Raw genomic sequence first — 134,600 nt, forward strand, 5'->3', positions numbered from 1 at the left:
TTCACTCATCCCGACAACAGCAGCCATCCACCTAACAACAGTACACTCATCCCGACAATAGCAGCCATCCACCTAACAATAAAACACTCATCCCGACAACACCAGTCATCCATCTAACAACAGTACACTCATCCTGACAACAGCAGCCATCCACCGAACAACAGTATACTCATGCAAAACGCATCACTCAACAATAAAACCCATCACACAACAACAATGAACATCACTATATGGCAAAACGCATCACTCAACAATAAAAACCATCACACAACAACAATGAACATCACTATATGGCAAAACGCATCACTCAACAATAAAACCCATCACACAACAACAATGAACATCACTATATGGCAAAACGCATCACTCAACAATAAAACCCATCACACAACAACAATGAACATCACTATATGGCAAAACGCATCACTCAACAATAAAACACATCACACAGCAGCAATGAACATCACTATGTGGCAAAACGCATCACACAACAATACACATTACTCAATAATAATAGACATCAGCCAGCAACAATACACAACCTGTACAGTTAATAAAAAAAATTATAAAAACTTTCCATATTTATAAGAAATCTCTGAGTCATTAAGCTGTTGAGTAAAACATTGAGTAAAGCATTGAGAAAACCTTTGAGAGAAGCATTGAGAAAAAACGATCATTTCATGTGACACAGGTCACAATCTGGCCTCCTCCTCCTAGCTGCCCTGATGACAGATGTTATACGTTTATACATCCATAACAATACAAATAACTCTTTCATAAATCATTTTCATAATGTATTATTCTAGTTGTGCCGACGCACAGAAATGGGGCTGGTATGAACATGGCACAGACTACAGGATTCAGGATAACTTCTACACTTACCTGACAGTGACACAGGTAGGCTTGCTCAGTAACATTAAACAGTGACATGACTCGAGGAGCATCATACGGTTACACGGATGACTTTGCATGTGTTTGTGACGGGTGACACCTATAGGGCAGGATACGCTCATCTTTTCGTGAACAAACTGTGTCATCACTATTTGATAGTGATTCATAAACACATGGTCAGGATATCAGTTATTCAAATATGGCCAAAAATGTCATGAACAGATTCCTGCCAATAGGATCACACCTTTAAAATCTTTTGGATTTAGTATAACAGGCTTTAAGCAATAATCACCCGACCTATGTATACTTAATCCTAATCAATAGGCTTGCTGTCTTATTGCCTTCCTAGACCGCCTCCGTGGTCTAGTGGTAGATCGTCCGCCCGGAGAGCGGAAGGTCTGGGGTTCGATCCCCGGCCGCGTCATAACAAAAGACGTTAAAAGATGGTACTTGTTGTTACCCTGTCTGGCGCTCGGCATTAAGGGGCTAAAACAAGGACTGGTCGGCTTGGAGTCAGTATACTGTGTCTGAGTGGGGTATTCATGTTAAACTGCGGCATGGTATCTCAGTGAGCTAGCACTATAAATCGGCATCAGTCCGGACTAGTACAAGCAGCCACACAAACACACACACGTACATGCACGTCGTTTGATAGGTGCAATAATCTTGGACGCGACGTTAAACCCCATTTTCACCTCACCTCATGTATGCAATTGTTGTTACTAATAATCACCCACCTACTATATATATTCTGTACCTCACTATACCTACTATATATATTCTGTACCATGTTAATTATTGAGCCATGCTTGACAACGGTATAAAGATCGCTACCGAAACGTCGCCTTTACAGTAAATAAACAAGTTGTTATCAACTACTAGGAATGGTTTTGTTGCTTTACTTACTGCCGCTGTTGGTGGGTCATAGCTGGGCGAAAACTAAGATGCAGCTAAGTCTCTCGGTGTGGATCGCTTGATTTATTGGGTAGCAAAATATTGATCATTGGATCTGTAGTCATCTTGATCTAATAGCTGTAGATCGTGGGTTTGTCTGGTCCAGGCGCCATTGTATTTACAGGCGGGTATGGAATGAAGTTTGAAGATTGACAGTTGCTTTGTGCATTGAACTGGTTGAGGACTGATGTTGTGTGTGGGGGCGCCACCCCACCCCACCCTTTCCTTTCCGGGGCGGTAACCTGACAGTGCACTAGTACTGTTTTCTTATTTCAGATTGCAACATGGGCCACCTTCCTGGTGTGGGTACTTCAAGTAGTTCTAGGAATCATCAGATTTGCAAGGAACCGACGCCTGGCCAGGGCGCAAGAGACCACGGATCTTGGGAACTTTGCATCGGCCTCCCCTTCAGCGTGATAATGTTTCACGCCAGTTTCTGTTTTCGTGGGTGCCTTAACGACTACGACAAACTGTGTATACTTTTCTTTGCACGATTGTCGAGGGGTTTTCAAAGGTGAAATGTATGGCGACCTTGACCTCGACCTCGACCTCGAACTCGACCTCGGCCTCAACCAAGCAGGGCATGACATCCTCATCCGTTTTACGAACATCTGGTAACGTCATTGTATTAGATTATTATTTTTAATGCGTTCGTTTCTTCGATTTTGTTTGCCTGACATAACAACATAATGTCCATGAAGTCGCGGTTCTACACCCGCCTAAATCCCAGTGACATGAAATAAGATATTTTAGTCCGATAGGATACCTCTGTGCGTGTAATACTGACACGCGGACTTTGTTTGTCCAATGTAACCTAAGGAGCCAATCAGATGTTACCTTTCTAAGCGATTCGGCTTCACTTTTTTACCTCCTTGATTCGGGAATTGCAATTTATAAAACTTATGAATTAACGTATTTAATGTTATAGGGCGGCTTTGTTTATTTTTGCTCTGGGAACTGCCAACTGTATTCGTTTTCGAGGTACTAAAATCAGATATGATTGTATGAATGCTTCGTTCACTCTTACGGAGAATTTAAAAGCCTCGACACTGACACTGGTTGTGTCAGATGAACTTTCGAATCAGCCAGTGTCGCAATCTCATTAAAATCAGATCTTAGTTCCCGCTATGCTAAACAAAGATCTGAGGACATCTGTCGTCAGGTCAGAACGACCTTTCATCCAACAAATCAGAGCGTCGCTTACCAAATCATGAAAGTGACAGTCGGAATGTGTTTTTTTTAATCATGCAACCACGAAATATTTAACACGGGGTATTCCGAACGACAGTTACGGGTTTTATGATTATATCCATACAATCTATTTGATCTATAAGCCATTCCAGAATGCAGAATGTTCTTCTTATCAGTTTTGAATTTTTTTAATCGAGAATAAGTCAAATTATGTTTCGAAGAGTAGTCGCCAGTTTGAAACTAGTGTCGTAAAGCTCGAGAAAGCTGCCTTCTGATTGGCTAATGTCGATTTCTTGTCAGTCATTTCATTGGTCGGTCAAAATTTGCGAAAGGTCGTTCTGACGTGACCCGTAATGGGATGTCCTCAGATCTTTGTTTAGCGGTAGCGAAAACTAAGATCTGATTTTAATGAGATTGCGACACTGGCTGATTCGAAAGTTCATATGACAAAACCTCTATCCTCCGACCTTGATACAGAGATGTCGTATCGGAGGGGTTTTTTTACATTCCTTATTCATTTCGCACATTGTACATTTAGATAGTCAGATCCACAATGACATCAAAGAGCTTCTAATATTCATGGAATGGAATATATACAATGAAAGGGTTTTCATGGTTTCAGAATGACATGACAGCAATATGTTAAATTTATGCAATGTAGGATGGACATAATATTTTCCCGGAATATATTTGTTACTAAGATTGTTATATGTTTTACAAATAAACAGAAAATGGTATTCGTTTTCGATAAGACCAATGTTACATAAATTTAGGTTACAAACTCTTTGGTCGATTGGGACATTGTGATATCTGCCCACGCCAATACGGAGTGTATGAGAACTACGTTCGCGGGAAAGCACAGTACGACATTTATCAATATTGCTATTTAGAAGATACGGTTCAACACAAAAATCTAATTAAAATAAAGAATAGGTATGCATTTTAAAACTACTAGCAATATCTGAATGCCATTCTTGTTCATGAATATATTTTAATCGTGATACAAATTCAAATACAAATAGTTTTAGAAAAGAAACTGGTCGGTTCTCCGAAATTTAGATAAGATATTTTTAACCGTGGATACCCAATTAATCTTGCCATTTACAGCTTCTTTAAACAACGACTATTAGGCATAGGTATAACCTTAACCGTATCGGAGGTAAAGATATGATGTTAATGTGATGAAGTTTTTACAGGCTTCCAGCGATGATCAGACCTCGTGGTTAATGGGTACTCCAAATGTCTGATCATTGTCTGATCATTGTCTGATATTGTAAATATATTTGACTTACCGTATTCGACGTAATAAGCGCCCACGGCGATATTTGCTAATATATTGGCTAGTGAAAATCCCAATTAGCACCCCTTCCGATTGATCAATGTACAAAAGACTTATTTATTCGCGTATAATACGCACTCGTGTGTTATATGCACCCTTAATTATGGGAAAATAAATTCTGGAAAAGAATATCTGTTGTATATAAACATAGAGGCTATCAGCATAGACCACGAACTTTAACTTTCAACTCTTTTTTTTTTTTCAACAATAAATATTCTAATAAGAGCCCCCTATTTCTAATTTTGAGAGTTCCTTGGGTCCTTATTACGTAGAATACGGTGAAACAGTTGTGTACATATCTACCATTTTTATGTATATTTTTTAACGTTTAATTTGTAATATATTGTCTTGTAGCACCGTTGGTGTGGTTGCGAAATAAAATGAACCTGAATCCAAGAATTATCTTTGGAAAGACCTACGTATCGCCGGTCGTACGGCTTTGAGTTTCGGTATCAGAATGGGGTTACTGGCTTCTATCAATTCGTATTACAGTCACAAGGAGACTCTAGTGAGTGAGTGAGAATGGTTAAACGCCGCTTTAAACAATATACCTGTTATAGCACGACAGGTAGGTGAAAGCCCGAACGATGCAGGTCTCAGATGTGTACCACTTTCATGAAATCCACGAGCACGGGTATGGTGCTAACAAACCTTGAAAAATAATCGTGGTGAACCGGGATTCGAACCCACAATCAAAGGGACGCAACTCTGCACAACGAATTGCGGCGCCTATGACGACTGGGCCTCTCGCCTGTGCCCCCAAACACATAGTAACATATATATATATATATATGTTTAAGAGGTACTTACGTATTGTTAGTTACAATTGCGGAATTTCTTTCGAAATTTTAATAAAGGCGACACAACCTTTACTATAGCCATCTCCGCTGAAGACGTGTGGTCTAGTTCTCAAATCTCATAAATTCCTCAAGTAGATAACGTAGAGTGACACCATTATGATATTTGTAACCATGCCAAGCACCACTTCTGTTGTATCGTTTTGTACGTTACTCTCAAGTAGATGAACCTCGTTGTCTATGCATCGTTGTCGTTGGTGGGTTCGAATGCCGGTTCGCCCCGATTATGTTTCTAGGCTTGTCAGCACCATACCCGTGCTCGTGGGTTTCACCGAAGTGGTAAACGTCTGAGACCTGCATCACTTTGGGCTTTCTTCCCACATTAAGCTGACACGCCGCGATATAACTGGAATACTGTTAAAAGCTCACTCGTTGTCGTTGGTGGCCTATAATCCCAAGGGCACATTATTGTTTTTCTAAATCATTACATCCACGTCTTAGCCTGATATAATCCTGTATGCAAGGAAATCCACGTGGTTAAAGAGGTTATCATATGACATTATATACATGGACAGGAGAACTGTTTGTGGATTGTCGTTAAAATACAACAACAATGTCATTTACTTCGCGTATTGACGTTTACAGTAGGTATGGGACGGGTAGCTCGGGTACTTGGGTCGGATGGGTCCTGAGTAGGACCCGGGTACCTATAGGACTACCCGGACCCGCGGTTAGTCACATGATATTTTGTTTAATGACAAAAACTCACTATAGCTCAATGGTTACACTACAAATCGCTAATGTTCGCATTTCTTTCTGACGACGCACGCATTCCTTTTGACTTGTATATGTTTGCGTAAAGATGAAGCTTCAGTCAACTTCAGTGTACGCATGATCTGATCGTTTGATAGTTTGATAGATGTATCTGAGTTGGATTCATGTTAAACTGCGGCATGGTATCTCAGTGAGCTAGCACTATAAATCGGCATCAGTCCGGACTAGTACAAGCAGCCACACAAACACACACACGTACATGCACGTCGCTATATAAGTGCAATAATCTTGGACGCGACGTTAAACCCCATTTCACCTCACATCACCCAGCTCTTGAGACCTGCTGTAGGTACCCGGGTAGGGTCGGGTAATAGGGGATCGGGTGCCGGGTAGTAAATTTGGACTCGTCCAAGCCCTAGTTGACGGTACACGTGATTTCAGTGTATCGGAGGAACGTTCAGGAAAACTGTCCAGTGACTGTTTGTTATACAGTAAACTACGGTTATAACGAACACGCTTATAACCAACTGCATGATATAACGAAGTTATATTTTAGTCCTGGCCACTTGTTGTATATATGTTGTATATATGCTTATAACGAACTACGGTTATAACGAACTAAAATTAGTGGTCCCTTTGAGTTCGTCATAACCGTAGTTTACTGTATTTGTTTTCGGAAAATGAACTGTCGCAAACGCATTCAGCTTCGCGGAGAACACTGAGATGCACTTGCTTTTCTTGAATGTTTGTTATGAAAGCATGTTTATTAATTATCAAAGGGGGCTAGCATCAACCATAGTGGTGGCTAGACGTTAGAACACATGGTTACACTGACGATGATCATGACAACCCACATGACATCGTTGGTAACAGTTTAACCTTCAGTCATATTAGGACTGATTTTGAACAGGAAATGTCACTATATGCGTGTAGTGTTCTGCCTACAATTGTTTTGTATGTAAATATATGATTGTGGGATAATAGAAGGTGATTAGAAAACTTAAGATTTTATTTTTCATTCCACTGCGAAACAATACATACTGTTACATATATATCCCCACTCATAAGCAGTACCTTTTGACAACGCCATGTTTACATATTGTCATACTCTTATACCCCCACACTTAGTGACACAAGTTCGGCACAGTGCTGATAGAACCTGGGATTCGAAGCATGACCAGCAGATCCTGACATGACTAAGGGACACAACTCAACGCGTTTGACCACTTGGGCACGCGTTATGAATAAGTCTGTGTCCTCTGAACAGATATATTTTACATACGCTTCATTGAGTTTTCCCGCAGTGTTAACGCCTGCGACTTGAGTTTAACATCCATATTCAGTGAAATACACAGATTCCTCTGTTCAGAGTAAGTGAGTAAATGACATTACATATTATGCAGCAACAATGTGGCGTCTTGCACGATCACGTAATCATTTATACAGTAAACTACGGTTAAAACGAACACAAAGGGGCCACTATATTTTAGTTCGTTATAAGCATTATGTACAGCGTTATGTACAGCATATATTCAGAAGTGGCCGGGACAAAAAAAATATGTTCCTTATATCCGTCAGTTCGTAATAAGCGTAGTCTACCATTTGTGCAAACCTAATGGGAATCTTGAGCATATTGGTCACCCGTGTTTGCCGCGATACAAATAACATTGGAGAGGACACTGGCAGAAAGCAGCGTGGTTTGTTTGGGTAGATGAGTACCCGGGTACTGCCCTATAGACAGCAGGGTACCCAGCTAATACAAGGAGGCGTCCTGTTCCCATTACACTGGCAGGGTATGGCGAAACCTTTCTACCAGCGAGAAATGTTGCATCTCATTCAAGAATACGAATAGGAGAAAACACCGATGAGAAGTGTTTTCTCTGACTTATTCAGCGTCGAAACAACATGTATTAATATTTGTTTCATACAGTAAACTACGTTTATAACGAACACGCTTATAACGAACTGACCGATATAACGAACATATGTTTTAGTCCCGGCCATTTCTTGCATCTATGCCGTATATCTGCTTATAACGAACTACGGTTATTACGAACCAAAATTAGTTGTCCCTTTGAGTTCGTTGTAACCGTAGTTTACTCTATTATGTATAAACGTGAGTTAAAACAGTCTAAACAAGCGCTCGTAAAATATATATGGCCAGGAAATATACCCTGATGGTTGCTTCTAACGAACATAACCATAACCTGTCATTACATCAACCGACCCGTGAAGATCCGGGGTAGAATCAGTCTTATTAAATCAGATTAGTTCTCGCTACGCTTAACATTGGTTGGTTAGTTGGTTTGTTGTTTAACGCCGCTCTCAGCAATACTCCAGCTATATGACGGCGGGCTGTAAATAATCGAGTCTGGACCAGACAATCCAGTGATTAATATCATGAGCATCGATCCACGCAATTGGGATCGATGACATGCATCAACCAAGTCAGCGAGCCTGACCACCCGATCCCGTTAGTCGCCTTTTACGACAAGCATAGTCACCTTTTACGGCAACCATGGGTTGCTGAAAACCTATTCTACCCCAGAATCTTCACGGGTCCTTCCGCTTAACAAAGTTTAGCATTAAACAAAGTTTAGCATTAAAATCAGATCTTAGCGAGAACTAAGATCTGATTTGATGAGACTAATTTTAATGAGATTGGGGTAGGATAGGTCTTCAGCAAGCCATGCTTGCCGTAAAGGGCGACTATGCTTGTCGTAAGACATTGCTCATGATATCAATCACTGGATTGCCTGGTCCAGGCTCGATTATTTACGGACCGCCGTCGTATAGCTGGAATATTGCCGACTGCGGGGTTAAACAACAAACAAACAATACAAACAGTACAACTACCATTCCCTGGTACTGTTTATTTGTGAGCATGGCAGTGCTTGGACGGATGGCCGCCGGTAAAGATCGATTCCAGTTGGGATCTGGCTGTCTTAGTGTGTATTCACACACCGACTAGTTGGGTCGGTACTCACACATTCGATCACTGGTTTGCCTGTCCTGGGACATTTCTCACAGACACCAAACACTCACCCTAACCCTAACAAGATACATCTGAACATGAGGCTTCAAACCCAAATATAATTTGATATACCCATTTTCCCGAGTCTGTCTCCAAGACCCTAGAAAATAAATTAAAACATTAATCCAACTGGTCTAGAATGTGGCAAGTCTAGATAGCCTGGAATTTAGCATTGTTGTGGAATCAATTTGGATTCTATTTGTTATTTTGTTGATATATATTTTGAATAAGACAACTTTATTTCTGGGACTTAATGATAGTCTACCTATTTCCACTGAACCTGACATGACTATCATCACGTAGCGTAGCGGTTAAAGCGTTCGCTCTTCGTAGAAAGTCCCGGTTCAATTCTCTGCATGGTCAAGATTTGTGAAGTCCAAGGTATTGCATCAATATTGATAAGAACGGAGTAAAACATACATACTCATTGTGATTCTATCTTTAAGATCAACTGGTAGTACCTTATCAAGTACACCTTGTATTTCATTGCTTAGTCAAAGTCAAACTTGACAGAATACGTAAACGGTTATTAAATATTAGTTTTAACGTATGAGACATTCACGAGTGTAGTTTGCATACCACACAATCTAATGGGTTAGATAATCGGCGATTCTGTGTGATCAAAGAGGAATGATATTGAGTGTTTGTGTGAGGGCCATTAACGATTTATTGATTAAATACCCCATGCCTCCTGACAATTTGACTGAGTGTACCCACGTGCTGCGGAATACAAATACCCACGAACAGGTAGCGACAGATACCACCCGTTATAACGCCCGACCAGTTCGCCATATCAACCAACTTAATGCTACCGCTGTCAAACCAGTATTCCCGATATAACGCTTTCGAAAATTGGGTACTATTACAAAGTTATGTTTTCATGAGTGAGCAAATGCTTATGTATGTTTTAGTTATGGCTTAATATCATTCCAAGTCTTTTTTTCTGGTTTGTACTTGTGATCGCGTTATATCGAGGTACGTAGATCGATCACTATTATATATACAAGTGATCGGTGGAGTCGTGTATTCCAGAGTCAGGCGACATAGCGAGGAGGTATAGTAAATGTTAGTATAAACACTTTTGACATGTCCATTCTTTGCGGGTGTCGTTTTACAAGCCTTAATTACAAACCGTCCCACAAGCATGTTACGTTAAAAGTCTAAAGCCGAGAGTTTAATTTCCTACTCGCAGTTGAAGTCACGTTCGTTGAACGCTGTGCATGTCGATATCATGTGACGAAGTGGGTACGGTGTAGAATATATCGCTTGTGTCAACATAAAGTTGGGAGAGGGGCCAGCCTTACCCCATACAGGTAACAGCTTCGCCCCCAGACACCTGGCTGAAATTACCGTTACTACACAGAGTGTGTAAACCTCCTCAGGTAAGTCGCGAAATTATACTATTTTGTGTGCGGATTATTTGAAATAGTTTTGACATTTCAAGGATCAAGAATGTCTGGGGTGGTTTTTTTTATTTCATATGATAAATAAGATGTTTTTGATATCGTTAAGTGAAGTTTAGAATCTACAGTATCAGTTAAGACAGCTGAGAATTTCAACTTTTTATTCCGGCTTGATAACGGTACTTTTACCGGTACCGCAATGAATGAATAAGAAGATGAAATCTATGTCAACTGCTGTCTTCATCTTAGAACTAGGGTTGAATCAATCGCCGTGAAATAGTTGTAACATTGCTGGCTGTCACGTATATACACTGCAGGGCAAAAGACAGTATTCACCATGTAGGATGGTGGCTAAACATGACACAAACGAGAAATGGTTATTCGATGTCAATGTATTTGATACGGGTATGACAGCTGTGTTATGAACTTAAGTTTGCAGTGTTTTCAGTCTAGTAATGTTTTCATAACGTTTGTAATTTTTTGGTCAAATCCAATTTTCAAGTGAATAGTTTATTTTGTCCGTCAGTTTACATTCACTTTGTAATCAAAATGTCAATATATGTTCAATCTACCAACCTAACAACAGTATTGTGATATATCAACCTATCTATCTCTCTACAGAACATACCAACATATCTACCTTCTTTGTCAAAAGCCAATCTACCGATCTATTCATAACCCATTCAAAGCAATTAATTATATCACTTATCTGTTTACCATCCCGAGATTCGTGATTTCAAAGATTTCATTCACGTGCTTACAAATGGCCCGTTGTATATCCACCGCCACAAGACACGTTAGACCTGACGATTTGACCTGTCCCTTGCCCTGGAGGCGTCTAGAGTCAACTCACTGGGAGAAGCTATAGTGACTGGGGCTGTGCCCGATCCAATGGTTATTCACTGGGTTAATCATCCCCGGCACGGATATCTGCCTGCTACGGGTCACCTGCAGCCCTTTTCTCAGTAGATCTCCAAGGGCGTCGGTTTATTCCACACTCTAACTGATCCATTTCCTGGTAGGTGATGTAGAAAATCGTCTATCTCACGCCAGCCTGACATTCCCCTGTTTGTCATATACCCTGGACATGCGATTGTTGAGGCCATGTGAAAAATACCGTGTACTGAAACACTAAGTCTACATTATTGCAGGTTTGTAACGGGCCCCTTATATCTGACGACGCTAGTACATTTCGAGCCATGTTCTGTTGTCAATAACCTATCATGCATTCAACGTCTTACATTAAACGTCAAACTTATACAAGTATATTGATAAATGGTGAGGTGGGGTGAAATGGAGTTTAACGTCACCTTAAAGATTATGGCAGTTATGTGTGTCTGCTTGTACTCGTCCAGGCTAATGTCGGTTTTATAGCTCTAGGTCCCTTGGATGACAGCCGCAGTGTAACACTGATACCCCACACAGTATACTGACTACGAGCCGACCAATCCTTGTTATAGCCCCTTAACGCCGAGCGCTAGGCAGAGTAACAACAAATACCTTCTTTTAACGTCTTCTGGTCTGACGCGGCCGGGGATCGAACCCCCGACCTACCGCTCTCCGGGCGGAGGCTCTATCTACTACACCATGGAGACGGTCAACTCATAAATCACTCTGCATCTGGTTTCTGCAATAACACTTTCTAGAAAACGACATTTAATTAGTTGAGTAAGTTGGCCCCCAATACTAACACATGGATTGGCGAGGAAATTACGGAGACTTGAACCCAAATACCATTTGTTTCGATAGTACGCAACCATTCCGAGTCTGCCTTGGTTTAGTTACTTTGTCCTCGAACCTTAGTCACGTCGGTCGAACTCACACGTTTAGACAATGGTGTGCCTGCTCCAGATATAGATGCGAAATTGTTACAATATCTTGAAACATACCCAGGTACGCTCACACACAAACACACTCAGACACTGTCACGCACGCATAATATATATAATGTTGTGTTACAATATGTTCCTATCACGATGTTCATATTGAAGTATTTACATAACACTTTTATTAAATTAACTTAAAAAACAGGAGAAGCATATATATCCTTGTTCAGGGCTCTATATTTCCCGCCATCAGCAGGTAGAGATTCTCTGAAATAGTAAAAGAGCCTTGTACCATGAATTGTAAAGATCAACTCAACGGAACCCGTGGAAATCCGGGGTAGAATAGGTCTTCAGCAACCCATGCTTGCCGTAAAAGGTGACTATGCTTGTCGTAAGAGGCGACTAACGGCATCGGATGGTCAGGCTCGCTGACTTGGTTGATGCATGTGTAATCATATCGCAATTACGTGGGTCGATGATCATGATGTCAGTCACTGGATTGTCTGGTCAAGACTCGATTATTCACAGACCGTCATAAAGCTAGAATACTGTTGAGTGCGGCGTAAAACAACAAGCAAGCAAATAAGCACCGGAACTTGGGGCACGTGCATCCTGATCATCAACACATTTCTCGTGCAAGGGCTCCTCACACAGTACAAATACACACTTCAAAGAGCTCTGGTATATTTTCAAATAATTTCCACAAACGGCTTTACAAAATCTTTCATGATATTAAAATGATATAAAAACAAGCCTTTATTTGGAAATAGTTTCAATAACAAAAAAACATGGGAAATGCAGATTCGTAAAAAAGAATCCACAATTCACGGCTGTATTTACACCTACTAGTTTTCCTGTCCATTGTGCGTTATTCAAGTGAAGGATATTATTGTAACAAGGACACTCCTAACTTCACATTCGGGTCTCGTACTTTCTATTTACGAGTGGTTTCTCCATTACAAAATCTCCTTCATTTAAATATCGTACAATGGACAGGAAAACTATAAGTAAATACTGAGCTGAATTATATATTAACAGTTTTTCAAATCTAACACATGTTGGAAGTTCCAAGGTTTCACAAGTTCCAACTGCACTCCAGAGCACCATTCAGCGCAATGTTGAAATCCAGACAGGGTTAACTCCGTCATCGCTTCCACCCAGCCAGACGCAGGCAGTGGTGATATATCATCAGAATACCCGCCTATAACACAATACCGCGCCATTACCGAGCCCCACAATACCCGGAACGCGAGCCATTCACCCAGTCACAATAATACTTACTGAACTTGGGGAAACTTGATACAGTATACAAACTGCCTACTCTACATGCGCGCCAATTACAATATACCTGTCATACTGCCACTTCGCGATAGACTGATTTGTTGTGGTCTATGTAGCAGGCGTGTTGATACCATCTTGCTGCGAGTTAGATGGGCTGGGGGTTGTTTGTATTAACTCTGTGGTTTATGGTTTCATATAGACGCTTATACTTATACGGATTTGATATATTACGTTATATACCCGGCCTGACGAGATAAGATACAAATATATTAGAACATCACCTTTAATACCGACGATTCGGTAACATCGTTCGGATAAACAAAGGTCCTGATTAACGAGATTAACAGATATGTGAATTTCTAGATTAATTTGACCGACGAAATCAGGAATGTGATTATTCAAAGTTGATCCCACATTTAATCGCCCTGAATATGAAGTGTCCGGTACAACGAAGATATGTTGCGTATTGATTTGCTCAATATTTGGACAATATGTACAGTTGGATATGTCTTACCGATAAAACAAAGCTTTATCATATCATTTTTTGTCTTCAACGACAGCGATGGTGGCACCGCCTTGTCCCTTGTCCTGCCGTCATGTCCTTAACGACAGTGATGGTGGCACCGCCTTGTCTTGCCATTATGTCCTTAACGACAGTGATGGTGGCACCGCCTTGTCTTTCCATTATGTCTTTAACGACAGCGATGGTGGCACTGCCTTGTCCCTTGTCCTGCCGTCATGTCCTTAACGACAGTGATGGTGGCACCGCCTTGTCTTGCCTTTATGTCCTTAACGACAGTGATGGTGACACCGCCTTGTCTTGCCTTTATGTCCTTAACGACAGTGATGGTGGCACCGCCTTGTCTTGCCTTTATGTCCTTAACGACAGTGATGGTGGCACCGCCTTGTCTTTCCATTATGTCCTTAACGACAGTGATGGTGGCACCGCCTTGTCTTGCCATTATGTCTTCAACGACAGCGATGGTGGCACTGCCTTGTCCCTTGTCCTGCCGTCATGTCCTTAACGACAGTGATGGTGGCACCGCCTTGTCTTGCCTTTATGTCCTTAACGACAGTGATGGTGACACCGCCTTGTCTTGCCTTTATGTCCTTAACGACAGTGATGGTGACACCGCCTTGTCTTGCCTTTATGTCCTTAACGACAGTGATGGTGGCACCGCCTTGTCTTGCCTTTATGTCCTTAACGACAGTGATGGTGGCACCGCCTTGTCTTTCCATTATGTCCTTAACGACAGTGATGGTGGCACCGCCTTGTCTTGCCATTATGTCTTCAACGACAGCGATGGTGGCACTGCCTTGTCCCTTGTCCTGCCGTCATGTCCTTAACGACAGTGATGGTGGCACCGCCTTGTCTTGCCATTATGTCTTCAACGACAGCGATGGTGACACCGCCTTGTCCCTTGTCCTGCCGTCATGTCCTTAACGACAGTGATGGTGACACCGCCTTGTCTTGGCGTCATGCCCTTAACGACAGTGATGCATTATAAAGGGAAAGTCCTATGAATCAAGGAATTAAGCTTTTCCTTCCGTTTGTCGTGTGGGATAGGGGTGTACAAAGTTAAAAAATCAAATGTTTTGACATTATTGAACTTGATTCTTTTCTCAGATTGCAAAATTCAAACAAATCCATATGGTATTAATTCTACTTGTCTCAAATACAGTATGTGAATATAAAGAAAGCCCTTTCCTGATTGTATTTAAGGTTATGGTTAACATCTGAGACAGGGTTTTGGTGGTACCTCTGATGGACTCAGCAATATGTCTCTATTTGTACAGATTTGAAATGCATTCAGAAATGATACACATAAGAAGGAGAATTTAAGGATGTCAACTTTTTTATTATGAGGAACACAATGTCACAAAGAAGTAAGCATATACTCCGACACGTTGTGTTCCTCATAATAAAGAAGTTGACATCCATAAATTCTCTTTCTTAGATTTTTATGGAGTTTTGAAATCAAGAATAAAAGAGGAATGTACATGTCTTCAGGTTTTAAAATCAAACCCAAAGTTGATGGTACTGGTGCGTGGTTGTGGCAGATGCGATCATGGATATGAACACTGAAGTACTAGGCTAACGCCTGGACCCTCCCTCTCTATGAACATCTCAGCCTGCGATCACAGTGAACTAGACACACGATCCAGCAGGGCAAGGCGATTGTTGTGGCACAAGACACTCCACCTTTCATCTACCTGTAAATCTGGGTTAATCGCTTAATTACAGGTAACACTAGGAACACAGGCTATAACAAACTAAATATCACTAGTGACAGCTCTACTTACCATGGCCATTGTCGCACATTATCAGTATATATCTGTTATTGCTCGTTCTGAAAATGGTAAAGTCTCTCAACGTTAAATAACTTTCAGGTAATGAATACACAATTGACAGGTTTACAAATAACGCCTGAAAGTTGCCATCATGCACTGTGTTGGTATTGTAATATACAGAACGAGGGTTGTTCCTTGTTGTGTAGTGGTGGTACTTCGTGATAATAATTACCTGTATGTATCTACGTGTCGACCATATCGGGATGGTGTGTCTTACCCATAATTACCGTGACCTTCTCGCCATACAGATGTCATCAGAACAATATCCCAGACTTGACATCGGTCTTTTACATCCGATAGACTTACTAAACCTCTGCTGAAACAGTAGCTGGTCTATTGGTAGCCTAGTGGTTAAGGCGTTTGCTCGCCACACCGAAGACCGTGTTCGATTCCCCGTATGAATACAGTATGTGAGTCTTGGTATCCCAGTTGTCATATTCCTGGAATGTTGACAACTTAGGCCTAAGACTTCATTTGCCGCATTAACAAGAGCCACAGATGTCGAAAACTTGAAGTATTTCGTCTCAGTAAGTGTCTACAAAGTAATACGCAAGTAAGCACGAAAATGTGCAGCATTAAAGACCCGAGACTGACGAACCAATCCAATAACCAGTTCAGTAAAGGTCAAGGACATAGTGTAGTTGACCCAGAAACAAATCTACGACTACAGGCCAACAAAACCAGATTTACTAACACACTATCTGTAGCTTCTTTCTGGCTTCGAAGAGTCTATTTCAACGTTTTGTTGGAGACAGTTGTAGGATAACTGCCCGTAAATGTATGCAATCATTTCATTCGTTCACAAGTTTACAACAAATATATATACTGCATTAACACATGTTACAGTATTGTCAGAAGATGGATCTGGTACCGTAGTGCACCAAATAAAAGCGATACAGTTAGCGTGTCTCCATACTGAACGTCAGTCAACAATAGTTCAACTTTGTACTTGGACATAATATGTCTTATACATAAGCGTGAATTTAATTACGTTTGACGTCTCGTTACTGAACAATTGATAATCTCTTACACATAAATTCTTGGGAAACGGGTGTTTTTAGTCGTCTGAGGCACCGCAATTCGCTTTGCAGATTTGCATCCCTTGGACACACCAGAAACCTATGATTGTGGGTTCGAACCGATTATGTTTCTAGGTTTATAAGCAACATACATGTGCTCGTGGGTTTCACCTAAGTGGAAAAAGACCTTTCCTCTCACATTAAGCTGACACGCGTTGATATAACTGAAATACTGTTCAAAGCGGCGTTAAACCCAATTCACTCACATATAAAATCATCAGACCCCAACAATCTTGTTACAAGTCAAACGAGAACAAAAAAAACATCTCTGACTGAGCGTGTGTTACACGAAGTCCCGGCTTTTTTTATCGTATACGGTAATCACATGTAACATCCATGAAAGGCCTTTTTATACGGCCAAAGGGAAATTACATAGCAACACGTCAAGACATGAAATATCTTTATTTGTTTTCATAATTCGATTACCATTAGTAAACATCTCCAGATAACACGAATATAACGAAATATAGATAAGTTAAAATCCCTGATCGGCGTTAAAAACTGTATGATTGTGTGAATAGCGAAATGTAGATACAACGAATTGATGTTTAGGAGTTTATTATATCCGCAGATGACTAGAGTGTGATTACTCGTTTGAAGTTCATCACAAATTCAAACTCTAGCGGTTTCCCCGAATTTCGCGTCGCTATGGCAACTGCTGTAACTAGGATAAGACTTGCGGTATCACCATCCACGGCGGCAAAGACGACGCTGAACTACATAGTTGTGTCGTCTTCAATTGAAAACACTCCAGGAACAATATTCTCTCTTACAGTCACATGCGTCTCCCATATCTATGTTACCTCTAATCACGATAAACCCCTTCTCTCTCACAGTCACATGCGTCCCGATATCTAGGTTACCTCTAATCACGATAAACCCCTTCTCTCTCACAGTTACATGCGTCCCCATATCTATGTTACCTCTAATCACGATAAACCCCTTCTCTCTCACAGTTACATGCGTCTCCCAGGATTCAGTTACCTCTAATCACGATAAACCCCTTCTCTCTCACAGTCACATGCGTCTCCCCGGATTCAGTTACCTCTAATCAGGATAAACCCCTTCTCTCTCACAGTCAAGTGCGTCTCCCCGAATTCAGTTACCTCTAATCACGATAAACCCCTTCTCTCTCACAGCCACATGCGTCCCCATATTTATGTTACCTCTAATCACGATAAACCCCTTCTCTCTCACAGTTACATGCGTCTCCCAGGATTCAGTTACCTCTAATCACGATAAACCCCTTCTCTCTCACAGTCACATGCGTCTCCCCGGATTCAGTTACCTCTAATCAGGATAAACCCCTTCTCTCTCACAGTCAAGTGCGTCTCCCCGAATTCAGTTACCTCTAATCACGATAAACCCCTTCTCTCTCACAGTCACATGCGTCTCCCCGGATTCAGTTACCTCTAATCACAATAAACCCCTTCTCTCTCACAGCCACATGCGTCTGGCAGGATTCAGTTACCTCTAATCACAATAAACCCCTTTTCTCTCACAGTCACATGCGTCCCCATATTTATGTTACCTCTTATCACGATAAACCCCTTTTCTCTCACAGTCACATGCGTCCCCATATTTATGTTACCTCTTATCACGATAAACCCCTTCTCTCTCACAGTCACATGCGTCTGGCAGGATTCAGTTACCTCTAATCACAATAAACCCCTTTTCTCTCACAGTCACATGCGTCCCCATATTTATGTTACCTCTTATCACGATAAACCTCTTCTCTCTCACAGTCACATGCGTCTCCCAAAATTCAGTTACCTCTAATCACGATAAACCCCTTCTCTCACAAAGTCACATGCCTCTCACAGAATTCAGTTACCTCTAATCACGATAAACCCCTTCTCTCACAAAGTCACATGCCTCTCACAGAATTCAGTTACCTCTAATCACGATAAACCCCTTCTCTCACAAAGTCACATGCCTCTCACAGAATTCAGTTACCTCTAATCACGATAAACCCCTTCTCTCACAAAGTCACATGCCTCTCACAGAATTCAGTTACGTCTCATATTTCTTCCGCCCGATTTTATTTCGCAATGTCAATTAAAAAAATTACGTTTGATTTCACAGAACAGATCTAATCCCGTTTTCTCAGACATTGTTTCACAGACAATCAATGGACTACATTAATAACAATAGTTACCAGTATTAACTCCAGCCGTGTTCTCGGAAATGTGTAAAAGATATACCTGTGGATAAAGAGCGCCGCCGTCACTATGACATTAACGCGCAGAGTACTAAACGCTGTTTGGTTCCGTGTAGAATGGGTTAATGAAGCGTTGACAATACTCGATGCCAAGAGAATGACTTAAAAGAGCAATACAAAACAATACATAGGCCATAGAATAGCGATGCAGTTTTTAGAAGAAGGATTGTATAGTTTTTATGATGATTGTGTTTCATTCAGAGAAGATTATTGCGTTAAAATGGCCGTAAATAACATAAATTGTGACGAGGTGTGTTGATGGTTTAGTTTTATGTGTTTGATCGATCTCAACGTGGAAGAGATATGGTGCTCTAGGCTTGAGTTGCTGACAGATTATCTCGGGGTTTGTTTTGGCACACAGACATTCGGATCCTCTCGGCTTTTTCCGTTACTTCCATATGTCTAGGGCAACAATGGAGGAGTGATACTGCATGATTTCACTGTAAACTGTCTCCCTATCCATCCCACTCATAACGACTCTTTAACATGACTGGCTTTATGAGAAAGGTTTTTCATGGTTACATGTGTACAGTTTTATATGAAACAGTCTCGGGTTTTTGTATGTGTACATTACTTTAAGTTTCACGTACCTGTGTACTGTTCCCTCCGGAGGGGTTAACGAATATGCCACTTGTTTTTAAGTCCTTCCCATATAGCCTGGTTTCTGGTTTTACGTGCGTTGCGTAACCTTTGTTATATGAAGGAGCATATTTTTATCACATCTCTTTTCCATATTCTGTTCTAAATTGTACTTTAATTCCAGATTTTTCATTTGAATTAAAAACATGCATGATTAGTTAACTAAACTAAACTAAACATCTGCAAATTTGTAATTAGTTTGACTAAACGGACCTATCCACCTAGTTTATGATTATTTAACTAAACAGGCATATACTGCCATAAAAAATTGTGTCTATCTTGTCATCCGTCAACTTCTAAGTAATGCCTATCAAACAATTTGCAAGTTCGTGATTATTTTAACCAAACTGACCCTTCCTGCTAATTCATGATTATTTTAATTAAATCAACCTATCCTGCAAGATCGTCATCATGTAAACTACACAGACCTATCCTATTTTATTTAAACTGATCCTTCCTACTAATTCATGTTTAATGAAACTAAACTAGTCTATGGTGCTACTTCGTGATTATATTAACTGAACTGACCTGGCTAGTCATTATAATATTGACTAAACTGCTTGCCTGCCTGTATGGTTCAACGAACACTCACTGTGCAGGCTAGATATGGAAACTATCATGGATGTGTGGTATTGGTTGGTTTCTTTGATCATGTGCAGAGTACGGCTTCACTTTTATGATAAACGTTTGACCGCTCCAGGATATTATCTCAATGTGTAGTGAGGACAGTGGTAAGCAAACACACTAACATTGACCCAGCCTTTAGAATGGGTAGGTCAACATTTCACCTTGTAGTGCCACTATCTGCCCCAGGTCAACTCAATACACCTTTATACCACGAGTCTACCCCTAAACAATAACCAGCACCCATATACCACCTCCCATTAGTCCGCCTCTACACACCCTACCAGCTCCCTTATGCCACCACCCCATAGTCCACCTCTACACACCACTACCCACTAGCCCCTTTGTACCACCACCCCATAGTCCACCTCTACACACCCCACCAGCTCCCTTATGCCACCACCCCATAGTCCACCTCTACACACCACTACCCACTAGCCCCTTTGTACCACCACCCCATAGTCCACCTCTACACACCCCACCAGCTCCCTTATGCCACCACCCCATAGTCCACCTCTACACACCACTACCCACTAGCCCCTTTGTACCACCACCCCATAGTCCACCTCTACACACCCCACCAGCTCCCTTATGCCACCACCCCATAGTCCACCTCTACACACCACTACCCACTAGCCCCTTTGTACCACCACCCCATAGTCCACCTCTACACACCCCACCAGCTCCCTTATACCACCACCCTATAGTCTACCTCTACACATCCCACCCCACCAGCTCCCTTATACCACCACCCCATAGTCCACCTCTACACCCCCCACCAGCTCCCTTATACCACCACCCCATAGTCCACCTCTACACACCCCACCAGCTCCCTTATACCACCACCCCATAGTCTACCTCTACACACCCCACCAGCTCCCTTATACCACCACCCCATAGTCAACCTCTACACACCCCAACAGTTCCCTTATACCACCACCCCATAGTCCACCTCTACACACCCCACCCCACCAGCTCCCTTATACCACCACCCTATAGTCCACCTCTACACACCACTACCCACTAGCCCCTTTGTACCACCACCCCATAGTCCACCTCTACACACCCCACCAGCTCCCTTATACCACCACCCTATAGTCCACCTCTACACACCCCACCCCACCAGCTCCCTTATACCACCACCCTACAGTTTACCTCTACGCATCCCACCCCACCAGCTCCCTTATACCACCACCCTATAGTCTACCTCTACGCATCCCACCCCACCAGCTCCCTTATACCACCACCCTACAGTTTACCTCTACGCATCCCACCCCACCAGCTCCCTTATACCACCACCCTACAGTTTACCTCTACGCATCCCACCCCACCAGCTCCCTTATACCACCACCCTATAGTCTACCTCTACGCATCCCACCCTACCAGCTCCCTTATACCACCACCCCATAGTCCACCTCTACACACACCACCAGCTCCCTTATACCACCACCCCATAGTCCACCTCTACACACCCCACCCCACCAGCTCCCTTATACCACCACCCCATAGTCCACCTCTACACACACCACCAGCTCCCTTATACCACCACCCTATAGTCTACCTCTACACACCCCACCAGCTCCCTTATACCACCACCCTATAGTCTACCTCTACACACACCACCAGCTCCCTTATACCACCCCATGGTCTACCTCTACACACCCCGCCCGCTCCCTTATACCACCCCATGGTCTACGTCTACACACCCCACCAGCTCCCTTATACCACCACCGCATAGTCAACCTCTACACACCCCAACAGCTACCATATATCACCACCCCATAGTCCACCTCTACACACCCCACCAGCTCCCTTATACCACCACCCCATAGTCCACCTCTACACACACCAACAGCTACCTTATACCACCACCCCATAGTCAACCTCTACACACACCAACAGCTACCTTATACCACCACCCCATATGTCAACCTCTACACACCCCAACAGCTACCATATATCACCACCACATAGTCCACCTCTACACACCCCACTAGCTCCCTTATACCACCACCCCATAGTCAACCTCTACACACCCCAACAGCTACCATATACCACCACCCCATAGTCCACCTCTACACACCCCACCAGCTCCCTTATGCCACCACCCCATAGACAACCTCTACACACCCCAACAGCTACCATATACCACCACCTCATAGTCCACCTCTACACACCCTACCAGCTCCCTTATACCACCACCCTACAGTCCACCTCTACACACCCTACCCCACCAGCTTCCTTATACCACCACCCCATAGTCAACCTCTACACACCCCAACAGCTACCATATACCACCACCTCATAGTCAACCTCTACACACCCCAACAGCTCCCTTATACCACCACCCTATAGGCCACCTCTACACACCCTACCCCACTATCTCCCTTATACCACCACCCCATAGTCAACCTCTACACACCCCAACAGCTACCATATACCACCACCCCATAGTCCACCTCTACACACCCCACCAGCTCCCTTATACCACCACCCTATAGACCACCTCTACACACCCCACCAGCTCCCTAAAAATATATCAGTGCCCCTACGCCACTATCCGCTATTACACAAATACCGTTAAAGTCAACACAAATCAATGGCAGCTTGTCACCTTCTAACCAGGTTTAGCTTATGTTGCCGCTCAGCTTTTTGACCGAAGCAAACCCTATTCAGAGAAATACATCGGTGCATAATTTGAAATACAATTTAAAATTTAGAAAAAAAGACCAACATATTTTAAAAGTGTTAATAAATGCCCATTCACATTCATACGTTGAATATATGTTCTAAATATTACAGGTTCCTGTCAAACTTGAATGTCGTCCACCCGAGTTGGTTTGTTCATGCTATACATTATTAATCAGTCTAGAATGTGAATTATATTTTTCCCGTGAAGATTATTCTACTCATTCAAGTATTCAAGCGTGACTGTTACGTTTGAAGCGAGATACTGTTTCAGTGTGAGACCCCGCTGTACACGCCAACCTTTTACAACATAGCTGGCTACCGACACCCGTAAGAGCACGTGCATCAAGTCTAGCCCCCTGTATTTTCCTGGGGCCTGCTATCTATTGATCTATCTATATCTATAGACCTACCGATCAGTCGACTCTCTCAAGCAGTGGTTGCCGGCTGACGACCGACGGAGTACCTTTTCGGAAAATTTCGCTCCCGTCAACAAGTTCCATTTCAAATCAGGTAACTTTCAACTGTGATGTTAGTACAAATTGTTGTAGCAGACAACTTAATGCCTTTGTGATACTAGAAATGCAGAAATGAAAGCCCGTTCCAAAGGAGTTTTAAACCTATGTAGCTTGGTGTATATTAGTCCTTGACAATATTTATTCATTTCAACCAATATCCTTTAGTCCAGATTGACATTATACTATCCTAGTCGAAGTTGAGTATCATTTACGTCTTTCTGAGTATCTACCAGTAAAACTTTCTACCTGAGAAAATACAGACATTATCAATAGTCAGTTTCACATGTCACTGCCTTTGTCATGGTGTCAGTTGAAGAAACTGTTATTTATATTGACACTGTTGAAGAAATGGTCATTTATACTGACACTGTTGAAGAAACTGTTATTTATACTGACACTGTTGAAGAAAGTGATATTTATAATGACACTGTTGAAGAAACTATTATTTAGACTGGCACTGCTGAAGAAACTGTTATTTATACTAACACTTTTGAAGAAATTGTTATTTAGACTGACACTGTTTAAACAACTGGATTTATACTGACACTGTTGAAGAAAGTGATATTTATACTGACACTGTTGAAGAAATGGTCATTTATACTGACACTGTTGAAGAAACTGTTATTTAGACTGGCACTGTTGAAGAAAGTGATATTTATACTGACACTGTTGAAGAAATGGTCGTTTATACTGACACTGTTGATGAAACTGTTATTTATATTGACACTGTTAAAGAAACTATTATTTAGACTGACACTGCTGAAGAAACTGTTATTTATACTAACACTTTTGAAGAAATTGTTATTTAGACTGACACTGTTTAAACAACTGGATTTATACTGACACTGTCGAAGAAACTATTATAAATACTGACACTGTTGAAGCAACTGTTATTAATACTAACCCTGTTTAAGAAAGTGTTATTTAGACTGACACTGGTGAAGCAACTGTTATTAATACTGACCCTGTTTAAGAAATTGTTATTTAGACTGACATTGTTGAAGCAACTGTTATTTATACTGACAGTGTTGAAGAAACTATTATTTATACTGACACTATTGAAGCAACTGTTTTTTATACTGACACTGTTGAAGCAACTGGTATTTATACTGACACTGTTCACGAAAGTGGAAACGTTGTAACTCAGATGTCGTTAAAGTGGGATTAGGTGGAGATTGGATCTTCTAGTCAGGATGTGGGGAGTAGGGCGTCGGGTGGGGGGTGGGGTAGGGACCTATGATGGACACGAAGGGTCTACGGACGAAGTTAATATCAATTGGCTTACGTGGTTTGTTCTTATGTATACTACCGGTTGTGTGTGTCGAGGTGTTAATCATATGTACGTATCCCAGTATTGGTGGCAGCCTTTATTAGCTAGAGAATATATTCAGGATTTAGGTTCGTTATTGGACGTGTTTGTAGACTGGAGATTGTTGTGTATCCGAACACGGAGGGAAGAATAAAGCATAGAACTAAACCTATAGCTAATCTTTAAAACGAATCTCACCTCGTGAACCCAAGTGGTATGTTGTTTTTAACATCAGAGCAAAGACAAATTACTACCGCCATGAGGGATGGTATAAATGCATGCAGTGGATTAAAATTCATGAATATTTCATAAGTAGGGTATTACAATACCTGGCTCCGTCTACCTCCAGTCGGTATACTATTGTGTAATGATGGCAGTTTGATGGCAGCATGTGGAGTGACTCGCAGCGGGATCATTAACGGAATTATATTATTTGTAATGGTTCATAGATTTATTGGTAGCAATGTCACGGTTGAATTACGTGAATTGACATATAATAAACGTGTTTTGTGCGTGATCAGATGTAAATCCTACAACAGGGTGGTCCGTTATCATATGTTCATGAACAACTCCCTGTCGAAATGTGGGTGCAGTATATGACTCGGTGGGCATTGGCGTGTGGGGTGACTAAAAGGGGATTGCGTGGTCACAATGGATCATCACTGTGGACAGTACAAGGTGACCACTTGAAAAGGCTAACTCGTCACTTACTTCGAGCGACCATTACATAATTAGATTAAGAGTGGGCTTTGTGAAATATAATACAGTCACTATACAATTTCGTCCTCGGTTTGTTTTGCGAGACACTTTTATCAAGATGTAGTGCTACTGATGTGAGAATTTCAGTGTGACGTGTTTAGACCACGTGTTACTTTCAGTCTTCCAGCCTTATATTATGACTTGATGGCTATCATTAAAATGGGTCGTTAGACAGTTAAACCTATTGAAAACTTATGCCCACGCAGAATGTGTGTGCACAAGAGATGTTATGAAAGTTTTTTCGCCGTCTAGTGTTTTATTGGTTAACGAACCCACCGATTCTAAAGAAATCAGGATTGTGAAAATAAGAAAACAAACAATGACGCTAAAAGTTTATTATTCTGTTTCAAGCACAGCTTAAGTAGCTTAAGACAATATTCATAAACCCACTAATTATCAAATAAGGCCTCATAAGAAAACGTTGTACTGTAAACAAGCCTGTCTTACATCAAGACACTGCCAATTTAGCTGATGAACGCACATGGCCTGACAGGTAAAATGGAACGAGGAAACACACTTCAAAATAATTCAAGAAAACACAATTCAATACCGTCTTTAGTCTAGAACTCAATATTTTGAAATATTGACTTGAATGCATAGCACAACATGAGTATCTTTATAAGCCCACCTTAACAATTAGGCCACATACCCTGAATGTGTATATGGTAATAATTTGTAATTAATGAATGGACGATGGATATATTAAAAACAACGATTTGTTTAAAATTGGTTTGCCACTTGCGATATATTTACTGATATCATGATTTATTTGTATTTAGCAAGCAGTAAACACGAGAAGAACTATAGAGGGAACATATCAAAAATACTGTCTACATTTTTTTAGCAGATTGATGAATTTCTTATCACTGACCTGGCTGACCGATTTCACTGTTTGAGCCTTCTTTCAAGAAATATACAACTGCTTGTTTGTTCTAAGCCTTGTTTATTGCAGGGTGTTCTAGATAACAAGGCCGGCTGATTGAGTGCCAATTGAACCACACTTACTGCAGTGACAGGGAGCTTTCTACAGACATTTGTCATAGAACAGTCCTCTTAAACACTCCAGTATGATTAGAAATTATGACTGCGGGTGTCGCCAGTTGCCGGGTGGTCGCACAGAGCTTATCTCACTCTATCATCAAAATGGGTATAGTTTCAACTACGGGAATACGTATCGGGTTTATTCATCACACACAAAATACGTCCTCGAATGAATATTTGTTATATGCAGCACACTATGAATATAGTGTTATATCTAATTACTGGATTTTTTAAAAACACAGTGATAGTGTTTCGTTAACTAATATATACGTGACACACTATAAGACATAATTAAGTGATTTAAAGTGTTATACAAAAATACCAGCTAAGTTTTGTGTTTGTTTAATTTGTTTGACTGCTGTTAACACCACTCTCTGCAATATTCCAGCTATATCATAGCGGCTTGTAAATATTCAGTTATGGACCAGACAAACCAGTGATTGATATTGGGATCATAGCCCTTCGTCGTCAGGGCACGATGACATGCTATCAGTCAAGTCACAGAGCCTGGCTACCCGATCCATTACTCGCCGCGTATGAGAAGCGTAGGTTCCTGGAACCCGTATCTACCAAGGTATCCCCCCATACCCTTTCACATTGAAGTAATCTCACCTTGGAATCCCCTAGTATCAGCCAGTGTAACGACAAGAGAGTATATGCAAGGTACCGTGACGTAACCTTAACAATTCCTTCATGCGGATTACGAATGATAAATTCTCAACAAGACGGTTCGAATACCTTAATACCTTCACGAGGGCTTAATTCCATTATATACACCTATACACTGTCGTCAAACTACATATAAGTGTGCATGTTACCCGCACAGTATTCCGGCCCAGGTACATGTCCGTACACGGTTGTTTCAATACAACACACTCGACAGTTGGTATTGATACCGACAAGTAATTTCACCGGCAATATGAAAAGTAATAAGACCATTCATAAAGATAAGGAAAGTCCACCTCGTCGGAGTAAATGCCCAAGCCTGAGGACATCAGCGTCACGTACATGTCAAACCTTTATTAACGCCAAGCCTGGGTCCGCGTGGGGTACACACAAACTGTAGACAGTCCCTAAACCCATACCTTAATAATTGTCCATTATTGCTCGGTATTCATACAATACTCTCCAAAACGGCCATGTCCCTTTATCGCTGGAAAATGACCAAGTTTTGGACATTGCCCATAACGGTAGGAATCCCTCCTTGAAAGCAAGCAGTGAACCGTCACTACGTTAATTGTGTAGGAAACCTGGCGCAATATATTCTTCTTGTGCTGTTCAGCTTGTTTCGGGCCAATGTCTAAGATTTCATTCCGCGTGTTATTACTGAGACTTATTTATTTGATGTCTGGAGTGTTTTCTTACACCCATTGTCGTGTAAGTCTAGCTTATGAGATTTCTGTCGACCTGTAGGCTTTTGAAGAAAAACGACATGTTTACCGATTGATGTTTCATGATGCGTGGAAAGCAAGCCGGCTTCCTGTAACGTATTGTCAACTTAACATGCTAAGACTGCTATGAACATGTGCAATATACATTGTGAAATTGAAAACGCACATTTCTCCTATTCTGTTCAGACAACTCCTGGTTGCCATGCTGATTAAACTACAGAAATATCAGCGTTGACATTGACATTTGCCTGTACATGCTAATAATAATGATGTTAGAATGGCGTCGGTCCCATCAATCAGTTTTAATGTAGTAAACCATACATGTTCAGAAAGAAAATGTATATCAACGTCTTGTCAAGCTCTAAATTGAGTTATTTTTTTATAACCACAGAAGATATCATATATGTTTTCTGTTAATACAGTTACTTATGCAGGTAAAATGCAAAAGGTTGATATAGTGAAATTTAAAAATTGTAGAATCAAGGAAGACAAGGCTTATGGATTTGGAGCTCTTGAATTATTTTAATCGGTGGTTTTGGTACAGGTACCAGTAAAGTAGCATCTTTATCTAGCAAGTGGAGCCATTTGACAGTCATGTCTTCATTATGCTGAAAAGGCAGAATGATAATACTAATTCTTTTACTTCACTTACTCAAACGTAACATATGTTTTAACAGTACATGATAATACACTGAGCATATCTTGCTCAATACGAATTCATTTATTCTTCAACAGGATCGGTCGAATCCGTTATTCCGATCTCACAGGGAATATACAACTCTTTATTTGATTAACACTTGATTATTTTCTTATCTAGGTCGAAACAGATGTAGCAGAGTAATGAGTGAATGTGGGGTGACACGGAAGAGACACGACTAAACGAAACGAGCCTTTGTTATTCTGTCACGTTCAGTCAAAACGTTCGCAGAACAAAGTATTTAAAACGATGTCAAACGAATAGTTCCAACATCACTTTCAATATAATCCCCCTTAACCGCAATGGTTTTGGCCCATTTATCATGCAAGCTATTTATGCCAGGAATTCCATCAATCACCCTTCAGTTGAGGCCTTCAGACTTTCAGCATCTTCAAACCGGGTACCACGATGGCAGGCTCTCAGATTCCGGACCAGATTAATCATTAGGAGCCAAGTATGGGCTGTAGGGTGAGTGGTTGAGTTGTTCGAAGCCACAATTGCGATGCCAGCTTGACCAACCCTCGACTTGTTCACTGGTGCATTGTCACGGAACAGAAATACTCCAGCTGTCAACAGTCCTCTCCCTCTCACTTTGGTTGCTTGCCTCAATGTTGTCTTCAAATGAGCAAGATAGACACCCACGATTGTTGTTGGAGGCAGGTAGTCAACAATACACACGTCTTTTGCATCCCCCAACAAACGTTTCCCAAACCTTGCCTGCTGATGGCCGAGTGTGGAACTTCTTTGGCAGTGGGATGTATGGTACTTACTGTTGGGACTCAAGTTCCTAGTGTTGAATCTATGCCTCATCAGCCGTGCATGACAATGGTGGGATCAGGCTGGTTCTTCTTTATACAGTTCAAGGAGCACGCGAGTTGACTCCATCTTGCACACTGTGGCCGAGGTACCCATCTGGCAGACACCATACACACGCCCACATGCTCGTGAAGTATTGTTGGGAGATTGGACACGCTTTGTTCATTTCATCTTGATACAATGATCCTGCACAATGAAGACCTCAACCCCAGCAATCATTTCATCAGTGATGAATCCAAGACCTTAGATTTTTTTAAGACTTTCTCGGTCTTTCTTGAATTCAGAAGAACATTTTGCAATTGTTGAATAATTGGGGTCTCCGTCACAATAAACACAGGAACTTGATGTTTACTATGTAATCCTATCTTATCATATTCATGATTTCAGATGAGTAGGGGGCGGTCGGGTAGCCTAGTGGTTAAAGCGTTCGCTCGTCACGCCGAAGACCCGGGTTCGATTCCCGACATGGGTACAATGTGTGAAGCCCATTTCTGGTGTCCCCCGCCATGATATTGCTAAAAGCGGCGTAAAAACCATGCTCACTCATTCAGATGAGTAGGTCAGCTGTTACAGATATTATATAGATATATCAGCAAGAAGAAACTTGATTAGCTGGAAACAACAAGCCTTCCGATCAATCCAAACTATTGTTGATGTCGCACGTTTTCGAATCATGTTCTCTCGAATCACTGTTACTGAATTACAATCATCCGACATTTGGCAGTACACATATTCTCACATCGTCGCACGCTCACAGCGCTATTGAAGATCAATACCAAGAGAAACACAAACCATAAATAATAACGATAATACCATGGTTTTCACAGGAGGCAATTCACCGAATACCTCATCGGAATCGATCAGAGCCATGCGTTGTATTACATTCACCAAGGAATTCCCTCCATATTGGAACTAAATCCTTCTGACAAATATTGAGATCAGTCACCACTAAGTTGGTTCGTTTTAGTATAAGTTGGAGTAAGTAACTAATCTTTTATCGATGTCTTATGTGGAATGAATATGTGTGATATTTCTATCTGAATAGCTTGCTTATTCGTTACAGGTAATTGTAAAGAAGGCATAAGCCGAACAAGCATACCTATGTTGTGAAATATATCCATCGCTCGGGGAGTATACCATTTGCCTAATAGTGCAATTTATTATAAAACCGCATTCTTAAATGTGATTGGATGTTGTATTATGGATACAACCAGTCATATTAACTTAACGTGTTTACCGACTCTGCTTTTAACAGGTATTTCTTATGAATATGGAAAGGGTCTTCATATATTACAGTCAAGTGAGTTAAAACTTTAAGTCACATCGGCAATACGTCAGCCCTGTCGTGACTATATTACAGTCAAACCCCGTTAATCCAAGCGGTACATGTGGAAGATAAATTGTCCTGTTTAGGTATCATGTCAGAATGCGATACTTCTTATATCGTATATAGAGGCCAGGTTCGCGTCCTGATTGCGGGGTTTCCAGACTAGCAGGGGCCCCGGACTAACAGGGTTTCACTGTATAGAAAAGAGATCCCATGTAGCACCATCTCGCTATTACGACCATATGATTCTCCACAAAATGCACGCATCTTCTCAAGCATTTTTCAAAGCATTTAAAGAAACTGGGAGCATCCCATACATTGATTGACTTCAAACATCCCTTGAAAGTTACGGTAAACTTAGTTAAGTCAAACACCATTCATCCAAGGTGTTGCCAGGGTTGCGCGGGTTGCCCATTCGTCTACTGCGGCGTCACCTCGGCATTCAAGAAAACTCTGATACAGTTCAAAGCAGCGTTAAACCCAACTCACTCACTCACTCACTCGTATGTTCCTTTGACATCGAATTACCGTAGTTTATGTGTCACTTTTTACACAGACATTGAATCACTGTTGTTATAAAACACATTTGAACATATATTTGCTTATAATTCTTTGTCAACAAATGTGATGATTTGGGCAAAATGCCAAACGTCGCGATGACACTGGAGCGAGTTTACACAATCAGACCACTTAACAACGTTCTTCAGGTGGAGTATTTGTCATCGAAGGGAGATAATACAGCCTTGTAATTGCCTGCCTACCGCTAATCGCTGCTGAATCTACTGACTGGGCTTGTTCTATCACCCCTCTTGAAGACAAGTGTCTGTCTACTGCCGTTGACATAGACTTGACGCACCGCATAACACACCCGATCACTGTTGTCTCGCTGTACAGACATGCCATTGTTGCTATACTGTGTGTCTTAAGGGATTTGATTTTACACTGAAGACATGCTCAGAATTTCACTTTATTAGTTACGTGTTGTGTTTCATTTATAGGGCATATATTAGGGTCGACGGACAATCAATATCAGGCTTTAAGACGAGGAGTATCACAGGTCTTCTTGTAAAAAGTGACATTTTTATATATCATCGCTCTAGTTTCGCGTGTATCATTTCAGGTGAGCTCCAAGACAGGACAGTGGACATGTGAGTCATTCATCATGGAGGGGCTTACCTTCGCCCCGGTCCTGGTTCGAACCCGGGTGTTTGACCAGATGTGGTTCAAGTCACACCACCCTCGGGATTGCGGGTAGCCGTTCTCAGATCCGGAGGCATTGGAAAAGCAGCACCAATAAATGTGGTTTTTGTGAAAGAAACATTTAAAACATGGATTTATCTACATATAGATGTATTGTATGATTCCATATACAGTCGAACCCCCTGACTGGAACTCACATGTGTCGAATCCCCGGTTGTGTCGAGTTCACAGTCCGGTCCCGGCACACTCTCACTATATTTATCACTACGTTAATCTGGATGAGTCGAACTGGATGTGTCAAATTCCCGGTTATCTCGAACACAATTTAAAGAGTTGAAAGAAGATAAAACTTACATTGGATTTGGGGGTCAGTAAGTCTCCCAGAACTAAGAATGGCCTTCAACACAACTGACATTACAACCCTCCAAGGGGAGTACTCGTCCCCCCTCAACTCTGTCCTCATCTTGTTCACAGTCGTGGGGGTAGTGTTGAACTTCGCGTCCATCCTTGTGAAGCTCCTGCTAAAGTTCGCTATGCCCCACACGTGGAAACTGTCCTGTCTTCTACTGGACGTGTCTCACTTCACTCTGGGACTAGGTCTAGCGTTGTTGCTCTGTTATATCAGGTTCCAGGCGGAGAGTTTATGTAAAGCAGCAGGGTTCTTTCTCATGGTCGGCGTCCTTGACTGCGTCAGCGTCTACCTCATATCCAACGTCATCATCCTATTTGTGCAATACCCAGAAAAGCTATCGGGGTATTCCCATTACCCAAAATGGACTATTCCAGCCATGTTGGTCCCGGAGAAGGCGTTCACTCTCCTACTCGCCCTCTTCCCCTTCCTCCCCATCCACTACTTCAACGACAACGACGACCCCTACGTGATCACCTGTCTCCCCGTCCGGGAGACTAACGCCAAGGGAGCGGGGTATGGTGCCGCGTTGATGTTCATCTCTTGGATAGTCCTCAGCATTGCCGTCATCGTCTGCATGGTGACCACGTTCAGACTGTGGAAGAGCTCCGGAGGGAGGATCCACGCCTCATCTCCGAACATCTGGCAGATGATGATGCTGAGTCAGGGCAAGACGTATCAGAGGTTTGTCTTTAATGTTTTCTTTTAAATTTGTGTTGGTGTGTATGTTCCTTGCCATTTGTCAACTCCCAATGCAATAACAGGTTTATCTCAAAGATTAGGTGGTGCGATAAAATGGGGTTTTACGTCGCGTTCGAGATTATTGCCCTTACATAGCGACATCCTTGTGTGTGTGTGCGGGGTACAATGTATGAAGCATATTTCTGGTGTTCCCCGCCGTGTAATTGCTGGAATATTGCTAAAAGCAGTGTAAAACCATACTCACTGACTCACTCACTCACTCACTCGACTTCAGTTACACGCCAGACATGAGTTTATCCAAATAAACATATGCACATGTAATTACTGATATTTCCTCTACAATATACATACCTATATAATTACATTAAACCATCTCAGTATTATTTCTACTCAACAAAACCTATCAAAATACATGAGATCCCTCATATCCTATATATCCTGTCATAACGCAGATATTCACGAGCGATGCATGTCTTGTTAACATGAGTAACATTAATGCTACTTTGAAACTCCACAGCCGTGAAGGTCAGTTCCTATTGGTGGCATGGTACTAAAACATTATGATCGTGATTAAGATACAGTCCCACTGAACATTTAACACCCTGACATATACATCCAAGTCTGCTGTATCTAATCCAGACAACTCGGCTTATTACAGGGAATTGCAAAATAGCTGTAGCATTACTGACTGCATTTAGTCATTATGCCTGCTGAAAGGTTGTGCCCTATTGTTAAGATCCTATGTATGGCCTGTGGAACAACGCCTTCATATTTGATAGACTTAGTGAAGAAGTACCAACATGTTGGAAGCCTCAAAGCTACTAACAACTATGTGCTACAACTTTCAAATTTAAGTCTTGGATCCTTTTCCTATTCTGCACAAAGGTTGTGGAACGTTTTACCACAGGATATCAGACTTTCTGCTTCTCTCCAAGCCTTCAAGTCAAAGTTCAAAACCCCTCTCTTAGAAAAGTGTGCTGCACATCTCCTAGGTAGCGCTATGAAAAACTATTTTATTTTATTTTTTATTACTTTTACATGATAAACATGAAATGATCAAGTCCATCACCCTCTACCTCCAAGGTTCCTCCTTTTGGAGCAGCTGGTGTGGATGGTGGTGTTGTTCATGACGACGGTCATAATCTACACCAACACATCTCGGCTGCTGGTACCTCAGTGGATCGCCGTCGTCGCCCTCAGTGTCAGCACCTTCTTCCACGCCGTCCTCAGCAACATCGTTACCATCCTCTGGAGCACCCTGTGTTGCAGGACGAAGCAACAGACCAAAGAACCCTACCAGAAGCTGAAGAAGCTGGAACTGCTGAAAATAGAGGTAGGTTGGATCGCTTTCCTTGCAAAACCTTTTGTGAATAAAGATTGTTCACAGGCTGTGAGTTGTACATAAGCAGTATATATTCAAGAAATGAAACCAATAAAGTAACATTTGGGTTTGGTTTGACAGTATGGCGCAGTATGGCGCAGTATAGCAGACCTTTTCAGCAGAATCTGTAGATGGACACAGAGGACAAATTTAAACGATGCACTCTGATTGTCTGATTTTATTGCGTACAGACACTACACGGCGTTGGGTGGAGGTTCTCAATAAAACGAAACTTGAACCTGGCGCCATACTATATGAAACAATGACACAGTGTACTCCATGATCCATATTTCGTTCAATATTCCACCCAGGCCCCCGGCAAGTTGCGCATGAAGGCCACGTGGTCTGTGGGTAAGGGCGTGTACAGGCGTGGTCTGCTGAAGGTGTACGGGGTGGACCACCTCAAGGCGTGGGCCCAGGAGATCGTCATCCTGGGGATGATGAGGAAGACACAGAGCGCCAGTCTGCTACAGTGTCTGTGGACCAACAGCGGCAACCCGTACTTCGAGACGATGACGCTAATCACTGGGGAGATCATCCCTGGCGAGTCAAGGTAAACACATTCCCACTTTCTCATAACTCCTCGATATGGTGCCTATTTTCTGTCTATGTCTAGCTTTTCAAATCTGTGACTTGTGTCAAACGGAGAAAGTGTCCGTTAGGGATAATCATAAACTGCTAGATTAATATTTCATCAATTAAAATTTACAAACATGACAGGAATAAATGTGGTATGTATGGACGGTCAGTTGACCTGAGTCTGCCCTCAACTAAGGTACCGAAGTAACAATAGACTACATGGTTGAAGCGATGTCAGCTTTCTTCCTTCTGACAGTAACTGGTCTGTCTCTAATTTGCATAATGTGGGTTTCAGTGACGTGCAACAACTTTCAGTTATTCAAGGTTTGCTCGTGTGTGTGCCGTGTCAGTTTATGTTACTAGTTTGTAAATCCTTAAAGTCTCATGTAAAAACCAACAAATGACAGTTTTACATTGTTTCCTACGACGTTTGGTGTTTCCAATCATTACAATATGTTCCTTTCAACACACATCGTTGTTTTAAATAAGAAGCGACTAACGGGATCTGGTGGTCAGGCTCACTGTCTTGGTTGATGTATGTCATCGTATCCCAATTGCTTTGATCGATGATCATGATGTCAATCACTGGATTGTCTGGTCAAGACTCGATTGTTTACAGACCGCCGTCATATAGCTGGAATATTGCTGAGTGCGGCGTTAAACAACAAACAACATGCTGTTTTAACTTGTGTTTTCTACACGTATTGGCGTATGATGGTAGAGGAGTATTAGGAGACGCGAATGGGTGCATGACTATGAATAGCCAGGATGACTATCCTATAGCTCGCCAAGAATAAATGCCACATCTAATCTCAAACTGTCAACGAGAGCAGGCCTGTAAACAAAGATATTTCATAAGCTTAGACTTCTTTGGTGCATGAACACTATACCAAGATCTACATGACATGGCATAGTTTGTCTACAGTCTTATCCACTCTGCTTCGCTGCTTCAGTAATTCTCTACATTCTGATCAGATCGGGCCGTCAGTGTCGCCCGCCGCAGTGAAAGGGTTATTGTTGAGACAGTGATCTTTGTAGGATATATGATCAGTAATCACCAGCCCTGTCACTGTTTGGTGTATTTGTATGATTAGCGATTGTATACTTGACACTAGAAACATATTGTCTTGAAGATAGGGTTTTCCATAATTATAAATAAAAATCCGTTGAGCTACTCGGTAAGTGCAATAGGTCGAGACAATGTATGTAGATAGACACCGTGACCCGCGAGTACTACGCAGTGACACATGGTATATAGCAATGTGACCATTGACAAACAGACGAAGGGCCATGTTTTCACACACTGTTACACACGGTGACTAACTGCATGTCATACACTGAGTTATAGTATTATGCACAAGAAGGTTCGGACCAAGATCAGAAAATGTTATGTTCGGTCATGAATTAATGTACAACTTTCATAAACAGTTTTACTTATTACATGAAAAACCTACCCTTGACTTCCTCCGCCTGTATTTAACAGATTTCCTGAGAACCTTTCCATTGACCACTGTGAAACCTGTTTCACTGACCTTGCTAGACATTGGCGTCAACCATTTCAAATACCTTCTTGATAACCATCATTAACAACCACTTACATTGGACGTACACCTCAATGACTGCAATGATAATGATTCCATTGACTGCTTTCATTGACTACTCTGACAACTGTTACATAATGTACTATGACAATCATTCCTTTGACTGCTAACACAATCATTCCTTTGACTGCTAACACAATCATTCCATTGACAGCTATGCCAATCTTTCATTGACTCCGTGACAATCATTCAATTGACTACTATGACAAAGATCCCATTAAGTACTTTGACAATCATTCCTTCGACTGCTAATACAATAATTCCTTTGACTGCTAACATAATCATTCCTTTGACTGCTATGCCAATCTTTCATTGACTACTGTAACAACCATTCCATTGACTGCTATGACAAAGATCCAATTAAGTACTATGACAATCATTCCTTTGACTGCTAACAATGATTCTTTTGCCTGCTCAAACTAATTCCTTTGACTGCTATGACAATTATTTCTATGGCGACCTTGACACCAATTCCATAGTTCCATGACAATAATTGCAATGATTTTTTTTAAAATAGATTCTACTGACATCTTGAAACCCATCATTAAGATCTTTGTACTTTTGTGGCTTGCAGTCGATCAAATGGTTACACTTCTCGCCTTTGAAAAGTATAGCTTAACTTATGACTCGACGTATGAAAAATATGTTCAAAGGTATTCACAAAAGAATAAATCTCTCTCAGGTCCTTTTGTTAAAAGGTACCTCGACTTGTGTTCTGACCAACTGCAAAAACCATGATATCGTTCATCGAAAGTACAATGCTTAATTAAATGCAACCACTCTGCTACGGACAGCCAATTTCAAAATCAAAGGCGATCCTTCCAATGCCAGGTACCGCGTGAGAAAAAAAATTCTCACGGCATTTTTCTACCACGGAACTAGCTAAAACTTATTTCAGTCATGCATGTGTAATATGCACACGTGAGCTAGGAAGGTGAAGAAGGGACAAGAAATAGCCCTGAGACAATAAGGAAGTTGTCATCCGTAAAAGCCTAATGTGTTAATTAAAAGTTTTCGTAAGTTTCATAGGCAAGTTGTGAAGGTATTTATCAAAAGGAAACCGTTGATCAGCGTGTATCTAACACAGGGTTTACATTGACTCTCTGTAGACTGATCTGCTTCGAGTTCACCAACAGCGGCACCCTGGACGACTTCCTGCACCATCTGGACATACCGCTGCCGGAGCCGTGTCAGAGAACCATCATCCACGACATCGCTGAGGGCCTCTCCTGCCTCCACAAACACAACATCCTCCACCACAAACTCACTTCCGCCTCCGTGTTCCTCAAGGGGTCCGTACAGGTGTGTGTACAGCTATCAGTCACAATATACAGTAAAACCCCGTTAATCCGGTCGGAAGGATTCCCACTGAAATCGTTCGGATTAGCAAATATCTGGATTAACGTTTGTTGCGTAAGAGGTAAAGCCACTAAATGTTCCGAGGATCCGCAGATCGTGGTAAAGATTTGAGTTGCACCCCTTAGTTATGCCAGGATCCACTGATCGTGATTTTGAATCCAATTTTCGCCTTAATTATGACCCTTGGTTTGTCAGTACCACATAGTGCTCGTGGTTTCCCAAAAGGCGAATGTCTACAACATATGTCTCTTTTCCGCCTAAACGTACCTGACACGCCGTGATATAATTGAAATACTGTTAAAAACAAACTAGCTATCTCGGGGTCTTTTCTGACATAGTTGAACGTGCATCATTATTTAATAGAACGAGGAAACAAGAATAAATATCTCTAGTTAAAGGAAATACTTTTCTCCAAAAGAGCAAAAATAATCTGAGTGAGTGAGTGAGTACGGTTTTACGCCGCTTTTAGCAATATTCCAGCAACATCACGGCGGGGGACACCAGAAATGGGCTTCACACATTGTACCCATGTCGGGAATCGAACCCGGGACTTCGGCGTGACGAGCGATCGCTTTAACCACTAGGCTACCCGACCGCCCCAAATAATAATCTGAAATCAAATCGTCACATACGGCTACAATATAACAATACTGATGGTGCCTTAACCTAACACAAGAACACACATCTCGTTAAACAACAACAACTTCTCGTGCTGTCTCGGGGCATGATATAGGATCACACTTTTAAGATCCAGTTCTAGAAATACGAAATTCTAGATACACATAATTGTAATGTGTTCAGATCTCTTTCAAATTTCTCAAACATGATTTTGTTTTTTTTATTTCTTCAATTGACTGTTTTCTTGCGAATCCCTAATCACTACTAATTACATGGAACCTGAGACTTATCCCCTCTAAACGGCACCAAGAAAACGTAAATTCAGGGGAACCCGATAGCGCTAATGGTCCCCCAGATATACAACGCCCGGTGGTGTATCTACCAAATTATGCCTCGCACACTGCATTATTCCTGGGTCAATGGACAGGCTGAAAGCGTACAGTGGGGTCTTGTCAAAGGAGACGCTGTACACAATGCCAGCACTGCTGACGTATAGTCACTAAATCGAACCGGGAAGATAGGGTTTTCTGGCATGTTTCCAGCACAAGCATGGCGGGGTACCTGCATGTAGGGGATAGAGGAGAGGGGTGGGTGCCGAGGAGAGGGGTAGGTGCCGAGGGTAGGGGAGGGCCAAATGGATCTTTCAGGGACGGGCCAAGTAAAAGGTAGGATAAGGGTCATATTTACCGCACGGGATCGGCATCATTTAAGAAAAACTTAGGATTTGTTCATTTGGATAAATGACATCGTTAAATGGATAGATACGTAGAAAAGGATAAAATGTGTCAAACAGACCGATTTTATAGGTTAACATTTGAACATGAGGAAGTCTTTGAACCAAGCTCATTTTCATAGATGCACATAAAAGACACAAAAAGATGTACAAAAATATGGTAACACATTGACTAGCTCATGACGTGAAGTCTGCCCTTTTTACACACATCAGCAATATTTGCGTGTAAGAAATAGGCCAGTTGCCATTTGAATATGTCTAAGTTATATACTAATAGTTCAAAGTTTTCTGCAACTGTTAAATTAAACATTTCCAGCTGGCCAAAAAGAGCTATTATCCCACATGCCCAGGGAGAGATGGGGGCGCCGGTGGCCCGCTCGTCTGAGGCGTCGCAATTTGCTGTGTAGAGTTGCGTCCCTTGGGCACGCCAGAAACCTATGATTGTGATCTCGAATCCCAGTCCGCCCCCGTTATGTTTCTAGGTTTGTCAGAACCATACCTGTGCTCGTGGGTTTCACCAAAGTGGTAAACGTCTGGGACCTGCATCACTTCGAGCTCTCCTCCCACACTATGCTGACACGCCGTGATATGACAGGAATACTGTTTCATCAATTAATCACTCTATTTCTAAAAAAAACACCCACGGTGGTAATAGTTTGGAAGATGATGCAAATTTGCATTTTACAAGATGTCGGTTATACTGCACAAACATCTGGCGACATCTAAACATTTTGCTTGACACAGTCAGAATCAAAGGTTTTTGTCTATTATGCATATGAATTTTGCAGGGTTGTTTTTTTTTAAAATTGGAATTCTGGTATACAGTAATATTTCTGTATTTTATGATATTAGGATACTGCGTATATTTATATGACAAACATTTGGATATGAATTCATGGAAAGCTTCACATTTAAACAGGTAGTGGAGTTCATCGGTGATAGCTGGCGGCATACACAGTTTACCATGTCCTTAATTCTCTATCAATACCACGCCACCGGCCCACTTTGACAGGTAGATTATGCTTACAAGTTTTATATTTCAGAATAGGATAATAAATTTGTATAGATAGGAGAAGAAAGTTTTCCAATGACGGGATATCTTTTAAGTATTGATAATAATACCGTTTTGAATTTTTCTCGATGTCATATCTCCAATTTTGATAAAACTGATCTTTTAAAGTCCTTCCACCTGAGCAATTAGCAACTGGCTTAAAACGCTTTATGGGTCATAAAATACATTGGATAGACCAATAAATTAAATATTTGCCTGGTATTTCTTATCCAGATATTTTATTGATTATCAGATAAAAATTGCCAAATGAGCCAACTTAGGGATAAGTTGCGATAAATTCGGTGCAGGTCCGGGTTAACTAAGTTTATGCCAGAAGCCAACTACCAGTTTAGCTGCATAAATCGATAAGGGTACCTACCTAGTTCTCCAGACCCTTGAAGATCCGGGGTAGAATAGGTCTTCAATAACCCATGCTTGCCGTACAAGGTGACTATGCTTGTCGTTAGAGGCGACTAAACGGAAGGGGTGGTCAGGATGGCTGACTTGGTTGATAAATGTTATCGAATCCCAATTGCGTGGATCGGTGATCATGATGTCTGGTCCAGACTCGATTATTTACAGCCCGCCGTCATATAGCTGGAATAGTGCTGAGTGCGGCGTTAAACAACAAATCAATCAATCAATCACAATAGAACGTCCGTACCTTTGGTTTGTCTGAATAATGAAAATCGGGTGGTCATAACTTACAACATAGACTTGCTGTGTCATCTTGTTTGCCCGGATGGTATGGAACATTGATCAATGTAAGTCTACTGAAACTCGATTATGTACAGGTCAAACAACAAACAAACAAACAAACAAACCTAGTTCTCCATAAAACCATAAAATTTGGGGTTGCATTTCTAAGACCACAGGGGGCACGGGGGGCCCAGTCGTGTAAGGCGCCGCGATTCGCTGTGTAGAGTTGCGTCCCTTGGGCACGCCAGAAACCTAAGATTGTGTGGAATCCCGGTTTGCCCCGAATATGTCTCTAGGTTTGTCAGCAACATATCCCTGCTCGTGGGTTTCATCGAAGGGGTAAACGTCTGAGACCTGCATCACTTCGGGCTTTCCTCCCACATTTTGCTGACACGCCGCGATATGACTAGAATACTGTTAAAAGCGGCGTTAAGCCCAACTCACTCACTCACTCACTCACTCACTCACTCACTCTAAGACCACAATCTAGTTTAAGGAATGTTGAATGAATCTTTTCTATTATGGTCAAATTTTCGTATACCCATAAATCACAGCCCAAAAATAATGTTGTTGATATTTACATCAAAGGCCCTATGTTCAAAGCGGCGTTAAACCCAATTCAATTCATTTTTGGAGATCGGAGGAAAACAGGAGAGTTTTTAGGAACGGAGATAGAGGTAGACGCCAAGACATTCGAACACTCCATATAAGGAAGTGATGTATCGATAATCTTTTGAATACGAGAAACCGCCAAAAAGAAACATGAAGTATTAAGTTCGAGAACCTACACTCTCGAATCTGTAAATTGTACCGTACGGACATCGGGTTTTCAAGCTATTACTATTTTTACTATTTTTACTTTGACTTTAATACTGTATGTGAATTTATTTCGGTCTATAACAGTGATATGTGCCAAACGAAACAAATTCATACGTTTAGTCTTTCAAGACCCAGCGCATATTATTCGCGTCTTCGTGTATCTACGTTATCACAAGGCTCTGTCAGCTTTAGATTCAAATCCTTTTTCAAGATTGCTATTTACACACAATTCGAGTTTGAAGATTAAATCCCTTTTTTTCTTGTAACTCTCCTATCATCCCATAGTAAATCTTTCCTCGATTACCCCACAGTGGCGCAGCGCCACCTGCCGGCCCTGACCTGCTCCGCCAATGTATGTATTGTCTACGCCCACAGGTAACCTACACTGCTGAAATATCAGGAGATCAAAACATGACTGGGATTCCCAAGGAGTGATCTATCTGTCTAAGTTCAATATCAGTAACCTTATCTGATGTATTGCCAATATACTTTTCCGAATAGGCTGAAAACACAACCCTTTGTGTAAATAGAGCTTTGAGAGTATTACGGGATAAAAGTGAAGTGTTGTTATCAAGAACTGAGGATATATTTTTCCTACTGTTGTATTAACAAATCCCTGATAAATTGTTATCTTTATATTGTCAGGGTGGCATTAAGATTATTGCACAGTTATACCCCATGAGATTGTTGTTGTTAAACCACGGACATATCGAGAACCCGTTGGAATTCCGGAGGAAAATAAGTCCCCATTTTCAAGGCTTGTCATAAAAGCTGACTAAAGAGAATTTGATGGTTAGGTTCGGTGACCTTACTTGTCATTGCTTTGTTTGTTTGTTTGTTTGTTTGTTGTTCAACGCCGCACTCAGTAATTTTACAGCTATATGACGGCGGTCTGTGAAATAATCGAGTCTGGACCAGACAATCCAGTGATTGACATCATGAGCATCGATCCACGCAATTGGGATCGATGACATGTATCAACCAAGTCAGCGAGCCTGACCACCCGATCCCGTTTGTCGCCTTTTACGACAAGCATAGTCACCTTTTACGGCAAGCATGGCTTGCTGAAGACCTATTCTACCCCGGAATCTTCACGGGTCTACTTGTCATTGCAGCGATCGTTGCTCATGATGTCCCGGGCGGCTTAAACAACATTCCCACATTCACATTAGGAGATCAACATCTTATTTTTATATACACAAAAAGGAAGAGTACACACAAAGTGTCCCATCATTACGTAGCCTCAATCTTAAAAGTAATTCCACATAGTGCTCGTTATTTTTGTTATAATATTCTGCTTGTATTAATTGATCTGTCGTCCAAGGAAAGTCATGAGTCACCACTTTTCGTAAGAAAAAGATATACATACATACTGATGGAGTGAGTCAGTGAGTGAATATGGTTTTACGCCGCTTTTAGCAATCAGAAATGGGCTTCACACATTGTACCCATGTCGGGAATCGAACCCGGATCTTCGGCGTGACGAGCGACCGCTTTAACCACTAGGCTACCCGACCGCCCCTATACTGATGGAAAGAAATAAGGGAACACTTAGTTTTAGACACCGTTAAATGATGTGACATCATGGGTTCCACGCCTTGGAAACAATGCACACAAACACATCTCAACATTTGATTCTGACATGTGTTTAATTTGTATGCGCGCTATTTCAAAGTAATGAAAGAGAAGCTAATTTTCTAATATTTTTTATTGTTCCCTTATTCGTTTCCATCAATAAATGAAGAAAAGAAGGACAGAAAGGTGTTCATGATTACTTTCTTTATGGGATCAATGTAAACGTTTCAACATGACTGTGTGTATCTTGCAGTGCATGGTGTTGCGAGCAGCTCTTGGCGACTTCGAAGCTGCCCAGATCTATGGCTCACTACAAGGTGGCTCATCGTCCAGCTCACAGGTCAGCAAGAAACAGTTCTTCCTCCCGGACATACGGGCATTTGCTCTCGTTGCCTTGGAGATAATTGGATACGTGTGCAAAAAGAGAGAGGATGAAAAACAGCCATTCAGAAAAACCCGAAGTGAGATTGTGATAAGCTCCCAGAAAAGTGGCAATCCAAAATCCCGTGAATCTGTACAAGACCTGGCACATAAATCCCGTAGTTTAGACGAACGAGCTATTCTAGGAGAAACTGGATTAAATAATATTCCTCCATTTGGTTCTCTAGTAAATGTGAAAGAAGTTGATCCACACCCCAACGTTCCGGAGGAACAAGATGCATGGGCACAACCTGTGACGTCTGTAAGGATTACAGGTAAACGTAGTGATGCGGGACAGTCTGAGCATGATCACTTTAGTCGACATGCTACTGATGATGGACGCTGGCAGAAGGGGAGTGTTCCTTATAACTCCCCTAAAGGACATGCCCAGGATACACCCACGCCAGTGTTCAGGGCGGAACCTCCACTATATGAACATGATTATGAGGAGATAGAAGAAATCACGGAACAAATCCAAAGAGATCAAATTGTCATTCAGCAAATCCGTTACCCACGAAAAGATGACAATAGGTCAGATGAAAGGTCCTGGCGAGATTATCCGAGCGGTGCGCATTATTCGGTACCTGCAGATGTAAGTAATCCTCGTTTCATTGACCAGACTCAGAAACCTAATTTACCCAATAGGAACGCAGTAGGAGGAGGAGGCGTGTTTTTCAGGTCAGACCCGCTCCGGTACTCAGCCTCCTCTGTCAGTACCTTGGAGGACATCGAGGAGGACCTCCCGGAGGTGACTGGGGGAGGCGAACATGTTGCTGCCACCTTGAAGGATCTATGGCTCAAAAAGGAGGCAGATAAGAAGGAACGGTTACTGACATCCTACAATGAGAGAATGAAAAAGGAGTTGAAAGATGTGTTTTCCAGGAGGAACAGAAAGAGGAAAGACCAGGGCGTGTCCAGAGAGACAGTGCAGGAAATCTCGCGACCTTTGTCAGCACGGAGTTACCACGACAATGGCACAACTGTTGTTGTTCCATTCAGTGGAGGTGAAAAGGAGACACATTTTGGTGATAGTAGACAGAAAAGACCACAAACTGCTCGACCCGCTCAACGGCAGATGTCTGAAGGATCGGGTAAGCCTGTGCCTCGGCGTCCTGCACCTCCACCACCACCACGGCCTGTGACAGCAGCAGCCACGACTCGTCCTCAAACACCAAGTCACGGAATAAAGAAAGCACAGGCTAGAACAAAACTTAAAAAAGTATTGGGGCAGAAGCAAAGTTCTGTTTTAACCAATGCCAACTTAAACAATACTCGGGGTCAGGGTGCATCCATTGTTGAAATGAAGTACGCATCAGTGAAAAAGATTCCCCAAATAAAAGACTCCTTCAAAGGTTCTGAGGCTGATATGGATTGTGAACGCCTGCCACCTCCGCGTCCACAAACTGTTCATCCCAAACCTCCTAAAGTTGGGCATTTTTCCAGTTTCAGCAGCAATGATAGTCTAGGCAGCAGTTTCTATAAGCACTCTCCCAGGAAGGCAGACGTGTCCCTTACCAGCGGAGAGCTCACGTCCTTGTCCTCTCAGGCAGATACAACTCTACCTGAGCACGATGTGGAGGACGTCATTGAACTTCCTCCAACGTACGAGACTAAAGGTGCACAAAAGGGGGGAAAGATTATTGATAGTGGCTTTGATAGTGCATCTATTGCAAGCGAGAATTCTTGCGATGTTTCCATGGTTGACGAAAGGTCCTGTTCCTGTCCATCTGGAAGCTACACGACTGATACGTGTAGCTGCCAGTGTTCCATCACACCAACATCAGGCATGCATACCAAACCACTGTATGACAGACGGACATCATGGAGTAAAACCGATTCGTTTTCATCCTATGACTCTACAGACCTGGATCAAAAGCTTGAGAGACTCCGTAATGGAGATGTGCGTCCTTCAAAGGATGTGATTGGTCCAGATGAACAGTACCCTATGATGGCTGCTGCAGCCAAGTCTAAGACTGCTCATCCAACACAGTGCAGTCCACACCAAAATAAGAAACATCTTGGTAAAGTTGTGACCAAGACCCAGCGCACGAGGAGACATGATTTCGGATCGGCGAGCAAACGCTACAAGGAACTCCGAAAGAAGGGCATTCCTCTGAGAGTGTCTGTTGTATCCAGTGCATCGTCCCAGGATGTGTCTGATGCCACAGATTGGGACTCATACATGGAATCTACAGCTGAGGTCATTGAAGAGGAGGACGACAGTGTTATTGATGATAATGATGATGCAATTTTCAATGCTCTTGACTCGCAAGGGGTCTTTGAACCCTCAGACACTGATTCCTCCATGGGTGTGAGACCTCTGCACCACACGAGGCCCGTGGCAGTGGTACATGGAACCAAAAGACCTCGCGATACAGACAATAGAACCAATGCAATGATCCTAGAAGATATTATCCGTGAACTACCTGATGAAATAACTGGGGCATCTTCAATGGATGATGAAACACAGTCTTTCCTGCATCACTCTGAACCTAAAGCTGAATTCAAAGATGAGGAGGAGATTGTGGACATGGCTATAGAGATTCCGTATAAGCCATCGTCAGTCGTGGATGCGGAGTTAGTTATTGACAGACTGTTCACAAAGAGGAATACGCTGAAACACAAGGGAAGCCTTCAGGATGTGATGGACCCTATTCTAGGGTTTGATGAAAATCTTATCAGAGAGTTAGCCAGCCCCACGTCTTCCTCTGGTAGGCAGACGGACCTCCCTGTACAGATGTTGAAGGGAGTGACTAAGACCCATGTGCAGGCGTGTAAGGAACTGTCCAGTAAGGTTCCATTGGTGCCCTTCTCGGAATTGTTTCCTGCTACTAATGGTCAGTTCAGGGTACTCAGGTCAAGACTAGAGCAGGTGGGAAACTTTGGAACAATTGGGAAGCAGGTGAGTCCACTCTACATGCCTCAAACATGGCTTATCACATACTGACAACACCTTTCAAGTAAAATACAGTTACAACTTTCATGTAAAGTTATTCTAATTCCACAGTCCCTTTGGTAGATATAGGGAGATCTGCACTGGAGGCCGTACTCAGCAACATTCCAGCTATATGACGGCGGTCTGTAAATAATCGAGTCTGGACCAGACAATCCAGTGATTGATATTATGAGCATCGATCCACGCATTTGGGATACGATGGCATGCATCAACCAAGTGAACGATCCCGTTAGTCACCTCATACGACAAGCACAGTCGCCTTTTACGGCAAGCATGGGTTATGGAGCGCAGATAGTCCTGATATACATAAGACGCATTTTTCTGGTTGTAGTTTTGATGTTGGTATCCATGCCCCTACGTGCACGTTGCGCTCTACATCCCTGGTGAGCCTTAAGGGGTAGCCTAGTGGTTAACGTTTTCACTCGTCACGCCGGAGGTCCGGGTTCGCTTCCCCCATTTACTCTCTGACTATTTAATTTCGAAATATGTCTTCTTTTTTAACTGGTTATGTATCAGAAATATGTTTGTTGGTTTTCAGGTGTATATTAATGAGTGAGTGAGTATGGTTTTATGCCGCTTTTAGCAATATTCTAGCAATATCATGGCGGGGGACACCACAAGTGGGCTTCACACATTGTGTCCATGTCGGGAATCGATCCCGGGTCTTCGGCTTGACGAGCGAACGCTTTAACCACTAGGCTATCCGACCGCCCTCGGGTGTATATTAAGCATTATCCTTACAATACATGTTTTACATGTAACGATCTGTTTCAGCTGTTGGACTGTGTCCAGCTGTGTTGGGTGAGTGACAGTCCGCCCTCGGCGTCCGAGCTGGTCAGTAGACTACTGGACACAGTCACGGAGACTGAACTCTGAACTAACACGATGTCTTAGGCACCTGAGCTCAGCCCGCTTCTACAAGACCATCTTAGCGCCAGTACTGCCGAAAGTTGATGTCAAATATGGCTTACGACCGTCTTGGTGCCAACACCTCTGTGCGGAACGGGTCCCTCGGTCCGGTTCCACAAAGCGATCTAAGTTGATCGTAACTCCCATACTTTAACGAAGGATTACGATCATCTTAGCGCTAACATGGCTTTGTGGAACGGGTCCCTGGTCAGCAGATTACAGGACAGCGAGACGGAGACTCTGAATCTCACACCGCAACAGTTCCCGTCATTATTACAAATGTGATCATGTCGACTGTATATATATCATGGTGGTTCATTCAAAGATGTACATAAACATGTATTGTGATTACAACATATGCTGTGCATGTATTTGTATTCAGAGGTAATGTTTGACTCTGGGTCGCCTAGCCTTGGACCAAAACATGTATTGTGATTACAACATATGCTGTGCATGTATTTGTAATAAGAGGTTATGTTTGACTCTGTGTCGCCTAGCTTTGGACCAAAACATGTATTGTGATTACAGCATATGCTGTGCATGTATTTGTAATAAGAGGTTATGTTTGACTCTGTGTCGCCTAGCCTTGGACCAAAACCACTATAAGTATTATGTTCAAAACACCATTTAATGGTTGCAGGATGAAGTCTTTGATGTGAAGTTTGACGTTGGTGTAACTAGAATGCGTGATACATCACAGTTTGAGAGCTGATTACCCTAGTGTGACAGATCCTTACTTACAATACCAAGTAGTTGTTAGATGAATGACTGTTCTCCACTTTTCATATATTCATGAAAAGTTTCACCAAACTGTGGATTTATATACCTCGTCATATTCATTTCACATTTTTTATTAAGGCGCCCTGAAACTAAATATAGACAAATCGCAATTCTCTTTTGTGGCAAAACGATTCTAAACTTTAGTCTTTGCGGGTAAGATCGCATAGCATCATTGAAGTGTCCCTTACAAATTAAACCCTTGTGAGTTTACAAATTAGCTGTTATATGGAGTTGAAACCAATAGAACCTGCCAATACGTGGATGGCCTACGACTGATCAAATTAGGTCCAAAGTTTATATTTTGTACTTGTGGCTGTAACTTGTGTCTAAACTTTACTAGCAAAGCCTCTACAGGAGATGCAATGATAGGCACATACATAGCATGACTGTCTTGAATTTGTTTTTAGATACATAACATTCTTCCTCCAGAAAGATGAATGAGCACTATGACACTGATGTACTGATAGACATCCCCTTCAACACAGTAGCGCGTGCGTGCGTGGCTGCGTATACTAGTCCGGACTTATGCCGGTTTCATAGTGCTACTCACACGAATACCCCTCCCAGACACAGTATACTAGACTCCGAGCCGACCAATCCTTGTAATGCCTAGCGCCAGGCACGGTAACAACGTGTACCATCTTTAAACGTGTTTTCGTATGACGCTGCCAGAGGATCGAACCTCCGACCTGTGTATCATATTGTTTCCATCGTATTTTTGAAATTGAAACTGTGTCCATGATGGTGCTGCTTGTATGTCTGTAACTTGTACCCTGAACCCAGAGAGGAACTGAACCCCGGTCTTCAGCCAGAGGGGCCAACGCTTTAGCCACGAAGCTACCCGACCCCATTCATGTACTGAAAAGTGCAGAATCGGTTTTCAAGAGATATGCGCCACTTCCACCATATAACCTTTATGGGCATTGTGTTGGTTATGATTGACTTGACGTTTGTAGTACAAATAATGATATATGTATCTTAAAACTAAACACATACAAAGCTTTAGGAGTTTCTATGGGATAATACATTTTGTCTGCATTTAAAGTTCAAACCACCGATTATGTTTTGCGCATCCATTACTCTCAACGTTTTTACTATATTCACATTGTATGTATAATCACAATATGCAGTTGTATCTTTTTAGCAGCCTAAGAAATTCAGGTCTTTTAGGACTAGCACTAGTCCTCTCTGGACTAGCGGAAACTTATTTTCTCTAGTCCTCAGAATGTGTAGCTCGTGCTGCTTGAACCAGACAAAAATGTTTAATATGTTTACATTTTCTGTCACTTGTATTCAGTTTATTGCAAACTTGAAGCATTGAGAACTGGTTCAGAATTGTAGTCCTAGTTTATGAGGACCACCATCACTGGATTTTTACTTGTCCTCAACACAATTTAGTTGTCTTAGGCTAGCGGACTAGCTGGAATTTCGAATGCTGCATGGATTATTTTGTTATATACTTTCTGTACCGTCCAGATCTACCCTGTGGTATTATTGTTAGATATGTGATTTTATACACATCTACGTACTTTATTTATGTATATACCCCTTATTAAAATAGCTATACATTCATTGGCCATTAATGTTTCAATAGTCTCAGGACAATCTTCCAGGACCAAGCGGGTTGACCCCTGCATCCATACAACCTGTACCATAGAAAATCTTGTCTGTCAATCTAAGTGATATCAGTCACAACTGAAATAGGAAGAAGTAAAATCTCAATAGGAATGGCCATATGGGGTTACCTATTTAAGCATGTACAGCACCTTGGCTTAAAGACCGGGTGAATAAACATAGACTCATGGAGTGTTGTGACTTTGCGGTTCTTCCTCAGCAGTTAAAAGGTATAAGGAATGGATGAGTTGGATTTAACTCCACATCCAGTAGTATTTCATTTATATTTGTCTGCTTAATGTGGGAGGAAAGCCAAAAGAGATGCAGGTCCTGGAAACCCACAACCATGTTGTTGTTGGTGGTTTGTTGTTTAACGCCGCACTCAGCAATATTCCAGCTGTATGACGGCAGTCTGTAAAGTATCTATCTGGACCAGACAATCCAGTGACTGACAACATGAGCATCGATCCACACAATTGGGATCAATCACATGCATCAACCAAGTCAGCGAGCCTGACCACCCAATCCCATTAGTCGCCTCTTACGACAAGCATAGTCGCCTTTTACGGCTAGCATGGGTTGCTGAAGACCTGTTCTACCCCGAATCTTCAGGGGCCCCCACAACCATGACCCACTTAGTAACCAAGGCTAATCTGGGATAAAAACCTTGATAAATGTTCCTTGCAGTTGTGTGTTTGTGGTTGAAATCCACACTGTCACACTATTCAAGCTATATGACAGCAGCCTGTAAAGTATCAAGCCTGGATAACACAAACCAGTGATTGACATTATGAGCAGCGTCCAAAATCATCAGGATATCATGAAGAGCCATCAACCAAGTTGACATACCGACCTGTCCAATGTGTTCACTTCTAATGACAACCAATGAAGTAGGCAGGACCTGACCTGGGTTCCCACAGGTTTGTTATATTGAACATCAACAAATGAATTACAGTGAAAACTTGTTCCTTCAAAATTCATTAACATGCATAAAACAAACAAAATAACAAATGAGTCATGATTTGTTTGTTTGTTTGTTTGTTTGTTGTTTAATACCGCACTCAGCAATATTCCAGCTATATGACGGCTGTCTGTAAATAATCCAGTCTGGACCATACAATCCAGTGATTGACATCATGAGCATCTATTCACGTAATTGTGATACGATGACATGCATCACCCAATCCAGCAAGCCTGACCACCCGATCCCGTTAGTCGCCTCTTACGACAAGCATGGGTTCCTGAAGACATATTCTACGCCGGACCTTCACAGGTCAAATGAGTTATGAAAGAAATACAGAAACTGTGAACTGATTGAAGATAGTTTACTGTCCACTCTCACACTCCACTCTGAACTATATACAATCCACACACAGTGCACAGCTACTATGTCGGTACTCCAGATGGTTAGGATCAACACAATAGACAAACCTACATAACAAGATATCAACCGGCTAGCCAGACACAGACCACAGCAATTAATTGCAGACAGCATGGATTATTGCTTTTATGTACAAAAACAAAAAATAACATTCTGTCTACAACAATGGAAATTAACACAAGGACCCATCACAAGTGGATTTAACAAAGGGCAAATGAAATAAAGTAAGCCACTAGCACCGTTTGCTAACAGTTTCATAAATTATTGATTAATCAATTTTGAGCAAAATACTTCATCAAATACAGCAAATAGAAAGTCATAGATGTTGTCACAGTTTCACCCTAAAGTAAAGGCTAGTACAAGTTCTTTACAAGGAGTCCCCATGATTTGTGATGGCGTAGTGTTAATTCCCACTGCTTGACTGCAAGGCCTGGCCCTGAATATCATCATCACCTCCAACACAGTGGCAGCACTATTCAGCATGACAATAAACAAGTAACTGACAGAGACACCATAGACAAACAATCTCATGATGCCGTAAGGATTTTATGTGACATGTTCAAATGAAAAATCTGATACTGATACTGGAGCTAGTCTCATTAAACACCTTCACAGGTTCAGAAGGTACAAACAAGGTTGATTAATAAAAACGTGAGGGAGTTAGTCATTCTTTTCCTTCCTGCAGTTGTGTTAAGACTGGAGATACTGAAATACAGGATCACAATGGGATAGTGCTTAGAGGGCTTTACCTCTACCCACTGATTCCATTTTCACCGATTCCATAGACACTCAATGTTAGAAATGGTAAGAAATAGCATGCAGCATGATACCATACCTAGGTTCTGGTGATTGCAAGCGCTTGGGACATAATTCAAGACATAATACCATATCACCAATTTAGATCCATGATCCAGGTCTAGTAAGATAATACACAGATCAGTACATACATTCTTAAAAGAATTAAGTCACACTTCTTAAAAACATTTAGTCAAATAATGTATAAAAAATTCTCAATAATTGAAAGGTATATCCTAAAAGCATTTATGTGATTTAATGTTAAAATTAATAGACGCAAGAAAACATGATCAAAATTGTTACAAACAAAATGGCCGTGTTCTCTGAGATCACATGACAAGTTGACCCAAATATTCATGACCAGAAAAACACCTCTAGTCGTGAAAAATATTGACAGGCTTCTCTAGAATCCATCTGACACTTGTGCTAAGTATCAAACTCCTATACAGAATATTGAATAAAACAAAGACTCTTGAAATCAGTCATGAATACACATAACCCTGGTGTTGGTATCTCCTGACCCTATTACTGTCCAGTCATTTGCCAGAAGTAATACTCAACCCTATGGAGAATGTCACTGTATTCAATGAGTAGAATTTATGACGCTTTCTGCACTATTCCAGTGAGTGAGGTTTTACACCGCTTTTAGCAATATTCCAGCAATTCCAGCGGGGGACACCACAAATGGGCTTCACACATTGTACCCATGTCGGGAATCGAACCCGGGTCTTCGACGTGACGAGTGAACGCCTTAACCACTAGGCTAACTGACCGCCCGCACTATTCCAGCCATATCACAGCATGGAGACAACAGAAATATTTTGCACCCACATGGGAAATCAAATCCACATCTTCAGCGCAACATACCAACATTTAACCAATAGGTTACCCCACCACCCCTATATATTTAGTAGGTATACCCAGTTAGTAAAATAGCCTTGGTCTGTCTGGTTGAACTTGGATATGTGGATAAGCTAGCTAAACAGGCCATAAGAATTTTGACAAGTTATCACATCTAGCTGTTGCTATTATGAAGCTCTTGTTTCACACTGTATATAACCCCATCAGTGTGGGGACCCATCCCTCAAACTTGACCAGGATAAGCCAGATATCAAAATGACCACCCCAATATCACAAGGAAATATCACTCAATGTAAACATGGTAAAGAAGTTGGCTGGCTAAGGTGCTTACACTTAACAGATCAGGCTAATTCAGTATGTCCTTGTTTTACAATGAGTCTGTCATTGGAAATAACATATCAACAAATATCTGATCATGTTGACTGATCTCTTTGCTACCCCTTGAAGACAAATAGCAACAACAATATACTGAATTGTTAGTCATCAACTTAACAGAGAATGAGTGTCATCTTATTTCCCTCTAGGATCTTTGCTTTAAAGGCAAGAATCGGTAAACAAGAATTAGAACTGGTCTCAGTACCACTGACAAATGTTTCCACTCATAGTTTGTTTTCAAAGATGGGGATGAATGTTGATCAAACGCGATCAGGAAGAACAAAGAGTTCAAGCACTTTTGTGTATAAGTCACCTACAACCTACAGGCCGACACCCACAGGATAAGAATACCATATTATGAAGCAAATCACAGCAATCTCCTCAAAACAGATCTTTTACTCTGATTTGATACCTCTCTTCGGAGAGAGGTATCAAATCAGAGCAACAAATCAGATTTAAATATGATTGTAAATCACAGGGAAACACAACACTACTGCATGGTTCTGCCTTAGTATCTATAGAAGATCATATTGTCATCATCTGATATGTACAAAGTCAATGAATACATAGTATAAAATATGTAAAACTACAAACTGAACAACATCAGTATCACATAGCATATCCCAGTATAGCAAGTCTTGGACAGCTGGTCACTGTCTGCGATAGAAGTAATGGCCAACATTTGCATACAAATTGATGTATAAAAACCTTCTGAATTAGCCTAACAACAAAGTAAGGGATTGGGCCCCGTTCCTCAAAGCGATCTTAGCACTAAGGTGATCGTAAATTCCATACTTTCTCATAGGGTTACGATCATCGTAGCGCTAAGATCGCTTTTAGGAATGGGGCTCTGGTCATTTATCATGGAGAAGGTAGGGGAGTCAGTGAGATTAAGGAGGTTTCGGGATCATGAAAAAATGACACAGCCAAAGCGGGGGAGGGGGGTCGCCAAAATTTATCTGGGGTGCATGAAAAAATGACATAGTTCTATTTTTTCAAATATTTTTTTTTTTATAAATTTGAACATTATTTAGGGACTGGTCATTGATTATAGGGATGGGGGGAGGGGGCATGAACAAAAATGTCAAACATGTTTTGGGGGTCATGAAAAAATATTACCTAAAACGGGCGACCAGCAAGATATGATAGTCCTCTGACTAGTATCACCCACTACTACCCCACACCACACCACCACACCACCGCAAAAAATGACCTGTCTCAATACCATGTGGTTTATCAGCAGCTGAGCAGAGACCTGTGAGAATTATTATCATAAGAGTTTGTGATGACAGAGGAGCAAGCAACTACACTGACACACAAAAAAATGTCATCAACTTTAACTCAAAATCAGAAAAGATGTGGTTTTGTACTCAAGTCAATCGCCAAACAAATCGAATGAGATTCAAACCCAAAGGCGACATTGGTATGTTTGATTATCTCATGCCTAAATACCCAGAATAACCTGATTTGAAAAAAAAATCAAATGCGAGTTTTCAGAGTGTGATTTCTTACATTATTGCAAAATTGTTTACTCTTCCGCTTGATAGAGCTGCAAATATCAGTAAAACTGCTGTTGTGGTGTTAAGTAATAATCACTTAGTCAATAATCACTCTCACTCACAGGTCCCTGGACATAGATGACAAAAGCTTGTCATGACAACTGTTCAATTGATACACATTATTATTAACACCTCTCCATCAATGTTAAAAATATTTTGTTCATCAATCTGCTAAATATACATGCATGATACAAGCTGGCATAACCTAGCTATGGTTTCTAGCATAAAAACAAGTAAACGGCAGTCATGCACTCATTTGGTTCATTTGTATGGGGCTAACATAACATTTCCTTATGTCCATCAAGAATTGAGCAGTTTACAGGTTTCATTTGGTGCAATGATTGGAGTGTTTTGTAGATGTTTCATAATTCTGTGTTTAATTTGAATGTGCCTTGATAATATTTAGAGCTCTTGATACAATGCAATCCCAGCACTATACGATTATTATGAACTCGGTTATTTCTAACCCTATGGGTAATAAAAAACAATACTTCAAAAATATATAAAAAACTAGTGCTATAAAATCTGAAATCTATGAGCCATGCATGTAAGCAAACCTTATTATTTTCATGCTCCAACTTGCCCCATTATAACACAAGCTGCACCTGAACTTCACAGCACCACCTGCCCCTTCATAACACAAGCTGCACCTGAACTTCACAGCACCACTTGCCCCATTATAACACAAGCTGTACCTGAACCTTACTGCACCACTTGCCCCATTATAACACAAGCTGTACCTGAACTTCACAGCCCCACTTGCCCCATTATAACACAAGCAGTACCTGAACCTCACGGCACCATTTGCCCCATTATAACACAAGCTGTACCTGAACCTCACGGCACCACTTGCCCCATTATAACGCAAGCTGTACCTGAACTTCACAGCACCACTTGCCCCATTATAACGCAAGCTGTACCTGAACCTCACAGCACCACTTGCCCCATTATAACGCAAGCTGTACCTGAACTTCACAGCACCACTTGCCCCATTATAACGCAAGCTGTACCTGAACTTCACAGCACCACTTGCCCCATTATAACACAAGCTGCACCTCACGGCACCGCTGCCCCACTTCACAATCTGTCCCTGAATGAGTACTCAGGGCACCACTGCCCTGCTTTAACACAATCTGCCCCTGAAGCTCACAGCACATCTTGCCCTGCTATAACACAAGCTGCCCCTGAACCTCATGACACCACTGCCCCCAATAACACAATCTGCCCCTGAAGCTCACAGCACATCTTGCCCCGTTATAACACAAGCTGCCCCTGAACCTCATGGCACCACTGCCCCCAATAACACAATCTGCCCCTGAAGCTCACAGCACATCTTGCCCTGCTATAACACAAGGATCACATGCCCTTAAACTTCAGAGAATACATAAATAACACACCTGATTCAACAACATTTGTTGCTGAAGCTGGTATTATCACCTTGGGTTGGTTAGTTAAAGCTCATCTGATACCAACATCTATCTACAGGCAACATGTCCTGCACTACAAACATCATACAATCAATACTGGCTTATCTACAGCTCACATAGTATGGCATGGCACAACGAATCTTTATGACTGAAATGAGAGAAATAAATAGTGTTTTGACATCATGTAAACCACAGGGACTATATACAAGAAACTAGTAACAATTAATACACTTCAAAAACAAATAAAACACATAACCTCAGACCACTTAAATATACACCTTCACACAGCGAATACATTATGTGACATTTAAGTCAATAGGATAAAAAATTTGGCTGTGCTTTGCTATATTGTATATGAGTACGGATATTGCAAATATCAAAGAAGGGTGCATAATACTTCAATTAATGGACCTCTAATCTAGAGATTTAAGAAAGGATCGTGGCAGTATTCAATACAATATATTATTAGGAACTTGTAGTCATGCTTTCAAAATCTGCACCACTGGGAACTCACCCTCGTCTTCTACAGGATCACTGCAGGGAACACCACAATTTGAAGTTTTTCAACTTAAGTAAGCCCAGAAACTCATTTACCTTGCATCAATTTAACATGGTGTACCTGAAGTACATGCCCTTCAACTTCACAGTGCACATGGTTTTGGAACAAGGGGCATAACTCTGTTGTGCCATACCAAGGTATAAAAAAATGTAGTTTGACAAGCAGTGTCGCCACCCCTGCAAGGTCAGAGTTAAGTAAAGATTCATTTCACAGAATGGCTGATTTGTTTAGTGCCATACCTTCAAGGCAGGCAACAATGTAATGGATGACTGGCTGCAGTGTTTCAAATGACAACAGAAACTGTATGAATGTTATTCGTAATCAGCATGACCTAACATATCACAGTGTCCATCACTCACAATGCGTGGACCCCAGTCCCATCAGACGATCCTTGTGACAAAACATTAGAAGCATGGCACAAACATAAAAATATGCATCGGTGGTTGTGAGCATAGAACACACTTCTTCATACAATAGACTCTTCTTATACCAGCCTAACTGAATTCTAACACCTTCCATAAACCAACCTCCATGTTATCCAACACTCTTCTCCAACAAGCCTCCTGTCATCTGAAGCTACTTTAAAATCATATTTGAAAATCATTTGGATCCATCCATGATTCAGCAATATCACGAAAAGAAATCTGTTTATCTTGGCATGAAGCTCTCTCAACAACTACCTTCCCCACGAGAGGCTGGTTTCATGTGAGTCCTCTTTATCTTCTACAATCCACAATGCTGGGAGAAATCTTCCTTTTCTTCGCAATCAGTCTGGGAAGTTTTCTTCACCACTCACTTGGCACTCTCATATCACAGTCTCTCCCTACACAGCAATCACTGATACAACAGGTGTTACCTCACTGACTGACAACTATATATACAAAGCTCTGCAACTATGTAAGACATGTCAGTGACAGTTTGTTATAACACACTACAGCCAATATGATTGTCACAACCTACAAAATGGTTGATAACTGATAATAACTGATATATATAATATATTTTTAATAATGGTGTATTTGTTCTATGTATTCTTATCCAACACAAAAGCACCATTCATTGCCCTCCTTTCCACCTCATTTCCTTCCCTCCCCACCTCCCCCACAGCCCTCACCCCCAAAACCCGTTCACTCCTAGTCCACTGAATCTGTCCCCTTTACAGTCAGCAAGCCTAACCTCCCCACCAAAACAAACCATACACCCAGCACCTCACCCGTGTCCTCCCCTAGTCATTGAATCCCATCCCCAGTACACTCATTCTGTCAGCAAGGTTATCCTGCTCTCCCCCCAAAAAACCCATCCCACCTGTGTTCATGCCTCATCATTGAATCTGCCCCCCTCCTCCCTGTCACCCTTACAGATCCCCCCCCAAACACCTAACACCACCCACCTTAACCGTGTTCATCTCTCGTCATTGAATCTGCCTTTCTCCTCCCTGTCACCCTTACAGCCAGCAAGATTATCCCCACCCCTCCCATACCCTCCCACCTACAGTCAGTGCTCCACATCCATCCGATCAGCTTCGGGTGCATCTTGCTGTGAGTAGTCTGGTCCTGCGTAAATGTCAAGAACAGGGTGCTGTGGACTGCGGCGAGGGCTCCTCTGGGATCTGTTTGGGCTGATGCCCTGCCCCCCCTCCGCTCCCTGGAGCCGCTGGGGGCTGGGCTGACTGGAGGGAGCATTAGACACACTGGGGCTCGGGGGGCTGTTCGGGGGACCCACAGTGAGCGAGACATTGGCTACAGAGTTGCTGAGAGAGCTGAGAGAAGTATCGGCTGGACATTCAAAGTGCACACAGTGGAACACTTCATTTGCGGTGTTGTGAGTGCCAACAATCCTGACAAAGGCAATTGGTTCAGGTTCAAAGGTGATGGTCTGCCAGGATCTGAAGTGAAAGGGAAAACATGATACTGTGGCATGAGAAAGTCTGAGTGTTGAAAGTTCAACAGCAACTGTGTGTTGAGAACTATCGGAATATAATCTGTACACTTGAAATCTCATCACCTACATTTCAACTTTCCTTTCAATATATTTTTTAAGTAGTCAAAAATAAATTTCAAGGGCACTTAGAATGAATGTGACACATTCAGATAACAGTCAATTTAAGTTTAAGCTCAAGTTAGTCTGTTACTTCCAACTGGAGCAAGTATGCCCACATGTCGACCTGGAACGTACTTGCATGCTTCTCTCCGTTTGTCAGACACCATGTGCCACTTCTGCTGGTCTGTAGACACTTCCACGTAGTAGCTGTAGCTGCGGTCGTCACAGTCCCACAGCAGCAGCCTGACACACAACACACGTCTTACAAGCAGAGTAGGGGATTACATTTCAACGTTCTTCGTTTGAAAAAGCAATCAATGATCAATTAAAGATCAACCTTGCCAATGTGAATAGAACAATCATACAGTTAGGGCATACTTTTCAGTATCCTTCATGTAAATAACAATAAACTAAACAGCAAATCTCTCACAGCATTACCTTTCTGTACTCAACACAAACACATGTACTGAGAATCACTGCAACAGCAGTAGGCTTTTTGTTTTACAGCAGCCTGTAACAATCAAGTCTGGGCCAGACAAACCAATGGTTGACAGCATGAACAACTTCTACAACATCAGGTTACATCACACAATCAGCAGTGACAAGGCCTGACCACCCAATCGCCATGGTGGTCGACTTCTGAGAATTATGTTCCCCATAGATATCCTCTCGGGGTAGCAGTAGTAGAACCAGAATTTTATAAAGGGGGTGCACATAATACCTAAGTCATGAAGTGACTTGTCCAAGGACCCAGTTAACATGACTGGTTTGTTAAATCTTTATTAGAAATTATGACTTTTTCAATACAATTATGTGTTTCATCTTATATTATTGAATATCTGCAAGTACCGGTACAGTCATGCAGTCCAACTTTGTGGTGTGTCGTTACCTTTCACTTCCTGGTTCAGCTTATCTACGGGTCATATCATGTTCTTTCATATTTCACTGGTCAAGTTAATACCTCAGCTTATCTACAGAGTAAGGTGCCTGTAAAAGGAGTGGCATCCCTGTACCCTTGATCCACCAGCGGTTAATACCGTATTCGACGTAATAAGCGCCCAGGGCGCTCTCAAAATTAGAAATAGGGGGCTCTTATTGGAATATCATTTGGTGAAAAAAACAGAGTTGAAAGTTCGTAAATTTCATGGTTTATGCTGACAGCCTGAAAGGTTTATATACGACATATATATTTTTCCAGGATTTAATTTCCCATAATTAAGGGTGCATATAACACACGAGTGCGTATTATACACAAATAAATAAGTCTTGTGTACATTGATCGGAAGGGGTGCCAATTGAGATGGTTCACTAGCCAATATATTAGCAAATATCGCTGTGGGCGCTTATTAGAGCAGGGCGCTTTTTACGTCGACTATGGTACATCAGTGTGTAAACCTTCCAACTGCCCGGTGACAGCAGGGGTTCAGCTTTGTTAGCTCACCTCATAGACTGGATGATGTATGGCTGAGCAAGCTGTACGACGATGGCGCCGCTCCCCAGTTGGTGACAGGTGTAGCCCGAGTCCCAGTCATAGTGCCGGGTGTCGCCATTGATCAGTGCATTACGACTCCGACTCACTCCCTCGATCACACACGCACTGTGCTTTATGGTGGCCACATTCTCAGAGGGAACTGAAACAGCACAAACACACACACATGGACAACTAGAGTCAGTAAGACATACATAATCACTCAATTTGTCAAAGACCACCATTTACAATAATTGGTGAGTTGGGTTTAACGCTGCTTTTAAGAGTATTCCAGTTATATCATGGCGTATCAGCATAATGTGGGAGGAAAGCCCGAAGTGATGCAGGTCTCAGACGTTTCCAACTTCCGTGAAACCCATGAGCACGGGTATGGGGCTGACAAACCTAGAAAGATAATCGGGGCGAACCGGGATTCGAACCCACAATCATAGGTTTCTGGCGTGTCCAAGGGACGCAACTCTGCACTGGGAATCGCAGCGCCTTAGACGACTGGGCCACTCATGCCCCCCATTTGCAATAAATGTTTTGAGGTATCTTCACACAAGCAAGAAAGATTTCTCCCTATGTAAGATGTGTATCGAGGGCCAGTAGACATTCCATACTGTTCAAAGTGACGTTAGACCCTACTCACTCACTCACTCACTCACTTATTACATTTATCTACACTGTTAGCACTAACCCTATGTTTTTCTGACACAATCAGACATTTACATTTTCAGGGATAATATTTCCTCAACAGAGTGAAACATGAACAATCTGCAAAAGTCTTATCATGGCCAACAACAAAAATTTTGGTCAAATTGGCAGTGAAATTGAAACAAGATTCAAATTTAGTTGTATTTTTAATTTTCAGTTTGGCAACACTTCTTAAGACTTATCTTCATTTTGTTCAGCGATATCGATGTATTCAGCCAACCAATGAAATGTCATAATGATGCAATGATGCATAGGCCGCATGCGCCAACTTACCCACAAGTCCTCCGCTGAGTTGGAAGGGCTTGCTGGTGTACAGACACTCAAAAGACACTATATGAAAGACACGGTTTACTGTATTGTGGGTCCCAACAATGCGGAGGTACCTGAAGGAAACAACACAGTCAAGTTTGATAACCATCATATCCATCGATACAAAAAGTAGTGTTAAGAAAATTGTAGAATTTTCCTATTCGGAATATTCTATAAGTAATACGTTACCACTGTTATACCGAGGCTGTTGTCTCCCACAACTGCTGCTATAGCGAAATCTACCACAGAGATCTCAATTACCTCATGCAGCACGTGCGTAGCCACCTAGCTGCCATGTGACACCCTTCACTCTTGTCTCCTGCGAGAGCAAGTGCTCGGGGGACGGACGGGCGGGCAGCAGCCCAGTGGTAACGTATTACTTATAGAATATTCCGAATAGGAAAATTCTACAAATTACATTAAGTAATACGTTACCACTGTTATACCGAGGCTGACTACCACAGTAGGCGGTGGGGAGCACCTACAACCCGAATCCTGACTGCTAGCGTTCCTTCCGACCAGCGGAAGTAAACACCAAGGCGGAAGCACTCGATGCGCATGCACCTAGCTAGGCGTTACCCTATAGGAATACCAAAGCACTGTCAAGCGCATACCGTAAGGCTCAATCGTCATTGCCAAAACGATTGGTGACTCCAAACGGCCCCACTGGATAGGTATTTCATCGCCGCAGCGGATGAGAACACTGTATCCGCGTGAGCTAAATCTTAGATCAGGTTAAACAGTCGAAAAGAGGGAAATTAATTTCCTTCAGACCGTATATCCCAGAGCAAGCCTACTTAAAGTATGAATTAGGCGCGTGACCTAATTCCAGTATTCGTAAGCATGTATCGCAAGGTTGGAATACACGACAGACAATTAAATGCATAATTGTCAAAATACAAATAAGGACAAAACACACAAAAAGCCGCCTCACCTGTGGTGTGAGTGCGCTGGTTTGCAGGACCCCCACTCGTGTACCCACGGCGTGGGAACATTGGAGACGACCCAGATTGACCACCGTGCAAGGACTGACGACTGCGGAGTTTGGAATTGCGCTGGACACCCCCCCTAGATGACCGCTTGTGCCGCGATCAGCGGCCCAAGACGGTGCACCCCCTCCACGTTTTCATCAGAAACCTTTCTGAGGTAATGATTGGCAAAAACCGAGTCAGAACGCCAGTAACAAACTCGTAATATTCTGTGAACAGAGATATTCGAGTGTAGGGCAAATGTTGCCGCTAGCGCCCTGATCTCGTGCGGGTTTGACCCCGCTACCGGTAACCCCCGAGACCGGTAGGCCAGATTGATGACAGAACGAAGCCACAACACAATCGAGTTGCGAGTTATGTCAACCGTGCGATTAGGGTTACACGATATGAACAGACGGTCACGCCCTTGTCTACGTTCATTCGTTCATTCGAAGCCTTAAGATAATACTTAAGGGCCCTAACCGGACACAGTGCTCTGTCCTCAGTATCAGCAGGATGTAAGATTTCTTTGAGGGATCTTACAGTGAATTCTCTCTCCGTTTGCCCGACTCTCTGATTCTTGGCGACGAAGCCCATGAGCAGGCCCAGGCGGACCGCTCCTTCGTCACCCCTATCGAATCGTACCTTGGCGACATCGAGTGCATGAATTTCGGATACACGTGCCGCCGTGGCAAAGGAGAGGACAAATGCTGTTTTCCAAGTCACATGCCGGAGCTTCCGTAAGTGATTGCAACACTAGGGAAAGATCCCAGGCCGGTGCCCGAAGGCGGCCCTTCTTAAGATCGTGCTGTTTGAAACCCTTGATAATACCCCATATCACCGGCTCTTTGGAGAGACTGGTACCCATAGCAACGTCCCATACCGTAGCAACGGACAAGACATAGTTGGCAATGGAACCCCCGGAGAGTTTCCGGGTCTCTCGCAAGTGAGACATGAAACGAGCAATATCCTGCACAGATACCTTATCTGGCGAATGAATGTGATGTTTACAACACCACTTCGTGAAAATAACCCAACGTGCATTATACACCTTCTGGGTAGAATCACGATGCATACTAACGTATGCCCGAGACGCCCGGCGAGAAAAACCTTTACTCCTCAGACGCTCGGTGACAACATCTACGCGTGCAGATTGAACTGCCCTGCGTTTGGATGAAGCTGACGGGTGTGAGGGTGGATCAAGAGATCCGGTCTCACAGGCAGTGGGAGTGGCGACTGCGTGACCTGGGTCAGCAAGTCGGGGTACCACGATCTGTTCGGCCACATGGGCGCGATCAGTAACATTCGACAGCGAACTCCTCGAAGCCGGCTTAGAATGTGTGGTATCAACGCTGTCGGCGGGTAAGCATAAGCGTCCAAGCCCGTCCAGTCTAACGCGAGAGCATCGTGATTGATGGCCCTCGGGTCCGGGACTGGTGATACAAACAACGGGAGTTGATTGTTGAACCGTGTTGCGAACAGGTCGACCATCGGACGACCCAAACGTCCGCACAGCCACTGAAACACTACTGGGTTTAGCATCCACTCTGTGGGGCTCGGATCCTGAGGCCTCGATAGAGCATCGGCCAGTATGTTCCGCACACCTGGGATGTGACGGGCGCGTATCTGGCACTGGACACTGTCCACCAGAGCGTAAAACTCGAACGTGAGATCGAGTAGCGAGTGACTGTGGGTTCCCCCCAGTTTGTTCACATAGGACACTACCGTCGTGTTGTCGGTCGCCAGCATGAGCCGGGCGCGTATCTGGCACGGGACACTGTCCACCAGAGCGTAAAACTCGAACGTGAGATCGAGTAGCGAGTGACTGTGGGTTCCCCCCAGTTTGTTCACATAGGACACTACCGTCGTGTTGTCGGTCGCCAGCATGAGCCGCATAGAGACTCCTGATAAGACATTGTAAGGGAGCGTCCACCACTCCAGATGCGGTCGGAGCCGATCCGGGAGGGCGACGGTCGCACTGTTCACCTCCGTTGCTAACAACTGGATTAAAAACCGTTGCAGCGGGCGGAGTTGGAGACGACCCCGTTCGGTGCAGTCCTGGGCTGATACAAGTAGCCCTAACAGCTGTTCCCAAAAGTGAACAGTCTGTTGCACCGCTAAGACTTTGGCAATCATCGCCTGAATTTTGTGCCACCGGTCTGGGGGGACAAATAGGCGATGGGACACCATGTTGAACCGACCTCCGATGAACTGCAAGTTCTGAGAAGGGGTTAACTCGCTCTTGGGGAGATTGACAATCCACCCCAATTGCTCCAAGAGCCGACGCGCGAAAACGAGATGGCGTGACAGGGTGTCCGTCATTCGATTTGCTACTAGCGAGTCGTCCAGGTACGCGAAGTACCGGACACCCCTCCGGTGGAGGAACCCCACTATGGGGGTGGTTAACCGGGTGAACAGCCAGGGAGCAGATGAAAGACCGAATGGGAGTACAACCCACTCGTAGTGCCTGCCTTGAAAGACAAACCTGAGATACTTGTGATGATCCGAGTGAATCGGAACATGCAGATAAGCATCCTTCAGGTCGATCGAAGCTAGCCAGTCGGCCGGCATGATCAGTGCTTTCAGGTCCGTCAAGCTCAACATTCTGAACTTGGGCGGCTTGCGCAGGTAGAACTCGTTGAACGATTTCAAGTTGTGAATCATTCTGAGTTCGGCACTGTCCTTCTTGGGAACGAGAAATATCCTGGAGTAAAACCCCGGTGTTATTTCTGGTAGAGCTAACTCCCGAACTGCCCTCTTCTCCACCAACCTGCCGATGGCATCGGCGAGGAAGGGAAGATTGGTTTCCGAATAGAAACCTGCCGACGGGGCAACGGTGAGCGGCTGATTCGCTTTGAGATCGAGCCGATAGCCGTACCGAATCGTGTTGACCACCCACGGGTCGTCGAACACTTGTTCCCAATTCTCCCAGTAAGTCTGGAGTCTGGCTCCCACTGGGGAAAGAGAGGGGGGCCGGACGGGCTGCGGCAGGCGCAACTGTCCAGGGCCAAGTGACTCGGGTTCGCCTACGGGCCAACCGAAGTTGGCGCTGTCGGCATACGAACCCCTCCAATGAGAGTCACCTGGAGGGGCCCTTGCCGTCCTTAGACGACTTGGGCTTCCCCCAGTTCCCCTTCTTCCCGCGAAAGGGCTGCTGAGAACCCTTACCGGAGCCCTCAGAGCGGGGCTTCTTCCCGGAGGAAGAAGGACCCGACCCCTTAGGCCTGCCGGACGCAGCATCCTGGGGCGCGCTCCGCTTCGGAGCGGCACCCAGGCGCCTATGCAAGGACCCCACAAGATCCAGTGTGTGCCGAGAGGCCTCGGCAGCCACAGCGGCCTGTTGTTCCTTCAGAACCCCAGGGATCTTGTTATTAAACAGGGTCCGAGCAGACCAAGGCTGCGAAAGGAGCACCTCCTGATTGGCAGCGTCCAACCCTGAAGCAACCAGATACGACTGGCGCCGAAGAAAATGGCACGTCCCGGAAACAAAGGCCGAAGCCCCGGCAACGTACTCCAGGGAAGCATTCAAACCGAGCAAGCAGTTGTAAATGCGCTGGTCTCGGTCCGTAGGAGAACCTTCGACCAGACTGTCCGCTGCAGCCAGGTATGTGTCTCCGTGAGACATTGCCAGCATGGAGTGTCGAGCGAGGGTGTCCAGCTGTTGCAAGGTACCTTGTGGTACCGTGGCAACTGGTGGGGCACGGACCCCCAAACGCTCCACATGGGCTTCCGCAGAAGGACCAGCCTCGGGAAAGGCAAGGTCATGTACTGGAAAAGACCCTTTTCTCCACGACGGGGGAGGTAACGGGAGACCCCGACCGGAGGCAGCCGTGAAGGCCTTCTCCAAAGAAGGCTTAATCCCGCGCAGCAAGGTTGATGCCGGGAAAGCCTTGTCGGACGTCTCGTCGTATACCTCGGAGGAACCCATGGAACCGTGGATTCCCCGCGGTATCGGCAGGGGCTTTGGCATGTCCTCGAAGAGGTCATACACCATGGCCACGCGGTCCTTAACCGATAGCGGAAGCAACGGTTCGGGGGAAGGACCGGTAACCACGGCAGCCGCCGCCATACCGGTGGACCCCGCGTCAGAACCCGCAGCCACCGAAGAGGCCGGGGACGGTACAGCCAGCGGCCTATCTTGCGATAAGGCCGCCAGCTAGGAGTCCACAAGTTTCGACAACAATGCGGCGACGGAATCCCCAGACAGCCCGAGGGCCGCAAGGGGATCCGCCGCAGCCGAGGAGGTGGTACCCGCACGGGGACCCCGACCGGACGAACCGGCCACCACAGGGGTGGAGACGGACTGCACGTACAGCCGGTACCACACAAACTCCGCAGGCCCCAGACCTTCGCACAGGGTGCACCGGGTGTCCCCGCAAGGAACCCTGCACCGCGGGCAACAATCGTGTGGATCCCGGGACGACAAAAACTTTCTGCACACCGCGCAACTCCGAGGAGCAGGGGTAGAGGGGGTGGATACTGGGGACATATCCATGTCAGACATTGATTGTTTGCTATAAACAAAGAACAAAACATGGTTACAACGCACGCACCACAATGATTCACAAACGAGCATTTTCACAAGAAAATAAACGAGCAATGTGAACATATAACATACACATATAACTTTTATTAAAGAAATAAGTTATGTTAACCCCCAAAACATACAAGAACAGGGGAAACGTAAAACACAATGTGCATACGCGAACCCCGCAAGTATATAGAAAAAAGGGCGGGAAAAATTTTCCGTTTGGCGGGAAAATTATAACCAAGCGTAGCTACCGCAACGCCCAATAAAAGCACAGTTTATTAGAGAATAAACTATAATAAATATCACCAAATCTTCAAGGAACGCTTCAGCAGGAGAAAACACGTCTTGCTAAGCAGACGAAGGAGACAAGAGTGAAGGGTGTCACATGGCAGCTAGGTGGCTACGCACGTGCTGCATGAGGTAATTGAGATCTCTGTGGTAGATTTCGCTATAGCAGCAGTTGTGGGAGACAACAGCCTCGGTATAACAGTGGTAACGTATTACTTAATGTAATTGTCTTACTAAAAGCGATCACAATCATTAGAAACCAATAAATAAAGAATGTTACTCTGTGACATTGCTTATCGCATGAATACTCTGTGACATTGCTTATCGTATGAATACTGTGACATTGCTTATCGTATGAATACTGTGACATTGCTTATCGTATGAATACTGTGACATTGCTTATTGTATGAAAACTGTGACATTGCTTATCGAAAGAATACTGTGACATTGCTTATCGTATGAATACTGTGACATTGCTTATCGAAAGAATACTGTGACATTGCTTATCGTATGAATTCTGTGACATTGCTTATCATATGAATACTGTGACATTGCTTATCGTATGAATTCTGTGACATTGCTTGTCATATGAATACTGTGACATTGCTTATCGTATGAATACTGTGACATTGCTTATTGTATGAAAACTGTGACATTGCTTATCGAAAGAATACTGTGACATTGCTTATCGTATGAATACTGTGACATTGCTTATCATATGAATACTGTGACATTGCTTATCGTATGAATTCTGTGACATTGCTTATCGTATGAATTCTGTGACATTGCTTATTGTATGAATACTGTGACATTGCTTATTGTATGAAAACTGTGACATTGCTTATCATATGAAAACTGTGACATTGCTTATCATATGAAAACTGTGACATTGCTTATCATATGAATTCTGTGACATTGCTTATTGTATGAAAACTGTGACATTGCTTATCGTATGAATACTGTGACATTGCTTATCGTATGAATTCTGTGACATTGCTTATCGTATGAATACTGTGACATTGCTTATTGTATGAAAACTGTGACATTGCTTATCGAAAGAATACTGTGACATTGCTTATCGTATGAATACTGTGACATTGCTTATCGAAAGAATACTGTGACATTGCTTATCGTATGAATTCTGTGACATTGCTTATCATATGAATACTGTGACATTGCTTATCGTATGAATTCTGTGACATTGCTTGTCATATGAATACTGTGACATTGCTTATCGTATGAATACTGTGACATTGCTTATTGTATGAAAACTGTGACATTGCTTATCGAAAGAATACTGTGACATTGCTTATCGTATGAATACTGTGACATTGCTTATCATATGAATACTGTGACATTGCTTATCGTATGAATTCTGTGACATTGCTTATCGTATGAATTCTGTGACATTGCTTTTTGTATGAAAACTGTGACATTGCTTATCATATGAATACTGTGACATTGCTTATCGTATGAATTCTGTGACATTGCTTATCGTATGAATTCTGTGACATTGCTTATCGTATGAATTCTGTGACATTGCTTATTGTATGAAAACTGTGACATTGCTTATCATATGAAAACTGTGACATTGCTTATCGTATGAATACTGTGACATTGCTTATTGTATGAAAACTGTGACATTGCTTATCATATGAATACTGTGACATTGCATATTGTGACAATGTACGTGTACATGTATATGGAAACAATATGGACCTATTTTTAAAAAATTTTAAATTAAGAATGAAAACATTGAAAACACATTAACCACTTCTTAATGAGACAGACACCTTTGTTGACATAGAGCCCTGTAAGGCAAGTACCTGACAGCTCTGGATGGGAAGTGCATGATCTGCCAGGAACGACACAGGAAGCCGGTGTGATCAATGATTCTCTCGTAGTCCTTGTCATCCATCGACACCTCGATGTAGTAGGAGTACGACCTGCAACACACAACATGCTCTCAATCAGGTGAGACTTTATTGCGAAAACGGTTTACTTTTTTGCAAAGCTCAGCTTTCATCACTGATTTTAATGATCCATTCATATAATTTTCACCATTGCCTTTTACACCCAATGGAATCTGTTTCTGATAATCGGTTATTCTTGTTTTATACATACAGATACCAATATTACCAAAGACTCTGAAAAAAGGTTACCCATGTCAGCTTTGGCCACAGACTATTTCAAGCCACAGTTAGAAGCACACCAGGTTGATGCCACACAGTGTGAAGCTTGTGACACAGGCACTCACCTCATGTCCTTGTCCCACAGGAGCAGCTTGGCAGTGTTGAGGATGTAGGCCTGGCCCAGCTTGATGACCACGCCCTGGCCATTATTCTCATCTATGGGGTGGCGTGAGAAACCCCGGTCCAGGTCGTAGTTCTGACTGTCCCCATCCAACAAGGCTGCCTTCATCTCCCCCCGCAACACTTGACTCCCAAACCTAGTGGTCGCCACATTCTCCTCATGGACTGAAAAAGTTCAAATGTCGGTTACCATGGTAACTCTTTAAAACAATCCATCATACACAAAGCCAAAACCAAATCACTAAAACATTAAAACAATGAATGTGATTGCCCATACCCGAATAATACACCATGCAAGAATCTGCAGTGCAATCATTATCCACAAAATCATATCCAACTTCCAGATGCCACCCAAAATGCTAACTTCGGTTGAGTGAGTGAGTATGGTTTTACGCCCCTTTTAGCACTATTCCAGCAATATCATGGCAGGCTTCACACATTGTATCCATATGGGGAATCGAACCTGTGTCTTCGGCATGACAAGCAAATGCTTTAACCTCAAGACTACCCAACCACCACTAACTTTATTTGAGACCGACTGCACTTACTGAGACAGCCTCTGTACTTGAGTTCCATGTCCCTGGACTCCGTCTGTGTCTTGATGGCGTCCAGGATGGCATCCGCCGACACGAGACCAGTTGGCCGGACATCGTTGAGTAGTTCCTGCATGGTCATCAGAGAGAACCTGACAGAGTCCAGGATGGGGGTGGGATCCTGGCCCTGGTTCTGGTCCGCCCAGCTCTTGATGGCCTTGAAGATGTCTATCTCCGGAGCACAGAAGGAATCGGTGCAGATGAGCTGTTTTACTGACGACTGAAACAAACAATCAAACATGTCTTATGATCTGGACACGTGGGGATTCTGGGTAAGAATATATGTCCCCAGCAACCTATGCTTGTTGTAAGAGCCAACTTAATGGATCAGGTGGTCAGGCTCAGTGACTTGGTTGAACGCATATTATCCTATGCGAGTTGAGTGGATGGATGCTCATGATGTCAATCACTGAATTGTCTGGTCCTGACTTGATTTTTTACAAACCACTGTTATATAGCTGGAATATTGCTGAGTGCGGCACTTAACAGACAATCCAGTGATTGATATTATGAGCAACTATCCATGCCTTTGGGGTACACTGACATGCCATCAACCAAGTCACTAAGCCTGACCACCCAATCCATTAAGTTGCCTTTAACAACCAGCTGCTTAGGTTACTAGGGACTTTTTATCACAGGGAATCCAAATGGGATGCCAAAGAAGAAAGTTGATATAGGTGGGACAAAGGTATTTGAATTAAAGAATGAGAGAGTGAGTTGGCTTTAACGCCACTTTTAACATTATACCAGTTATATCACGGCGTGTCAGCTTAATGTGGGAGGAAAGCCCGAAGTGATGCAGGTCTCAGACGTTTACCATTTCGGTGAAACCCAGGAGCACGGGTATGGTGCTGACAAACCTAGAAACCACAATCATAAATTTCTGGCGTGCCCAAGGGACGCAACTCTGCACAGCGAATCGCGGCGCCTTAGACGACTGGGCCACCCATGCCCCCTCTGAATGAATTGTAGTAATCTAACAATTTCAACAAATGATCATGCAATTTTTTTGCAAGAACTAAACTAAAAATCTTTATCAATCTGAGTAAGGATAAAATGCCCTTGTAATGTTAAAACAACGGGGAAGTTGGGAAATTTAAACGAGGCCACAGGAATTTGTACTAGCTCCGGGCCAGGAGGCTAGTGTTAATTTCTACCAATGTATTGTTTAATATGCAAATGTTTATCCGCATTACAGTTTTAGAGTGAAGCATGTCAAGACCAAATTGATACGATTGAAACTCACTGGCCTGCATGGCTTGGTTATGGTGCCAAGGATCATAATCAAGGTGGATCTGAGATTCAAACCCAAGACCTTGCACCGCTAACAGGTCTAAGGGGCATAACTCTGCACATAATTAAGCAGTGCCTTGCACAAATACTGGACCAGCCATGCCCACATTATCTGGTGACTCAACACACATTAAGCAAGGCAATGACACATTCACAATGATCATTTTCCATTTCACCGGTTATCTCATCTTCATGTGGTGATATTTGCTGCAATAACACATCAGCAGATACATACCTGGGATAATGTTAGAAAGGGTTCACTGTGGAGAATATCAGATGCATTTCTATCGATATACTCCTTGCATACTTGACAGAGGGACGCTAGGTTGTACATGTTGGCCAAGTCATAGATGAAGCACACGTTGCGGCTGTTGAGAATCGCCTTTAAATAGTCCGAGATGGCACCTTCAAGCTCAACAAATCCAAACCGGTGTGCCAGGCCAAGAATATCTAACAAATTTTCCTCCTGGAAAGAAAGTGAGGAACATAATCAACAATGATCAAATGATTCACTTAGCAAACAAATGTGTTTCTCCACACTGAAGAAACTAAATCTGACAAGCATTTGTACTTTTAGAAGGGTAGTAAGTTCTCATGAAACTAAGTTAGTTTGTTTGTTGTCTAACACTGCACTCAGCAATATTCCAGCAATATGATATCATAAGCATCGATCCACACAATTGGGATACGATGACATGCATCAGCACGCCTGACCACCTGATCCCGTTAGTCGCCTGGGTAGCTGAAGACCAATTCTAACCAGGATCTCCAAAAGTTACTGACACAATATTAGCATTTGCCAAAAACACTGTCAGCTGAAACAAATTACCATGCTTACCAAACTGTGAATATATGTCCCTACATGTAGGAATTTATCTATGATTCTGAACTAAGTGACCTTGGCAGTAAAGTTTGGTAAATAACATTATTTTTTTCACAATTGTCATTTTTCTTCAAATATTTATTCCCCAAATTCAGAGGTACGTTAACAATAACATTACATTCAATGGAATAATGTAGGAGCAAGTATAACATCATCTTCCTCTTTATCAATGTTTATTGGTCCTGTTACCACTGAAATACATGTCACCATGATCAAGTCATCACTTTATCATATAACTTTGACAGCAGGAAGAGAGAAAATTGTCAGTTCAACTTTGGGAATATTGGCTGACATTTGCTACAGATTTGGGGCCGAATATTGTGTCCCTGAGCAAGACTAGAAAAATGCCAGATATGTAACATCTTGTTTTCCAGAAAATTCAGTTGTATGCAGTTCTACAGAATTTATGAACAAACAACTATATACTATAAGCAAATGACAAGGGGGGTAAGTATGGTCTATGAAACTTTAGGCGATATTCCCGCAATATCACGGCAGGGAATGCCAGAAATAGGCTTCATACATCATACCCATTTAGGGGATCTAACCCAGGTCTTTCTGCGTGACAAGCAAACACTTTGACCATTAGGCTACCACACCACACCTATATCTTATGACTCTCAGTAACAGCTTGTCCAGCTTCTGTACCTTGATTTCGATGAGATTCATGCGTCCTGTGTACATGTACTTGAGCAGTGCTGAAAAGGCTATGTTTGGTGTATCCTGCAGCTCTATCTCCGTCGTCCCTGGCTGCGACTCCTTCATCCCACCAAACAACAGTGCTCTGATCAAAATAAACATCCTTATTACCCATCAGGCAAAGAATAGGTCATTTCATTAAAAGGTCAAATACAATCTTTCAACATTCCCTATCACATTCATCCATCATGTTACTCATGTATGCATGGTATGTTTGCCCATGGAAAAGAATTCCAAACTGGAAACATCACATTATCAGTGAGTTTGCTGGAGACAATTGGCAAAAGGAAATTTTCATGGATTTATCAACATTTGACAAGACATTCTTCGATATAATGACAAAGAACCAGTCTAGAAAATAAACTGATCTGAAACTCAGCCATATATCTGACACAAGTGGTAAAAGTATCATCAACAAATAAGACTGTCAAACGAATCCACTTAAAACATATGGAATCAGAATTAACTTGATGTACATGGTGTATGCCAGTGTTAGAACTAAACTCAAAAGATTCAAAAGATAAAATGCCCTTGTAATGTTAAAACAATGGGAAAATTTTGAAATTTGTACTATCCCGCAGGAATTTGTACTAGCCCCGAGCTAGCGGGTTAGTGTTCATTTCTAACCCATTATCATGATTATGCTATGTAATCATAATAGTTCTCAAACTATTGACAAAATGTTCTTTAATAAATGATGTTGCAGACTGAGATGTAAGTATTAGTAAACTGCAACTATTCTTACTAGATGATGTACTTTTACTAGTCCCTCTGAGATGTTTCTCTGGTTAATGCCCAACATTTGACACAGCCACCAATCTGCTAGCGGAAGAATTGGCTGTTTAAGTACAACTGGACTTATTCCCCATGTTCACTGGGTGATGTTGAAATATACTACACAAAATAGTCATGGGTCATGAATATTTTGTGGGAAATTTTTATGAAAGTGTGTGATCACTCTTTACAACAAAATATCTTCCCAAACATCATGAACATATTCATGATCCCTAACTTTTTGGTTCAGAATACTTAAATTAGACCTCATGCTAAGTTATTCCAACCCATCATTCACAACTGCCAGCAAATGTCACATTCCTGGTCCCAACAATTTCCTGCTACAACTAGCATTACACCTACAAAAAGATAGCAAACCAACTGAAGACAACAGATTAGCTGCATGGCATACCTGAAGTATTCTGATCGAGCAGCCAGAATGACCTTGTGAGCATGGAAGCGCACACCTTCAACGAGCAGTGTAATGTCACTGTAGTCTTCATTTTCTACAAGTTCACCAAGGTTGTCAGACAGGTAGCCGACGTGGTCAACAATTCCTGCAGGAGTTGGTGAACGTAGATGACGATGGTCACACATTTTGATTTTCCTCTAATATGTCACACTGACCTTACATCATAGCATTGGTAGGAGTTGATCTGTGGGGAAAAAATGCCATTGTGAGTTTTAAAAGTTATACCACCTGGTTATACACCTGGCATTGCCTTATCGGCAGGGAAGGAAATTTGCACAAGCATGTTAGTCCGTACCACTCTTTTTAATGTTATCCTAAGAATGCTAAGGGCTAGAAGAATTTCAAACATTTTGGGGGGTACAGACATGATTGCTATATGTTATCAGTAAATGGGCAGGTAGACATTTTTGGTTAAGTTCCATCCCTGATTAGAGAGTATCCCTCCTATCTCTATTCACACCTGTATCAAAATACACTTATTCTAGCTCCCTTTTATTAATTTGTTTCCTCCTCTGCTTGACAGTGGACATACTTATCCAGCGTCTACTTTGCCTATGTACAAATGACACAAATCTATTTTCAAATTTAATACTAATTTCTATATGTTGAATTTTCATAGGTTTATATTCTCAGAAGCTCTGCGAGTGACGTTAAATGTTGATTCACACTATAGCTATATCACCAGATCTCTAAAACACTACAAGCCCTATACCACCCGACCCCTAGAACTCTTTCAGGACTGCAGACTGTATCTTCATAAGTTAATCATAACCACAATCAGTCTAAACATACACACATCTTCTTTGATAGATCTAGTGAAGAAAAAAATGGGGCTTCATTATTTGGCCTAATTTTATATTTGTTAATGTTGAACTGCTGGAAAAACATTTTAGCGCAACAAAACAATTAATACAAAAGATTTATTTGATAAGTCATTGAAAAATCAAGTGCGATAACAAGTACACTTTGTAATTACCTACACCAAGTACATAGTGTTACCTAAACTGTCCATTCAGCAACAGAAACATGCAAGTTGACAATCTCTTCCTAATTTCTCACGAGTGAAACTACCATATTTTTACAAACTGTAGTGTATCAACACGCATATCTACCACCCGGATGTCATGTTAAAGCGTATGCCAGTACAATCACCATGGGAACATTAATAGAGTTGTATGCAGTGATTATCGTGATGCTCTTCTCTTACCGAAAGCCGATCAAAACAACGGCCATGTTGCTTTTAGCCTTATCACATATGACGTAATTGCTACTTCGGAAGAAAGATAGTGCATCGGTGTGTACCCATATATTTAGCCCGTAAGCTCTCAATTAGTAATGAAAAACACGCGCTGATAATCGACATGCTTATGTGCCGTGCATACATTTAATACTGAATTAATCTCACACAATGTACATGAAAATGATATCACTCCGCAAGGGACCATTCATTACTTCACACGGCGGGATCCTTCGTTAATTCAAACAACATCTGACGAGTGGACACACTGCTCTGTTTACAAGGAAATGTGGTGCTAAGAAACACACGCACGCACGCACACCAAACAAAAACACCTTAAGACTTTACATTGTATTTTAACACAAGCAAATGTTTCTAAATCATAAGAAAGTCTTGGTTTATATGTGCTAACGAGAAACTCACTCATGTTGCATCTCAAGTACATATGTATATAGCATGTATTATTGATGTATATTGACGCAGGGATTGAGCAATTTTAAAAGAAACAAAAACTTGTATTCGCCATGTTTCCCCTATTAACACAGACCGAGGTAATTTATTTCATGGTCTCTGGTCTGATGCAGTATATCTGGGTATTATAAATAAAATTACCGGAGAAAAAGATAACGGTCCTCGGTTAAAATGTGTCCCCCGAACGACATGGACTTGTAGGATCTTGTAAACGATATGGCATACGTGAAACAGCAAGTGAATACCATTTATTCAAGGCATGCCCTATTTTGTACTATATTCAAAGTATATGCATGCGTGACCATGCTTAGCTAAATATAAGATGTCTGAAGTGAAAACCTCAAAGCGTTATGGTTAAAATATAATAGATCTTAATTGACACTGTAATCCACATACAATTATATTATTTATGCGATCTCTGAGTGGTGATTCATGTCACATATCAAAATGTAAGTAATACATTCAATACAAGCATGTACTATTTGCAGCTCAAGTGACTACTTGCATTGTTAGAATATATCTTTGATCACTGTCGCCTACCTTACAGCCTTTCGACATTACCAATTATTTCTAATTCAGATTATGCCGAACTTAAAACTTCTACTATTTTATGATTGTGTATGAGACCCTCACCTCTTTTATTTCTATGTCCTTCACACATATATTATTTTATGAACTTAAGAACTTATGGATGTCAACTTCTATACTATGATAAAACACATAGTGACGATGTTGACATCCACATATTCTCTTCCTTATGTGTATCACTTCTAAAAGTCTTTCAAAGACTTGATTCCGTATATCATTTATTGTTTTTCCTTGTTTGTTTCTATGATAACTGTATTATTTTATGATTGAGTATGATACCTGAAAAGTGCGTTTTTCTTTGATTGGATGTTTCCATGACAACCACACAGTGCAGTGCTCCTGGACGCTGTGAGGATTTTACAGTGATCACTACATGTACCAGACGCAGATAAGACGCCAGTCTCTGAACAAGACACAGTTTAATAGTGGACGGAATCTCCACACACGGCTATCTGACTGTGTGCATGCCAAGGAAGACAGACAACAAACCACCTCACGTTTCATTCATTCCATTTAATGTCTGCATATACCAAACTGGCAATATCAGACTTCGGTTATTAGAATGATGAAGTAATGCTTTAGAGAATTTTCAAATTACAAATAAAACAGGATTTACAGAAGTTGTATAATGTTTTCCATGTAATGAATTACAACATCATGATTTACAGGGATGTATAACGTCAGACAATATGTACAACTTCAAACAAATCAAATTAGATATACAGAAATTCAAACAGATTTTACAATACATGTGTATGTTTTCACACAGGGAGAACCTGGTTCTTGCTACTGACGATGTTCCTGATACACTGCACAACACGACCAAAGACAGAGTTGTGGCCAAATGTGTCTTTGACATGTGATTTGGCAGCAGAAACGTCTGTGGGTTTCACCTTGTTTTTGAATGCGATAGATGCCAGTCTAGTACGGACACTGGTGATGAAACGCCTGAGCTTCCCGGCTTTAGGGGGCAGGGTCGGGGGGACAAGTTCTCCCTGGACGAAGATCGGTGGCGGGAGAAGTCGCGAAAGCCTGTAGTGAGCGGCGGCCGATGTGACGGCGTTGTGGATTTCGATGAGTGAGTTGCGCACGCTTGGGTGGCGATCATTGCTGAGGAAAAGTTTGGACATCTGTGTCCAGCCACAATCAACCTCTCTCTGTAACATCCACAAATGTCGCTTGCATCTCTTGTTCTCAGTCACCTGTTATAAAGAAATAAACACACACATTGCACAGATCCATACAGTAAACCGTTTTCGATCACAAGAATTAACTTAAACTAATATGAGGACGAATGATGTTCTAAAAACATATTTGGTAAATTAAGTTTACTCCCCAGGTCCGTTTAGGGGCAAAGGAAATACCGGAATATGATGCTACACCATCCTAATTATGCAGGCCGTACTGCTTACCTCATTTTCTTGGAGAATGGCAGCAGTCCGGATCAGATGGAGCCAAAGGCGGATGGCGTCAAACTCATCCAGAAGTTCACTGGTGAACAGATGCTGCAGGTCTGTAAGATGAAGTAAGTCTACAGTCTTAAATTACATCTCTTCACATTCAAACCTGCTGTTATACAGTCATACAGGAAGTTAACACAAATCACAATAAAATTCAAATGTATTACATTAATTTGGAGTAGGTTTGAAAATAAGATGCTCGTTATATTTCAGTTTGCCATCAAGCTGGTCACATTCCTTTTTAACCTGTTCATTATGGAATCTGTTTCGGCAGATAATCCAGACTGATTATTCTTTGGGGTGGACGTTTTATACTTGTCAAAATTGTATCCACTGAGACAAACTTCAAGCTAAACTCTTCTCCATGAGACATCAATTAAATATCTTCATGAGCGATCACATGACTTATCTGATTAATTATTGCCAGCGAAACGTTTGGAGAAGGGAGACGATAAATAACATTCCTTTTTCAAACATGAAATCGTTTTCTCGTTTTTAAAAATCACATTAACTGTAAAATGAAACTAACCTGGAGCTGTTCGTGCTCCTCGGAGCCAGTCGCGGCCACAAAACGTCATTTTCAACACTTGCTTCAAGGAAAGATTCGCAAATATTCACTGAGCAAAACTGGAGCGTGTTGACATTACCGAATCAATGTCGGAGTGATTGTCGATGACGTCATGTCATTGTGACGTCACGTAATTGTGACGCCATAGTACCACGGGAGGTAACTGGATTCATTAAAGACACCCGTACCGCTAAATCAAACCATGTATATGGTCAAACCCTAGCAGTTTCTCATACTATGGGCATTTTTTTTTTAGGATTACTGAATACATGTTCCTGTGTTAAAGACATGGAAACTGTTTCACTTAAAATGAGAACAACTACATGACAGAACATGAGATATCGCCTGTATCTTGGACATAATGATGCAGGTGGCATTGTGGAGTTACTAGCGATCGCTGTTGTTCTCTTCTGTCTGGCACACCTACTTCTCATGCATGGTATATGGTCATTAAAATCTTCAGTGTCAGTGGGATATTGTGTATATGCCATAGTTTATTCAACAAGACATGTCCAAATAGCGGGAGGATTTTATGACCGCAACGCCAGGTGTCATCGGTTTCAATTTACAATGATTGTCGAGTGACGCTTTTTTTGTGAATTCATGCTTCCAATTTGATCGGAATAGGCCTTTTTCTTGTGGTTGGTTGACAAGCATTGATAAGCATTGACACGTCAAGTCAAAGTCTCCCCTTCGATATCCCACATGCGTACAATGTGTGGAACCCATTCTGGGTTTTCTCTGTCGTGATTTCATTTGGACTATTGCCGAAAGCGGCGTAAAACCCTACTCATTCACTATTTCGTTCATGTGAAATGGACGAAATGAACAGTTTACATACAGTGTTTGTCTTCGTGTAGCAACTATCAAAGACATTCGGGTTCTTACTATATATGGCACCATCCCACTTATAGTGTATCTTTCCTCTTTTAGAAGACAGCTATACGACCACACTAACAATCGTTTATGTAACACACATAGGTACAGAAATACTTTTTCTATTGCATGCAGATAAGACGCCAGTCTCTGAACAAGACACAGTTTAATAGTGGACGGAATCTCCACACACGGCTATCTGACTGTGTGCATGCCAAGGACGACAGACAACAAACCACCTCACGTTTCATTCATTCCATTTAATGTCTGCATATACGCGTACCAAACTGGCAATATGAGACTTCGGTTATAAGAATGATGAAGTAATGCTTTAGAGAAATTTCAAATTACAAATAAAACAGGATTTACAGAAGTTGTATAATGTTTTCCAAGTAATGAATTACAACATTATGATTTACAGGGATGTATAACGTCAGACAATATGTACAACTTCAAACAAATCAAATTAGATATACAGAAATTCAAACAGATTTTACAATACATGTGTATGTTTTCACACAGGGAGAACCTGGTTCTTGCTACTGGCGATGTTCCTGATACACTGCACAACACGACCAAAGACAGAGTTGTGGCCAAATGTGTCTTTGACATGTGATTTGGCAGCAGAAACGTCTGTGGGTTTCACCTTGTTTTTGAATGCGATAGATGCCAGTCTAGTACGGACACTGGTGATGAAACGCCTGAGCTTCCCGGCTTTAGGGGGCAGGGTCGGGGGGACAAGTTCTCCCTGAACGAAGATGGGTGGCGGGAGAAGTCGCGAAAGCCTGTAGTGAGCGGCGGCCGATGTGACGGCGTTGTGGATTTCGATGAGTGAGTTGCGCACGCTTGAGTGGCGATCATTGCTGAGGAAAAGTTTGGACATCTGTGTCCAGCCACAATCAACCTCTCTCTGTAACATCCACAAATGTCGCTTGCATCTCTTGTTCTCAGTCACCTGTTATAAAGAAATAAACACACACATTGCACAGATCCATACAGTAAACCGTTTTCGATCACAAGAATTAACTTAAACTAATATGAGGACGAATGATGTTCTAAAAACATATTTGGTAAATTAAGCTTACTCCCCAGGTCCGTTTAGGGGCTAAGGAAATACCGGAATATGATGCTACACCATCCTAATCATGCAGGCCGTACTGCTTACCTCATTTTCTTGGAGAATGGCAGTCCGGATCAGATGGAGCCAAAGGCGGATGGCGTCAAACTCATCCAGAAGTTCACTGGTGAACAGATGCTGCAGGTCTGGAAGATGAAGTAAGCCTACGGTCTTAAATTACATCTCTTCACATTCAAAACCGCTGTTATAGGAAGTTAACACAAATCACAATAAAATTCAATTGCATTACATTAATTTGGAGTAAATTTGAAAATAAGATGCTCGTTATATTTGAGTTTGCCTTGAAGCTTATCACATTCCCTTTTAACCTGTTCATTATGGAATCTGTTTCGGCAGATAATCCAGACTGATTATTCTTTGGGGTGGACGTTTTATACTTGTCAAAATTGTATCCACTGAGACAAACTTCAAGCTAAACTCTTCTCCATGAGACATCAATTAAATATCTTCATGAGCGATCACATGACTTATCTGATTAATTATTGCCAGCGAAACGTTTGGAGAAGGGAGACGATAAATAACATTCCTTTTTCAAACATGAAATCATTTTTTCGTTTTTAAAAATCACATTAACTGTAAAATGAAACTAACCTGGAGCTGTTCGTGCTCCTCGGAGCCAGTCGCGGCCACAAAACGTCATATTCAACACTTGCTTCAAGGAAAGATTCGCAAATATTCACTGAGCAAAACTGGAGCGTGTTGACATTACCGAATCAATGTCGGAGTGATTGTCGATGACGTCATGTCATTGTGACGTCACGTTATTGTGACGTCATAGTACCACGGGAGGTAATTGGATTCATTAAAGACACCCGTACCGCTAAATCAAACCATTTGTAAGGTCAAACCCTAGCAGTTCCTTCATACTATGGGCAGTGTTTTTTAGGATTACTGAATACATGTTCCTGTGTTAAAGACATGGAAACTGTTTCACTTAAAATGAGAACAACTACATGACAGAACATGAGATATCGCCTGTATCTTGGACATAATGAAGCAGGTGGCATTGTGGAGTTACTAGCGACCGCTGTTGTTCTCTTCTGTCTGGCACACCTACTTCTCATGCATGTTATATGGTCATTAAAATCTTCAGTGTCAGTGGGGTATTGTGTATATGCCATGGTTTATTCAACACGACATGTCCAAATAGTGGGAGGATTTTATGACCGCAACGCCAGGTGTCATCGGTTTCAATTTACAATGATTGTCGAGTGACGCTTTTTTGTGAATTCATGCTTCCAATTTGATCGGAATAGACCTTTTTCCTGTGGTGGGTTGACAAGCATTGACAAGCATTGACACGTCAAGTCAAAGTCTCCTCTTCGATATCCCACATGTGTACAATGTGTGGAACCCATTCTGGGTTTTCTCTGTCGTGATTTCAGTTGGAATATTGCCGAAAGCGGCGTAAAAAAAATTCTCATATACTGTTTCGTTCATGTGACATGGACGAAATGAACAGTTTACCTATAGTGTTCGTCTTCGTGTAGCAACTATCAAGTTTATGTTATTTGTCTTCGTCCAATTCCGCATCTTCTACAAAGACATTCATGTACTTACTATATATGGCACCATCCCACCTACAGCATATCTTTCCTCTTTTAGAAGCAGCTATACGACCACACTAACAATCGTTTATGTAACACACATAGGTACAGAAATACTTTTTCTATTGCATGCAGATAAGACGCCAGTCTCTGAACAAGACACAGTCTAATAGTGGACGGAATCTCCATACACGGCTATCTGACTGTGTGCATGCCAAGGACGACAGACAACAAACCACCTCACGTTTCATTCATTCCATTTAATGTCTGCATATACGCGTACCAAACTGGCAATATGAGACTTCCGTTATAAGAATGACGAAGTAATGCTTTAGAGAAATTTCTAATTACAAATAAAACAGGATTTACAGAAGTTGTATAATGTTTTCCATGTAATGAATTACGACATTATGATTTGCAGAGATGTATAACGTCAGACAATATGTACAATTTCAAACAAATCAAATTAAATATACAGAAATTCCAATAGGTTTTACAATACATGTTTTTGTTTTCACACTGCATGTTTTCACACAGGGAGAACCTGGTTCTTGCTACTGGCGATGATCCTGATACACTGCACAACACGACCAAAGACAGAGTTGTGGCCAAATGTGTCTTTGACATGTGATTTGGCAGCAGAAACGTCTGTGGGTTTCACCTTGTTTTTGGATGCGACGGATGCCAGTCTAGAACGGACACTGGTGATGAAACGCCTGAGCTTCCCGGCTTTTGGGGGCAGGGTCGGGGGGACAAGTTCTCCCTGGACGAAGATCGGTGGCGGGAGAAGTCGCGAAAGCCTGTAGTGAGCGGCGGCCGATGTGACGGCGTTGTGGATTTCGATGAGTGAGTTGCGCACGCTTGAGTGGCGATCATTGCTGAGGAAAAGTTTGGACATCTGTGTCCAGCCACAATCAACCTCTCTCTGTAACATCCACAAATGTCGCTTGCATCTCTTGTTCTCAGTCACCTGTTATAAAGAAATAAACACACACATTGCACAGATCCATACAGTAAATCGTGTTCGATGACATGCATTAACTTAAACTAATATGAGGACGAATTACGTTCTAAAAACATATTTGGTAAATTAAGTTTACTCCCCAGGTCCGTTTAAGGGCAAAGGAAATATCGGAATATGATGCTACACCATCCTAATCATGCAGGCCGTACTGCTTACCTCATTTTCTTGGAGAATGGCAGTCCGGATCAGATGGAGCCAAAGGCGGATGGCGTCAAACTCATCTAGAAGTTCACTGGTGAACAGATGCTGCAGGTCTGGAATATGAAGTAAATCTACAGTTTTAAATTACATCTCTTCACATTCAAACCCGCTGTTATACAGTCATACAGGAAGTTAGCACAAATCACAATAAAATTCAAATGTATTACATTAATTTGGAGTAGGTTTGAAAATAAGATGCTCGTTATATTTGAGTTTGCCTTCAAGCTAATCACATTCCTTTTTAACCTGTTCATTATGGAATCTGTTTCGGCAGATAATCCAGACTGATTATTCTTTGGGGTGGACGTTTTATACTTGTCAATTTTGTATCCACTGAGACAAACTTCAAGCTAAACTCTTCTCCATGAGACATCAATTAAATATCTTCATGAGCGATCACATGACTTATCTGATTAATTATTGCCAGCGAAACGTTTGGAGAAGGGAGACGATAAATAACATTCCTTTTTCAAACATGAAATCGTTTTCTCGTTTTTAAAAATCACATTAACTGTAAAATGAAACTAACCTGGAGCTGTTCGTGCTCCTCGGAGCCAGTCGCGGCCACAAAACGTCATTTTCAACACTTGCTTCAAGGAAAGATTCGCAAATATTCACTGAGCAAAACTGGAGCGTGTTGACATTACCGAATCAATGTCGGAGTGATTGTCGATGACGTCATGTCATTGTGACGTCACGTAATTGTGACGTCATAGTACCACGGGAGGTAACTGGATTCATTAAAGACACCCGTACCGCTAAATCAAACCATTTGTAAGGTCAAACCCTAGCAGTTCCTTCATACTATGGGCAGTGTTTTTTTAGGATTACTGAATACATGTTCCTGTGTTAAAGACATGGAAACTGTTTCACTTAAAATGAGAACAACAGAACATGAGATATCGCCTGTATCTTGGACATAATGAAGCAGGTGGCATTGTGGAGTTACTAGCGATCGCTGTTGTTCTCTTCTGTCTGGCACACCTACTTTTCATGCATGGTATATGGTCATTAAAATCTTCAGTGTCAGTGGGATATTGTGTATATGCCATAGTTTATTCAACAAGACATGTCCAAATAGCGGGAGGATTTTATGACCGCAACGCCAGGTGTCACCGGTTTCAATTTACAATGATTGTCGAGTGACGCTTTTTTGTGAATTCATGCTTCCAATTTGATCGGAATAGGCCTTTTTCTTGTGGTTGGTTGACAAGCATTGATAAGCATTGACACGTCAAGTCAAAGTCTCCTCTTCGATATCCCACATGTGTACAATGTGTGGAACCCATTCTGGGTTTTCTCTGTCGTGATTTCAGTTGGAATATTGCCGAAAGCGGCGTAAAAAAAATTCTCATATACTGTTTCGTTCATGTGACATGGACGAAATGAACAGTTTACCTATAGTGTTCGTCTTCGTGTAGCAACTATCAAGTTTATGTTATTTGTCTTCGTCCAATTCCGCATCTTCTACAAAGACATTCATGTACTTACTATATATGGCACCATCCCACCTACAGCATATCTTTCCTCTTTTAGAAGCAGCTATACGACCACACTAACAATCGTTTATGTAACACACATAGGTACAGAAATACTTTTTCTATTGCATGCAGATAAGACGCCAGTCTCTGAACAAGACACAGTCTAATAGTGGACGGAATCTCCATACACGGCTATCTGACTGTGTGCATGCCAAGGACGACAGACAACAAACCACCTCACGTTTCATTCATTCCATTTAATGTCTGCATATACGCGTACCAAACTGGCAATATGAGACTTCGGTTATAAGAATGATGAAGTAATGCTTTAGAGAAATTTCAAATTACAAATAAAACAGGATTTACAGAAGTTGTATAATGTTTTCCATGTAATGAATTACGACATTATGATTTACAGGGATGTATAACGTCAGACAATATGTACAATTTCAAACAAATCAAATTAAATATACAGAAATTCCAATAGGTTTTACAATACATGTTTTTGTTTTCACACTGCATGTTTTCACACAGGGAGAACCTGGTTCTTGCTACTGGCGATGTTCCTGATACACTGCACAACACGACCAAAGACAGAGTTGTGGCCAAATGTGTCTTTGACATGTGATTTGGCAGCAGAAACGTCTGTGGGTTTCACCTTGTTTTTGGATGCAACGAATGCCAGTCTAGAACGGACACTGGTGATGAAACGCCTGAGCTTCCCGGCTTTTGGGGGCAGGGTCGGGGGGACAAGTTCTCCCTGGACGAAGATCGGTGGCGGGAGAAGTCGCGAAAGCCTGTAGTGAGCGGCGGCCGATGTGACGGCGTTGTGGATTTCGATGAGTGAGTTGCGCACGCTTGGTAGGCGATCATTGCTGAGGAAAAGTTTGGACATCTGTGTCCAGCCACAATCAACCTCTCTCTGTAACATCCACAAATGTCGCTTGCATCTCTTGTTCTCAGTCACCTGTTATAAAGAAATAAACACACACATTGCACAGATCCATACAGTAAACCGTTTTCGATCACAAGAATTAACTTAAACTAATATGAGGACGAATTACGTTCTAAAAACATATTTGGTAAATTAAGTTTACTCCCCAGGTCCGTTTAAGGGCAAAGGAAATATCGGAATATGATGCTACACCATCCTAATCATGCAGGCCGTACTGCTTACCTCATTTTCTTGGAGAATGGCAGTCCGGATCAGATGGAGCCAAAGGCGGATGGCGTCAAACTCATCTAGAAGTTCACTGGTGAACAGATGCTGCAGGTCTGGAATATGAAGTAAATCTACAGTCTTAAATTACATCTCTTCACATTCAAACCCGCTGTTATACAGTCATACAGGAAGTTAGCACAAATCACAATAAAATTCAAATGTATTACATTAATTTGGAGTAGGTTTGAAAATAAGATGCTCGTTATATTTGAGTTTGCCTTCAAGCTAATCACATTCCTTTTTAACCTGTTCATTATGGAATCTGTTTCGGCAGATAATCCAGACTGATTATTCTTTGGGGTGGACGTTTTATACTTGTCAATTTTGTATCCACTGAGACAAACTTCAAGCTAAACTCTTCTCCATGAGACATCAATTAAATATCTTCATGAGCGATCACATGACTTATCTGATTAATTATTGCCAGCGAAACGTTTGGAGAAGGGAGACGATAAATAACATTCCTTTTTCAAACATGAAATCGTTTTCTCGTTTTTAAAAATCACATTAACTGTAAAATGAAACTAACCTGGAGCTGTTCGTGCTCCTCGGAGCCAGTCGCGGCCACAAAACGTCATTTTCAACACTTGCTTCAAGGAAAGATTCGCAAATATTCACTGAGCAAAACTGGAGCGTGTTGACATTACCGAATCAATGTCGGAGTGATTGTCGATGACGTCATGTCATTGTGACGTCACGTTATTGTGACGTCATAGTACCACGGGAGGTAATTGGATTCATTAAAGACACCCGTACCGCTAAATCAAACCATGTATATGGTCAAACCCTAGCAGTTCCTTCATACTATGGGCAGTGTTTTTTAGGATTACTGAATACATGTTCCTGTGTTAAAGACATGGAAACTGTTTCACTTAAAATGAGAACAACTACATGACAGAACATGAGATATCGCCTGTATCTTGGACATATTGATGCAGGTGACATTGTGGAGTTACTAGCGACCGCTGTTGTTCTCTTCTGTCTGGCACACCTACTTCTCATGCATGTTATATGGTCATTAAAATCTTCAGTGTCAGTGGGGTATTGTGTATATGCCATGGTTTATTCAACACGACATGTCCAAATAGTGGGAGGATTTTATGACCGCAACGCCAGGTGTCATCGGTTTCAATTTACAATGATTGTCGAGTGACGCTTTTTTGTGAATTCATGCTTCCAATTTGATCGGAATAGACCTTTTTCCTGTGGTGGGTTGACAAGCATTGACAAGCATTGACACGTCAAGTCAAAGTCTCCTCTTCGATATCCCACATGTGTACAATGTGTGGAACCCATTCTGGGTTTTCTCTGTCGTGATTTCAGTTGGAATATTGCCGAAAGCGGCGTAAAAAAAATTCTCATATACTGTTTCGTTCATGTGACATGGACGAAATGAACAGTTTACCTATAGTGTTCGTCTTCGTGTAGCAACTATCAAGTTTATGTTATTTGTCTTCGTCCAATTCCGCATCTTCTACAAAGACATTCATGTACTTACTATATATGGCACCATCCCACCTACAGCATATCTTTCCTCTTTTAGAAGCAGCTATACGACCACACTAACAATCGTTTATGTAACACACATAGGTACAGAAATACTTTTTCTATTGCATGCAGATAAGACGCCAGTCTCTGAACAAGACACAGTCTAATAGTGGACGGAATCTCCATACACGACTATCTGACTGTGTGCATGCCAAGGACGACAGACAACAAACCACCTCACGTTTCATTCATTCCATTTAATGTCTGCATATACCAAACTGGCAATATGAGACTTCCGTTATAAGAATGACGAAGTAATGCTTTAGAGAAATTTCAAATTACAAATAAAACAGGATTTACAGAAGTTGTATAATGTTTTCCATGTAATGAATTACGACATTATGATTTGCAGAGATGTATAACGTCAGACAATATGTACAATTTCAAACAAATCAAATTAAATATACAGAAATTCCAATAGGTTTTACAATACATGTTTTTGTTTTCACACTGCATGTTTTCACACAGGGAGAACCTGGTTCTTGCTACTGGCGATGTTCCTGATACACTGCACAACACGACCAAAGACAGAGTTGTGGCCAAATGTGTCTTTGACATGTGATTTGGCAGCAGAAACGTCTGTGGGTTTCACCTTGTTTTTGGATGCAACGAATGCCAGTCTAGAACGGACACTGGTGATGAAACGCCTGAGCTTCCCGGCTTTTGGGGGCAGGGTCGGGGGGACAAGTTCTCCCTGGACGAAGATCGGTGGCGGGAGAAGTCGCGAAAGCCTGTAGTGAGCGGCGGCCGATGTGACGGCGTTGTGGATTTCGATGAGTGAGTTGCGCACGCTTGGTAGGCGATCATTGCTGAGGAAAAGTTTGGACATCTGTGTCCAGCCACAATCAACCTCTCTCTGTAACATCCACAAATGTCGCTTGCATCTCTTGTTCTCAGTCACCTGTTATAAAGAAATAAACACACACATTGCACAGATCCATACAGTAAATCGTGTTCGATGACATGCATTAACTTAAACTAATATGAGGACGAATTACGTTCTAAAAACATATTTGGTAAATTAAGTTTACTCCCCAGGTCCGTTTAAGGGCAAAGGAAATGGCAGTCCGGATCAGATGGAGCCAAAGGCGGATGGCGTCAAACTCATCTAGAAGTTCACTGGTGAACAGATGCTGCAGGTCTGGAATATGAAGTAAATCTACAGTTTTAAATTACATCTCTTCACATTCAAACCCGCTGTTATACAGTCATACAGGAAGTTAGCACAAATCACAATAAAATTCAAATGTATTACATTAATTTGGAGTAGGTTTGAAAATAAGATGCTCGTTATATTTGAGTTTGCCTTCAAGCTAATCACATTCCTTTTTAACCTGTTCATTATGGAATCTGTTTCGGCAGATAATCCAGACTGATTATTCTTTGGGGTGGACGTTTTATACTTGTCAATTTTGTATCCACTGAGACAAACTTCAAGCTAAACTCTTCTCCATGAGACATCAATTAAATATCTTCATGAGCGATCACATGACTTATCTGATTAATTATTGCCAGCGAAACGTTTGGAGAAGGGAGACGATAAATAACATTCCTTTTTCAAACATGAAATCGTTTTCTCGTTTTTAAAAATCACATTAACTGTAAAATGAAACTAACCTGGAGCTGTTCGTGCTCCTCGGAGCCAGTCGCGGCCACAAAACGTCATTTTCAACACTTGCTTCAAGGAAAGATTCGCAAATATTCACTGAGCAAAACTGGAGCGTGTTGACATTACCGAATCAATGTCGGAGTGATTGTCGATGACGTCATGTCATTGTGACGTCACGTAATTGTGACGTCATAGTACCACGGGAGGTAACTGGATTCATTAAAGACACCCGTACCGCTAAATCAAACCATTTGTAAGGTCAAACCCTAGCAGTTCCTTCATACTATGGGCAGTGTTTTTTTAGGATTACTGAATACATGTTCCTGTGTTAAAGACATGGAAACTGTTTCACTTAAAATGAGAACAACAGAACATGAGATATCGCCTGTATCTTGGACATAATGAAGCAGGTGGCATTGTGGAGTTACTAGCGATCGCTGTTGTTCTCTTCTGTCTGGCACACCTACTTTTCATGCATGGTATATGGTCATTAAAATCTTCAGTGTCAGTGGGATATTGTGTATATGCCATAGTTTATTCAACAAGACATGTCCAAATAGCGGGAGGATTTTATGACCGCAACGCCAGGTGTCACCGGTTTCAATTTACAATGATTGTCGAGTGACGCTTTTTTGTGAATTCATGCTTCCAATTTGATCGGAATAGGCCTTTTTCTTGTGGTTGGTTGACAAGCATTGATAAGCATTGACACGTCAAGTCAAAGTCTCCTCTTCGATATCCCACATGTGTACAATGTGTGGAACCCATTCTGGGTTTTCTCTGTCGTGATTTCAGTTGGAATATTGCCGAAAGCGGCGTAAAAAAAATTCTCATATACTGTTTCGTTCATGTGACATGGACGAAATGAACAGTTTACCTATAGTGTTCGTCTTCGTGTAGCAACTATCAAGTTTATGTTATTTGTCTTCGTCCAATTCCGCATCTTCTACAAAGACATTCATGTACTTACTATATATGGCACCATCCCACCTACAGCATATCTTTCCTCTTTTAGAAGCAGCTATACGACCACACTAACAATCGTTTATGTAACACACATAGGTACAGAAATACTTTTTCTATTGCATGCAGATAAGACGCCAGTCTCTGAACAAGACACAGTCTAATAGTGGACGGAATCTCCATACACGGCTATCTGACTGTGTGCATGCCAAGGACGACAGACAACAAACCACCTCACGTTTCATTCATTCCATTTAATGTCTGCATATACGCGTACCAAACTGGCAATATGAGACTTCGGTTATAAGAATGATGAAGTAATGCTTTAGAGAAATTTCAAATTACAAATAAAACAGGATTTACAGAAGTTGTATAATGTTTTCCATGTAATGAATTACGACATTATGATTTACAGGGATGTATAACGTCAGACAATATGTACAATTTCAAACAAATCAAATTAAATATACAGAAATTCCAATAGGTTTTACAATACATGTTTTTGTTTTCACACTGCATGTTTTCACACAGGGAGAACCTGGTTCTTGCTACTGGCGATGTTCCTGATACACTGCACAACACGACCAAAGACAGAGTTGTGGCCAAATGTGTCTTTGACATGTGATTTGGCAGCAGAAACGTCTGTGGGTTTCACCTTGTTTTTGGATGCAACGAATGCCAGTCTAGAACGGACACTGGTGATGAAACGCCTGAGCTTCCCGGCTTTTGGGGGCAGGGTCGGGGGGACAAGTTCTCCCTGGACGAAGATCGGTGGCGGGAGAAGTCGCGAAAGCCTGTAGTGAGCGGCGGCCGATGTGACGGCGTTGTGGATTTCGATGAGTGAGTTGCGCACGCTTGGTAGGCGATCATTGCTGAGGAAAAGTTTGGACATCTGTGTCCAGCCACAATCAACCTCTCTCTGTAACATCCACAAATGTCGCTTGCATCTCTTGTTCTCAGTCACCTGTTATAAAGAAATAAACACACACATTGCACAGATCCATACAGTAAACCGTTTTCGATCACAAGAATTAACTTAAACTAATATGAGGACGAATTACGTTCTAAAAACATATTTGGTAAATTAAGTTTACTCCCCAGGTCCGTTTAAGGGCAAAGGAAATATCGGAATATGATGCTACACCATCCTAATCATGCAGGCCGTACTGCTTACCTCATTTTCTTGGAGAATGGCAGTCCGGATCAGATGGAGCCAAAGGCGGATGGCGTCAAACTCATCTAGAAGTTCACTGGTGAACAGATGCTGCAGGTCTGGAATATGAAGTAAATCTACAGTCTTAAATTACATCTCTTCACATTCAAACCCGCTGTTATACAGTCATACAGGAAGTTAGCACAAATCACAATAAAATTCAAATGTATTACATTAATTTGGAGTAGGTTTGAAAATAAGATGCTCGTTATATTTGAGTTTGCCTTCAAGCTAATCACATTCCTTTTTAACCTGTTCATTATGGAATCTGTTTCGGCAGATAATCCAGACTGATTATTCTTTGGGGTGGACGTTTTATACTTGTCAATTTTGTATCCACTGAGACAAACTTCAAGCTAAACTCTTCTCCATGAGACATCAATTAAATATCTTCATGAGCGATCACATGACTTATCTGATTAATTATTGCCAGCGAAACGTTTGGAGAAGGGAGACGATAAATAACATTCCTTTTTCAAACATGAAATCGTTTTCTCGTTTTTAAAAATCACATTAACTGTAAAATGAAACTAACCTGGAGCTGTTCGTGCTCCTCGGAGCCAGTCGCGGCCACAAAACGTCATTTTCAACACTTGCTTCAAGGAAAGATTCGCAAATATTCACTGAGCAAAACTGGAGCGTGTTGACATTACCGAATCAATGTCGGAGTGATTGTCGATGACGTCATGTCATTGTGACGTCACGTTATTGTGACGTCATAGTACCACGGGAGGTAATTGGATTCATTAAAGACACCCGTACCGCTAAATCAAACCATGTATATGGTCAAACCCTAGCAGTTCCTTCATACTATGGGCAGTGTTTTTTAGGATTACTGAATACATGTTCCTGTGTTAAAGACATGGAAACTGTTTCACTTAAAATGAGAACAACTACATGACAGAACATGAGATATCGCCTGTATCTTGGACATATTGATGCAGGTGACATTGTGGAGTTACTAGCGACCGCTGTTGTTCTCTTCTGTCTGGCACACCTACTTCTCATGCATGTTATATGGTCATTAAAATCTTCAGTGTCAGTGGGGTATTGTGTATATGCCATGGTTTATTCAACACGACATGTCCAAATAGTGGGAGGATTTTATGACCGCAACGCCAGGTGTCATCGGTTTCAATTTACAATGATTGTCGAGTGACGCTTTTTTGTGAATTCATGCTTCCAATTTGATCGGAATAGACCTTTTTCCTGTGGTGGGTTGACAAGCATTGACAAGCATTGACACGTCAAGTCAAAGTCTCCTCTTCGATATCCCACATGTGTACAATGTGTGGAACCCATTCTGGGTTTTCTCTGTCGTGATTTCAGTTGGAATATTGCCGAAAGCGGCGTAAAAAAAATTCTCATATACTGTTTCGTTCATGTGACATGGACGAAATGAACAGTTTACCTATAGTGTTCGTCTTCGTGTAGCAACTATCAAGTTTATGTTATTTGTCTTCGTCCAATTCCGCATCTTCTACAAAGACATTCATGTACTTACTATATATGGCACCATCCCACCTACAGCATATCTTTCCTCTTTTAGAAGCAGCTATACGACCACACTAACAATCGTTTATGTAACACACATAGGTACAGAAATACTTTTTCTATTGCATGCAGATAAGACGCCAGTCTCTGAACAAGACACAGTCTAATAGTGGACGGAATCTCCATACACGACTATCTGACTGTGTGCATGCCAAGGACGACAGACAACAAACCACCTCACGTTTCATTCATTCCATTTAATGTCTGCATATACCAAACTGGCAATATGAGACTTCCGTTATAAGAATGACGAAGTAATGCTTTAGAGAAATTTCAAATTACAAATAAAACAGGATTTACAGAAGTTGTATAATGTTTTCCATGTAATGAATTACGACATTATGATTTGCAGAGATGTATAACGTCAGACAATATGTACAATTTCAAACAAATCAAATTAAATATACAGAAATTCCAATAGGTTTTACAATACATGTTTTTGTTTTCACACTGCATGTTTTCACACAGGGAGAACCTGGTTCTTGCTACTGGCGATGTTCCTGATACACTGCACAACACGACCAAAGACAGAGTTGTGGCCAAATGTGTCTTTGACATGTGATTTGGCAGCAGAAACGTCTGTGGGTTTCACCTTGTTTTTGGATGCAACGAATGCCAGTCTAGAACGGACACTGGTGATGAAACGCCTGAGCTTCCCGGCTTTTGGGGGCAGGGTCGGGGGGACAAGTTCTCCCTGGACGAAGATCGGTGGCGGGAGAAGTCGCGAAAGCCTGTAGTGAGCGGCGGCCGATGTGACGGCGTTGTGGATTTCGATGAGTGAGTTGCGCACGCTTGGTAGGCGATCATTGCTGAGGAAAAGTTTGGACATCTGTGTCCAGCCACAATCAACCTCTCTCTGTAACATCCACAAATGTCGCTTGCATCTCTTGTTCTCAGTCACCTGTTATAAAGAAATAAACACACACATTGCACAGATCCATACAGTAAATCGTGTTCGATGACATGCATTAACTTAAACTAATATGAGGACGAATTACGTTCTAAAAACATATTTGGTAAATTAAGTTTACTCCCCAGGTCCGTTTAAGGGCAAAGGAAATATCGGAATATGATGCTACACCATCCTAATCATGCAGGCCGTACTGCTTACCTCATTTTCTTGGAGAATGGCAGTCCGGATCAGATGGAGCCAAAGGCGGATGGCGTCAAACTCATCTAGAAGTTCACTGGTGAACAGATGCTGCAGGTCTGGAATATGAAGTAAATCTACAGTCTTAAATTACATCTCTTCACATTCAAACCCGCTGTTATACAGTCATACAGGAAGTTAGCACAAATCACAATAAAATTCAAATGTATTACATTAATTTGGAGTAGGTTTGAAAATAAGATGCTCGTTATATTTGAGTTTGCCTTCAAGCTAATCACATTCCTTTTTAACCTGTTCATTATGGAATCTGTTTCGGCAGATAATCCAGACTGATTATTCTTTGGGGTGGACGTTTTATACTTGTCAATTTTGTATCCACTGAGACAAACTTCAAGCTAAACTCTTCTCCATGAGACATCAATTAAATATCTTCATGAGCGATCACATGACTTATCTGATTAATTATTGCCAGCGAAACGTTTGGAGAAGGGAGACGATAAATAACATTCCTTTTTCAAACATGAAATCGTTTTCTCGTTTTTAAAAATCACATTAACTGTAAAATGAAACTAACCTGGAGCTGTTCGTGCTCCTCGGAGCCAGTCGCGGCCACAAAACGTCATTTTCAACACTTGCTTCAAGGAAAGATTCGCAAATATTCACTGAGCAAAACTGGAGCGTGTTGACATTACCGAATCAATGTCGGAGTGATTGTCGATGACGTCATGTCATTGTGACGTCACGTAATTGTGACGTCATAGTACCACGGGAGGTAACTGGATTCATTAAAGACACCCGTACCGCTAAATCAAACCATTTGTAAGGTCAAACCCTAGCAGTTCCTTCATACTATGGGCAGTGTTTTTTTAGGATTACTGAATACATGTTCCTGTGTTAAAGACATGGAAACTGTTTCACTTAAAATGAGAACAACAGAACATGAGATATCGCCTGTATCTTGGACATAATGAAGCAGGTGGCATTGTGGAGTTACTAGCGATCGCTGTTGTTCTCTTCTGTCTGGCACACCTACTTTTCATGCATGGTATATGGTCATTAAAATCTTCAGTGTCAGTGGGATATTGTGTATATGCCATAGTTTATTCAACACGACATGTCCAAATAGCGGGAGGATTTTATGACCGCAACGCCAGGTGTCACCGGTTTCAATTTACAATGATTGTCGAGTGACGCTTTTTTTGTGAATTCATGCTTCCAATTTGATCGGAATAGGCCTTTTTCTTGTGGTTGGTTGACAAGCATTGATAAGCATTGACACGTCAAGTCAAAGTCTCCTCTTCGATATCCCACATGTGTACAATGTGTGGAACCCATTCTGGGTTTTCTCTGTCGTGATTTCAGTTGGAATATTGCCGAAAGCGGCGTAAAAAAAATTCTCATATACTGTTTCGTTCATGTGACATGGACGAAATGAACAGTTTACCTATAGTGTTCGTCTTCGTGTAGCAACTATCAAGTTTATGTTATTTGTCTTCGTCCAATTCCGCATCTTCTACAAAGACATTCATGTACTTACTATATATGGCACCATCCCACCTACAGCATATCTTTCCTCTTTTAGAAGCAGCTATACGACCACACTAACAATCGTTTATGTAACACACATAGGTACAGAAATACTTTTTCTATTGCATGCAGATAAGACGCCAGTCTCTGAACAAGACACAGTCTAATAGTGGACGGAATCTCCATACACGGCTATCTGACTGTGTGCATGCCAAGGACGACAGACAACAAACCACCTCACGTTTCATTCATTCCATTTAATGTCTGCATATACCAAACTGGCAATATGAGACTTCCGTTATAAGAATGACGAAGTAATGCTTTAGAGAAATTTCAAATTACAAATAAAACAGGATTTACAGAAGTTGTATAATGTTTTCCATGTAATGAATTACGACATTATGATTTGCAGAGATGTATAACGTCAGACAATATGTACAATTTCAAACAAATCAAATTAAATATACAGAAATTCCAATAGGTTTTACAATACATGTTTTTGTTTTCACACTGCATGTTTTCACACAGGGAGAACCTGGTTCTTGCTACTGGCGATGTTCCTGATACACTGCACAACACGACCAAAGACAGAGTTGTGGCCAAATGTGTCTTTGACATGTGATTTGGCAGCAGAAACGTCTGTGGGTTTCACCTTGTTTTTGGATGCGACGGATGCCAGTCTAGAACGGACACTGGTGATGAAACGCCTGAGCTTCCCGGCTTTTGGGGGCAGGGTCGGGGGGACAAGTTCTCCCTGGACGAAGATGGGTGGCGGGAGAAGTCGCGAAAGCCTGTAGTGAGCGGCGGCCGATGTGACGGCGTTGTGGATTTCGATGAGTGAGTTGCGCACGCTTGGTAGGCGATCATTGCTGAGGAAAAGTTTGGACATCTGTGTCCAGCCACAATCAACCTCTCTCTGTAACATCCACAAATGTCGCTTGCATCTCTTGTTCTCAGTCACCTGTTATAAAGAAATAAACACACACATTGCACAGATCCATACAGTAAATCGTGTTCGATGACATGCATTAACTTAAACTAATATGAGGACGAATTACGTTCTAAAAACATATTTGGTAAATTAAGTTTACTCCCCAGGTCCGTTTAAGGGCAAAGGAAATATCGGAATATGATGCTACACCATCCTAATCATGCAGGCCGTACTGCTTACCTCATTTTCTTGGAGAATGGCAGTCCGGATCAGATGGAGCCAAAGGCGGATGGCGTCAAACTCATCTAGAAGTTCACTGGTGAACAGATGCTGCAGGTCTGGAATATGAAGTAAATCTACAGTCTTAAATTACATCTCTTCACATTCAAACCCGCTGTTATACAGTCATACAGGAAGTTAGCACAAATCACAATAAAATTCAAATGTATTACATTAATTTGGAGTAGGTTTGAAAATAAGATGCTCGTTATATTTGAGTTTGCCTTCAAGCTAATCACATTCCTTTTTAACCTGTTCATTATGGAATCTGTTTCGGCAGATAATCCAGACTGATTATTCTTTGGGGTGGACGTTTTATACTTGTCAATTTTGTATCCACTGAGACAAACTTCAAGCTAAACTCTTCTCCATGAGACATCAATTAAATATCTTCATGAGCGATCACATGACTTATCTGATTAATTATTGCCAGCGAAACGTTTGGAGAAGGGAGACGATAAATAACATTCCTTTTTCAAACATGAAATCGTTTTCTCGTTTTTAAAAATCACATTAACTGTAAAATGAAACTAACCTGGAGCTGTTCGTGCTCCTCGGAGCCAGTCGCGGCCACAAAACGTCATTTTCAACACTTGCTTCAAGGAAAGATTCGCAAATATTCACTGAGCAAAACTGGAGCGTGTTGACATTACCGAATCAATGTCGGAGTGATTGTCGATGACGTCATGTCATTGTGACGTCACGTAATTGTGACGTCATAGTACCACGGGAGGTAACTGGATTCATTAAAGACACCCGTACCGCTAAATCAAACCATTTGTAAGGTCAAACCCTAGCAGTTCCTTCATACTATGGGCAGTGTTTTTTTAGGATTACTGAATACATGTTCCTGTGTTAAAGACATGGAAACTGTTTCACTTAAAATGAGAACAACAGAACATGTATCTTGGACATAATGAAGCAGGTGGCATTGTGGAGTTACTAGCGATCGCTGTTGTTCTCTTCTGTCTGGCACACCTACTTTTCATGCATGGTATATGGTCATTAAAATCTTCAGTGTCAGTGGGATATTGTGTATATGCCATAGTTTATTCAACACGACATGTCCAAATAGTGGGAGGATTTTATGACCGCAACGCCAGGTGTCACCGGTTTCAATTTACAATGATTGTCGAGTGACGCTTTTTTGTGAATTCATGCTTCCAATTTGATCGGAATAGGCCTTTTTCTTGTGGTTGGTTGACAAGCATTGATAAGCATTGACACGTCAAGTCAAAGTCTCCTCTTCGATATCCCACATGTGTACAATGTGTGGAACCCATTCTGGGTTTTCTCTGTCGTGATTTCAGTTGGAATATTGCCGAAAGCGGCGTAAAAAAAATTCTCATATACTGTTTCGTTCATGTGACATGGACGAAATGAACAGTTTACCTATAGTGTTCGTCTTCGTGTAGCAACTATCAAGTTTATGTTATTTGTCTTCGTCCAATTCCGCATCTTCTACAAAGACATTCATGTACTTACTATATATGGCACCATCCCACCTACAGCATATCTTTCCTCTTTTAGAAGCAGCTATACGACCACACTAACAATCGTTTATGTAACACACATAGGTACAGAAATACTTTTTCTATTGCATGCAGATAAGACGCCAGTCTCTGAACAAGACACAGTCTAATAGTGGACGGAATCTCCATACACGGCTATCTGACTGTGTGCATGCCAAGGACGACAGACAACAAACCACCTCACGTTTCATTCATTCCATTTAATGTCTGCATATACCAAACTGGCAATATGAGACTTCCGTTATAAGAATGACGAAGTAATGCTTTAGAGAAATTTCAAATTACAAATAAAACAGGATTTACAGAAGTTGTATAATGTTTTCCATGTAATGAATTACGACATTATGATTTGCAGAGATGTATAACGTCAGACAATATGTACAATTTCAAACAAATCAAATTAAATATACAGAAATTCCAATAGGTTTTACAATACATGTTTTTGTTTTCACACTGCATGTTTTCACACAGGGAGAACCTGGTTCTTGCTACTGGCGATGTTCCTGATACACTGCACAACACGACCAAAGACAGAGTTGTGGCCAAATATGTCTTTGACATGTGATTTGGCAGCAGAAACGTCTGTGGGTTTCACCTTGTTTTTGGATGCGACGGATGCCAGTCTAGAACGGACACTGGTGATGAAACGCCTGAGCTTCCCGGCTTTTGGGGGCAGGGTCGGGGGGACAAGTTCTCCCTGGACGAAGATCGGTGGCGGGAGAAGTCGCGAAAGCCTGTAGTGAGCGGCGGCCGATGTGACGGCGTTGTGGATTTCGATGAGTGAGTTGCGCACGCTTGGGTGGCGATCATTGCTGAGGAAAAGTTTGGACATCTGTGTCCAGCCACAATCAACCTCTCTCTGTAACATCCACAAATGTCGCTTGCATCTCTTGTTCTCAGTCACCTGTTATAAAGAAATAAACACACACATTGCACAGATCCATACAGTAAATCGTGTTCGATGACATGCATTAACTTAAACTAATATGAGGACGAATTACGTTCTAAAAACATATTTGGTAAATTAAGTTTACTCCCCAGGTCCGTTTAAGGGCAAAGGAAATATCGGAATATGATGCTACACCATCCTAATCATGCAGGCCTTACTGCTTACCTCATTTTCTTGGAGAATGGCAGTCCGGATCAGATGGAGCCAAAGGCGGATGGCGTCAAACTCATCTAGAAGTTCACTGGTGAACAGATGCTGCAGGTCTGGAATATGAAGTAAATCTACAGTCTTAAATTACATCTCTTCACATTCAAACCCGCTGTTATACAGTCATACAGGAAGTTAGCACAAATCACAATAAAATTCAAATGTATTACATTAATTTGGAGTAGGTTTGAAAATAAGATGCTCGTTATATTTGAGTTTGCCTTCAAGCTAATCACATTCCTTTTTAACCTGTTCATTATGGAATCTGTTTCGGCAGATAATCCAGACTGATTATTCTTTGGGGTGGACGTTTTATACTTGTCAATTTTGTATCCACTGAGACAAACTTCAAGCTAAACTCTTCTCCATGAGACATCAATTAAATATCTTCATGAGCGATCACATGACTTATCTGATTAATTATTGCCAGCGAAACGTTTGGAGAAGGGAGACGATAAATAACATTCCTTTTTCAAACATGAAATCGTTTTCTCGTTTTTAAAAATCACATTAACTGTAAAATGAAACTAACCTGGAGCTGTTCGTGCTCCTCGGAGCCAGTCGCGGCCACAAAACGTCATTTTCAACACTTGCTTCAAGGAAAGATTCGCAAATATTCACTGAGCAAAACTGGAGCGTGTTGACATTACCGAATCAATGTCGGAGTGATTGTCGATGACGTCATGTCATTGTGACGTCACGTAATTGTGACGTCATAGTACCACGGGAGGTAACTGGATTCATTAAAGACACCCGTACCGCTAAATCAAACCATTTGTAAGGTCAAACCCTAGCAGTTCCTTCATACTATGGGCAGTGTTTTTTTAGGATTACTGAATACATGTTCCTGTGTTAAAGACATGGAAACTGTTTCACTTAAAATGAGAACAACAGAACATGTATCTTGGACATAATGAAGCAGGTGGCATTGTGGAGTTACTAGCGATCGCTGTTGTTCTCTTCTGTCTGGCACACCTACTTTTCATGCATGGTATATGGTCATTAAAATCTTCAGTGTCAGTGGGATATTGTGTATATGCCATCGTTTATTCAACACGACATGTCCAAATAGCGGGAGGATTTTATGACCGCAACGCCAGGTGTCACCGGTTTCAATTTACAATGATTGTCGAGTGACGCTTTTTTGTGAATTCATGCTTCCAATTTGATCGGAATAGGCCTTTTTCTTGTGGTTGGTTGACAAGCATTGATAAGCATTGACACGTCAAGTCAAAGTCTCCTCTTCGATATCCCACATGTGTACAATGTGTGGAACCCATTCTGGGTTTTCTCTGTCGTGATTTCAGTTGGAATATTGCCGAAAGCGGCGTAAAAAAAATTCTCATATACTGTTTCGTTCATGTGACATGGACGAAATGAACAGTTTACCTATAGTGTTCGTCTTCGTGTAGCGACTATCAAGTTTATGTTATTTGTCTTCGTCCAATTCCGCATCTTCTACAAAGACATTCATGTACTTACTATATATGGCACCATCCCACCTACAGCATATCTTTCCTCTTTTAGAAGCAGCTATACGACCACACTAACAATCGTTTATGTAACACACATAGGTACAGAAATACTTTTTCTATTGCATGCAGATAAGACGCCAGTCTCTGAACAAGACACAGTCTAATAGTGGACGGAATCTCCATACACGGCTATCTGACTGTGTGCATGCCAAGGACGACAGACAACAAACCACCTCACGTTTCATTCATTCCATTTAATGTCTGCATATACCAAACTGGCAATATGAGACTTCCGTTATAAGAATGACGAAGTAATGCTTTAGAGAAATTTCAAATTACAAATAAAACAGGATTTACAGAAGTTGTATAATGTTTTCCATGTAATGAATTACGACATTATGATTTGCAGAGATGTATAACGTCAGACAATATGTACAATTTCAAACAAATCAAATTAAATATACAGAAATTCCAATAGGTTTTACAATACATGTTTTTGTTTTCACACTGCATGTTTTCACACAGGGAGAACCTGGTTCTTGCTACTGGCGATGTTCCTGATACACTGCACAACACGACCAAAGACAGAGTTGTGGCCAAATGTGTCTTTGACATGTGATTTGGCAGCAGAAACGTCTGTGGGTTTCACCTTGTTTTTGGATGCGACGGATGCCAGTCTAGAACGGACACTGGTGATGAAACGCCTGAGCTTCCCGGCTTTTGGGGGCAGGGTCGGGGGGACAAGTTCTCCCTGGACGAAGATGGGTGGCGGGAGAAGTCGCGAAAGCCTGTAGTGAGCGGCGGCCGATGTGACGGCGTTGTGGATTTCGATGAGTGAGTTGCGCACGCTTGGTAGGCGATCATTGCTGAGGAAAAGTTTGGACATCTGTGTCCAGCCACAATCAACCTCTCTCTGTAACATCCACAAATGTCGCTTGCATCTCTTGTTCTCAGTCACCTGTTATAAAGAAATAAACACACACATTGCACAGATCCATACAGTAAATCGTGTTCGATGACATGCATTAACTTAAACTAATATGAGGACGAATTACGTTCTAAAAACATATTTGGTAAATTAAGTTTACTCCCCAGGTCCGTTTAAGGGCAAAGGAAATATCGGAATATGATGCTACACCATCCTAATCATGCAGGCCGTACTGCTTACCTCATTTTCTTGGAGAATGGCAGTCCGGATCAGATGGAGCCAAAGGCGGATGGCGTCAAACTCATCTAGAAGTTCACTGGTGAACAGATGCTGCAGGTCTGGAATATGAAGTAAATCTACAGTCTTAAATTACATCTCTTCACATTCAAACCCGCTGTTATACAGTCATACAGGAAGTTAGCACAAATCACAATAAAATTCAAATGTATTACATTAATTTGGAGTAGGTTTGAAAATAAGATGCTCGTTATATTTGAGTTTGCCTTCAAGCTAATCACATTCCTTTTTAACCTGTTCATTATGGAATCTGTTTCGGCAGATAATCCAGACTGATTATTCTTTGGGGTGGACGTTTTATACTTGTCAATTTTGTATCCACTGAGACAAACTTCAAGCTAAACTCTTCTCCATGAGACATCAATTAAATATCTTCATGAGCGATCACATGACTTATCTGATTAATTATTGCCAGCGAAACGTTTGGAGAAGGGAGACGATAAATAACATTCCTTTTTCAAACATGAAATCGTTTTCTCGTTTTTAAAAATCACATTAACTGTAAAATGAAACTAACCTGGAGCTGTTCGTGCTCCTCGGAGCCAGTCGCGGCCACAAAACGTCATTTTCAACACTTGCTTCAAGGAAAGATTCGCAAATATTCACTGAGCAAAACTGGAGCGTGTTGACATTACCGAATCAATGTCGGAGTGATTGTCGATGACGTCATGTCATTGTGACGTCACGTAATTGTGACGTCATAGTACCACGGGAGGTAACTGGATTCATTATAGACACCCGTACCGCTAAATCAAACCATTTGTAAGGTCAAACCCTAGCAGTTCCTTCATACTATGGGCAGTGTTTTTTTAGGATTACTGAATACATGTTCCTGTGTTAAAGACATGGAAACTGTTTCACTTAAAATGAGAACAACAGAACATGAGATATCGCCTGTATCTTGGACATAATGAAGCAGGTGGCATTGTGGAGTTACTAGCGATCGCTGTTGTTCTCTTCTGTCTGGCACACCTACTTCTCATGCATGTTATATGGTCATTAAAATCTTCAGTGTCAGTGGGATATTGTGTATATGCCATAGTTTATTCAACACGACATGTCCAAATAGCGGGAGGATTTTATGACCGCAACGCCAGGTGTCACCGGTTTCAATTTACAATGATTGTCGAGTGACGCTTTTTTTTGTGAATTCATGCTTCCAATTTGATCGGAATAGGCCTTTTTCTTGTGGTTGGTTGACAAGCATTGACAAGCATTGACACGTCAAGTCAAAGTCTCCTCTTCGATATCCCACATGTGTACAATGTGTGGAACCCATTCTGGGTTTTCTCTGTCGTTATTTCAGTTGGAATATTGCCGAAAGCGGCGTAAAACCCTACTCATTCACTGTTTCGTTCATGTGACATGGACGAAATGAACAGTTTACCTATAGTGTTCGTCTTCGTGTAGCGACTATCAAGTTTATGTTATTTGTCTTCGTCCAATTCCGCATCTTCTACAAAGACATTCAGGTACTTACTATATATGGCACCATCCCACCTACAGCATATCTTTCCTCTTTTTAGAAGCAGCTATACGACCACACTAACAATCGTTTATGTTACACACATAGGTACAGAAATACTTTTTCTATTGCATGCAGATAAGACGCCAGTCTCTGAACAAGACACAGTTTAATAGTGGACGGAATCTCCACACACGGCTATCTGACTGTGTGCATGCCAAGGAAGACAGACAACAAACCACCTCACGTTTCATTCATTCCATTTAATGTCTGCATATACCAAACTGGCAATATCAGACTTCGGTTGTTAGAATGATGAAATAGTAATGCTTTAGAGAAATTTCAAATTACAAATAAAACAGGATTTACAGAAGTTGTATAATGTTTTCCATGTAATGAATTACAACATCATGATTTACAGGGATGTATCACGTCAGACAATATGTACAATTTCAAACAAATCAAATTAAATATACAGAAATTCCAATAGGTTTTACAATACATGTGGATGTTTTCACACAGGGAGAACCTGGTTCTTGCTACTGGCGATGTTTCTGATACACTGCACAACACGACCAAAGACAGAGTTGTGGCCAGGTGTGTCTTTGACATGTGATTTGTCAGCAGAAACGTCTGTGGGTTTCACCTTGTTTTTGAATGTGATAGATGCCAGTCTAGTACGGACACTGGTGATGAAACGCCTGAGCTTCCCGGCTTTTGGGGGCAGGGTCGGGGGCACAAGTTCTCCCTGATCGAAGATGGGTGGCGGGAGAAGTCGCAAAAGCCTGTAGTGAGCGGCGGCCGATGTGACGGCGTTGTGGATTTCGATGAGTGAGTTGCGCACGCTTGGGTGGCGATCATTGCTGAGGAAAAGTTTGGACATTTGTGTCCAGCCACAATCAACCTCTCTCTGTAACATCCACAGATGTCGCTTGCCTCTCTTGCTCTCAGTCACCTGTTATAAAGAAATAAACACACACATTGCACAGATCCATACACTAAATCGTGTTCGATGACATACATTAACTTAAACTAATATGAGGACGAATGACGTTCTAAAAACATATTTAGTAAATTAAGTTTACTCCCCAGGTCCGTTTAGGGGCAAAGGAAATATCGGAATATGATGCTACACCATCCTAATCATGCAGGCCGTAGTCCTTACCTCATTTTCTTGGAGAATGGCAGTCCGGATCAGATGGAGCCAAAGGCGGATAGCGTCAAACTCATCTAGAAGTTCACTGGTGAACAGATGCTGCAGGTCTGGAAGTTGAAGTAAGTCTACAGTTTTAAATTACATCTCTTCACATTCAAACCCGCTGTCATACAGTCATACAGGAAGTTAGGACAAATCACAATAAAATTCAAATGCATTACATTAATTTGGAGTAGGTTTGAAAATAAGATACTCGTTATATTTGGGTTTGCCTTCAAGCTAATCACATTCCTTTTTAACCTGTTCATTATGGAATCTGTTTCGGCAGATCCAGACTTATTATTCTTGGCGGTGGACGTTTTATACTTGTACGTTAAATAGTATCCATTGAGACAAACTTTACGCTAAAATCTTCTCCATGAGGCATCAATTAAATATCTTCATGAGCGCTCACATGACTTTGGAGAAACGTTTGGAGAAGGGAGACGATAAATAACATTCCTTTTTTAAACATGAAATCATTTTCTCGTTTTTAAAAATCACATTAACTGTAAAATGAAACTCACCTGGAGCTGTTCGTGCTCCTCGGAGCCAGTCGCGGCCACAAAACGTCATTTTCAACACTTGCTTCAAGGTAAGATTCGCAAAGAATCATTGAGCAAAACTGGAGCGTGTTGACATTACAGAATCAATGTCGGAGTGATTGTAGATGACGTCATGTCATTGTGACGTCATAGTACCACGGGAGGTAATTGGATTCATTAAATGTCATAGAAATAAACCGGTTCCATCAAAATACAATCGCTCTTTGCCTCCCTTCTTTTAACCGCCGTGATATTGCCGGAATATTGCTAAAAGCAGTGTAAAATCATACTCACTCACTCTTTTTTTATGCTAAATATATTTTGAAGCAGATAAAGTGCACCGATTTAATGAGCTGAGTTGCAGAAGTGGATCCTATCGTTCTTACCAGTAGATGAGATGTGTTGATTTTAGTAAAGTACAGATACAGAAGAAAATACTGATGGAATTCAACTCTTTAATAAAGAACCTTTACAATAGAGCTTTTGAGGTCTCTTGTTTAATTATGCAGACTGTATGGCATTTTAAGCTTGATAATACAATGCATTTCGTACATTTATTACAAATATAGATAAGAACCATATGGGTCAATGTCACACACGCAATACAAAAATAACGTTTAGCGGTATCTTTCATATAAGTTGAGTTGTGTCCCTTTGAAAGTTTGCCGAGCAGCATGGAATCCAACGTAAGACAGAGAAAGTTCGACTCTCACACAGATAAAGCAAGAGAATCCCCAGATGACGATGCGAAGCAAAATACAGTGGCGTCTCAAGGGTATTCTGATATTATTTTCCTCCAATCAGCCGGTAATGACAAAGCATGATAATACGAACAAATGTATAACAACCAACGTAATCTTTACGGATGTTAAACAATTTTATGATTTGTCTGATCTGTTATTGTTATATACTATGTTATGGTTATTAGGGCTGGGACGAGTCCAAATTTAATACCCGTGTACCCATCCCCCTATTACCCGACCCAACCAGGGTACCCACTGTAGGTCTCAGAGGTGTCTCAAAATGTCCGATTGGGAGCATTTTTAGCATAGCCCTGGCAAAGCGTATTTATATACACGTATTAAACGATCTGGTCATTCATACAATGAAGTTGAATTAAGTTATATATTTAATCAACCATATTATAAATCAGAAGGGTGCATGTTCAGAAAGAAATTCGAACATTAGCATGATTAGTGACTTGTAGTGTATATTATAGAGTTCTAGATAATTTGTTTCATTAAACAACATATCACGAGACTAACCACTGGTCCAGGTAGTCCTGTTGGTCCCCAGGTCCTACTCAGTACCTACCCGAGTTACGCGTCCCAGCCCTAATCGTTATGATCGTTTAGAATATAGTACAGACTTTTATCAAGCTTGTCTACCCTTGTCATGGCAGATGTATTTGAGGGAAATAGCTTTTCCTGGATAAGTTGTGACTGTATGAAGCTCATGCTTTCGTTGGTGGTTCATGTAATTGTACAGATTTTGTTCTTACATTTGATGTAATCATTTTGTTCTGTATTGAATCTCATAGTTTCACTGTAAATGTTCTTGTTATGAATGTTTTTTAATTGTTCCCTTTGCTCTGTTGCCAAGATATTTGTCACATTATGTCAACAACATTACAGTTGAACTCACTCCTCACATTTGTGTCGCTATGGACCTAATGACTGAAATTTGGTTGGACAAATATTTGAACAATTGTCTTCTGATAAGGTGCATGTCTTCCACCACAGGGCCATATGTAACTTATATATCAGACGCGATATGCCGATATATGGTCTATGCTTATATTCTATACCAACAAGTTTGTTAGTGTAGAATGTTTGTTCCATGTTCCTGAATTTAGACACAACTACCATTTTTATGTACACACTTGTTTCATGTAATTACACATTCATATTTTTATGAGTATACTGTCAACAATAATAATACCCCAGACTAGGGCTGGGACGGGTAACTCGGGTACTCGGGTCGGGTGGGTACTGACTAGGACCCGGGTACCCACAGCACTACCCGGACCCGTGGTTACTCAGGTGATTATATAGTTTAATGACAAAAAATATCTAGAACTCTATGGTTACACTATAAGTGACAAATGTTCACATTTCTTTCCGACTATGCACACATTCCTTCTGACTTTATATGTTTGCATAAAGATAAAACTTCAGTCAACTTCAGTGTATGCATGGCCAGATCATTTTATACCTGTATCTAAATACATTTTGACAGGGATACGGTCAAATGTTTCCCAATCGGACATTTTGTACCTATCTCTTGAGACCTACAGCGGGTACCCGGGTGGGGTCGGGGAAAAGGGGGGTGGGTACCCGGGTAGTAAATTTGGACTCGTCCCAGCCCTACCCCAGACCACTACTGATGAGTAAGTTGGATGCATGACTCCAACCATAGAGACATATTTTCCCTAACTTTAAGTTAAGAAAGATTGTTAGAAACTATCCCCAGATCTCACCCTTAAGACATCGTACAATAAACTCAAACTTAGAGTTGATATAATGATCATAAGCATGTTTTCTGGAAGATGTTTGATGTCGGTGTTTGTATCTCACAAAGATGGGGGGCTTTTGGTGCTGCATTCATCCTGGCAAGTGTTACATGTGCCGTGCTCATCCTGGTGATCCTGCCATCACCGATACAACCGCTGCCATACAGGTAAACAGTTCATATCTATTGCAAGATGTAGATGATAGCTGGTGACATATGATACATACTATGTACCTGGGTCCCATTCCACAAAGTGATCGTAGCGCTACGATTGTCGTAAGTCTATGTTAAAGTATGGGAGTTACGATTGTCTTAGTGCTACAATTGCTTTGTGGAACAGGGCCCAGAATAGGCATAGATTCCTTGGGTCAGAATAGGTCCCCGCTACCTCATGCTTGTCATAAAAAAATGGGGATCGATGGTCAGGTTCTGTCACTATGTTGAATGTGTGCTTGTTTTTTGGGTTTTTTAACGTCGCACTCAGCAATATTCCAGCTATATGACGTCAGTCTGTAAACGATCGAATCTGGACCAGACAATCTAGCGATTGACATCATGAGTATCGATCTACGCATACGGATACAATGACATGCATCAACCAAGTCAGCGAGCTTGACCAATCGATCCCGTCAATCACTTCTTACGACAAGCATAGTCACCTTTTACGGCAAACATGGGTTGTTGAAGACCTATTCTACCCCGAATCTTCTCAGGTCGGTACCCGTTTGATGTTTGACGATGAAAATGCTATCAACCTATGGTGTGACTGGCCCAGATTCAATGCATACAATAGACCCATGAAGATCCGGGGTAGGATAGGTCTTCAGCAACCCATGCTTGCCGTAAAAGGCGACTATGCTTGTCGTAAAAGGCGACTAACGGGTTTGGGTGGTCAGGCTCGCTGACTCTGTTGATGCATGTCATCAATGTTCATGATGTAAATCACTGGATTGTCTGGCCCAGGCTCGATTATTTACAGACCCACATCATAAAGCTGGAATATTGCTGAGTGCGGCGTTAAACAACAAACCAAACCAAAACCAAAAAAGCATGCAATATAAATGAATGTGACAACAGGTTACCATCAATAATAGCCATGTAGTAAGTCCAGATGGACAAACATGAGTAGTGGACTGATGGGCTGAATGTCAGTAACTGACCCCGTAACTCTCACTCCTTGTTTGCCCTCAGTCTTCCACCTCGCCCCACCCTGACAGGTGCCCTGACCCCCAATAACAGGCTGACAGAGGCGGAGCATCTGTTTGAGGACAACATTGAGGGACCCGAGTCACTGGTGTTTGATGGAGGTAATGGCCCAGCGAGGACAATTGTTGTCAAGATATATGATGTCAGGCCTCAAAGTTGCGACTAAAATGGTCGCCAATTCAATTTGTCTACTGTCTACTGTCTACTGTCTAAAATTCAGAGCTAGCCATAAGACTACCTTGAAAAATATCTTGTGGCAACTAAATTCTATTGCTTCACACTTGAATACACAAAAATTAATAACAGCTGATTGTGGAAAACATGTCTGCTAATAATAGTACTTACGTATAATACCTCCTATAGTCGACAATGAACAGAAATAGATAAATATTAATGTAAGTAGTATTTTATTTCAGTTGATAGAGCTTATTGAATAAGCAAAGTATACCTAAATAATCAAGTAACATAAATTGCATCATTGTTTGAGTCACAAATAACAAGAATCAAGTACAGTTTCCAATGATATACAATTCCAACACTAGTGCTATTATAATAGTTATTTGATAAAAGATAATTTCAAATGCTTTTGGCTATCTACAATAATTCTTCTTGATTTTACCAGTGGCTACCTGGAAAAAAAATACTTGTAGCCATACAGCTACTTGGTGAAAATTTATACTTTGAGGCCTGGACACTTAATATTATTACTAACCAGAAGGGATTTAATTCATACATGAAGTTTGGAAAGAGGCCAACTACAATTAGAAAACAATAACATAAGAATTTTGGGGCGGTCGGGGAGCCTAGTCGCTAGAGCGTTCGCTCATGATGCCGAAGACCCGGGTTCGATTCCCGACATGGGTACAATGTATGAAGCCCATTTCTGGTGTCCCCAACCATGATATTGCTCGAATATTGCTAAAAGTGGCGTAAAACCATACTCACTAACTAACATGAGAATTTAGAATATGAATATTGGACATATTAGACACTTTTGTTGATACATATCTTCCCTAGGTAGCTGAAGATCTGGGTTCTACCATAGGTACATGTAAACACCATGAGGACAGAGGAAGGATTGTGATATATGTATGTTATGTTCTACCCCGTAGATCACCTGTACACTGGGACCATGGATGGAACGATCCTTGACATATACAAGGGGCAAAAGAGGGTGCTAGCCAGACTGGGCAGGGAGCCGTGTGGTAAGTCTAGATGGACGTGTACAAGGGGCAGGAGTAGGTGCTAGCCAGACTGGGCAGGGAGCCATGTGGTAAGTCTAGATGGACATGTACAAGGGGCAGGAGAGGGTGCTAGCCAGACTGGGCAGGGAGCCGTGTGGTAAGTCTAGATGGACGTGTACAAGGGGCAAAAGAGGGTGCTAGCCAGACTGGGCAGGGAGCCCTGTGGTAAGTCTAGATGGACGTGTACAAGGGGCAGGAGTAGGTGCTAGCCAGACTTGGCAGGGAGGCCGTGTGGTAAGTCTAGATGGACGTGTACAAGGGGCAGGAGTAGGTGCTAGCCAGACTGGGCAGGGAGCCGTGTGGTAAGTCTAGATGGACGTGTACAAGGGGCAGGAGTAGGTGCTAGCCAGACTGGGCAGGGAGCCGTGTGGTAAGTCTAGATGGACGTGTACAAGGGGCAGGAGAGGGTGCAAGCCAGACTTGGCAGGGAGCCGTGTGGTAAGTCTAGATGGACGTGTACAAGGGGCAGGAGTAGGTGCTAGCCAGACTGGGCAGGGAGCCGTGTGGTAAGTCTAGATGGACGTGTACAAGGGGCAGGAGTAGGTGCTAGCCAGACTGGGCAGGGAGCCGTGTGGTAAGTCTAGATGGACGTGTACAAGGGGCAGGAGAAGGTGCTAGCCAGACTGGGCAGGGAGCCGTGTGGTAAGTCTAGATGGACGTGTACAAGGGGCAGGAGAGAGTGCTTGCCAGACCGGATTGTATTTTTTGCCAAACCTATAAAACAAAATACAAACTGTCTGATGGATGTATGGATTTGATTGCAGGAGGTTATGCGAACGAGCCAACATGTGGACGACCTCTTGGCATGAGATTGAACAAAGATGGCTACCTTATTGTAGCAGACGCCTACCTTGGCCTTTTCCAGGTCAATGTAGCAACAGGTGAGAGAGCCAGTTACCAAGGAGACAATACATTATAAGATAAACCTCATCAAGATTCCATGTCAGAGCAGGTCCCTGACACCTAGGCTGGTTGTAACAGGCGACTGAATGGATTGGTATCCTCCCATTGGTTACACATCCCATTTGTCACACACCTCAAAACAACAAGGGTCATGGCTGAAGGCACTGACTGGTCTCAGCTAATAGCACCGGTAGTAGAAACGGGCTCTGTCCATCCCTCCGTCACGTTTTGTTTCCGGAGCATAACTCAGAAACCGTTCAATATTTTTTCAAGTCAAGTACATGCTGAACTGGTGCCTTTTGCTATTTAGAAATTTTATAAATTTTTATTTTTACGTTTCCATGGCAACAAGATGGACTTAGGTTCTGTGAGGGTAGGGTTCGTTTCCGGAGCATAACTCATAAACCGTTTAATATTTTTTCACGAAACTTTGCAGGTTTGTCAGATACATGCTGAATTGGGGCCTTGTGCTACTTAGAAATTTTAGAAATTTTATTTTTTATGTTTCCATGGCAACAAGATGGACTCAGGTTCTAAACTCTTCCTTTTTTTACAATTTCCATGACAAGTTCCACCTCGGTTAAAAAAGGTTAGGGTTTGTTTAGATTTAATTATGTCATAAATTCTGCAACAGGGGCGGGGGATATAGCCACATTAGTGGCAAACTCTTGTTAATTAATTGAATGTCTCTGAGGAGTCTTTGTTTACTCAAACCCTGCATAGAAGTCGGCAGCACCCAGGAACTGGAGTGGAGTCTTGAGTCCCTGGCAAAGCTGATCTTTCAATCTCTCCAGACTATTGATAGGGATAATCAGATATGTCTGTAAATATACACTTGACATGTTATGAGAATAAGTGTTGTGTATCATGGAAAGATAAAGATATCCTTATCAAAAGTGGAGTAATATACATATACACATCCATTAGTATGGATTTCTGGCATTTACGCAAGGAGCATGTGAGTCTGTTAGGTTTTAGACTCTCACAGGGCAGTCGGGTAGCCTAGTGGTTAAAGCGTTCGCTCGTCACGCCGAAGACCGGGGTTCTATTCCCGACATGGGTACAATGTGTGAAGCCCATTTCTGGTGTCCCCCGCCGTGATATTGCTGGAATATTGCTAAAAGCGGCGTAAAAACCATACTCACTAGACTCTCACATCTAGTCCTCCCCTTCACTATCGGCCCTACTCTACTCTCTCTAGGTGAAATCATGCTACAATTAATAGCTTCTAATAGTTTATGTCTTTGTCACATTCTCAATCTGAACGACATATTTTTCCATGGTCAGATAGAAAAGACCAGAATTTAATGCCCCACCTGTTTTAAGACTCATGTCAACACAACAACAGTTTTGCTGTTGACCCCGACAGACAAATTTACCCCTGAAGTAAACATGGTGTATATATGACAGTAAACACAGCTGCTTTATTGTTCGGGTGAAGCCCACTAGCTGGGGTATGGTGCTGACAGACCGAAAAATCATTATCCAAATGAATCTTAGATTTGAACCAACGATCATAGGATTCTGGAATGCCTAAGGGAGGTAACACTACACAGTGAATTGTTGCCCCACCCATGCCCCCTTTGACACAAGGGACAGTACTGTGCAGTGACCTTGTCTGGAGAAGGTAAACAATTAACACACTTACTCTACTTCAGGCGATGTTCATCAGATCTACTCTTCACAAGACCCTATCAATGGTCAGAAGCCGCAGTTTCTGAATGACCTTGACGTTGCAAGTGATGGAACTATTTACTTCAGTGACTCCAGCACAAGGTGGGGGAGAAGAGAGAACAGATACTGTATCATGGAGGCTGAGGAAACAGGAAGGTTGGTCTGAGTGGGATACAGAGTTATTGTTTGTTTGTTTGTTTGTTTGTTGTTAAGCACCGCACTCGGCAATATTCAATCTTGGATTTATAAGTGTTTACAGCTATGCTAACTGTAGATTTGATAGTGCTACTCATCAGATATCACTTTTGTTTGTTTGTTGTTTAATGCGGCACTCAGCAATATTCCAGCTATGTGACGGCGGTCTGTAAAAAATCAAGTCTGGACCAGAAAATCCAGTGAGTGATATCATGAGCATCGATCTACGCAATTGGCATACAATGACATGCATCAACCAAGTCAGCGAACCTGACCACCTGATCCTGTTAGTCTCCTTTTACGACAAGCATAGTTAATCGACTGTTACGGCATTTATGGGTTTCTGAAGACCTATTCTAACCTGGATCTTCACAGGTCCAGTGTTATTGTACAGGCCCCCATTACACAAAGGCATCTTAGCAATAAGATCTTTGTAACTCATATACTACAACATAGACTTATGACGGTGTTATCGCTAAAATCACTTTGTGGAAAAGGGCACAGAAATATTAATTTTCCATTATCGTACAATCCTCTTATCTGTGAAGGCACTTCGTAGAATATTCTAATGTGAGACTATTCTAATGTTGCAGTTGTTATATGTCTGAAAAAAAATTGATTGATTGATCAAGTTCTATAGAAAACAAATTTACATTGCTAAGGATAGAAAGATACTCACCCTCATGTCTTTTGATAGCAAATATTTCAACACAAGTCGATAAAAGTTAAAACCTCCATGGCTTGCAGATAATTGTTAAATATTTATCTCACAAGTGTTGATATGTTTCATATAAAAAGACATGAGGGCATCCAAAATCATTCTTCCCAATTTTTTAATTTGTAAACTGTAACAACCGGTTCCTTGAGTGTAAGAAGTAGACCTAAACAGCTTCAGTGGCAGAGGGATAAGTGATGTCATTTGGTTTAGAGTGAGTGAGTGAGTATGATTTTACGCCGCTTTTAGCAATATTCCAGCAATATCATGGCAGGGGACACCAGAAATGGGCTTCACCATTTGGTTTAGACATCAAGGTAACTGATGATGTCACAATGATCTGCAAAACATTGTAATTCGATTTATTGGAGCAAAATATCTTCAAGGGAGGATGAAATTTTTGTTTACCGACCCATGTTATGGCCATATTGCTTTTAATATTATTGACACAAGCATGTCTCTTTCAGAGTGATGTCGTTCAACCCGACAACCCATGAAATGTCACTGTTGATGGAAGGCCTTGCATTCGCTAATGGTGTCCAGCTTTCCTCAGACGAGGAGTTTCTGCTCGTCTGCGAAACTACAAAAGCGAGGATTTGGAGGTACGCTGTGAAACATCACATGACAACAGGTTACATATGGATGATATTGTCAGAACTCAAGAGTTTCTCATGTTTGACAACCAGGGGTATGGCCCAGTCGTCTAAGGCGCCGCGATTCCCTGTGCAGAGTTGCGTCCCTTGGGCATGCCAGAAACCTATGATTGTGGGTTCGAATCCCGGTTCGTGGGTTTCACCGAAGTGGTAAATGTCTGAGACCTGCATCACTTCAGGCTTTCCTCCCACATTAAGCTGACACGCCGTGATAAAATTTGAATACTGTTAAAAGCGGCGTTAAACCCAACTCACTCACTCACTCACAACCAGGGGTATTTAACTGACCAATATATATAGTGTTTAGAGTAATGAAAATTGTCCTGGTACACTGATACTACCCATTTCTGTAAAATTCTCTTGCTAGTCCTAAATTTACTGCCCACTCAGGAATTAAAAAGGTTTTATATCCACTGCTTTGAAAACAAAAGTAATGAATTTCCCGTTTCATAAAACAATCCTTGCTGTAAGGAATGATATTCGGATAAGGGATGTAACTCTGATTTTTACTTTGTTTTTTTTTGCCGTTATTCTCTCGATGCTGATACAGAAACTGTTGCATCGCGAAGTACAAGATGTTGTGTTATGAGCACATACACATGTGGACAATATTAATTTGTTTTACCTGTTTTGACTCTTATAGCGGTGCATTGCCAGAGTTATGTCCACCTTAGTTCAGAGCCCCACAGTCCATCTTCGTTTTCCTTCCACTCAGATACTGGTTAAAGGGATCCAAGGCAGGCCAAAAGGAAGTGTTCATGGACAACCTGCCTGGACTGCCTGACAACATCCGGCGCAACCGCCGGGGCACATTCTGGGTGGGTTTTGCAACGGTGCGCAGGGCGGAAAAGTTCTCCATGCTGGACTTCACATCCGACAAACCCTGGCTGAGAAGCCTCATCACAAAGGTACGGTGACACAGTTATCTCCCCTTTGAGGTAGCAGACGGCATACAAATAGTCAAATGTAATCTGCTCCTGATTTGTTGAATTCTGAAATGCACAAATACATGCATTCTGCAGATGGATGAGTAAGGGAATCGTGTTCTGGTCATGCTCACCCCACCCCACCCCACCCCACCCCACCCCACCCCACCCAACCCCACCCCACCCCACCCAACCCCACCCAACCCCAACCAACCCCGCCCCATCCCCACCTCTTTATTAATGACCAGTCCCTTTCAGGAGTTTGTAGCAGGTCCTGAAGAAAAGTAGACTGTATATAGTTATTGAAGCTTTCAAAGAAGCAGTGTTGCTCGTTATTCTGCATTACACACTAATATTAACCATCATTGTACAACTTTAGGCAGGTCACTGCAGCAGTGGTATTACTGAGTTGAGCTGTGTGTCAGATTCATTTAATCTTAAATATTTTGAGATTAGGATGTCTATCAGTCCATCTGTTATTGGATTTCCAGGGCATAACTCAAAATCTGTCTTATAGAAAGCACTATCTACAATTAAGGTAGTGGACAGCTGCGATGTTTTGATCGATTCAAAATATAACTTCAAGACATCACCTTGTATCAGAATAAGGCATACCTGTTTACATAGTTGTCATCTGAATTGTTTGGTTTTATTATTAGATTGTTTCTCAAGAGACCATTGTCCGACTTGTCCCCAAGTACGGCCTGTTGTTGGAGGTGGACAAGGCAGGCCAGATTGTACAAAGTCTACATGACCCGACGGGAACTGTAGTGCCCTCAGTCAGTGAAGTCGAGGAGAAGGATGGAGTTCTCTACCTTGGATCTTACAATCTTCCATTCCTGAGCAGACTGCGCTTGAAGAAAACTGGAAACTGATATAGTTTTCTGGAGTTGTTTGCTATAGGGTTATCTTGTGCCAGTGATGCTGATATGCCCTCTGTAGACTTTAATGACCTTTTGGATTCCAATGAAACTTTTCAGCTGATATTTCTACCTTTATCATTGATTGAGTTTGTGAGTTGGTTTTAATGCTGTTTTGAACAGTTGTCCAGTATTCACCACTTTATTGAAATCCAAAGGAGCGAACCGGGATTCAAACCCATAATCATAGATCCCTGGCATGCCCAAGGGACACAACTCCCTTAGACGACTGGGCCACCCATGCCTGCTCTACCCCTATGAAACACCTTGATATGTTTATGATGGTTTTGTGATGGTTTCATTTTGTGCCAGTTCATAGATCATAACAGCAAATATGTTTTAAAAAAAGACCAACTGTACATATATATATCTATACCAGTATAAATACATGACAAGTATGGCCCTTACTAAGCCTAATTATAATAATGCAAAATATAATGAAATTTGGTACATGTTTAGTAACAAGTGGGACTTGCATACATGCTGCACTTTTTGTGACAGTTTAAGTTTTTACTTTGATTTGACCCTTGTACTTCAACCATGCTTTGTACTGATCACTCGTCTAAAGTTACAAGACTGAGGAAAACTGAACGTTAGCATGTATATGTTTTCATTTTATGCCATCATATTTATTCAAATCTGTAGAATTTACTGTTTAGTTGTTAATCCTCAATCTTTATGTGGAAAATGTTTGAATGTCTTTGTTTAGTGGTTGGTTGCCTCTAGTTTGAAAAGTCAATTTAGACTGATGACACATATATAGGTGAGCTAGAGTGCCGTGGCACTATTTGTTATCAAACATTATGGATTTACCCCATCACCTCAACCACACATGTAATATAATATACTAACACAGACTTTCCATCAGACAAGAAATGTTCCTTCTGAGTATTTAATTACTTTAACATGCAATGACTGTGACTAGAACATCCAAGTGTCTTGTTCTGGTGTGAGGCACATGATACATATCATATGATTAAACAAAATGCCAAAATAATTATATTTTCTTAATTGCCAACAAAGTAGGTCCACAGAGACTTCCTGTATGAAATGGAGTATTGCCACACATGTTCTGAGGAGATTCTCAGTGAGCAGACGTCATCATTAGATTGTATGAACTTAGACCATTCAGTAGTTCCACAGAGACTATCTGTCTGTTATGGAGTATTGCCACACATGTTGTGAGGAGATTCTCAGTGATTCTCAATCTTTAGATTGTATGAACTTCCACTGTTTCCTTTTAGTCAGTACGAAATACCATCCTGGTATGTTTCCTGTTATATATTGACATTCTGCATGTTTCTGTTTGTTTGTCAGAAAATTGATCTGGAATAATAAGGTGCTTTTGAATTTTGTTGAGTGTAATAATGTTGGGCAATGTCATGTAATGATGTAAGATTTGTGAAGGAGCCCTGTTGAGTGAGTGAGTGAGTGAGTGAATAGTGTTCTATATCATGGCCTCAAGTACTACAGCAATGTCTAGTAACATGGCCCTAGATGTGAATTACTCTGGGCCAGACAATCCTAGTGGTCGACAATATGAACAGTCATACTGGTAAGATTGTCAGGATTTATGTGACATTCCACAACTCTAGTTCCTGACTGGCACCCCAACCCTGTAATTCTGGTTCAATTGGCTTCTTGACACACCCTTATTTACAGGGGGACAGTGGGGTATCCCGATGGTTAAATTGTTTGTTTGTCATGCCGAAGGTATGAGTTTCCATCCCCATGGCTGCTGTGTTTGATACATTTTTCTGGTGTCCCCTGCCATGATATTGCTCAGATAGTTCTAAATCCAGCATAAAACCCTAATCTCTCACTCATTGTACTTCACGACTCAGCTGTTAGTATGTACAGGCTGCTGTGATGTACCATGGCATCTGTCTTGCATTATCCAGGTACTTTTGTTATATCAGCATATCAGTGATTATTACAGGGCACATAAATGTGGTCAGATTTGTTGCAGAATGATTTCAATGTTGCAAGGAAGTCATTTTTGTTTCATATTCATTGTCTTGGTGCTAAGAAATTTAAAATAATTAAAATTATAACCATATCATTCCTGTACTCGTTAGATTCAGTGTTTTATAAGCTATAGTTTATGTAAGTTTCCTAACAGTTTGAAACCAGTATTAACCTGAATGCATCTTATAGCCCAATAGATGCAGTGTAGTTGTATACATCAATCTCATTAAAATCAGACCTTAGTTCTCGCTACCGCTAAACAAAGATCTGAGGACATCCCATTAGGGGTCACGTCAGAACGACCTTTCATCCCACCAATCAGTGCGTCGCTTACCAGGTTATGAAAGTGACAGTCGGAATGTGATTTCTAATCATGCAACATCGAAAACTTTAACATAGGTTATTTCGAACAATAGTTATGGGTTTAACGACTGAATCCTTACAATCTAGACCATCTATTAGCCATTCCAGAATGATTTTTGTTCAGGTTTCAAATTTTTAAATGGGAATTTGTCAAAATATGTTTCGAAGCGAAGTCGCCAATTTGAAATTAGTGCCGTAAAGCACGAGAAAGCTGCCTTCTGATTGGTCACTCATTGATCGGTCAAAGTTCGCACAAGGTCGGTCTGATGTGACCCGTAATGGGATGTCCTCAGATCTTTGTTCAGCGGAAAGCGAGAACTAAGATCTGAATTTAATGAGATTGTCGTATACATGGACCAGTTGAGAAAAAAAGATGTGTTATATCACGGTGTATGGAAACAAGCATGATGCATTCAGTTGATGAAGCTATTGTGTTTTCAGTTAAGATCTATGGTAACTGTGAATTTGATACTTCTGGTTACATTTGGAACAGTGGCTCCTCATGAGGTTTCAAATGTTGAAATAAGCGCTATTTATAGCTGTACCAACTGTAGATTCCCTATACTTTTGTTTGACAGTAATATCTAATCAGCTTGTATGTTTTACATGGAGAATTTAGCACTCGGTAGAACAAAGCAGACTGTAGACGTTATAGTGCTTAGTTATCATTAAAACAATGCATTAAAAGTTCCAAATCTTGGATTTATAAGTGTTTACAGCTATGCTAACTGTAGATTTGATAGTGCAACTCATTAGATATCACTTTTGTTTGTTTGTTTGTTGTTTAAAGCCGCACTCAGCAATATTACAGCTATGTGACAGCGGTCTGAAAATAATCGAGTCTGGACCAGACAATCCAGTGATTTGACATCATGATCCACGCAATTGGAATACGGTGACATGTATCAACCGAGTCAGCGAGTCTGACCACCTGATCCCGTTAGTCACCTCTTATGACAAGCATGGTCGCCTATTACGGGTTGCTGAAAACCTATTCAACCACGGGTCTTCAGAGATGTCAAAGTCATCCGAATAGGTAGCGGAATGACTGACTGGTGAATACTGTGTTTGTTTGACTGGACTAACAGGAAGAGTGTAGTTGGTAGTGTAAACTGTTGGTATATGTACATCATCTCCAGCAGACTTGTTGTATTGGCAGCATTCCAGCCATACAGTGACAGTCAACTCCAGAGAAGAGATGACTAAACAAATAGATAATATTTGAGTACATCATATCTTCTGATGGACAGTCATGGTAGAATAAAGTATTGTTTGTTATCAAATATTTATATAGTTGTGTCATACTAATGCCACTTGATTTCATTCCAGTGTTATAAAAGAGTCAGTATTTTTGTTGTTGTTTTTATGTATATGTTATTTTGAGATAATTTGCTTTAAAAGATCTGATATCAGAGTTGGTAGTTCTAAAGTTCTAAAGGTTCCTGTAAAATTATTACATTGTAAGTGCTGTTGCGCATTGATATATTAGGGAGGGCCATTATATGAACCGTTCTTACATAAATACACTTTAAGAATATTTACTGTGTGAACAAAATATTTATAAGAATGTGTAACAAGATCGAAAACCCCATAGAACAAAATTTTATTCACAGGCAAATCTAATGTACATTTAAGCAAGTTTCAGTTATTAAAAATATTTTTTTCTAATAATGGTGTAGTTTTTTGTATGCAAATGACATTTGTTTAACGTTGCATTAAGCAATATTCCAACTAAATTACAGCTGGACCAGGAAAACTAGGACTGTAAAACATGAGCACCATCAATGCCACGGGTGCACACACAATGACACACAGTCAGCCAAGTCACAGAGTCAGACCCCCTTATCTAGTTTATCCACCTATTGTGACAAGGAATAGCGCTGGGGACTATGGTTACATGTGTCATTAGACCGCTTCCGTGGTCCGGTGGTAGAGCGGAAGGTCCGGGGTTCGATCCCCGGCCGCCTCATACCAAAAGAGGTTAAAAGATGGTACTTGTTGTTACCCTGTCTGGCACTTGGCAGTAAGGGGCTAAAACAAGGACTGGTCGGCTCGGAGTCAGTATACTGTGTCTGAGTGAGGTATTCATGTTAAACTGCGGCATGGTATCTGAGTGGGCTAGCACTATTAATTGGCATCAGCCCGGACTAGTACAAGCAGACACACAGACACATGTGCATGCATGTCGCTATATAAGTGCAATAATCTTGAACTCGTAACATCGACGCCACCTCACCTCACCTCACCTCACCTCACCTCACATGTGTGAAGTGTCCTGGATGTTACAAGCTGATAGGGCTTGTAAACCAAGAGACCCAAGGTCAAGGGCGTGTACATGAACATTAAGCCCAAAAATTCTGTACACCCCCACGAGCCAGACATGTAAGGAATTTATCATAAAGTGTTCACAAGTATGGAGATCTATTTTCAGTGACAAATGTTATTGTGATTATATCGCATCTGACGATTGACCGCCAGTGGGAGGAGATGATAACTGTGAACATTGTGACCCGACAGGCTGATGAGGTAATACAAAACGCCTTGCCATAATTATTTGAAACTAAAAACGTGTTGGAAAGAAAATGCAGAAGCATGCAGCCCTTTCACTGACACTGTCATGAGTGAGTGAGTGAGTTGGGTTTAACGCCGCTTTTAACATTATTCCAGTTATATCACTGCGTGTCAGCTTAATGTGGGAGGAAAGCCCGAAGTGATGCAGGTCTAAGACGTTTACCACTTCGGTGAAACCCACGAGCACAGGTATGGTGCTGACAAACCTAGAAACATAATCGGGGCGAACCGGGATTCGAACCCACAACCATAGGTTTCTTGCATGTCCAGGGGACGCAACTCTGCACAGCGAATCACGGCGCCTTATACGACTGGGCCACCCGTGCCCCCGACACTGTTATGAAAGGGGGCTAAGGGGGTTCGGGTGGTCATGCTTTCTGACTTGGTTAATGGATGTCATCGTATTCCAATTGCGTGGATTGATGCTCATGATGCCAATGACTAGATTGTCTGGTAGTTATCGACCACGGTCATATAGCTGTAATATTGCTGAGCGAGGCATTAAACAACAAACAAACAAACATTCCTAGAATGCCCAAGAAATCAGTGCTTGCATTTCCTGTCTGATACCATCACCATTTGTTTGGTCCTGACAGGCGACAAACGGGATCGAGCGGCCAGGCTTGCCGACTTCGTTGATGCTTATCATTATATCCCAATTGCGTAGATGGATGCTCATGATGTCAATCACTGGATTGTCGGGTCCCAGATTTGATTATTTACAGGCACCGTGATATAGCTGGGATATTGCTGAGTGCGGTCTTAAACATCAAACTAACAACCACCACAAACCAGATTAAAATTCAATGCCTCTACCTTAATAAGAAAATTGTGTGCACTGCTGGATAAATGACCTTGACCCTCAATTCATCCAGTACATGCAGAAGCAGAATTACATTTACAAATGACCACACAAGTGACCTTGGCATTCAATGAAGAACACTCAGACCTAACCACTTCAATGACAACAATCACTTCATTAAACACTTTTTGACATATATGTTTTCTCTACAAAACCTTGAGAGTGAATTTGACCTTAAGTAGCTGTTACAAGTATTTCGAGAACATTCCCGAGGGTTAAACGGCATATACGCCATGTCCCTTACGGGAACTCCATGTATGGAGGAAAATATAGCTGTAATATATACTGTTCTAAGATTGTCGTCACCAGTTGTCATATATACTCTTCAAAAGGCAAGGGGCTACTCGAAAATAACTTAGAATTTGCAAAACTGTAAGAGATATTAGTTTCTAGTAATAGTTGTATGATAATGATGAACGAATTGGGAACACATTACACCCGGTTATGAAGCATGACAGAAGATGTTATGGTCGCTAGTGATCTTGAGTGAGTGAGATGGGTTTAACGCCGCTTTTAACAGTATTCCAGTCATATCACGGCGTGTCAGCTTTAGGTGGGGGGAAAGCCCCAAGTGATGCAGGTCTCAGACGTTTACCACTTTCGGTGAAACCCACGAGCACGGATATGGTGCTGACAAACCTAGAAACATAATTGGGGTGAACCGGGATTCGAACCCACAATCATAGGTTTCTGGCGTGCCTAAAGGACGCAACTCGCGGCGTCTTAGACGACTGGGCCACCCGTGCCCCCCTAGTGATCTTGAAGGACGGTAGGAGTAAGATGGGAAATTAAGCCTAATTCACTCCACAAGTCAGACTGCGTATGAGGCTCCCAATGGCGATTTCAGGGAGGCTCTTTCCCTCTCCTCATGCAGCGCCTGGTCAAGTACAACAAACGTGGTCGACGGCCTATGACGTTGACCCTCATGTCCCCTTATCATGTCCCAGACGTGTTCAATGGGGGAAAGGTAAGGGTCATTGCTGGCCATTGCATTCTACGGGTGTTGTGCTGCTGGAGGTGGGACTGCCTCCGTAGTCCAGTGGTAGAGCGTCCGCCCGGAAAGCGGAAGGTCCGGGGTTCGATCCCCGGCCGCGTCATATCAAAAGACGTTAAAAGATGGTACTTGTTGTTACCCTGTCTGGCGCTCGGCATTAAGGGGCTAAAACAAGGACTGGTCGGCTCGGAGTCAGTATACTGTGTCTGAGTGGGGTATTCATGTTAGACTGCGGCATGGTATCTCAGTGAGCTAGCACTATAAATCGGCATCAGTCCGGACTAGTACAAGCAGCCACACAACACACACACACGTACATGCACGTCGCTATATACGTGCAATAATCTTGGACGCGACGTTAAACCCCATTTCACCTCACATTTCACCTGCTGGAGGTGACCATATGACGATTTCACCCCACACCATTACCAACCCACCGCCAAATCTGTCGTGAGATTTCCGGTTGACATTGGCTTGACGTTCATTTCGACGTCGCCAGACACGACCACGTCTACCAAAGAAGTGCAAAGCCTATTGGGACTCGACACGTGGCCCCAGTTTCGACGTCGTGTACACAACTGACGTCTGTTGACAATTTGTAAGGGTCGGGACAAGACGTGGCTGTCGGGCGTGAAGATGAGCAGCATGTGGACGATTTCTAATCGTCTCGCCCGTAACTTGTACCCCAGTAGTCCATGATCGTTTGCGACAATTTGATTTGCCGTTTGTGCTCGATTTCGTAGAGCCTTTTTTCGGATCAATCCATTTTGAGCTCATGTTGACCTGGCACGCCCTGGACGGGCTCGATCGTAAACATTTTTGGTTTGTTGGTATCTGTGCGATAGTCTGCTAATCAAATACTGAAACATTGAGTGAATGAGTGAGGTTTTACGGAGCACCTTTAGAATACAGTACCACAACTTCTCATTAGGACGATCTCTGCCGTAGGTCACATGTCACAAGACAAGCAACCAGTTTTAGTGAGAATCCGTCGGACGCGAACTCGCGACCTTCGGATTGTTTGCCTGACAGCTAACCGACTGAGCTACGTCCACACTGTTAAACGCAGTTCAAATTTACCTAGTCATTGCTATGACGTTACGGAACAGAACGAAAAGGGTCGAATAGGTGACGGACACTTACGAAGGTTACGGGTAGGCATGGTGTCTCGTGACTTTAGTCTGCGGACACTTACGAATGATCCCGATGCCATTTAGCACACTCGTCCCATTCCGTAATCTACAAGATACCGGGTGGTGAGGAATGAGCCGATATGCCGTGAACTGAAAACGGCTCCAGGCGTCAGACGTCAGACGTCGAACTCGCGAGTTCGCATGAATGATATGGTATTTAATAATTCGTCGGGTATTTTTGTGACAGAAAAGTGTGGTAGGGAACACTGTAAGGATGATGTGGATAATAGTAAGGAACGATGGAGGAATAAGCATGACTAGTGACGACACAACGGTGAGTTCGCTTTTGAATCTGTACTGAAAAATGTAGCCGGTGAAAGTGGCTTGTGTGAATGTTCCAGGACAGTTTCCAGTAGCCAAAATATTCGACACAAAACCATTTCATCCTTTTTACTCGACGTTTTTGTGGGAAGAATATAAGGAGCCGCTATATAATCTATAATAGCCACTAAACGAGTACCTCGGCCCCTAACCCTAATGATCGTAAAGGGGTGATTGATCGTAAAGGGGATCCAAGGGTTAAGGATAGACTTAGGGTAATCTAATAGCCACTAAACGGGTTCCTAACCCTAATGATCGTAAAGGGGTGATTTATCGTAAAGGGGATCCAAGGGCTAAGAATAGAGTTCGGGGTAACCTACCCTAACACTGGCGACATTTGGATGTGTTCAGCACCACTAAATAGTAAATATCCCTAACAAACTACATTCTTGTGCATAATAATGAAAATTAATGCACCGGAAAAATAATATATGTATATTAGTTCCCATTTATAACCCTTTTAGCCACTTCAATTACGAGAAAAACGAAATAAAAAATATATAAAAAATAAAAGTGCTTTCGTAAACAAGCGCTTGCTATAACATGCGCCGCCGCAGGCTATATTCAGTAAACAAATATTCAAAACTCTCCACAGCGCTTGGCGTATTCAATGACATTTCGTGTAGAGATGGTAGATCACTGGGAGGAGCTTATGCACACTCGATGACCCCTGACGCCACAGGGCATTGTTTCGCCGGTGTGACTGGCAACAAAATACTACAAATTACGTCATAGGGTATGATCACGTGTTTGAAAAGTTTGTGGTACTGTATTCTAAAGGTAGGCCCCATGTTGGGAATCGAACCCGGGTCTTCGGCGTGACGAGCGAACGCTTTAACCACTAGGCTACCCGACGCCCCTGAAACATTGAACGTATCGGCCACTGCATGCTGTCGTCTGCCAGTTTCCAGCATGCCAATTGCCTGTAGACGCGCCATCTCTAGTTCATACACAAACAATCAATGAATTCAAGTACATCATGACTGTATGATAAACGAATCCATAAGAATGACAGAAATAACGGTCCATGGACACTAATCGACCTTCCTTGATAGTGTTAAAATCAGGAATGACACCCTACGTGTGTGGCGCTACTGCGCGCGTAACATGCAAACTGTAGGATATGTTTTAGTGTGAAGTTTTAAAGGCATTCTAAACGTTCTTGCAAAGGATGTTTGTCGTCAACACTAATTTTTATTCTAATACTTGGTATTAACATTTATATTTCATAATCCCATTCTTTTTTCAGAGTACGTCTTCAAACCATATAACCACGCCGTACATAAGACTTAAAAATATCTGCAAGAAACAGTTACCAGAAAGTAATAATCTCATTTTACACTGACCTTTACTGTGATCATGGCCTGATATGTCACTCAAGACCTTTGCCCTAAGGATGTCTTATGATTCACTGACCTATATAAGATGCTGCCAAACGAATAAACACATTATTATTTGTTAAAAAATTATATATATGAGACAGAGCTTGTCATTTGATAGCAACGTTAGCTAAAATATTTTCAATACAATGTCATACAACCGAGCTGCAAAGCCTGGCCACCCGATCCAGCACACACGGTCAGCGATCTGACCCACTCAGCCTCCGAGGCTTCCACAAAAATGGAAGTCCGACAACTGGTGGTCTAGATCACGTACTTTGTGTACCCCTCTGACAAGTGTAAATTGGCATGGCTCCCATGGATGAAAGCTATGAATACACAATTCAATTTAGAAAGTGGTCAAATGTAACAAATGTTATATTTGAGATTCTAGTACTGTTTTGGGTTGAGTCCAAGAGGGGGCTCGAACCTATACTGCCAGAGTGAGGCACCTAATCGCCAGCACACAAATTCAGTGATCTAACCTACTCAGCCACCGATGCAAGCGAATTTATTCATGTTACTGGAAGTATCTCTTCACCAAAGCTTTGATAAAATATTGATAAAATATTTTGGATTAATGCTATTAAAATGGGTTACCTTTATCATATCAAAGGTTATTCTGTAATTAATAATTCCTGTTTTCTCATATCCAAACAATTCTTGAAATACATACATATGTTCACATATATGTTTTCTATTTTTTTTAAATTTTGATGACCTTATACATGTACTTGTATAAAAAGCTCATTCAACTTCAACTGGCCTTGTTGGGGAATACAGGTGTTCATAGTTTGGTGAATACCTTATCATAAACTATCAAGTTATTGAAGCTATAAGCATTAAGCATTCTAATTTCATAAGTATTGACCTTGACCTTCAAAATCAACCAATCATATGCAAGAATAAACACTTTATACTATAAACGGGTGCTTAAGAAATGAACAGTACGCTTAGTAGACAAAAACTGAATATTCAAAAGATTGCAAAGACCTTATTTCTGATAAGTGCTGTGTCGACAGTTTTTTCTTCCAAAATGATAAAAACAACTTCACTGTAAAGAACGATCTTATGAACAACCTCTCAAATTCTAAAACTTTACGTCAAAGGGTTTCTGAGATTAGACTGAAGCGAAGGTTGTTGTTTTTCGCTAAATTAAACCGCCGCGTTTGTCACTTCGAATGTTTCATTTGATAAATTTACTTAGTTGTAGACACGGACGTGTAGAACATGCTATGTGAAAATGATATTGATATGTTAAATAGAGTTGGAAATAATATTGTAAGTTTCAGTGGTAACGGACAGATGGACTGACGGTCAGGTTGATGGACGAAGACCCAAACACCCTGACATTTTCAATGTGAGCTAAAACCTCAGGGACTACAGTGAAACCTCAATAACATTTGTGTTCCTGTTTATCATCCAGTTAACACAGTTCGGTATCAACGCATCATGGAGTAATATCACTTTGTTGTGGAAGCACTTCTAGCAGCAATCGTCCGAATTACGGAGATTCCAGATTAAAGGGGTCCGAACTAACGAGGGTTCAGTTCATGGAATGAACCAGGCGTCAAACAAAGTCCTGTGGAATATCTGTCCATATCTGCTTGAGCATGTTTCGAAGTTCCTGGAGTGTCTGTGGAACACGTGATTGACGTCGAAGGCGCCGATCCATCTCATCCCACATGTGCTCGATTGGTGAGATATCATGGGAGCGAGCCGGCCAGGGGATGACATTCACGCTGTTTTGTTGAAGAGAATCCCAAACAAGTCGATCAATATGAGGCCGGGCGTTGTCATGTTGAAAGGTAATGCCTGGGTAATGACGACGCAAAAACGGTAGAACAACAGGACCGATGATCTCTTCGCGGTAGCGCTGTCCATTGAGATTTCCCTCTACCACTATCAAACGGGTCCTGTCTTGCTGTAATCCCATCCCATACCATAATGCTGCCGCCCCCGAACCGATCTTCTTCCATGACACAATGATTGACGCAACGTTCACCTCGACGTCGGTACACTCGAATCCGTCCATCGCTGTGGCTGAGGTGAACACGGGACTCGTCAGTGAATAGAACTTGTCCCCATCGCATGGCCGTCCAGCGCAGACGCTGTCTGCACCACTGTAGACGTGCTTGACGGTGGTTTCCTGTCAAAATTGGACGTCTGGCGGGTCTTCTGGCGACAATCCCTGCACATCTGAGGCGACGACGTAAGGTTTGTGAAGATATTCGTCGAAGGCCAGGGATGCTTCTGTCACTGTTGCTGGCTGGAATCGATTTCGTAGGTGTGTTGTTCGAATCCAGTTGTCTTGTCGATTATTGGTTACGCGTGGATGCCACTCCGAAGATAGTCTCTGACTGCATTCGTCTGTTGCCAACGTTGCCATAAACACCAAATGGTGTTTCTGTGGACGTTAAATTGTCTTGCAACATCACGTTGACTCGATCCTGCTTCAAGCATACCAATGGCTCGCCGACGCTCATTTTCGGACAGGCGTGGCATTTCGTAATGTTGAATAATTGCGTAATTTTGTTGTTTTTCTGAGTGGTTGTTGTCAGCACGATGCTAAACAATGCATATGGAATCCCGTAAACGCACATGTTTTTATACCCATTCTTGGGTAGTGAAATGCATGGGGCTTGCATAAAAAACTTTTGCATGGAATGCATGTTTTTCTGTAGCAGTTGCGTTTTTGTGACTTGATTCCATACATGTACTACAATATTGAAAACCACACTTTACTTGTTTGAAAAATACACTAAAATATTGGTGTCACAGGAACCTTTGTTGTTGAGTATATGTATTGTCCATGCAAGAGAATATTATTGCTTTATCATTGTCAGTTTCTGAGGCAGGACCTTTTGTTTACCATGTATCTTTACAAATCCAAAATCAAATGTTTGTCAATTACTTTCAAAGGTCAAGGTCACCATTGAGGTTCTTGTTAAACATAGTTGTATCATGTATTGACATTCTTCATGGCACTTTCACTTTCACAAACCTGAGACTTGGGTAATTGCTCTGACCTTTCATGTTCCCCTTGGAAGGTGTAGTTAAGCCACCTTCTCAATTAATGGATGATTAATATGTCACTAATAAACAGAAAGCAAAATGTCAGTGTGTAGATTTTTTTCTACATAAACATGTTTCTTGACATAGGTGTGTATACTTAATTCAGATAAGCATTAATTACATATTGATAAATCATTAATGCAGTTTCAATATCACTACAGAGTACTGATAACCCATGGTTTTACTGTAATTTCTGAAGGAATACAGAGGTATGTAAGCTGACAGAAGCATTATGCAAATTATGTCTGCCTCAAACACTAGATTACAGATCGAGTACTTTTCGGATACAATTAGGAGGGACCCCTGAAGATGCGGGGTAGAATAGGTCTTCAGATACCCATGCTTTCCCTAAAAGGCGACTATGCTTGTCGTAAGAAGCGACTAAAGGGATCGGGTGGTCAGGTTCGCTGACATGGTTGATGCAACTAAATTCACTTACTCACTCATAATAGAATGGCTCTATAATGCACTGCAAAACTGAGTGAGTGAGTGAGTATTGTTTTACGCCGCTTTTAGCAACATTCCAGCAATATCACGGTGGGGACACCAGAAATGGGCTTCACACATTGTACCCATGTTGGGAATCGAACCCAGGTCTTTGGCATGACGAGCAAAAGCTGTAACCACTTGGCTACCCCACTGTAAAACTGAGGGTGGTTGGACCTATGTGGGGACTGAACCCAGGTCTTCAATGCATCACTCAAATGCTTTAACAATCCTCATTTCACCGACACTTCTAATCAAGAAGAACGAAAACAAGTAGGTGTTTCCTGTTACCTCATCCACAGAATTCTGTAATACAAACTCTTGTTTTACTTCTTTTGAAACAGAATAAAAAGAAAGACAACCATTTATGTAAATATACACATTTATTTTTTCTGTAAGAGACTTATACAATTTACTTGTACATTATTGATACAAAACATAGCTGGAAATATACAAGTTCATTTGTCTGCACAAAGCATTGCCTAGGAAAGCATAACAAGGGCTAATATTAAACGCTGTACAAGGCGGCATCATCATCATAATTCTGTATATGGGCACTCTACAAACTTGATAAGCAGCAATACTAGGCTATTATACAATTTGTACATAACTAAGTTTCTGGTTTAAGAACAGAATTACTGGTTCTATGTTACAAGAAAATTAAAAAAGGTTCTTACAATCATTGCACAGTTAGGTATATTTAATTCCCAAATAACATTTGATTTGACTCTCCAGCATATTTGTACAGGAAACAAGAGTACTCAAGTTCTCACAAAATTCACAAAACGCCATTCACTTACAATTTTACCAACAGTTCACATATCATTGGCCCTTTTTCTTTCATTACAAAGGCACATTTGAAGAGATCTTGAACTTAAGCATTGTCAGTGATCCACAAAACCAGTTACTACTTAGAACATGTCTTAACTATCACAAGTATTTGGACATTTGGAGACATGATAACCCTGTCAATGCTATAAAAAACCCTCATGGAGTCATCCCCTTGAGCATCAGGAAACCATTGTTGAAAGGGTTAACACCAATGCCTACAATTGCACCTTGAACTTGTTCGACAGTACCCTCATACACTGATATAATTGTAAAGATCTATACACTACAGATACACTGGTCTTGTTAGTTGTCACATATACATGTTCAGATAGGATAATATTCTACGAACTACAGACACACACGTCTAGTATTGGTTTACGAACTGGTATAATTTGGTTGCACACAACTTGGTTTGTTTCAGTTCTGTATTCTACATGCATGTCCTCTAAAAGGAATTAGCCGACAAGTTGACTCATTTCAGATAGTTGACACAAGTCATTGCCTTGAGAACTGGGCTTTAATATTTACATGAGCATATTATACTACTCAAAAGAAGTTAAGGATCACATGATTCTTTCATATTACCATAGTTAATCTCTCATGCCATGACAGATTAACATTACCAATATGAAAGAATTGGGTGATCCTAAACTTCTTTTGAGTAGTATATTTACTGAAGTTAGGCATTTACTTACAAAAAAACTCCAAACATGGGCAACTATTACCTCTCCTCTTTCGATTCAAGGTTGTCATTAATATATGTTTGCAAGATTTTCATTAAAAGACAAAATTCGTGTAACGATAGATAGTAACTGGTTTTGTGGGCCTCTTTCAGTAACAATATCCCAGTCTTGTGGGCAGCATAAATACAGTTATACATATATCTGGTTAACATTTCTGAATGTTCCAATATTTTTTTGCAATTACATTGCTGTTGAGTTGTGACGTGAATATCAGAGAATACAGGGAGTCTAGCCAGCAGTTTGTACAGGCTGATCTACAGCAATGCAGCAGAGTGACAGGCAGTCACAGGCACTCGTAGCAGGAGGCAGAAATAACCTACACTACCCATGGACCTTACAGAACTTAAATAGGAAAGTTAGGATAGATAGTAGTGAATACTTTCAAAAACAAACAAAAATCCCCCTTCAAATATCTTGACTTTTCTTGTTACAGCTTGGAGTGGGTGAGTATGGTTTTACGCCACTTTTAGCAATATTCCAGCAATATCATGGCGGGGGACACCAGAAATGGGCTTCACACATTGTACCCATGTCGGGAATAGAACCCGGGTTTTCGACGTGACGAGCGAACGCTTTAACCACTAGGCTACCAGACTGCTACAGCTTGGAATGAAATATGTGAAAATTTGTCAGTAGCAGATACTATTAAATGGTTCTGTTGGTTTTCTAATGGTCCAGACCAAAAAGTGCTGATAATAATACTGAATATAGAAAGTCATTAATACAACCATGCTCACTTGTTTAGATTGAAGATTCTGCTAGTTTGCACCTGACAATTGTTTCCAAACCTAGAAATGATCAAACTTGCCCAATGAACAACACTAGACCTTTTGTTTTTGCAATTAACCCATTCTACTTGTCCTTCAAAGGATTTACAGGACATGGAACACTGGATTGAATACTAAAAGATATTAGCAGTGTACATGGAAATCGCTGCTGTTCATGACAAGTTTTGGTAAATAAATATTGCCTCATTAAGAAGATGGGTATGTGTGTTAAAACATCCTGCTACAAGTGCTATGAGAGCCTGTGATCAAAGTCCAGTGAGTCCACAGGTAAAGAGATGCTGAAGAACAAGTGTAGAAAAGAAAGTCACAAAGTGTCAAGATGAAGAAGAAAAGACAAACAGTAAACAGCTTGAAATACTTTCACAGAAACACTGGCCCTGTCTCCTGGACCCCGCGGGAGATATCAGAAAGCTGGGATCCAGGAAGAGACCAAGAGATAAGCCAGCATGCTTGGCCAAATTCTGTCTCAAACCTACGTCAGTTTTCCACATACTAATCCTGTTCATGTGAATTAATAGTGAAATAGTGGAACTCCTTACAGTGCTAAACCCAACCATCATCATACAGAATACTACATGAGAATGCAGTGTAAGGAGTTGAGTATGAGGAAATCTCTCAATAATTGCACACAGCACAGAAGTCCCTTTTGCCATACACATGACACCAATATCCAACAGCGTCTGCATAAGGCAACTGGAAGCAAGAGACTGTAGGTCTATATACAGGATATTATGATGATTGATTCCGAGCTCTGGAACACGGGATACCTGAGAAATATCAAGGTGCATATGGGAGTGCGAGAGGGGTGTCAGAGAAACGGCTCTCCTAAATGAGCAAACCCTGGCTTCATTCATGGATAATATTGGTGAGTGTTGCCATAAATTAAACAAAATACACCATGCTCATAGAGATGGTAACAACTCCAATCTGAAGTTGATGTAATTCAATTTTGAAGAAATAGCTCCCTTATTGGATATATCCAGCGCCTCAAATACACAAAAGTCACCAAACACTATGTCTTGGCATAATCTGGTACAACTAACCATGAAAATGGGTCTATCTGTAAATAATATAGGTCCATCTTATCACACGACTTCCTTAACAATCAAATGGCTGGATGGACATAAGTTAGAATTAGCAAATCTCTGCCTTATATAACTGGTGAGAGATGCAAAATATTTGGGGAGTGGCCAAAAGCTCAATAACACCCCTCGCACCGGTGGGCCTAGAGAGATCATGTCACCTGATGTTGCCTTGATACCTAATGACCTTGCGAAACAAGTGGACGAAAATCTGCCTAAATGGGTTAAGCCACTGCACTAAGGAAGGATCTGCTCTAGTGGTTGAAATAAACAAAATTCAGGCATGGATTAATGGTCAACATGATTGGAAAAACTTAAGCATCAGCACCTTAAAATGGTATCAAGCACCATTTACAACATATTCCAAAATGGTTTTACCATATCTTATATAACCACTAAACAATATCCTCATACATATCCATGCAAGAATAAATACTCCGCTTTCCAAACACACAATTTGTCATCAAAACAAATATTTTTGTCCAGACAGATGGGAATGTCTAAATATATCTTTCCTAAAATAAAAGTATATCAAGGGTCCCATTGAGATATGAATTTGAAGAAGTTACTGTCATCAAACAACATGTAATTCATAACTTTTAGTCAAACAACACACAAACCATTTTTTGTAAAACTTAAACAACACACAATGACGCAGATGACACCCCTTGGGGACTTGCCATTTAACACTAGGCAGAATATCCAAGGTCTACTACATGGGGATAAGGATAATACTTCAGTAAATTTGACATTAGTTCTTTCTATCAATGTTTTACATTTGAATGGAGAAATGTCTAAAAGTTCGCAACCACATATATGCCACAAATAAAAAATCCATAATATTTATCAGGAATTTAAAATACTTGGCTTGAATGTTCTGCTTCAATCCCCAGAAACGGAATGATTAATGCCCAGACATTAATATCTGATGCAGGATAACATTTGAAGTGAAATCTTGGTGACGACGTAATTCAAGGATGTTCATCTCAACAGCTGCTTACCATAAATAGTCAGTAGCAGTACATGATAGCTGTTAGTAGAGAAAGACAGATACGAATAAGCATCAAGAATTACGATGAAGTAGAAGAAGAAATCTGTGTGGTCCATGTGAAAGTTGACACAGTTCATGAGAATCAGAAGTTCGGTACAGAGTAGACACGACAAACACACAACACATACTCTTATTATGCCAAAAC

General features: G+C 41.7%; 16 protein-coding genes across 16 annotated transcripts in view; 3 read left to right on the plus strand and 13 right to left on the minus strand.

Moving 5' to 3' along the window:
* The window catches only part of LOC139444179 (transmembrane protein 179B-like), a 9,118-nt gene extending 6,549 nt beyond the window's left edge, over positions 1–2,569 (plus strand). The window contains exons 4-5 of the mRNA XM_071225076.1: positions 807–897; positions 2,122–2,569. Of these exons, the coding sequence (XP_071081177.1) occupies positions 807–897; positions 2,122–2,262 (232 nt within the window). The 3' untranslated portion in view covers positions 2,263–2,569. The remainder of the gene's footprint in view (positions 1–806; positions 898–2,121) is intronic.
* Positions 2,570–32,453: 29,884 nt separating this feature from the next.
* Positions 32,454–47,929, plus strand: LOC139443534 (uncharacterized). Its single transcript, XM_071224518.1, has 6 exons — positions 32,454–33,244; positions 34,346–34,595; positions 34,955–35,196; positions 37,933–38,125; positions 43,931–46,999; positions 47,828–47,929. Exons 1-6 carry the CDS (start codon positions 32,544–32,546, stop codon positions 47,927–47,929), a joined length of 4,557 nt encoding a protein of 1,518 aa, XP_071080619.1. The 5' UTR covers positions 32,454–32,543.
* A 3,687-nt stretch (positions 47,930–51,616) lies between these two features.
* LOC139441925 (BTB/POZ domain-containing protein 9-like) lies at positions 51,617–75,905 on the minus strand. The gene is made up of 11 exons (XM_071222671.1): positions 75,868–75,905; positions 74,601–74,844; positions 73,364–73,499; positions 72,068–72,298; positions 70,495–70,759; positions 69,892–70,111; positions 69,461–69,580; positions 61,812–61,921; positions 60,795–60,984; positions 59,489–59,596; positions 51,617–59,198 (listed from the first exon to the last, which is right to left on the minus strand). Exons 2-11 carry the CDS (start codon positions 74,783–74,785, stop codon positions 58,808–58,810), a joined length of 1,956 nt encoding a protein of 651 aa, XP_071078772.1. The 5' UTR covers positions 74,786–74,844; positions 75,868–75,905; the 3' UTR covers positions 51,617–58,807.
* Positions 65,837–66,809, minus strand: LOC139441926 (uncharacterized). Its single transcript, XM_071222672.1, has one exon. The coding sequence runs from the start codon at positions 66,807–66,809 to the stop codon at positions 65,895–65,897; it is 915 nt and encodes a 304-aa protein (XP_071078773.1). The 3' UTR covers positions 65,837–65,894.
* Positions 75,906–77,717: 1,812 nt separating the features above from the next.
* Positions 77,718–78,994, minus strand: LOC139444311 (uncharacterized). The gene is made up of 3 exons (XM_071225246.1): positions 78,946–78,994; positions 78,369–78,469; positions 77,718–78,158 (listed from the first exon to the last, which is right to left on the minus strand). The coding sequence occupies exons 1-3, from the start codon at positions 78,992–78,994 to the stop codon at positions 77,718–77,720; spliced, it is 591 nt and encodes a 196-aa protein (XP_071081347.1).
* Positions 78,995–80,374: 1,380 nt separating this feature from the next.
* On the minus strand, positions 80,375–81,638 carry LOC139444328 (uncharacterized). Its single transcript, XM_071225265.1, has 3 exons — positions 81,590–81,638; positions 81,026–81,123; positions 80,375–80,815 (listed from the first exon to the last, which is right to left on the minus strand). The coding sequence occupies exons 1-3, from the start codon at positions 81,636–81,638 to the stop codon at positions 80,375–80,377; spliced, it is 588 nt and encodes a 195-aa protein (XP_071081366.1).
* A 1,436-nt stretch (positions 81,639–83,074) lies between these two features.
* LOC139444329 (uncharacterized) lies at positions 83,075–84,348 on the minus strand. The gene is made up of 3 exons (XM_071225266.1): positions 84,300–84,348; positions 83,726–83,823; positions 83,075–83,515 (listed from the first exon to the last, which is right to left on the minus strand). Exons 1-3 carry the CDS (start codon positions 84,346–84,348, stop codon positions 83,075–83,077), a joined length of 588 nt encoding a protein of 195 aa, XP_071081367.1.
* Positions 84,349–85,777: 1,429 nt separating this feature from the next.
* LOC139444327 (uncharacterized) lies at positions 85,778–87,051 on the minus strand. Its single transcript, XM_071225264.1, has 3 exons — positions 87,003–87,051; positions 86,429–86,526; positions 85,778–86,218 (listed from the first exon to the last, which is right to left on the minus strand). The coding sequence occupies exons 1-3, from the start codon at positions 87,049–87,051 to the stop codon at positions 85,778–85,780; spliced, it is 588 nt and encodes a 195-aa protein (XP_071081365.1).
* A 1,430-nt stretch (positions 87,052–88,481) lies between these two features.
* LOC139444309 (uncharacterized) lies at positions 88,482–89,687 on the minus strand. The gene is made up of 3 exons (XM_071225243.1): positions 89,639–89,687; positions 89,053–89,162; positions 88,482–88,922 (listed from the first exon to the last, which is right to left on the minus strand). The coding sequence occupies exons 1-3, from the start codon at positions 89,685–89,687 to the stop codon at positions 88,482–88,484; spliced, it is 600 nt and encodes a 199-aa protein (XP_071081344.1).
* Positions 89,688–91,116: 1,429 nt separating this feature from the next.
* Positions 91,117–92,390, minus strand: LOC139444324 (uncharacterized). Its single transcript, XM_071225262.1, has 3 exons — positions 92,342–92,390; positions 91,768–91,865; positions 91,117–91,557 (listed from the first exon to the last, which is right to left on the minus strand). The coding sequence occupies exons 1-3, from the start codon at positions 92,388–92,390 to the stop codon at positions 91,117–91,119; spliced, it is 588 nt and encodes a 195-aa protein (XP_071081363.1).
* A 1,430-nt stretch (positions 92,391–93,820) lies between these two features.
* LOC139444326 (uncharacterized) lies at positions 93,821–95,094 on the minus strand. The gene is made up of 3 exons (XM_071225263.1): positions 95,046–95,094; positions 94,472–94,569; positions 93,821–94,261 (listed from the first exon to the last, which is right to left on the minus strand). Exons 1-3 carry the CDS (start codon positions 95,092–95,094, stop codon positions 93,821–93,823), a joined length of 588 nt encoding a protein of 195 aa, XP_071081364.1.
* Positions 95,095–96,518: 1,424 nt separating this feature from the next.
* Positions 96,519–97,792, minus strand: LOC139444320 (uncharacterized). The gene is made up of 3 exons (XM_071225258.1): positions 97,744–97,792; positions 97,170–97,267; positions 96,519–96,959 (listed from the first exon to the last, which is right to left on the minus strand). Exons 1-3 carry the CDS (start codon positions 97,790–97,792, stop codon positions 96,519–96,521), a joined length of 588 nt encoding a protein of 195 aa, XP_071081359.1.
* A 1,411-nt stretch (positions 97,793–99,203) lies between these two features.
* On the minus strand, positions 99,204–100,477 carry LOC139444321 (uncharacterized). The gene is made up of 3 exons (XM_071225259.1): positions 100,429–100,477; positions 99,855–99,952; positions 99,204–99,644 (listed from the first exon to the last, which is right to left on the minus strand). The coding sequence occupies exons 1-3, from the start codon at positions 100,475–100,477 to the stop codon at positions 99,204–99,206; spliced, it is 588 nt and encodes a 195-aa protein (XP_071081360.1).
* Positions 100,478–101,888: 1,411 nt separating this feature from the next.
* Positions 101,889–103,162, minus strand: LOC139444322 (uncharacterized). The gene is made up of 3 exons (XM_071225260.1): positions 103,114–103,162; positions 102,540–102,637; positions 101,889–102,329 (listed from the first exon to the last, which is right to left on the minus strand). The coding sequence occupies exons 1-3, from the start codon at positions 103,160–103,162 to the stop codon at positions 101,889–101,891; spliced, it is 588 nt and encodes a 195-aa protein (XP_071081361.1).
* Positions 103,163–104,575: 1,413 nt separating this feature from the next.
* On the minus strand, positions 104,576–105,832 carry LOC139444323 (uncharacterized). Its single transcript, XM_071225261.1, has 3 exons — positions 105,784–105,832; positions 105,227–105,324; positions 104,576–105,016 (listed from the first exon to the last, which is right to left on the minus strand). Exons 1-3 carry the CDS (start codon positions 105,830–105,832, stop codon positions 104,576–104,578), a joined length of 588 nt encoding a protein of 195 aa, XP_071081362.1.
* A 634-nt stretch (positions 105,833–106,466) lies between these two features.
* On the plus strand, positions 106,467–120,052 carry LOC139442955 (adipocyte plasma membrane-associated protein-like). Its single transcript, XM_071223881.1, has 9 exons — positions 106,467–106,576; positions 108,382–108,480; positions 109,504–109,619; positions 110,631–110,723; positions 111,527–111,643; positions 113,324–113,495; positions 114,717–114,851; positions 115,618–115,810; positions 116,488–120,052. Exons 1-9 carry the CDS (start codon positions 106,476–106,478, stop codon positions 116,701–116,703), a joined length of 1,242 nt encoding a protein of 413 aa, XP_071079982.1. The 5' UTR covers positions 106,467–106,475; the 3' UTR covers positions 116,704–120,052.
* The last annotated feature ends 14,548 nt before the right edge of the window (positions 120,053–134,600 follow it).

This window comes from Haliotis cracherodii, unplaced genomic scaffold, assembly GCF_022045235.1.
Source record: "Haliotis cracherodii isolate W230 unplaced genomic scaffold, xgHalCrac1.p SCAF_5, whole genome shotgun sequence".
NCBI classification, from domain to species: Eukaryota; Metazoa; Mollusca; class Gastropoda; order Lepetellida; family Haliotidae; genus Haliotis; species Haliotis cracherodii.

Bases quoted from the DNA above. Each gene is read 5' to 3' on its own strand.
- LOC139444321 (XM_071225259.1), bottom strand. From the start codon at position 100,477: ATGACGTTTTGTGGCCGCGACTGGCTCCGAGGAGCACGAACAGCTCCA. The intron at 99,953-100,428 runs GTTAGTTTCATT...TTCATATTCCAG, and splicing joins AGGAGCACGAACAGCTCCAG to ACCTGCAGCATCTGTTCACC. The intron at 99,645-99,854 runs GTAAGCAGTAAG...TCTTTATAACAG, and splicing joins CCATTCTCCAAGAAAATGAG to GTGACTGAGAACAAGAGATG.
- LOC139444323 (XM_071225261.1), bottom strand. From the start codon at position 105,832: ATGACGTTTTGTGGCCGCGACTGGCTCCGAGGAGCACGAACAGCTCCA. The intron at 105,325-105,783 runs GTGAGTTTCATT...TTCAACTTCCAG, and splicing joins AGGAGCACGAACAGCTCCAG to ACCTGCAGCATCTGTTCACC. The intron at 105,017-105,226 runs GTAAGGACTACG...TCTTTATAACAG, and splicing joins CCATTCTCCAAGAAAATGAG to GTGACTGAGAGCAAGAGAGG.
- LOC139441925 (XM_071222671.1), bottom strand. From the start codon at position 74,785: ATGTGTGACCATCGTCATCTACGTTCACCAACTCCTGCAGGAATTGTT. The intron at 61,922-69,460 runs GTACTTGCCTTA...TGTTTCCTTCAG, and splicing joins TTCCCATCCAGAGCTGTCAG to GTACCTCCGCATTGTTGGGA. The intron at 59,199-59,488 runs GTACGTTCCAGG...CTTTCACTTCAG, and splicing joins AAACGGAGAGAAGCATGCAA to ATCCTGGCAGACCATCACCT.
- LOC139444320 (XM_071225258.1), bottom strand. From the start codon at position 97,792: ATGACGTTTTGTGGCCGCGACTGGCTCCGAGGAGCACGAACAGCTCCA. The intron at 97,268-97,743 runs GTTAGTTTCATT...TTCATATTCCAG, and splicing joins AGGAGCACGAACAGCTCCAG to ACCTGCAGCATCTGTTCACC. The intron at 96,960-97,169 runs GTAAGCAGTACG...TCTTTATAACAG, and splicing joins CCATTCTCCAAGAAAATGAG to GTGACTGAGAACAAGAGATG.
- LOC139444329 (XM_071225266.1), bottom strand. From the start codon at position 84,348: ATGACGTTTTGTGGCCGCGACTGGCTCCGAGGAGCACGAACAGCTCCA. The intron at 83,824-84,299 runs GTTAGTTTCATT...TTCATATTCCAG, and splicing joins AGGAGCACGAACAGCTCCAG to ACCTGCAGCATCTGTTCACC. The intron at 83,516-83,725 runs GTAAGCAGTACG...TCTTTATAACAG, and splicing joins CCATTCTCCAAGAAAATGAG to GTGACTGAGAACAAGAGATG.
- LOC139444311 (XM_071225246.1), bottom strand. From the start codon at position 78,994: ATGACGTTTTGTGGCCGCGACTGGCTCCGAGGAGCACGAACAGCTCCA. The intron at 78,470-78,945 runs GTTAGTTTCATT...TTCATCTTACAG, and splicing joins AGGAGCACGAACAGCTCCAG to ACCTGCAGCATCTGTTCACC. The intron at 78,159-78,368 runs GTAAGCAGTACG...TCTTTATAACAG, and splicing joins CCATTCTCCAAGAAAATGAG to GTGACTGAGAACAAGAGATG.
- LOC139444328 (XM_071225265.1), bottom strand. From the start codon at position 81,638: ATGACGTTTTGTGGCCGCGACTGGCTCCGAGGAGCACGAACAGCTCCA. The intron at 81,124-81,589 runs GTTAGTTTCATT...TTCATCTTCCAG, and splicing joins AGGAGCACGAACAGCTCCAG to ACCTGCAGCATCTGTTCACC. The intron at 80,816-81,025 runs GTAAGCAGTACG...TCTTTATAACAG, and splicing joins CCATTCTCCAAGAAAATGAG to GTGACTGAGAACAAGAGATG.
- LOC139443534 (XM_071224518.1), top strand. From the start codon at position 32,544: ATGGCCTTCAACACAACTGACATTACAACCCTCCAAGGGGAGTACTCG. The intron at 34,596-34,954 runs GTAGGTTGGATC...TATTCCACCCAG, and splicing joins TGGAACTGCTGAAAATAGAG to GCCCCCGGCAAGTTGCGCAT. The intron at 47,000-47,827 runs GTGAGTCCACTC...GATCTGTTTCAG, and splicing joins TTGGAACAATTGGGAAGCAG to CTGTTGGACTGTGTCCAGCT.
- LOC139442955 (XM_071223881.1), top strand. From the start codon at position 106,476: ATGGAATCCAACGTAAGACAGAGAAAGTTCGACTCTCACACAGATAAA. The intron at 108,481-109,503 runs GTAAACAGTTCA...GTTTGCCCTCAG, and splicing joins ATACAACCGCTGCCATACAG to TCTTCCACCTCGCCCCACCC. The intron at 113,496-114,716 runs GTTGGTCTGAGT...TGTCTCTTTCAG, and splicing joins GAGGCTGAGGAAACAGGAAG to AGTGATGTCGTTCAACCCGA.
- LOC139444322 (XM_071225260.1), bottom strand. From the start codon at position 103,162: ATGACGTTTTGTGGCCGCGACTGGCTCCGAGGAGCACGAACAGCTCCA. The intron at 102,638-103,113 runs GTTAGTTTCATT...TTCATATTCCAG, and splicing joins AGGAGCACGAACAGCTCCAG to ACCTGCAGCATCTGTTCACC. The intron at 102,330-102,539 runs GTAAGCAGTACG...TCTTTATAACAG, and splicing joins CCATTCTCCAAGAAAATGAG to GTGACTGAGAACAAGAGATG.
- LOC139444326 (XM_071225263.1), bottom strand. From the start codon at position 95,094: ATGACGTTTTGTGGCCGCGACTGGCTCCGAGGAGCACGAACAGCTCCA. The intron at 94,570-95,045 runs GTTAGTTTCATT...TTCATATTCCAG, and splicing joins AGGAGCACGAACAGCTCCAG to ACCTGCAGCATCTGTTCACC. The intron at 94,262-94,471 runs GTAAGCAGTACG...TCTTTATAACAG, and splicing joins CCATTCTCCAAGAAAATGAG to GTGACTGAGAACAAGAGATG.
- LOC139444327 (XM_071225264.1), bottom strand. From the start codon at position 87,051: ATGACGTTTTGTGGCCGCGACTGGCTCCGAGGAGCACGAACAGCTCCA. The intron at 86,527-87,002 runs GTTAGTTTCATT...TTCATATTCCAG, and splicing joins AGGAGCACGAACAGCTCCAG to ACCTGCAGCATCTGTTCACC. The intron at 86,219-86,428 runs GTAAGCAGTACG...TCTTTATAACAG, and splicing joins CCATTCTCCAAGAAAATGAG to GTGACTGAGAACAAGAGATG.
- LOC139444309 (XM_071225243.1), bottom strand. From the start codon at position 89,687: ATGACGTTTTGTGGCCGCGACTGGCTCCGAGGAGCACGAACAGCTCCA. The intron at 89,163-89,638 runs GTTAGTTTCATT...TTCATATTCCAG, and splicing joins AGGAGCACGAACAGCTCCAG to ACCTGCAGCATCTGTTCACC. The intron at 88,923-89,052 runs GTAAACTTAATT...TCTTTATAACAG, and splicing joins CCCTTAAACGGACCTGGGGA to GTGACTGAGAACAAGAGATG.
- LOC139444324 (XM_071225262.1), bottom strand. From the start codon at position 92,390: ATGACGTTTTGTGGCCGCGACTGGCTCCGAGGAGCACGAACAGCTCCA. The intron at 91,866-92,341 runs GTTAGTTTCATT...TTCATATTCCAG, and splicing joins AGGAGCACGAACAGCTCCAG to ACCTGCAGCATCTGTTCACC. The intron at 91,558-91,767 runs GTAAGCAGTACG...TCTTTATAACAG, and splicing joins CCATTCTCCAAGAAAATGAG to GTGACTGAGAACAAGAGATG.
- LOC139441926 (XM_071222672.1), bottom strand. From the start codon at position 66,809: ATGGTGTATGACCTCTTCGAGGACATGCCAAAGCCCCTGCCGATACCG.